Source organism: Melanostigma gelatinosum (assembly GCF_949748355.1).
Source record: "Melanostigma gelatinosum genome assembly, chromosome: 17".
Taxonomy (NCBI): Eukaryota; Metazoa; Chordata; class Actinopteri; order Perciformes; family Zoarcidae; genus Melanostigma; species Melanostigma gelatinosum.
Genome location: NC_136650.1, coordinates 2,553,268 through 2,675,163, shown reverse-complemented (window position 1 = coordinate 2,675,163; position 121,896 = coordinate 2,553,268). Strand labels below are relative to the sequence as shown.

The following is a 121,896-nucleotide window of genomic DNA, read 5'->3' as shown; positions in this document are numbered from 1 at the left end:
ATGTCACTGTGGATACACGAGCCGGGGGCAGTGTAATGTGTGTGCAGAGTGTGCAGAGCTGTAGCCTGCTAACATTCGCAGCTCATATTGGTAGTGTTGGTGAAAAGAGCAGAGCCGGGAAATAATGGGAACCAGAGGTGGAGGTGCAGGCAACACTGGAGCCGCTGTGTAGCGAAACTAAGATGTGCTGTGAATGTGACAACGAAGAAAATACAAGGGTGGCTCCAAGTGTTAGCCAGCTAGCCGGTTAGCGCTGCAGCTTGACATGAGCCGTTTCCATTACACGGTGCAAGTCGAACTAACTCTTTCAGAACGGAATGTCAGAGGTGAGTGACACTTGTTTCATCTGCTGCGTCAACGGCTTCGGTCAGAGTGGCTCATGAATGAAAAAACAACCTTTACTGTTGTTGCTCGGCGTTAGCCAGCTAACTAGCTAACTAACAGCATGTCAGGTTAGCTTGCACTTAAGACACCCTTCGTGCCCCGATGCTGACAAACTACAGCAGACACGACGAGACACCGGCTGAGCCCCTTCTGCACAAACAACCAGTGCTCTGTGTTTGACTAGAGTCTGGTGTCAGCTAGCTTATTGGCTGCAGATAAGAACGAGAAGCGTAACAGCTGGGTTTCATCTCGACACACCGCTGCTGACTGCTCTTTGCAATGTGGACCCTTGCACCAGTTGTTTAGTGTTGGCCATCTAAGAGGCCTCGCTTGCTGGTGCTCATTGCCTTTCCACAGTGAAGTCATGCGAACAGTTAGCCGGATGGTACACTGTCTGGAGCATCAGTCTGTGGCAGGCTCCACTGTGTGATCCTACCAGTCAGTTCCACGTTGTGTGACGGAAGGAGGAGGGGGTTAAAGAAGAACAGAGTTTCAGCTGGTACACTTTGTGAGAAGAGCAACAGTTCCCTCCCTGTTGACAGTCTATAGAGCTGTACTTACTGCAGTAGAAAGGGAGGCATGACAGAGCTGTAGGCTGCTCCGAGTTCAGGTAACGTCTGGTTACTTTTCCACTTTCTAGTGGTTGGTGTGGACTTCACTTCTTGTTTGGCTCCTAATCCCTTTAGACACCTTGTTATGCTGCTTCTCTCCCCTGACTCTTTTCCTTCCCCTCATATTAGTACTTTTCTCAGTGTTGACTTTGTCTGATGTACAGCTTTGTTTTCTGTGTGTTTTAAGGCAAAACAGATAAAGTGTTCATGCTGCTACTTTCTTTGTCAACATGATCACTTGAGTCTGTTGAGTCGATCGACTATTTCATAGCACAGTCGTGAAATATTCTGTCATTAGTAGGGATGCATGTAAGCGATATCTAGCCGATACTGACTCAAACCGCTGGATCGGTGACAAACGGGCTGATTTATTCAGTTCAAGTCTGTTTATTTATTATTCCACTTATTAGACCATTTTGTTGCTGCACTAAAAAGGTTTGCTCTGCAATTGTAATTCCTGTTAATTAAAAAAAACCCATTATGAAGTTGCTGGTGTGCAGGCATTATTTTAATTATAAATAACAACTCAATCAATGTTTCTCTACATATTTATTTGTACCAGGCCTGGTGTTGCCTTACACATAAAAGAATGACCCCAGTGACATCATCACACTGAGGCATACAGCTTAGTAATTTAACTCTGGTGTCGGTATTAAACAAGCCCAGGTATGGGTATCGGGACTGAAAAAGTGGGATCAGTGCATCCCTACTTGTAGTTACACCAAACTAAGACTAATGCTGTCTAATAGAAACGCATTGCAATAGACCTGGGTCTCATGACCGTTCAGTTCTTCTCAAGGTGATGGTAATATGGCGATAAACTGGTCTGGTATGCTAATGGCTTGCAGAGCATTTAAGCACAGCTAAAGATTCTTTACTGATCAAAGTGTTTGTTCCTTGTAGTCAAACATCCAGGTACAAGATTATTGCACGCCTATATTTATCAGCACTAATTGGTTTAGGCATTCTAATGCTGAGGAGCTCCTGTGGAGCAATCGGTCTGCTTCATCACTCACTCCGTGTATAGAAAAACAGTAACCCTTTACTGTCACATACACTTGACACTTGTTGTAGTTGGACTGGAGAGCTCTGTGTTTGTACTGCGGCCTGTTTGTTCATGGGAAGTTGGACTGTGAACTGAAAACCTCATGTATAGTCAGACACCAAATAGAGCGCTAATTTAAAGGTCAGAACAGCTAAATTACAAAACAAGTTTTCTCACTTGCTTCTTGTGTTATCACATTTCCAGGTAGCTTAGATTTTGAGGTATACATTTCTGCCTCTTCGCCTAATTCAATGATTGAGCGTTGAATATCGTGCAGTCCTCGTATCTCTGCAACGACCAGCCTAGTCAGCAAGTACACTAGTCACCATGAGTGTGTGCAGAGGATGCTCACTGGGGGACTTATAATGAAGCCAGAGTTAGTGTAAAGCATAGAATAGAATGTTGGTTGCATAGAAATAGAATAACATAGAACGTACATTCCCATTCAAATCAATGTAGCAGGATGGTCCGAGTGTACCGTTACCATTGCAACCATTGAAGCGGGATCACTTCTGTATAAACTAAACCGACTAGTATGGCAAGTCGCGGAGGTGAGATTTTGCAGCAACGATTAATACGATCAGTGGCGTAGTAACATTAAAACCGTACAGGTAATTAATGGGAGAAACTCATGTCTCCATCCACCATCTCGTCCAAAAGTATCTTACCTCACTCTGGGCGGACTGCAGCTTACATTGGAATACTCTCTTTCAGTCTTGGTACAGGAGCACACCAGAGTTTGTTTCCCACAGCACAAAGTCTGTGTCAGATGTCTGATCAGTCCATAACCCAAAGATAGGCTGTTTAGTGACAGTGGTGTTAAACAGCTGGACAAGGTGCAACCAAAGAATGTTTGGCATATTTGCTTAACAAATTACTTTAACAATTTATCACCCACAAACGTGGTCATTAATCACCCATATGACCCAAAAGTACTAATTGTTTCAGCACTCGATTGACTTATTTAACTTGACCTTTGGTTGACTGGTTATATTTTAGTTTAGATATCTGAGAGTGTTTGTGCCCCAGTGGTCCAAATGCTGTTTGAGTCTACCCTGAAAAGAAGGCTGGCTACTAACCTGTGTAACTACAAACCGGGGCTCTTCAAGGCTTCAGTACAGAAATATAGTTTACTGAGTCTTTTACAACCATGTCTGTAAATACCTTATTTGGTCATGGATTCTGTGTACTGCTTAAGTATTGTTTTTAGATGTTTGTTAACAGCATTTAAAAGCATTTCTTTGTGACTTGAACTACGCTCCTGCCTTGAGTCACCATTTTCATCCTTGTCCTTGGTAGGCAGGAATGAATCACAGTAAGCTCCCATGCTTGCCTTCAGTGGAGAACAGTGAATCATCCTGATCAACAACACAATCTGAACTCTTGTCATTTTCTCAGGGGAAAAAATGTAAATGGTATTCCCTTTTTACAAGAATCCTCGTGATCAGCACCAAGCTCTCTGGGACGTTGGACGTCTTTGTTCACACATTGTTCAGTGAAAGACTGAGCGTCATATGAGATGAGCAGGACATCCTGTTTGCCCTACTGAGCATGTCAGATAAAGTGCCTAGTCAGCATACTGAGCTTCCAAAAATACCACGTGTATCCCTTCTGAAGAGGAATGGAATACTGCTGGGTCTGTCCGTCTGATAAAGTAGATGTGCTCTCAGAAATAGAAACATTCTAACTTGATTCTATTCAAACCTGACAGCACCATAAACAGGAACAGCTGCAATACCCATTTGATCTTAAACATCCACACATTGAAGGGTTTTGTGTATAATGTATGACATTATTGCAACATGCTATTACACTGTCATATGTGAGAGTATTGGTTTAAATGTCCTGGCACTAGTTCAGATATGATGCCTGTGATTAACAAATAGTCAAAGATAGTCTTAGATCAAAAGTTTGACAATCTGATAAAAAAAAAAGTAAACTGACAACACATGCAATGCCAACTTTTGATACAGGACTGTTTTAATAATTGGTGCTATGGACAGCTGAACACGTTTAGGGTTGTATTGTGGTATCTCTGAACCGATCTATTTAGCCTCTGGGGGCTAGGAACAATATCGCTCTACTTTCTGGTCTCTTTTGATTGGTTTGCACATCCTACACAATACATAAGAACGTAATGATACTGTGGGCGCCTTTGCTGACAGTGTGACTGCTTTTATTCACGTGCACAGAATTTTACACAATTGTACAGTGCATGTCTGAAAAGTGCTTTTCTTTTTGCATAACAATCAAATGAGCTGCATTCATTCTGCTGATCATGTGTTCTGCTGTTCTGTTTTCAGGATGATGGCTGAAGGGTAATATCCAAGAAGTCACATTCCCTCAACCCAAAGTGACCCCACTTCCCCCTTTTTTACTTTCATCTGCACTTCTGCAACCTCCCCTTGCCTGACTCTGCGTGTCCTATCTCAGCCCATTTCCCTTTTCCAAAGGGGGTTTTAATGGAATTCATGCATTCCACAGTAGGATCATGTGAATTTCTAATAAATTGGACAATTCTCCTCCTGGCAGCCTTCCGACCAAAAAACAAATCAAACTCTCAAATTTGAAAAAATTACAATGTGATCGTATATGAACTTCTGGCCCATCTGAGATCGCCACCTCAGTCTGTAGGAGTCGACTCTGGTTCCATCACTTGTTCCCTACCTGCAGCCTTTTCCACATCCCCATCCCTTTTTTTGTGTCATTGGGCCATGGTTCGCAAGAAAGGTTCTCTTATCCTATGCGGTGCTTTCCTGTTTGTTGCCTGGAATGCTTTGCTTCTACTTTATCTTTGGGGTCGTCCTCCCATTGGCCGCCTCGGAGAAGGTGTTGGAGCTGAACCAGGAGGAAAGGAAGAGTGGGCCGTGGGAAGAGGGAAAGGAGGCCGGGTCAACCTGGCCGCGGAGGTGATCCGGCTGGCAGAGGAGGTCGAAATTCAGCTAGATACCCAGAAAGAGCTACTGAAGCAGATTGAAAGTCACCGGGCTGTGTGGGCTCGGCAGAAAGACGTTGGGAAAAGAGAAACGGAGGATGCAAAAGAAGTCAAACAACAGGTTGTCCACCAGCCACTAAAGCCTCCACTCCCTCCAAAAGATAGTGTGGATGATAGGGACCAAACTCAAGAAAAAAAGACACAGAAGCCTGTTCCTACAGTAGCTTCAGACTCTAAGTTAGACCAGCATCAGGCCATTGAAATAAAAGAAGACATTGCTGAGAGCAATAAATTGGCGACTTCCGTTGCCAGCCCAGAAGTGGTCATTCCCGTTCTAGTCATTGCTTGTGACAGAGTGACGGTAAAACGGAGCCTCGACAGACTGATACAGTACCGCCCTTCTCCAGCACTATATCCAATCATTGTCAGCCAGGACTGCGGCCATGCCGAGACAGCTCGAGTGATTGGCTCATATGGAGATCAAGTGACTCACATTCGCCAACCGGAGCTGTCGGACATCAGAGTTCGACCAGAGCACAGGAAGTTCCAGGGCTACTACAAAATTGCCCGACATTACCACTGGGCACTCAACCAGGTGTTCAACACGTTCTCCCAGTCTACTGTGGTCATAGTGGAAGATGACCTGGAGGTGAGTGCTCTCAGACCTTACCACACTTCACAGTCGGCGATGTCATTCTTGATAGCTCGATTTAAAAAAAAATATTATTATAATTTTGGTGTAATTTTGCTTTTATTGGATAGTTTGACGGTAAAGACTCACAGGAGAGGTCCGTAGAGCGTGTCCAGTGGGTTTTTGTAGGCATCGGTAAACCATGCCATGCTACGACATGTTGACAGTGGAGTTTCATTGCCAACCATCCTTATGTGTACAACAAAGGAAGGAAGAGAAAGTTTAAACGAAGAGGCAGATGCTAAGAAGCAACAACAAGCACTTAGACGTCTTGGCGCACATCAAAAGACAGACAAAAAAGGTTTGGGCTTGTGAGGGACCAGGGTACGCATAAAGCTGGGAGAGCAGGTAAAGTGGAAAGAATATGGATTTTATTCACCCAAAGTATGTACATAATTAGGATGGGTAACAAAATCAAGCAAAGGTGACAAATCAGAATAACTGTATAAACTTAACATAATTGCACTAAATCTAAGAACTTAGTTTAAACAACATGGTGAGTCCTCTTCTGAACAAGGGACACTAAATTCTCCATCTCCTAACTGCATGATATATCCTATGATGGCCAGTCCATAGTTAATTGCAGGGGTGTGAAGACATTCCTCTGCTGTGGTGCAGATGTAAAGGCTCCTGGCAACACCCCTCGTGCTGTAATCAGAAATGTCTGTATTAATACTACATTGATTTACGAATGTAGTGTTGATGGACATAACTGTCCCACAATGCAATGCGGCAAGAAAAACGGAGAAGCTGCTCGTAGCTAGAAGGAAATAATCATGTGAGCGAGCGAGCGAGCTCTCAGACCTCGACATAATGGACCCCGATCATGAGTCGACTGATCTAAAGGATGAGTCGACTGATCTAAAGGATGAGTCGACTGATCTAAAGGATGAGTCGACTGATCTAAAGGATGAGTCGACTGATCTAAAGGATGAGTCGACTGATCTAAAGGATGAGTCGACTGATCTAAAGGATGAGTCGACTGATCTAAAGCAGAGGTCCCCAACCTTTTTTGCACCACGGACCGGTTTCATGTAAGACAATATTTTCACGGACCGGCCTTCAAGGTGTGGCGGAAAAACACGACGAAATAAAATGATACGATCGGCATGAAAACAAATATAAACTGCATGAATAAATACAACTCACAATAACGCTGAATCAGTGGCAGCCCTGAGCTTGTTTCTCTGCAACGAGACCCATCTGGGGGTAACGGGAGACAATGACACCCGAAGTCTGTTCCTGATGTCCCGTCGACTCCGTGATTTTGTTTTGATTGCCGTCACTGCAGAACATCCCGCTTCACAAAGAGGAAGTGTGAAATGGAAGCAGGGTTTTCAGTGCTTTAGTGGCGATCTCAGGATATTCAGCCTTGATAACACCAGCAGAGTTGTTGTCTCAAACATACTTTTAAGGCCGGCGTCATTTACAATCTCCAGCAGCTGATCTTCCTGTCGCCACATATTCTGCAGAGCGGGCTTGGCGCATCAGAATTACTCCTGATATTTAATTAGACTCTTGATATTGTCTGTTAAATGAAGCTTTCATTTTCATGGAAGTTGTCGGCTCTTCTTTTGTCTCCTTAGTGGCCTTTTCCCTTTGCAAAGAAGCCCTCCAAAAGTTATTTACTCATTTTCGCTAGTTTGCGGGTTTAATTTTTGAGGTAACGTATCACAGAGACAAGCGTTTTGACATGTGTCAGGAGCCACAGGCGGATGAAATTGTGAGAGAATCCGGTCATTTTTCAAAATAAAACTTTCAGACTCTGATAATCAATAAAACGGAAATAATATAATATTTATTCTTTCTGTGCGGCCCGGTACCAAATGATCCACGGCCCGGTACCGGTCCGCGGCCCGGTGGTTGGGGACCACTGATCTAAAGGATGAGTCGACTGATCTAAAGGATGAGTCGACTGATCTAAAGGATGAGTCGACTGAACTAAAGGATGAGTCGACTGATCTAAAGGATGAGTCGACTGAACTAAAGGATGAGTCGACTGATCTAAAGGATGAGTCGACTGATCTAAGGGATGAGTCGACTGATCTAAGGGATGAGTCGACTGATCTAAGGGATGAGTCGACTGATCTAAAGGATGAGTCGACTGATCTAAAGGATGAGTCGACTGATCTAAAGGATGAGTCGACTGATCTAAAGGATGAGTCGACTGAACTAAAGGATGAGTCGACTGATCTAAAGGATGAGTCGACTGATCTAAAGGATGAGTCGACTGATCTAAAGGATGAGTCGACTGATCTAAAGGATGAGTCGACTGATCTAAAGGATGAGTCGACTGAACTAAAGGATGAGTCGACTGATCTAAAGGATGAGTCGACTGATCTAAGGGATGAGTCGACTGATCTAAGGGATGAGTCGACTGATCTAAGGGATGAGTAGAATGTAGCCAAACAAACAAACTCTCCTCGGGTTTATTCGGTGACCTTTAGGTTAGGAACCACAGGAAAATAAAGTAAAGTGGCTCCAACAGTAACATGCTACTTACACAAATGCATATTGATGCATCAGTGTTAACAGTACAATAGTGTTCCCTTTGGAACGCAATATGTGCTCCGTCCTGATAAATACTGTGATGCCGTTTACTTCTCCAAAAGTCATTTCAACAAATCCATCAGTTTAAAAGAACAACTCCAGTTAATGTCATGTTGGGTTAGTTTTTGAAGTTTTGTTCATCATTTCTATCAGTTATAAAAACATTGGACTCAGCAAGTTGACAGCTGGGAACTTGCCGACGTCCCTAAAAGGAAGTAGGAAACACAGCTCCCTCTTTCACCTCACCCTCCTTCTTCAACTCTGACCTACTGTGCTTGCTGTATTTGTGCATGTTGCTGTGTTCCTAGATTTCATTACAATATGATGAATCCTAAAAGAAAAGAGGGCAAAAGCTTTGAAAATCAGACCCAGTCATTCTTTAAAGGCTGTTCTGTGGTAATTACATGTTTTAAATGACAGCAAACCGCCCAAAGTTAGAAGATTGTTTTTGCTGTTGAACTGACCTCTGATCTGTTGGACTGGTTCTCTGAAGCAGAAGCTCACCACTGTGCGTCTGTGTCCCCTCATTTAAGGTGTCCCCGGACTTCTTTGAGTATTTCCGAGCCCTGTACCCGATCTTGCGCGATGACCCCACCCTGTGGTGTGCTTCTGCGTGGAACGATAACGGCAGAGACGCCTTAGTGGATCCATCCAAAGCCGGGCTCCTCTACAGAACAGACTTCTTCCCCGGTCTGGGCTGGATGCTGCTGAAGGAGATGTGGGATGAACTGGAACCCAAATGGCCCTTGGCCTTCTGGGATGACTGGATGCGCCATCCGGAGCAACGCAAAGACCGCTCCTGCATCCGACCCGAAATCTCTCGAACTATCACCTTTGGCCGGAAAGGCGTCAGTTTAGGTCAATTCTTTGACCAGTACCTTCGCTATATTAAGCTCAACACTGAATTTGTGCCTTTTACCAAACAGGATTTGTCTTATTTGCTAAAAGAGAAGTATGATGAAAAGTTTATAAAAGAGATTTACAGCACCCCTCTGGTGAAGATTGAGGACCTGCAACAAGGGGGCAGCTTAAGAGGCCCTGGACCGTACAGGGTGCAGTACACAAGCCGGGACAGTTTTAAAGTCTTTGCTCGAAATCTGGGGGTGATGGACGACTTGAAGTCTGGAGTTCCTCGTACAGGTTACAGGGGCGTAGTGAACTTCCTGTACCGGGGTCGAAGGGTGTTCTTGGCTCCACCAGAGGGCTGGACGCAATATGACGTCAGCTGGAGCTGAGAGAAGGACCAGACTACAATGTGAATGGTGTTGAAGAGGGGAGAGAGCCTTACTCAGAGGAACACCCTCTCAGACCAAAGAATATCGGCAGACACAGTGGTTCATGAAGGAACTAAAGCAGCACCGATGGGCGGGGAGGTCAAGAGTTGACCCGGGCCTGTTTGTTACGTAATACTGATTCAGGATCAGCCGGTTCAATGCCACACATACTTCACAAAGAGTTCAAAGTTTTAGGGCAAGAAAATTCCACCTTAAACACTGCTTCAAAAAAGCTCTTGGCAACGTGCCTTGCTCTCTGGGCCCATTTAGTTTGGTGTGTTTTATCCATGTGAATAACTGGCCAAATGCAGACAGAACATCACATTCAGATGTCTGCAGCAGCTCTCATGGAGTTGGTTAGCAGGAAACATTTAATCTGTTCCAGTGTCCATGATAAAATATTACACCAAGCAGAGGGGTCATCTCTAGAACCGGTTCATCTTTTTACTTTCAGCAAAGTTGATGAAAGCTGATAAAATTGATCCAACTCTTCAGATGATGTTACTGTTCAAGCCTATAAACCAGGGCTCTCAAACTCATTTTGACTCCGGGCCACATCAGCATCATGGTCGCCCACAAAGGGCCGGTTGTAAATGTAACTACTCGTAACATATTGTTAAATAACTCTCTGCATTCACAGTTTAAAGTAGTCTTCAATGTACTCACAATACATTTCCATGTTAAATGTACAGTAAGCAGCCAAAGAGCTGCTTCTAACTGTTTAAGTATCTCATAATTTTGACTTTCTATTTCATAATTTTGACTTTCAATCTCATCTTTTTGACTTTCTATCTCATTTTTTTGACTTTCTATCTCATCTTTTTGACTTTCTATCTCATCTTTTTGACTTTCTATCTCATCTTTTTGACTTTCTATCTCATCTTTTTGTCTTTCTATCTCATAAGTTTGAATTTCTATCTCAGAATTATGACTTTCTATTATAGTTATGACTTTCTATCGAATAACTTCGACTTTCTATCTCATAATTTCGACTATCGGGATATTTTTATTAGGCTAACTTAAAAAATAATGAAAAAAAGGGCCGGGAGTTTGAGACCCCTGCTATAAACTGATCCGAGGCAGAATGAGAAGCTTCTCCAATGTTTTAGAGAGCAAACTAAGGCTGAACAAAGTCATCGTATGAAGTCAGCCTGGTGGTTAACATTAAAGATTAAAGACATTATTTCAACAGGATTTTAACAAATGAGATTTAAATCTTTTTTAAGATTGCAGCAAACGACAGACTGAAAGTAAAACAGCAAAGTTTAGACAAACGTCAGAGAGAAGGAAGTGCAGAAGAAGCAGAGCCATCATCCTCCCAGATTACAGTAGCCCTGATCCAGGACCAACACACTCCTCAGACCAGGAATGGAGTCGTCTGTTGAAGTGGTACAAAGCATGTAGGATTTGTTTCTCACTCTCTGGAGGGACAACGGTAGACAGGAGACATTATAGCGGTCCTACCAGTGCACACGCTTTACGTGGTCTGTGTTGCCTGTACAGGAAGAGAGCGTTGTTCGTCAAAGTAAATCTGTTATCGCTTTCAGAACACTCATCAGCTGACTTAGGATTTTTAACATTCTTTGTTTGACACATTTCATGAGCTGCTCATCAGAATCAGCCTTGTTGACCAAGTGTGTGTGCACACTTGGTTTTAGTTTGCTCTCTGTGAGCTTTAATTTACAGGACGAGGCATCGCTTACAGTCAACCACTACTGTTGTTTTACCATCGAGGACGAGGGGTTTTCGGAAGCTTAGGACATAATGAGAGGAAGTTGTAGTTGCCAGAAAGCAAGAAGACCAAAAACCTGAGAATGTTTTCAGGATGTAGCAGATGTATAGGAGCATGGCAGGATCAACGGTGGAGTCTTTCTTGAATTCTAGGTGCTGATGTTCTTAGATCAGTTCATGGGTGACGGAGCACAACACTAAGTCAAAGCAGAGAGATGGCCTCCACATGCCTCTGACTCAGATGGTGGGACTTCATTGAAACACACAGTCAGACTGCTTTGTTAGAAGCATGTTGAGGCCTTTATGGTGGATCTCCTGCTCAAGCTCGTCTTAGGCCTGTTATTCTTTTTTTTATTTTTTGGTAATGTATTTAATGTTTCTGAGCTTAAACGCCATCAGTGTGATGGTTGAAGAGAATTCCCTTCTGCTTTCAGAGGGTTTGTAGAAGGACATAGTAAATATGAAGGATGAACCTTTAATGGTTAAGCTATTATGAAATCATTTCATTGTCTTGAACTTGAAGTTCTAACAGGTTTGCCAAGCTGCAAATGAGGTCTAAAGTGATGACTGATTGTGAGATGTTACTGGTGATCCCCTGAAGCCCTGATACAGGGCGAGTTGTAATTACGTGACATGCAAACCATGTTTGGTCGTCTTAGGTTTGTTAAAGAACCACTGATTGTTCGACACGTCTGGTTGCTGCAACAAGAAGGCTGTGCAGTGGCTGGGGAGTGATCATCACTGTACTGTAATTAGTTTTTGGAGATTATCCACAGGGTCGAATGATTCTCATGTCTGTATGGTGATGTGTAAAACCACTGCCTGATGTGTTTATAACTTTAATACTATATGAATAAAATCAACGATTTTAATATTTGCCCACATGCTGAAACAGTTACTCTTTGATTGACAGCACTCATTCAGCTGTGTGATCCTCAGTCCTGAACCGAGGCTCCTGCCATTGTGAACAATAATAATATTAATAATAACTTGCAATTTACAGGGAGTTTGGATCACAAGTAAAAATAAAAGTGTAGTCCAAATATGTCTGATGCTGGCTGTGGTCAGAGGTGAGACGGGCCTGAAAGTTCCAACCAGGGAGGACGTGGAACATTCTTCAGCCTGCTGTACAGTCCGCCAACACTTTAACCATTTACCATTTCTACAGCTGTGCCGTCTCTCAAATGACTTCTCCCATGGTTTGGTGTCGTGTTTGTAAAATGAAACTGTTCCAGAAAGCAGCGAGCCGTTCTGTGCAGACTCTCAAAAGTACACGGTATGATGCACTTACAAACTCAATTTTGAATCGATCATTATAGATCAAATCATGATTTTGTTTTCCCCACATTCAAGTCCTGGTTTGAATTTCAAAAAAGAAACTACAGCAGTAGGAGGAACTGCTGTACCAGGCTAGCTCAGAGTACTGCTGCTGGAGTATTAGGCTACGGACCACCAAGGCTCACAGGTCTGCAGTGAAAAGTTAGGTTCTGTAGTTCATGTGAACAGGTTGGAATATTACTTGCTTTTTCCAAAGCTTTAAACTGTGGATCCTTTCTTTTAGCTTTGTTTCAGGATTCCTGATTTCATCCTCCTCCGTCATGGCTAGCTAGCTACATCAATGAAAAATAGCAACCAAAAATGGCCACAAGAATGTATGAGATTGCAGCTGTAGGTTGTTGGACGTGGACGTACAGAAATAACAGCTGTTGCATTTGTCTTGAAAAATGCACGGATCCTAGGAACCCGAACAGTCTCTTCTTTGTCCCGAATACAAACTAGTCTGGAACCCATGGGGTCAGATCAGCCTCGATGTCAAGGAAAGCAGTGAAGAAGGATTCACAAATGTATTTTGTGATTTCCAAACAAAAATAGTTATCATTAAATAAAAGTGTAAATAAAATCCATATATACAAAAATGTGATTCATAAACTGTGCACACAGCTCTTATTTTAAATACATGTTTCATCAAGTAAGTGGATGTTGTTACATTCATAGTCTAACTTTTGAACTTGCATTTACAAACTGCTTATCACGTGTGAACTTCTCTGCATTTTGTTATTTCTTATATACAGTCAATGATCTTTGTCAACAGGGAATTATCTGTCTCCTCCATTTTCAGCCAATCACGTGAGCGCGCCCTCACGAGGTTACACCATGGCTTACACACTGCTCAGGGCTCCACTTCTGACACGTGACATTCAAAGAGCGGGGGTTGGTTCCAGTTCATTCTCTAACCAGACACATTAGAACATTGTTCAATAGATCTAGTTGCTTTGATCACCTCATGATAACAATCATGTTGCACCATCTGCCAGGTGGAATCATTTGAATTCAATAGGTTGAAATTGGTTCTTGTAATATGAACAGCCATAAATGGTGGAAGGAGAATAAATGGAAGAGGACAACCTGTCTTATCTCACGACTACTATCAAATGTAGGAGTCGTACCATGTGCTAACGTAGCTGAGCTGTTTAGACAGCATGGATTCTGAATCAGAGGCGTAGGTGACCTGGAACGTGCCTGTTGGCACTAGAGCACCCAATGACGGCCCAGAATGCGACGGTGAGGAGCTGAAGGACCCGCAATGTGAGACTGCACCAGCCAAACTCACCGCAACATTATCGTTTGGTCTTTTCGCGGGAAACTGCGTGTTATTTGTGGGTAACGACATTTCTACATGAAAGCGGTGAGTAAAGTCATCTACATTCTATAAGTGATGATGTGGCTAAAGTTAATATCACCTTAGCTTTAGCTAAAGGTTGCAGATTTGCTCCAGTTCCTGTCACGTGCTAAAGTCACGCGCTCTCTTCAATGTTGTGCTTTCAATTCTCAACAATGTGAGTATATGCATCATGTAATGTTATTCTGAAGGTAAGCCTTAATGTCTTCAGGACTTTTAAAAAGCGTGACACAACCCGTGAATAGAATCCCTCCACACGCAGTACTGTGAACTCCACATAATATTTAAAACAAAAAGACTCTACTAACTCTAGTCAAGAACTTCATTTATTTAAAAGTTTTAATTGTGGCCAATATTGCAATTGTGTGTCGCGGACTGTTAACTAAAGAACGCTGCTGTTCTTCAGTGATGTCGTGTTTTGCTGGTGACCCCAACTTCTGCTCAGAGTGTGGGAGCGTGCTGCCTCTTCCTGGGATACAGGACATGGTCCTCTGCCCGCGCTGCTCCTTCTGCCTCCCGGTAGCAGGTACCAGCTCTCTGTGTGTTACTGTCCATCTCTACCCCGGAGAGAGCTCTTCAGCACGGGAGCCATGTAGAAGCCTCCACAGTCCACTTGGACAGTCCCACCTACATGCTTGTATGCAGGTGGTTTGGTTTGTCCAGGTGTTAGATTCTGTCCTCCACAGTGGAGATGAATGTTTGGTTTGTGGTGGCCTCAGCTAATGTTTTAAAAGATTGAACAGAAAAGTGCCTTTTAGAAACGATGACACTGTTGCACTAAATAATCCACACACTTCCCTGTGAACAGCTGTGAAAATAAAGAGCCATATTCAAGCTGTTCTCGTGCAGTCTTCCTTGGTGAGGCACAGATTTGCGTTACATGCATGTCTTTGATCACCAGAGTTCTCAGGCCAGGAGATCCGCTCCACTGTCGTATTCAACCCAGAGGAGCAGTCGTCGGTGGCTCTGAAGGACGAGGAGGGCTCTGAACTGAAGGGTGCTGTGGTAAGAACAGGTGCTCACTGCCTGCTGTGTGTGACCATCACTACTGTACTCTGTATTCATGAGGTACCTGCTCCCTATAGATTGACAGGCGCTGCACTCGTTGCAATAAAGAGGGGATGGTTTACCACACCAGGCAGATGAGATCTGCAGATGAAGGACAGACGGTCTTCTTCACCTGTATACACTGCAGGTAATCAATACTGTGGCAGTTAATTTGAACATGTGGTGCTGCTGTGTGATCGTTTGCTGATCATTTTGATTTGGGTGTTACAGGTATCAAGAGAAGGAAGACTCCTGAGAAGAAGCCCAGCGCTCCCTCTCCATGCTTCCACCAGCAGTGGTGTCAGAAGATCGGGTTCTTTCCCAACTCATGGATCCTAACTAACACTGGGTCCTTCACCTTTGGTTTATCTGAAGACGCTGTGCACTTCCTGTTCTTGAGTTATTAGCATTCACACCTTGAATTACGTGTGACAACATAGTCTTAACGCAGGGTCGACATGCTGAGTGGACATGTAGTTGGTGAGAGCTGAGTGACCCAGCAGACCAAGAGGAGCTCAAAGAGAATGTGTAGCATTTGTTCTGGGCACTAGATGGCCTCCCAGTGACATACAGCGCTGTTTTCTGCTAAGCCAGGCCACAGATGCTGAGAGAAGATGTCTGATGTAGAGCATGTCAAATCTAAACCCGTCATCAACTTTTTAAGATCCCTATATTACAATTTCTATGTCATTTTGCCTCTTAAGCTTTCATCCTAATCAGTGTTTCCTGAATAAAGTGTGTGATGGATGAATGACATGATTATTGAGTGAGCTAGTCTTCATAAACTCTGTCTTTAATGTATTGGCTGAAATAAAGTTCCAATGGGCATAAAACACATGAAGCATTAACATTCATTCCACTACTGCGCTCATGAACTACACGGGTGTTTTCACAGTGTGCACCAATTTATACATTTGTTGAGTGCATTAGATTATTGTAATATAATTATTACATTAGTTCAGGTGCTGAGCTATAATTCTGTGACCTCCATAGACTTAATGGATTGTATAATTCATGATATTTCATATATGCCTGAAAGCTCAGAACATTTCCAGTGAGTTAAATGTGGATCTGTTGGATCATGATGGTCCTCTGTAACATGTGAAGAACCCCAAAGATGCTTCTTTTACAGTTAAGACCAGTTCATCTCTGGAGAAGACCAACCCAGTTCAGCTGAGGAGAGCAATGCAGTCAACCGCTGTCTGTTTCTGACAGTTCACAGCTGAAGTTAAGTTCATTTAATGGCCAAATGGCTTAAGTTTTACGATGTCGGTTAGCCAAAAAACAACATTCCTCTGCATTGTCTGGACTGCTAACCCAGAGAACTCTGGGAAAAGGCGTGTACGGGACCAACCCGTTCTCATTAGCAAGGCATCGAGTAACTTGGGTGTGAGAATAAGCTGCAGGAGTTACCTGCCACATGCTTCAGCTGTGTGTGTTAGTGGCAACACTGAGATACAGTAAAGTAGCACAGTCATCAGAGAGGTGCAGTCAGTGACTCAGAACGAGTCCGGTCTTTTACATATGTGCATATGTAACGTACAAATGTTACATGTAACGTATGTTACATGTACATATACAAGTTTCACTGTTTCAAACAACGTGTGTATGGACTTTGTTCCAGGTGTGCTGAATGATGCTGGTGGAAGTTACTACCAAGCCCCCAGGATGTGTCCAAATCATGTAATTACAACTTCCAGGTCCCTCACTCGGTGCCATGGGGCCCAAAACAACTTCCATTGGGAAAGGGACGTTTGTAGATCAGCAAATCATTTCTTTGAGGGAAATCAACTTTCCAGTACGAACACTTGGACAGTCTTTATTTCAATCTTGATGTCCTAAAAGTTGTCAAATTAGATTTTAGCCAAATCCAGAGTTATTTTCCTCGACATAATGGACCTCCGATCATGTGAGCGAGCCGAGACAGATTCAACAACTACAAATCAAACAAACAAGCGTGTTTGTGAAATACATTTCAAGTTGTTATGGTCGTTTTGAATAATATATGGATGAATATATGCATTATGCTTTTAAAACCTACAACAGATTACGAAGACTAGGTTCTCAGATACTGTGAATTGCTTCTGACAACACGACTGAATTCACCAGTATGAACAGTACAACATGATGTTGTAAATGGTATTATTGTAAATCTTCACCACAAAACACTGAGGTAGTTCGTCACCTGTTCTGTGTTGTCCTGTTTGGTTCAGGAGATATGATGCAACATACATCATTTGGTTATGGCGGAAAGTAAAATGGCCGTCACAAAACGTTTTTGTGACGGCTCAATTTCTGAAAATGTTCAGGGCCCCACACTTCACCAGTATACCAAGTCTGATGCTTTGATAATGCTTAACACATCACCTGCACTATAACCCATTGCTACTGGAGCCTCATCAGTTGTAACATGTTGACAACTGATAAGAGTAGGGAAATATGAAATAATGGATGGACCTGGTGGAGAATTAATTTCTTCGGAAAGTGTTTGTATGACTTTGTTTCTGCTACTGAGAAAGCTATTTACAAACTGCCCACTAACAGAATCCAGAGCAAGGTTCTGAAGATTCTATCAGAAACAAACTGCACAAAGTTTGTTCTGATGAGAAAAGTTTTTATTGTTGTAAAGCTCCTTTGTGCTCTTTATGGTGGAACTATCCGTAGGCACAGCAGATCAGTATGAAGTTAGTTCTACGGGTAATTGCAGAGGCATTCAGAAATTGTCCTAATGCTGCATATTGAGTTTGAGGTCAAAGGTCAAATGATGTTGTCCTTGGTGTAAAGAAAGTGCAACTGGTAGATAGATAATAATCTAAACTTTACAATAATATATGACTTCATGATATTCTGTGGAATTAACCCTCTTTTATACTGACTTTACATGTAAAATGGTGAAAGAATATGGAGACATTATAATGATGGAGGGATGCAAAAAGGAGTGATAATACATAGACAGCTACCACTGCTGCTATGCTATCATGCATCTTCAAGACATAGACCTCAAAACAAATCACCAGGAGACATGGTACCTCCACATTGGCACAAAGGACAAATGTTAGGGGTCTGGCTCACATCACAAATTCACATTCAAATTTAGAAGCGTCTTATTATCCTGTGTAGCTGTGTGTGTGTGTGTGTGTGTGTGTGTGTGTGTGTGTGTGTGTACTAAGTTATTTTTAATAGTTTGAGTTCTATGGATATAATATAATGATTGAGTCTGAAATGATGAATGGTCAAACTGAAAGACGTTTTTACTTTTCTTTATTCTGGGTTCATGAATCCTTCATTCTCAGTCCAGCAGGTGGCGGTACTGCGCCCTTTAAGTTGTTCCACCATTAGCATTGAAGATAGCTGAAGAAGAACACGACCAATGAGGACGCTGGTATTATGCCCACGTGACCTGAAAACATGGCCCCACAACGAAAGAGAAGTGCCGTATGACAACGATGCAGTTATTTTGTACTTTAAAATAAATGTGCTGTCAGGAATAATTCGTCGGTATTTTATTTCCGTCTTCACGGTAAATAATGCATTTGAGATACACATGCGTCTAAGCTTATTTCCAGACTTCTGTCCGCTGACACGTTAGTTGTTCGGTTGTGTCTGTTTTGAATGTAACACAACATTTCAGATTAAGCTGTTAACACACTGCCTCACTCATTCTAACAACTAATTCAAGTTACCTATCACATACGTGTGCTGAATTAAAGGGTGGTCCAACCCAGTCATACGTTATTCTATATATATTATTTCATATATTATGTACTTTGAGATATGACCAAAGCCACAATACATTGAACAACGTAATCAGAGGACTGAGTCTGTCTGTTGTCGGTGACTATGCCCTGATGCTGTTCTTCTTTATCTCGGTAGATAATGAAGCTACGTGTCCAGCTGCAGTGTAAGAATCTGCATGAATACCTGAGAGAGCTGAGCCCTGATATTTTGGACCGACTGTACAACCATCCAGCAACATGTCTGGCTGTCTACAGGTATGATGCTCAAGCTGTTTATACAGACATATGGTTCCCAGGACCATTTTATATTGTGTCTGATCTTCTACAGGGAACTCCCCTCTCTGGCCAAGAATTATGTGATGCGTATGCTGTTCCTGGATCAGCCTCTCCCACAAGCAGCTCTGGCATTGTGGGTGAAAGTAGACAGTCAGAAGTAAGTCACTCACCTTGTTGTGTCTTCATTACACCTCTAGCAGCATTGTACGTGTGGAGATTCCGCTCTTTGTAACATTTCCCCCACTGACCTGTTCCTGGGGAGTTTTATTTACGATGACTTGTTTTTAGGGATTAGTGGCGTGCTCGTTCAGGGTTGTAGAGAACCGTCATTGCTCGTTACTCCAGGGAAGTGAAGAAGAGTTGTTTGTAACTTTAGTATATCCAGCAGCAGAAGTGAAGTGCAGTCACTGAGCTGCTGGGACTCAGTCCACAGAGCCCTGAAACCCTGCTGCTGCTGCACTGTTTGCTTGTTTATTTTAAAGAATCTCCATCTAATGAGAAATGGCCTGCTCCTATTTCCACTAACTCATTACGCATATGTCAACATCCTGCAGAAAAACTGAAGAGGAGTTCCAGTTCCAATATATAATGTATATCATAAACATAGAATGGATCGGCCCTTGTCACCAATAGGCTAGCTGATATCTGATATTGGTTTTGACGTTCACGTTAGTTTTCTACAGAGCTCTGTAATGAATGCTGTGTCAGCTGTTGTTTCCAGACAGTCTCCTGCAGGGTTAGGCAGCAGAAGCTGTCATTCACCCAATAATAGGTACCTGAATGAGGGATGAACCGATCCAGCTTCTCCTCTCTCTGAGTGTCCTCAGATACAGAGAACAGATGTGATATCTCTGCCTGCCTCACTGTGGGGGATGATTTTATGTCGGGTCATCTGAAGCCAGGGAGTTCTGTGGGACTGAAAACGGAGTCGGCCTCCTGCTGTGACTGATTGAATGTAAAAACAGAATTTAATAATGACATTGACAAAGATCAGCCGTGTTGTGTGGTTCATTCCAAGTGTTTCCAGTGCTTGGATGCATGGACCTGTCTCACCACAGTGAGAACAGTAACACACAGCGCGTTGACTCTTTATCAGGTATCGGCCGTCACATGAACGATTCACATTGAACACCGTTTCTTTGTGTCTCTCATGGTGCAGGTTTGCTTTAGTGGCCAGTTTCAATCTGATTTAAATCATTTACTATAATCTATAAACGTATTCCAATTTAAAATGAAATAAGTAGAAATTATAATCTCAGTCCATTTACATGCATTTTGTACGTATGATACATTTAATGCATGTTCGTGTTCAAATGACATGTCTCTTTGCCTCTAGTATCCCATTGCTCCTGTAAAGGTATTTAACTCTTTGTGAAAACAAGATCTTCATGGGCTCAATAACTGAAGTGAGAATGACTTTGCCCTAAAAGGTCTTGATCATGAACTGTAGGACCTGTTGTTATGACAACAGCTTGAAATACATTGTAAGACTACTAGAGCATAGACAACGCCATCAACAGTGAGATCAAGACTACAGCATGGGACCTGGAGTCAGTCTTGCAGCAGCATGACTCACTGTTGATGGTACTGTAAACCAATGAAGGATGACTGTCACATAGTGTCAGCAGCGGTGGTGTTCTCATAGGCAGAGACATCGTTCAGGTGAGAGGAGGTGTGCATGAGCTCTTTAATCACATTCAGTGGGAGAGAAGCTGGACGACTCATTTCAGATGACAAGCACTGCACTTCACTGTGACTTTCTCTGTCTTTGGTGTCTCCCTGCAGGGATCATGATGAATGCGTGTCGGTGTTGGCCGGACTCCGCCTATGGCACAGTCAGCAGCTGCAGGGTGGTCTGCAGGGATACATTTTAAATCCAGTGTTCAAAGACAACCTGAGGATAGCTCTGCTGGGCGGGTAGGTCTGCTCCCCGTGATCCCTCCACAGGAATGTTCGCTGTGTCACGCTGTGTCGGTTAAGGTTCACCCATTCCATGTCTGGACAAGGTTAAATGTTGTTACAGTCATAGACAAGGATTCAGAATGTTGATGACATCTCACTCCCACAGTAACGAAACAAGTCTCTAGCTGTTGTTGTTTGCAGTAAAGACTGTCGGCACACAGGGGCAAAGCATGGGCGGATGAGGGCAGCAGTCTGGGTCCTGACCGCCACGCACGGGACATTGAGAGTCTGGACCGCTACGCCATGGAGCGCTGGGAGGTCATCCTGCAGTTCATGGTGGGTTCTCCCTGTGCTGCTGTCAGCCAGGACCTGGCTCAGCTGCTGGTTCAAGCAGGCCTCATGAAAAGGTACACAGCGTACTAATGGAGACCACTGACTGTAAAATGTCCACTCGGTACATGTCTGGCTCACCTCTGTTAGTCTCTGTCTGTGTTTCTTTGAACTTAAATGTTGATGTTAATAACACTGAAGAACTTCATAGTTCTAAAACGCTGACTTGAGAGATAAGAAGACAAAAGCAGCTTCTCATTTCTCCTTCTGATGCAGCTGAAATGAAACCAGCTGATTTCATCAGCTGTAGCTAGCTAGCTAATTAACATTAGTTAGTTGGTGTAAACACTTCTGAATTTGAAACTGCAAAGTGATTTTGAATATGCTTTTGATGACCAACTGGCATGATATCATTTTCAAATGGTGCTGATTCATCACATGAAGATGTCGGCTGAACATTAACAAGCTTTGTTGAATTAACTGCACTTGGCTTACATTCGTAATGACGAACTCCACCCGAAGAGCACACCCTCCATTTATGTAGACTTATGGAAAATCCAAGCAGAAGAATGAAACTGAATAAACTCACTGAACTGTCTGTTGAATAATTGTTGTTAGTGACCCAGAGATGTCTTCCTGTCGTCTGCTCTGTTTGTCAGTGAGGCAGGAGAGGCGCCCTACATCACGTCAGCTGGTTTCCAGTTCCTGCTACTGGACACAACCTCTCAGCTGTGGTACTTCACCCTGCAGTACCTCAAAACTGCTCAGGTATCTGGGGATCATCTGCTTCTTTGACCTGACAAGCTTTAAATACGTTGGACCAGAGCTTATCATCCACTAACCATTAGAGGTGCAATGTGTAAGATCTGGCCAGAATTTAAGTTTAAAACACTCAAAAGTGAGCTCACATTATCAACAGAATGTGAAGCGGTTACATTGTTATATCAAAGATGTCAGGCCTCAGCCCGGCCTGTCTTCTAATACCTCTTTCAGCTCGAGAGGCGTTGCTGAGTCACTGTTGCGTCCCGTGTGTCCTTATGAGAGGCTTGTCAACAGTACATCCATGGTCTGTGTACGATTGGATAAAATACAAAGTGACAGAAACGAGAAAAGCACTCGTCCCCTCGCCTCGTCCTCACAGCCACCAGGAGACTACTTCAGTGGGTCCCCACCTCCGCAGGGTCTGATCCTGGGGGACAAACTTTCTGTTGCTGCCGTTAAACAGGTTGGAGCCAGCGCTCCACCAGCCACTTGCTTTAACCGTCAACTGAGGCTCTGTCCCCTGGAGCTGCTGCCTGCTCCCCTTCTGGCCAAGTAATGAAACAAAAACACAAGTGGTTGTCTTGTCTCTGCCCCCCAGACCCAAACCAAAAAACAAAGTATCAAAGCGCGAGGTTACACGGACCGCACAGCCCGGTTCGTGTTATCAATGCCCTACTAGTGTGTGGAACGAATACAAACTAGAGGACAAGGTGGGCCTCACTAACCACGAAGCATGGATGAAGTCATCTGACTGAGGAATGTTCATACATTTCATACATACATCAGCCGCAGGTGGATTCAGCTCAGTTATTTTTGTTCTGGCCCTTCTGAAGAATCAATCATGTCCCAGTGAAGCAGGAAAGGAAACGAACCTCATACAGAAACAAATAGGAAAAATAAAGGCTTCATGACTGCCCCATCAGTATGTGTGTCTCTGGCAGTGTGGAGGCCTTCATGTTGACATATTTATATTTACACACAAGTTGATCAGTCAACAGTTGATTACATACTTTAATTGTTAAGGGAAATTAAGAAAAAAGATTGCTTGTAGACTCTTACTGCCAAATATCTGCAGAAGTGTTGCGTTTCAATGAATCAGGGCCGTGGTGATGTACATGGAATTTACCATGTGAGCTATACGAGTGGCTTCTAATGTCGGTCAATGTTGTTTGTTAAAGGCTGACATTCATTTGTTCATGCCGGCTTTTATTTCATAACCTGCATTTCTCTGAGAATATCTACTGATATACATTTCATATCTTGTCTCTTGCAGTCCAGAGCGATGGACCTGGTGGAGATCTTGTCTTTCTTGTTCCAGCTCAGTTTCTCTACTCTGGGCAGAGTGAGTGCACAGCAGTGTGTGTGTGTGTGTGTGTGTGTGCTGTAAAGCAACATGACGATGTCAGCGGTCTGAAGAGTCCTGCTTAGGTAGAGATATTTTGTCGTTATTGATCATGTGTTGCCTGTGTGCCTCAGGATTACTCAGTGGAGGGCATGAGCGAGTCATTACTCACCTTCCTGCAGCACCTGCGAGAGTTTGGACTTGTCTTCCAGAGAAAGGTGAAGCACTGAGAAGGAGAGGGAGGAGCCACTAACACACAAACTAGTGTCAGCACCACTCCCTTACCATCTCCTTCACATGATCCTTATGGGGAAGCTGGGTCGCTGCAGCAGTAACAACGATGGGATACACCTGTACTTGCACTGCAACGAGACAATGAATACAAAAGTACACTCAACTGAAATAAACAGGGAGCAAATGGTTTACATGATTATATGTAAGCAACATCTAGCTCTAGAACATGTTCAAAATACAAGCAGCTCACACATCATAGTGGCAGCAGAAATGACTGAGGCAATAGACGCTTTTACAGCTGACATCATCCAGAATATGCTCGTGCACGTTGTCAGAAGTGTGGATTAGCCTCAGACATCCAGACGAGTGAGCAAGCTTTAAACTGTTCCCAGCATCATACATGTCTGCTTGTATGTTCAGTTATCAGAATCATTATTCCAACATCAGACTCGAGTTCTACAGAATTCAGACCGGATCACGACCGTTTCAGAGCAGCAGGTGTTTCAGTCTAACCAGTGACCGTGTTAACGGCTGACTCTTAGCCGAATGCATCAGTGGTTGCTCGTAGTGACTTGCTTAACGGTTGATGAATAATAAACACAGATGATGTAATGTATGTAAACAGCATTCGGCTGAGAGTCACCAGTTAACACGGTCACTGGTTAGACTGAAACACCGGTGGCATCTGTGACTGCAAGCTATTGTACGTGTTGACTACCACTGTCCATTTTAAGACTCAGTAAAGGGACAGCTCTGCGTTTGACGTTCATGAACAGATCACAGAGTGGATCATCTAGTGACTTGTAGCTCGTGATGTCTCTCTGGTAGAACGTTACACCAACGACTCACCAAATACATGTTTATATCTGACATTGGCTAACGTATTCTACCCACTCACGGATAGAACACGGATCTGGAAAGTCCCTCTGTTTAGGTTGCATTCTCCATCTTTGGTGGTTAATGTCCTTCATAGCTGACAAGCTGTTGCACTCCGCTGTACTTCTGTTGCCATTGTTTACAGACTGTAAAAAGGGTTTAGTATCATGTGGAAAAATACCAATTGTGCACATACAGTAATGAAAGTATACACAAGAATAAACTGAAGCCCCCCTAAAATGTTCTTCAGCCCCCCCCCCCCCCCCCCCCCAGATAATTTGGCATTATTGGCTTTAAAAAAATATATATATTTTTTTATTTTGGTGATGTCATTAAATGAAACTATTGTTTCTCACATGGACAAGTTATTCATACTCTAACATGCTACATATGTGTGTGCGTTCTGGTTTGTATGTTTTCTTCCCCTTCAAATTACAATCCAATAGCCTATCATCATACTTAACGATATGAGCCCCGGGCACTAGGACCTTGGGGAGGCTGCTGCGCTGGCTTTCTCACTCTGCCAAGTAACGTCTCTCGTCAACGACAGCCAGGATTATAGACAAGGAGCTTAGCCCAAAGCAAATGATGCACGGAGTGAAATGTAAGTACAGGTAGTTACAGAATGTGGCTATCTGTAGTTGCAAAGTCACACTCTTTCTGATTGAACCGATCTATGAACTGTCTGGCTATCCGCGGTCCCAAACAAACATGCCCCTCCCCTTAGGGCTAAGCCCCCCCCCTTTCGTTGAGTCCTAGAAACGCCCCTGGCAGCGACCATCAAGTGACTGATGAATGGCTGTCATTTTGTAAAATCTACAAGCAGAATTTGCTGAGACAGAAAAGACTCATTTATGAAACTAAATATGAAGTGAGTGAAATTAGTTTAGATATAATGCTTATATTCATGACAAGTATGTATATTTATGATATGTTAATATTCTGTAATTATCTATTATCATCAGAGGAAGTCGAGGCGGTACTACCCAACCAGACTAGCCATCACCCTGGCTGCAGGAGTCACTACCTCCTCCTCCTCCTCCTCCTCCATCTCCATCCCTGGTACTGGAGACGCAGGCTTCATCGTGGTAGAAACCAATTATCGTATCTACGCCTACACAGGTATGTATGAACACTGGACGCCTTCTGTGCTGCATGTGTTGTGGAAGATTTCTATGTTAATCGGGAGAAGAGAGTTTTGTTCACAAATCAATAACAAAGTCTTCAAAAGATTCAAAGTTGTCTTTTTCTCCGTTTATTTGCTTGCAAGGGAAGAGTGCACAACACAACACGTATTCAGCAGCATGTTGTAAAAGCTTCACAATATGTAACACACAGGCTCCTTTATTCATACAGCAACAAGTTAGATCCAAAGTGCAGCTCCACCAAGGCTCGTCTGCTGTATCCAGCTGCCTTTTCACAGCTTCCATACATTCAAGGTAACATGAGGTGTTTTCAACCACCACTTCTGATTACTGCTTAGTCTGCACTTTCTTTACTCCATGTAAGGAACAAGTTGTTCTGCCGCTCTGCAAGTAGTTTTGCTACTTTTTCACTCGCCATTTTACTTAATAGATGACACGTAAGTTTTCGAATTCACATCGAGGACACAAAGTTCAAATACATGTTTTACCATTACACATGCCAACACTAATAAATGAAATAAATACATTTTGCACAAGTCCCTATTCAGATGAGACCAGTTTTGAGAAGACTGGGGGACCAGATAGATTGGATTTTGGCAACACCAGCTGGCTGTGTTTCCAAAAAACTTGATACAAGAGAAGTGTGAACTGCACAACAGTTAAATCATTACAACCAGTGAATAGCACAGACTATCCAGATGTATATTCAACAAGAAGGGAGAGTTCAGCCCTCTTACTGAGAGTGAGGGGTTCAGGTGGATATCAGTGTCATGTCTATGTGTACAGACCTGGAGTCAGGAAATCGTTAGCTTAGCATACTTAGCATAGACTGGATGCAGGGGTATCCTGGCTCAGCCCAGTGTTCATAAAACGTACCAACACATCTAAAGCTTTCCACAGTAATGATTCAATGTTTCTGACTGCATTTGATTTGTCTCTGTGAGTAACACAGAGCAGCGTTTGAAAGGACGAGCTCACAGAAGCTGCACTGACTGGTTGGGGTTTGCGTGTCCCTCCCAGACTCAGAACTTCAGATCGCTCTGGTGGCTCTCTTCAGTGAAATGCTGTATCGCTTCCCCAACGTCGTGGTGGCGCATGTAACAAGGGAGTCAGTGCAACAGGCCATCGCCAACGGCATCACAGCACAACAGGTACTCAACTACTGCACACAATGTACTCCGCAGGTGTGTAGGGGCCAGTAGCATGATACCATCAATCCATTGTAAATACCCTTTATATTTCTACACACAAGTAGGAGGAATATATATGCTGCCATCACCAGAATATTGTCCAGCTGGCCCCCAAATACCTCTTCTCATAACAGTGTATGTGTTGATATTGGGCATGTGGAGCTACTTTAACAACATGTAAACACTATGTAAAGCACACCTGTCACCTTAATGTATGCTTGAAACAGAGAAGCTGATGCTGAAGAACATATTGAGTTACTGAAGTCTGAGTGAATGCTCAAAGAGTATGAATGCATGTAAGAGAGGTGACCAGTAAGAGCTGCTAGCTATGTTCAATTCAAAGAACTGATTGGACCCCATCCATCATTGGCCTGTTTGCACTGTGGATCATCTGCTTTACATGTGATGCCACCAAGCTGTTCTTACACTTCTGCTCAAAGCTACACCTGCACCAGTACTGTGAGATCATTGTCCAGGTAGGATGGGTTCACATTGTGTCAGGTCGGTCCTGTTATTATGCCTCCACTGCAGCTAAGGAACAGTGTGTTCACATACCTGTGCAATGTGTTTCTGAGTGGAGCTGGGCTTCCATCCCATCACCTCCATGGGAAGCATGTTAGGAAGGGCTCTTTTAATGGCCAATGATTACAGCAACACAACCTCTCAAGTCTTACTGGATACATAACCCGAGGCAATGGCCAGAGATGGAAAGAGTTGCACATATAAAAGGACTCCAGAACTCTGTCTTCCTTACTGCTGGTTTATTCTATATTGTCTGCAGATCCTCATCAGGTATACGTTTCAGAATTCCTAATAATAGTGATGGGAATCTAGTAAGTGGGTTATTACACTGCTGTAGACTATTTCCAGTGGATCAGAAGCATATCTCAGATGATAAACGCTTTCTTAGCTATATTTTAAATGTACGCTATTTGCATTGAGCTTTTTTGACAATTTATACAAACGTGTTAAAAATATGTTTTGAAGTGTTGGGACCAGAACAGTATGTGTTTAACAGAAGATGTCTTCATGTCTGTTTGGTATGTTATGGAAATGATTCTTACCCAGCTGTATGTGTAGATCACACTTCCATCCAGCTGATTGAGTCTTTTTTTACCCCACAGATTATCCACTTCCTGAGGACCAGAGCTCACCCTGTCATGCTCAAACAGGTACATCCAACTCCCACTGCATTCTAATGTTTGGCCTTTAGCTGCTCTGCAGTGGCTTCACCTCCATCTCTGTGCTTCAGACTCCAGTGCTGCCTCCAACTATAACCGATCAGATCCAGCTGTGGGAGCTAGAGAGAGATCGACTGCAGTTCACAGAGGGTGAGTTTATTTGTCAAAGTGGGTGCAAGCCTGGGCAACAGATGTTTGACTGGATGACAGGCCTTTATTTCTATAAGTACATTTTGTCTTAGTTTAGTGATATCTCTCTCAGATTTCTGATCTGCTCCTGTTTTCATCTGCACACTTCCTCCATGTTTACCTGTTGAAATGATAAATTCAATATCATGAACATTTCATCAGCACTAATTCTAAGCAGCAACCGTCAGCACAAGGCATGAGGCGAAGCGCCTGCACAGAGCCGCTGCAAACATCTGCATCGATCAAAATGAGAGCGTATCTGTTGTGCGAGACATGCGAGTGAAAACCACATCTGATCCACTGTCAGCCTAGACCGGGCTCAGCCAGTTGAGGGCTGTATTTCATTCAATCAAACTTTACAGCAGCGGGTGTTGCAAACACACCTTTCTACTTACCTTTATCTGAGAACTGGCTTTTATTTGAGAACTTACTGTACTTTCAGTGTCAATAACATTATTTCTTTATATTTCTAAAAAACTATGTCTCATAAACACAGTTTTTTAAATTTAGAATCCGTTAATTGAGTGGAGAAGGGAGTGTGTGTGATTGATTTCTCTGGCGTGGAGGTTGTGACTGACAGTAATAGAGGATGAGTCTATTGTTGTGCTGGCCTTTAACCTCATTCCTCACCTGTCTTCAGGAGTGCTCTATAACCAGTTCCTCTCCCAGGCTGACTTTGAGGTGCTGCGAGACAGAGCTCAGGTGAGATTTTGTTCCACATCTCATCATGACTGAATAATATAAATCTTATTATGAACATTATATGGATTTAATCATCAGTTTAGATGTTTTTTTGTCTCTGTGTGTTCTGCTGTCACTGATCACTGCACTTTTTCACCCTGTTTATGCTTCAATTGCACATTTTATTCATGATTTCTACCGTCAACAACAGTAATTTTACAGTAATGAAATCACACATACACTGTAAAAGTATATTGACATTTTTGTTCCTATGTTTGTATACTTGAGGGGCAATCTTCAAGGAACACTTTGGTTCATTATAATTTGGGTCTTGGGTTTGGTAACTCTGGCCATCGCTTTTATCAGTCATAACTTTGTACTCACCAATAAGTAACTGCACATGATTGAATATGAGGTGCCAGGTTCAGCGGCTCCTGTTAGAGGAGCGTGGTCCCTCTGTCAGTGCTCATACTGTGTGTTTAATCAAGCTGCTGTGCTGCAGGGTCTGGGCTGTCTGGTGTGGCAGGACGTGGCTCACAGGGTGATGGTGGTGTCGCCGCTCGGACACAGCGAGGTCAAGAGGTTCTGGAAACGGCAGAAGTCTAACACGTGACTGTGACATCACACCTGATGACAGTCACTCCCATGATGTCAGGATTGTCTTGCTGCCACATTGGTTCATTGCTGTCAGTGCTATAAGAAAGTGGAGATGATATGATTATTTTTTTTATGTTTCATAAAATGATGACTTTCATGTAATGTGGATTAAGTGGTGATAAGTATAAAATGTACACCTCTGCTCATTCTTCAATAAATGTCAACTTCCTTATGAAGTAGTTATGTAAATTGCAGATGAAATAGTGTCTTTACTGTACGTGACACAATGTCTAAATATGGATGTGGGTTATAATCTGTCCATCCGAGTTAAAGGTACTGTGGTTTGAAATGACTGGTCACAGATGAGGTTGGGGTCGACCCCCATATACCCCCCCATCACACAGAACGGGGGGGGGGGGGGGGGGGGGGCAGTTTTATGACCACACACGTATGTTAGCCAGTTTAAATTTAGTAGTGCGAACCTGGAAGTTAACTATTTATTCTTCAAAGGAAAACGGTTGAGCACAGGCCATACATGAGTCCATTATGGAGAAAACAGGCATGCAGAACATAGACCCCATTTAGACAAGGTCAACCAGATACACCCGTTCCACCAGAGTGCGTTCGGTCACACACAGCTCATTTGTGAATAGTGTGTGTGTGTGTGTGTGTAAGTGTAATTTTACAACAAAGTAGAAATACATACTAATAAGTTGTGTTGGGAATGCTCATAAGCTACTATAATATTACATACACTGTTATCAATCCTAGCAGGAGGTATAAAATACCTCCACAGTACCCTGCGGAGTCTTTGACCACTAGCACTGTGGAACAACGTGGGTCCCCATTTCATTAGTATTGAGCACGTGGACCAGTTCTCATTAACCCGTTGGTACAAACTCAATTCCTTTCCCGGCCTCCTCTCCTGACGTCGAAGTCACGCCCACAAGAGATGCGAGCGGAGGAGGCAAGGAAGAGCTGTGAGGAGAGGAGTCGAGGCAACAAGCATTTAACAAATGAGACATTTATGACACATGGCACAGCTGCATCATTGTTTTGTTATACAGCTGTTGCCTTTAGGTGAACTCACAACATGTTTTCTTATTTTGGTGAAGCAGTGTCTTCCTTCTGGCCCCTCCTCTTTCTGGTCTCTCAGATTAATGTCCTCCTCGTCTGGTCCCTGAGTATTGGTCCTCTGTTGGCAGGTTTGTTGTGGTGCTATATTCGATCCATTCTGTAACAATGGATTTAATGGTGCTCCATCAGATCACACACACTGGTTGCACCAGATCTCATTTCGGGGTTTCATAGCAAAGGGTACGTATTCACATGTGTTGTTGAAAACCCAGTACTGTCATCCAATATCTGACCTAAGTATCTGACCAATATAATTGTGTTTCCTGTTTGTGGTTTTTGTATCCGAGGAGTCCCGTTAACTTCAAACCAGAATAAAAACATCAGCAACCATAAGCATCGTGCTGGAACCCAAACTAAATGGGTTCTGGTTCCTAGGAAGTTGGAGGCCAATGGCTTTCTAGAATCAGAACTTAGTTGAGTCCACAAGGAGCCTCAAATGGACTTCCTGTGGACTTTCAAAGAGACTCCTTAGGGAGCAGACTTCACTCACATCTGGTGTTGCTTTTTAATTTTTGATGTACAGTCTAAGTATTTTGACCGTGACACCATTTTTCTAATTTTGCTTCTTTACACGACTGCAATGGATTTGAAATGAAGCAGTCAATATGTGGTTGAAGTGTACACTCTCAGCCGTGATGTAACAAAACTATCACATTAATGTTTAGGAGCCACAGTCATTTTTACTCAGCCTCCACATTTTTCAGAGGCTCAAAAGTAATCAGACAATCGTCTGAAAAACAATTCGAAACAGGCCAAATACTTATGGCCCTGACTGTGTATGTTTATCATAAGTTTTATATTACATAATAAAGGCCTAATAAATACCATGAACTCCAACACAATGTGTTCATTGAGGGGTTGATGTGAATATAATACTAGCCGTGTTTTACTCTTTATATCAACCATCAAAATGCAGCTCTGACAAAATACTTTGAGATGGTTACAAGGTCCACACCTCGCATTCATAGTTGTATGAGGAGGCAGAGGTCGTAGTCGTGGCTGTACAGTGTGCCCATTAGTGAACGTGTGAATGTCAGGACAGCAGCTGCACATTATGACATCACCAGTAGTTTTTAGCCTATGTGTGAAAGCCTCCAGGTTTTATTAATTATGGATGTTTCTGTGAAGTAGGAGACATGGGTCCAGTTGTTAGACTTATGAAATTAACAAGATTTACATATTTATAGATTCTGGATTTTTCAAATAGGTAGGATTAGTTATGTATTTAATAATTTGCAAGTAGTTTCTTAAACTTTGCATGAAAGACACTAAAGGATAAATAGCATGACTGAGTGAGTCAGGAAGTGACATCACTTGGCAGTTTTATTTCAGTCTTCCTGACCGGTGCTTTATCACTGGATATCTATCTCGCATGTGGAGTTGCTATGCCAACAAAGTCATGCTCTAACCCAGGGGTGCAAACTCATCTTCACTCTGGGCCACATCAGCATCACTGTCGCCCTCAAAGGGCCGGTTGTAACTGTAAGACTGTATAACTAACTTCTCCTAACATATTGTTAAATAACTCTCTGCATTTGATTGTTTATTCAAGTGTAAAAATATTGTACATGCAGTTATAGAAATGAAAAATGATATTTAAAGACATTTCTGTTATTATAACATAAATCATTTTAATTGAGGGTTAAGAAACTCTCATTACTCTATCAAAGATCAAACTATTAAAGAAAATAACAGACAAATATCAAACACAAGTTCTGACATTAACTTTGTTCAAAGCTGTTTGTTCACCTCTCTGCATCACTAATGTTCCTCCCTGTCGTCGTCCTGTGCATGCAGCTACATCCAAGAGCTGCTCACTGAGAGTCAGGTCTGATGAACATGATAGATGATGTATCCGTGTTGTCTGTACTTTCATCAACAGTTCATTAGAAACACAAGTACCTGCTCGTCTCTCAGCTAGCTGTGTTGTTAGATTGCTGCTAGTTCATCAACTCGGTCTGCGATGGTGTTTCTTCACAAACTGACATTTGTAAAAGTCTGTATCTGGTCGGAGCTCTGCTCACATACCTTCAGCATGCACTGGGCTGTAGCTGTGTGAATATATTCTGCTGTGATTGCAGTCTGCCTTTTAATTCTTGGACAGTTTGATGTTTTTCTTGGAGGCTAAATTTAGCTCCGTGTTTGGTGTCAAAATGCCGACGTGAATTGTATCCTTCATCACCGACACGCCTCATAACACAGCAGACAGACCCGTTCTCCTTGAAGCACAAACATGTGTTCACTTTCACATCTTTCATTACATTTTCTTCCCTTTGCATCAATTTTTCTCTTCGTGGACATTTTGGGATTATTTGTGGATCTTTTTCAATCGTTGGAAAACCGCTTTACGGGCTGTTGCCTCTGCTGTCCACCTGTTGTGATCGTTGTAATGTCGGTACACAGACAACATGCTATCTCATAACTTCAACTTTCTATCTCATAATTTCGACCATGGGGATACTTTTATTTTCAAGTCTAACCTTTGATTCTTTTTCCCAAAAAAAAGTAAAAAAAATAGTTTTTGTTTTTGCTGGCAGATTTGCGGGCCACATAAAATGACGTGGCGGGCCGGATTCGGCCCGCGGGCCTCGAGTTTAACACGTGTGCTCTAACCTAACCTCATCATGCATTCCTTCCTTCTGTCTTCAGTTGAGGAAACTGATAGCATGTCAATTTGGCTTGTTTTTCGTACACCTGAGGCTATTCAGTGTATTTTTGAGTTTCGAAGGAGGGTGGGGGTTGTAGATTCCGAATGGCTGCTGTTCTCCGGTCAGTAGTTTGTGTCAAAAGATCTCAAGGATGTCTATTTTCAGGAGCCTATTCCACCATACCACAGGCAGTTCCTGAGGTTTGCCTTTTGAGGACAGGCTTACCAATTAAAAGTGATGCCATTAGGTCTCTCACTGGTCTCACACCTTTTTATATGTTTTATATTTCCAATATTTCCTATCTTACCATACCTGAACGATTTACCTTTTCCCCAACTGTGGAGCAGGCGGTCAGAGAAACTACGCTCTTGGTCATGTGAGCCAGCTGGGCCTTACCCTGAACTACAAAAAGAGGAATAAACCCGGATAGAAGGTAGGTTACCTGAACATGGCACTCTCCTCACAGTCAATGAGAGCCTTCCTTTCCCTGCACCTAAGCAGGCATGGCCACCATGGCGACAAACACTGTTCGAGAGCCCTCAGAAGGCTCACAAATCACAAAATTAGTAAAATAATAAAAACAGAGCAAGAGCAAGGAGGATTATCGCACAGAGCCACTGGTGTCATGCAGTCCACGGACTAAAGCAGCCATGCTACTAGTGGCTAGCATTAGTCCGCCAGTGTTTGTAACGCAGGCTCTGCGACACATTCGAACACTAAGTCTTCATCGTTTTTAGAGTTTCAGCAGTTTTTCAGTGGCCGGGAGGCTAGCGCAGCAAAAACGGCAAAGGACCCACAGGCCGTCGATGGAGCCAGAGACGTCGCGTGAAATCCCGAACGGCTCGGGGTTCCCCAAACCGGCCGCTCCACGGGAGGAGACCCCGGGGGAAGAAGCGAAAGGCGGAGAGTGGAGCACCGTCATGTTGAAGCGGATAGGAGGGGACGAAGAGGAGGCGAAAGCGCCATGCGAGGATGAAGCAGAGAACCCGGGGGAAACCAGAGGGGAAGAGGATGCCGGCAAACACGAGGAAGAGTTGGACCCAAGAATTCAGGTACGATACCAAATGATCATTGTTAGCGACGGAACGTTAGCCAGGCAGAGCAGTGACGGTGTGTGCTTCTTCTTTTACACAAAACGTCCCGTTTTATATGAGTAACGTTACTGATGGCATATTTACTAAGTGAAGCATAAAACATGAACATGTGGCGTTCACGGTGCAGGCTGTCCGCTCCTCTCCGCTCCTCTCACAGACTGGCACCGCTGCATCTCTGGCTACCCCGCACTGAACGCTCAGCCATGCCTTTGTTTCCAGCCCCTCTGTTCGGATTGTGCTTTCATATACATTGTGTTTCCAGGAGGAGCTGGAGCAGCTCAACCAGGCCAGCGACGAGATCAACAAGCTCGAGCTGCAGCTGGATGTGAGCAAGTTGTTTGTGTGCCGACGTTCGTCCTGTAATCACACTCTCAGCGTTCACAGTGTCCATGCAGGCTCGGGCTCACTGGATGTGATTGGTGGTGTGTTTCCTTCAGGATGCCAGGTCCAGCTACAGGAGGATCCTCACTGACTCAGCGAGGACGCTCAATGCTCAGGGCTCCCAGCTCGGTGCATGCATTGAGAAAGCAAGGCCCTACTATGAAGCTCGCAGACTCGCCAAAGAGGTGCGTTTTGTAGCTGCACATTTAGTGTGTGCGCATGGATTAGTAGGAGAGACACACACTCAGTGAACTAGTTCTGCAATGATCCCTTCATGCAGGTTCTGATGGCCGGTGTTAGTTCTAACAGGAGGCTGGAGGCTGTGCTGCTTTTGAATTGTATTATGTTATATTGAGAGGCGTTGGTAACCTTTGGTCCACCTCTCAGTATATTTAGATATAGATATACACCTGTCTGCGTGACCGCTAACCTCGCGATAGACAACTGACACATATTTCAATTGTAACTACACAACAAAGATAGCAACAGATAAATGACCAAAAACAAGACGTCACTTAAAAATAAGACTTAACTGTCTGTCGGTTTTAAGCTAAACTAGACTTAAACTCAGAGAAATCAAATGACTAAAATATGAAACCCTTTATACAATTTCAAAAGAATAAGACTAAGCCTAACTCAAAGTCAGTTGCCAAAATGAACAGTGGTCGTTAGTCAGCACATCATTGTTTTTATTTCATTTAAAAAAGAAAAGACTAGCATCAATAGATCGCCTGCAGTCTGAAGATCCACGTGCACTGAAAAAAAAGAAGTAACATTTACTTGAAAAAAGCTAGGTAACAATTTGCACGCAGAAATTGTGAGTCATTTTTACTCAGATATTCTCAAGTTAAGTTTACTTACTAGTAAGAATTTGTTTTTATCCAAAATATGCAAGTAACTTTTACTTGCAAATTTCTCCCTTAGACATAAAATGTACTTAGCCTGTTAGAGTAATCTTTACTCAGGCTACCTTTGGATCTAATTACAAACCCCAGTAAAAATCAATTAGGTGTTTCATGTATATTTAACCAGCTTTTCTTTACTTTTTCTGTTGAGAAATATTAAGTAATATTTACACAATATATCTTTTATCTACTACTTCTCTACACAACTGTTCAAATATGACTGTTGCATTTTCTAAACTGGGCTACTGTTATTTAATAAAATTGTCTTAACATAAGGCTTCTACAAAACATGAAACATCTTCTTTTAAACTGCAGCAGCTTTACTTGTGAACTGTGAGAGGTCACTGCTGACCGACACACACCAATACCAACATATATAATCTGGCTGGCATTGCCAGACAAAACATTTCTAAATCAGTGCTGCCAATAACAACTTTAAGGACACAAACGCTTAGTCATTTAACAAACACTTTTAATTAGAAACGATGGGTATTGCTTGACAACACTTAGATACACAGATGAAGCCCATGAGCAGAAGCCTTTGCCACACTTTGACAGTCATCAAGAACCTCTTTTCCCTCGATGACGACGAACACATTGTCAGGAGTGAAGCCTTTCTGTGTTGCATTCCCATGGATGACAAGGATCTTCATGACATGTTGAGCATAGTCCTCTTCAATGACATCTTTGAAATTCAAATTTACTAATGTTCATTTTTATGTCTTCGAGTCTGATGCGTTCTCAAAAAAGGACAATAGTGGGGGAATCTAACAAAAATATTGAATGTGTTCAAATGAGTCATTATGTATCTATTCTCAGTGTATATGAGCCCAACATAATTTTGTATAATATTAGTATATGATATCTAAACTTTACCAGGCTGGGTGAATCCAGCATGGGTCTTTGGTTCCTGCAACTCCGCCCTTTGTCCCAAGTATCTCCAGAAAGTTGGTGGTGCAATTGTCGAATTTCGACAAAAAGGTTCGCTCCAGATGAACTGTGGTTATCCTTCTGAACTCCTCATTGATCTGAAAAAAAGACAATAAAAAACAACATGATCAAGATGAGGTAACTTGCTAAAACAATTAATGCAGTAGTCCTGCCAGTATAATGTACTATTGAGCAGCAACACAAACTACGGCCTTCAAAATGAATCAGGGTGTTTTTCTAAGAATTCAAATGTATGTCAAGTTAAACTATAACACTACTAAGTTGATTTTACCTTGCGTCAACTTGCTGATGTCAACTTGCTGATGTCAACTTGCTGATGTCAACGTCGTTTAATATCCTGTGAAATATATAGAGAATTATGTTAAAACATGAACACACAACATTAAATCTGAATTTGACTTAAGTCTTCATATCGATAGCATGTTTTATCCCCACATAAACAAGTCACCATAACGTTAATACTGAGATACACAGCGGGCCTGGTCATGTTGATATGTGACACTAACTCAACACAGTACTGGAACCTTGTTTCATGCCCACAGCCTTCATCATCAAGGACACCACATTGGATAGAGACATAAGAGACAAGTTTAAAACTGATGACAGAAATATTAGTTACTGTAAAAATATGTCAGAATATGATAGTGACAAAATATTGTTACGTTTAGCACACGACCAAAGTGTGCTCGTTACTGCTCAGCTATGACTCCCTGTCTTGTCACATTTCCCTCATTCGACCTCGGCTGCACTTGAGGATGTGAGAGAGAGCGCGCTGTGTGTGTGACTCAGCACAGCACCTGTGTGGCAGAAGTGGGCTTCACTTAACCCAGAGATTCCCAAAGTGGGGTGCGCGAGCTGCCTCTAGGGGGTGCGCGAGAGGAAAAGTGTAATGGCGGTCTGATGGTGTAATAATATTAAATATTTAAAAAAAATGTAATTTTAATTTAAAAACTGTCAGGTGGGACATCTGAAGCTATCAGTCGTAAAAGAGGAGAGGGACAGAGAGAGAGAGAGGAATCGGAGGCGAGGGGAACGGAGAGCTGCGTTGGGGAGAGACCGGGAGAAGAAATCGAGCCAGAGTCAGAGGAAGATGAGACGGAGGAAACCGAAAAGGAGGAAGGGATAGCACAGACAAATCGGGAGCACATCGGCCCATCGCGGAGTCAAGGTGAAAAAAGAGGAAACGAGAGTGAGCATCAGACTGGGAAAAAAAGAGGAAATATGATGAAAAGTATCTGTGTCTGGGCTTCACTTGGATTGGCAACGCAGATTCCCCAAAGCCACAGTGCGTGGTGTGCAGTGAGGTTCTGGCTAACAGTCTGAAGCTCTTATTTACGTCACCACCTGAACACCAAGCAGCCAGTGCAAGTCAAAAGCCCCTTACATTGTTTATATCGAAATTGGAGGAGTTACAAAACAGCCAAAAACAACTGCAGTCTCATTCATGTGTTGGGTCTATAAATGACGCACTACGGGCTTCATATCTGGTTACAGAATAGCGAGAAAGGGGCTACCGCACACAATCACTGAAGACGTGAGCTTGCCAGCTGCCAGAGAGATGGTGGAATGTATGATTGGGGAGAAAGAAGCAAAAAAGTTGGACATGATCCCGGTGTCCAACAACACTGTGTCGCGCTGCATCGATGCTTTGTCCGAAGACATCCTGGCTGCATTAGTCGCTCATTAATTGTAAATTAAATGTGATAATCTGCCTCTGAGCCTGTGCGTGTGTGCTCGCATCCGTATTGCTCTTTAAAAGTGACGCCTTGTGTCACTGAAAGTTATTGAAACTTTGTTGCAGTGTTTCAGGGCGTTTTCACACCTTCAGTTCGTTTGCTTTGTTGCAGTTGCTCCTTTGTTCGGTTTGTGTTCACACTGCAACATTTAACAGCGGACTAAATCTTGTAAACAAATGCACGCGCGAGCAAACTGTTCTCTCATTGGTCCGATTCTTATGCGGCTATGAAGGCTTAAAAGGCTCTGTTGCTTCTTTTTTTAAATTTTATTAAGGGGGGGGGGGTGCGCGAACCCGGTCGGGATGTAAAAGGGGGTGCGTGGCCTAAAAAGTTTGGGAACCGCTGACTTAACCGAAGTAATTCAGCCCCCCTCCCCCCACGTCGACGGAGCGCAGCCGGTCGAGCACCGTGTCCCCAGGCCAACAACTTTTCAAGAGAGAACCCTGTAAAGTCGCGACCAAAAACAGCCACAAAATGTAGCGCAGTGAGCCATGTCTGTAATGCTGGCCCAAGTTAGCTAGCATGATAGCCTAACTAGCTAGCACGCTAAGCTGACCAGTTCGCTACTCTTCAGTATTCACAACTCAAACACCGACTTGACCGAAGGCTCAAGAGCAACGTAGAGCATTCATTAAACATATAACCTACCCCAGTGGCTCCCGTCCATGAAGTTCCTCTCCTCAGGTGAAACTCAGCCGTCCTTCAGGTTCTGCTGTTCCGTCGTCTCATTGAAGAAAGGAGCGCAAAATCTCCTCTGACGTCACCCCGAGTACGTTGCCAGGTTTTACTCGTATTACCCAAGTACATTTTACTTTGTTGTGTCAAGTAGTGCATTCAATACAGTAGTTTAGTAGATATTACTTGGTGTGAATGATTACAATGTACTATTTACAATTTACAATTTACAATGTAAAATGAGGATACATAATTACAAACAAATACCAAGTAACACATTAAGTAAAAGGTGATATTTTAAAGTAAAAGCACTGAAATGATAATTTCTTGTAAAATTTACAAAAATAATCGAGGTAATAATTACAGGGCCAAAAACTCTTTTTTTTCAGTGTGGGAAGCAGCAAGATTATCTTGCTGCTTCCCACGTGGATCTTGTAGACCAGCACCAGACCAGTCACTGTCCAAGGTGCTGATCTGAATGCAGAGCTACAGAAGAATCAGCTGTCATACCACCAGACTACAGAGCAGCTTCTTTTCCCCTCAACTCATCCTCTACTCCACCATTAGTACATGACATGGAACGATTTTGTCATGTCACATTACATATATAGATCCATCTATCCCTCTCTCTCTCTCTCTCTGTTTCCCTGGCACAAAAGGGGAACAAAGACCAGCACAAACTACAAGTTCTACTACAAGTTGAAGGTGATCTATTGGGCCCCATTTCCATATTTTCATTCTTGGACTCCACGAGAGTAGCTTTGCATGATTCATTCTTATTTATCTTAAAGTGGCTCCTCATGCAGACCCTCAGTTCCTCCTCTGTCAGAAACAAGCCCTGGTGGCTCATTGGCCAAAGTTCCAGAAGCCGGGTCAGAGCAGCTCACAGTGATGGTGAGGTCGCCATGGCAGCACCTCAGCACTGATTACATGCCCCTCATACATCGGCACAAGGCAAAGGGAATATTCAGCCACACATGCTGGAGGCCCGATTGCGATCCAGAAAGGAGAGTGAACAGCATGAAGATGACAGCAGGTCTGTGCTTGGTAAGTGTTACGCTCATTACCTGCTTATTGTGTGACATAACGGGGGATTTAGTCTCAATCACAAGCTGTACATGTATTCCTATGTATGCCACTGTTAATAGGTGTGTCGGTGGGTAATGCACAATAATGCTGCCTGAAGTGTAGAAGGTGTGCTCTAGGAAACAACAGAGGTAGCTAGTCAGTAAGATGTTATCTGCTGTCGTCCACCGACTGAATAACGTCTTTCTTCACCGCTGGAGCTGTTTGCTCGGGTACATTACATTCCTACGATGCTCGACGAGCGAGAACATTTTCACATGTGTCATTCATAGTTTGTGACTCTGTCACCGTCTTGTTTTGTGGGACTCACTCTGCCCTCTGCCGTAGTGTCCTGCAGGTGTAGCCAGGAAAATGATTCATATATATATATATATATATATATATATATATATATATATATATATATATATATATATATGTTCACAGCACATCCTCCTTCAGTGGAGCAAACTGTTGGAGAAAGTCAAGAGTTGATTCCTCATGCTTTGACATTTTATTGTGTAGATGTGCATGCATCATTTTTTTCTCAATACACTGAAGGATTTTCCAATTATCAATGTTGGAAACATTATTTTGAATGAATCAATAGATAAATATGTATTTTACAGTGTCACTAATATATATATATACATATATATATATATATATATATATATATATATATATATATATATATATATATATATATATATATATATATATATATATATATATATATATACATATATATGTGTATATATATGTGTATATATATATATACATATATATATATATACATATATATGTGTATATATATATACATATATATATATATATATACATATATATGTGTATATATATATATATACACATATATATATATATATTGTTGAAGCTAGGTGAACTTGTTTTGGTATTTTCTACAACTTGTCTGTAAATGTGCTGCTATTCTGTTATAAAGTGATTACTATATGAAATATGGTATCTGTTTGATTATGAATCATGTTACACAAATAATGATGTCTGTGTTGCTTCCTGAATGAATTTTCCATTTTCTAACGTTGGTTTTATTTTCTCCACATAAGGTTGTAACAAGAATGTTACACGAGTGCCAAACACTCCAATATGCACGACTGACCATCAGACCCTGAACCAACACCGACAATATCCACAGAGCAGCATGTGGCGGTTTGTTCTTCAGTCATTCTGTGTTCCAACATAACATCAAATCATTGACCCATATGTACAAACAGATCATCCCCTATTCCATAACAATACATGACTCAACTTAGAGAAATAAACCAGTAAAGTGTTGTATTTAAAAGAGAAAGTGCACAGTGTATTCATACCAGGGTAGGACATTTACATATTTGTTTGGGGGCAATTTTTGCCCCCACTGCCGCCAGTTTCAAAAAATTGGGGGCATTTTTTGAAACTTGTGAAATAATATTTAACCTTTGTTCAAAATAATAAATATACTTATTTAGGCTTACAATATATGAGCAATTGTCATCAAATGGCAATAAGACGATTAGGCAGTAGTCTACAGATTCAAAGTGTTTTCTTAGATTTTTTTAAACAAAAAACAAACATAAATCAGACAATCATTCAATTTTATTATTATTTATTTGTGGTTATTTATTGTTATTACATTTTTTAAACAACTATTAACAATTTTTAAGTCATCGATGCCTTAATTACATATACATCAGTCATTGTGTGGAATTTTTGAGAAAAACATTTTTATAGCACCTTAAAAATGAAAAAAATGTGCCATTTGAAGGTACAAATTCAGTTCAGAGTTTTTACTGAGTAAAATATCTTAATTGACTGTCAGTCAGTTATTATTCATTTCCAGCAACCCTCATATCAAAGAATAAAGACACTTTTAGGTGTATTTTCCCTTCAACTCACGAGATGCAGGCAGCATGTTTTATACTTAATGTGAATATAATTCATTTAATCTAATTTCCATGATGCAATATTTATACTTTGTTGGTATTCTGAAAACCGGATGTTTCGTCTGAAGAAACCGGATGTTGTCTCACGTTAATCTTTCCGTTAACTTTCAAAGTCCTTCGCTCGCTCCCGATCTGCGCCGTTTGAATGAGTTTACCGTGAATGTCCGCATAGAGGTGCACTAACATGCAAGTGTCTGCTGAGTTGACCGCAGTCTCAGGTCTGATGAAGCGCTCCGTTTTTTTATTTGTTTCGAAAGTTCGGGGGCATTTTTTGCCCCTCTCCTAGTGATATCGGGGGCAAAATGATATTTCTTAGGTAGCATTTTTGCCCTCGTGTATTTCCGACGCTGATTCATACTGATATTGTAGAAGAGATATCTGAGGTAGTATCCTGTTCCCTGGGACTCACAGGACAGAAGTAATTACTTTCTGCATTTACAAATGTTTTTCACTGGATCCAGCAGAATGTATGCAACACAGAAAAGGCAACAGAGCACAAACAGGGATTCTTTTCTGTACTGAAGTCTTCTCTCTCTTTCAGACGTGCAGGTACCTTCTACACCAGGTCTTCAACTGGTCTGGCTGCGGGACCCACCATCACCCCTTAATGACAAGCCGGGACCCAAATTATATATATATATATTTAATTTGGGTATATCTATATTCAAGAAGTCTAGTGGTAGTTGTGGTATTTGTTATAAATACTTGTTGTCACATAGATGTTATGGGAAGCTGTACGTGGGGGGACTTAGGACCCAGGGGAATGGGGGCGAAGCAGGGCAACCTGGGAAGGGGTCTGGACTGTGGGGGTAACGTTAATGTACCGGAGCAGCTTGGAATAAAGAGTTGAGTTAAGAGCAGTCTGTTCTCACGTTTATTTCTAAACACGACAGTAGTAACGTCTCTGTGTAGTCAACTGTCAAATCAAATAAAGAAAGTACATCAATTGTATTTTAACAATTATTTTTCTCATTTTTCAAATTTAACTGGATGATTATAAATAACACATAGAAATACATGAATACATGTTCTTCTCATTTCAAGTAAAATAACGGCTTGATTAAAAAATGAATTACGGAACAAAATTCAATTTAGAAAAATTATTTTCACTGAATTGCCCTGCAGCTTTAAATTCAGTTCATTTAGTGTGAAGTGAAAAAGCCACAATATAATATTTTTATCATCGACTAAAAAGAGAAATTAGTGTTTGAAGAATTCACCTCTATGAGTCTGTCCAGTCAGAGTCTAATGACTCTGGTCTCTCTGGTCATTTCTCTCTTTTGGAAATCATCCTATGATTTGACTTTCACATCCCACAGCTCAACAGTCCTGCTCTGCTGTCTGTATCCTCGTCTCTCCCCGTGTGTCACGGTGTCTGAACATCTCACTGAGTCAGGAAACTTGTCAGAATACTCATATTTGATTGGCTGAGCTGCATCACGTGATGTGATTCACACCGCACCCAAAATTGGGTTGCGGACCCACCAGTTGAGAATCACTGTTCTACACCACAGTGGTAAGTCTGTCACCGTAAAATACACCTCAGGGTCGTCTTCCTGGCGTGTGTTGTTGGTCCGATGCTCCAGGAGTTTGCTCATCCTGCTGGCAACTCCTGGTCTGTGCACTCAGGGCCTCTGGGACGGGGTTGTGTGAGCTCCTCTTTGTACCTGGCAGGATGTGGAAACCAATGTCGAGAAGAGTCATCAGGTCAAAATATGATGTTTACACATGTTTTCCTGTGTTTTAGGACTAATGCTAAAGTTTGAAGGAGGAAGAAGTTTACTGTTTATTACTGATATTATCTGTGATATTCAGCATTTTTGTATATAAATTAGAACAAGTATCAAAATTTGATGTCGTTACAGTCAAATGTTACGGTGGATCTTTTACATTTGTACACTATTAGTTATAATGAAATATTTTCAACTTACTGAATGTTTCCTTTACATTCTACCGTCTTTGACTTTGACCCGGTGGCACCGATGACAAGCTTTAAGAATAACTATAGAAATAGACCATCTTCTCTCCGACGGTCTCTCTACTGATGGAGCTCTGATAGAGGATCAGGATTCATTGAGACTGTTTGATAACCAGTTAAAGGTCCTCACAGTAACTTTAAGCTCACTATTTGAACCGTGTATCCACTATCTCTGCCGGCACCATGATTCATCAGGGGTGATTCATGAGTGGATGAAATAAAGGCTTCAGGCTGCTTGGTGCACAGCTGTATTGCTATGTGCAACTGTTAGCTCCCTAAATAGCTACATTGTTAACGCTTGTTGTCTGCACCAAAACTGTATTCATCTCAGTAATATAATATTACCTGCAATTTTTTGGGCGCACTGTTCCTGGAGCAGATGACCATTTAAAGCAGGGGTCCCAAACTCCCGGCCCGCGGGCCGAATTCGGCCCGCCACGTCATTTTATGTGGCCCGCGAATCCGCCAGCAAAAAAAAAAGTTAAATTATTATTATTTTATTTTTATTTTTATTTTTTTAAGTTAGACTAATAATAATAAAAATATCCCTATTGTCGAAATTATGAGATAGAAAGTCGAAGTTATTCGATACAAAGTCATAACTATGATACAAAGTCATAATTCTGAGATAGAAAGTCAAAATTATGAGATTGACAGTCAAAATTATGAGATACTTAAACACAGTCATAGAAGCAGCTGTTTGGCTGCTTACTGTACATTTAACATGGAAATGTATTGTGAGCACATTGAAGACTACTTTAAACTGTGAATGCAGAGAGTTATCAATATGTTACGAGTAGTTACATTTACAACCGGCCCTTTGCGGGCGACCATGATGCTGATGTGGCCCGGAGTGAAAATGAGTTTGAGAGCCCTGATTTAAAGAAATCAGCAGGAACTGATGTCAGCGTTGTGAGTGTTCACAACGGTCAGAAGCCAGTCTGAAGCCTGATGTTTCTGATCTTTATTTCATCATCTGATAGTTTGGCCACATTTAATATGAACATCTGACATTGTACCGTGAGGTCAAAGTTACGTGAAGTGAAATAAGGAGAAGCATATTAGGTCCCCTTTAAGGGATTCATAGGAGACACATTGCCACCATCCAATGTTGTATGTTCAGTAATGTTGGACACGTGACAAACGTGTGTTCATGATTTGTTTCATTTATTTATTCTGTGGGACAATTCGCATTGATCAACATCACTGTTAATGTGCTGGTGTTCTGTTGGAACCGAACAAAGCAAAGCAGGCTGTCAACAGCTGAGCAGGATAAATAGGTCAGGGGAGTAGGGCAGCATCAAGCAAAGTAGTTAGAAAGCACACAATCGATACAAAACAATGTTATTTTATTTGTACAGCCAAATATCACAAATTTGCCTCCCAGGGCTTTACAATCTTTACAAAATACAACATCCTCTGTCCCAGGACCCTCACATCTGGAAAGGAAAAACTCCCCCAAATAAAACCCCCAAAAACGAACCTCAGGGAGAGCAACAGAGGAGGACCCTATCTCAGGGAGGACAGACCTCAGGGAGAGCAACAGAGGAGGACCCTCTCTCAGGGAGGACAGACCTCAGGGAGAGCAACAGAGGAGGACCCTCTCAGGGAGGACAGACCTCAGGGAGAGCAACAGAGGAGGACCCTCTCAGGGAGGACAGACCTCAGGGAGAGCAACAGAGGAGGACCCTCTCAGGGAGGACAGACCTCAGGGAGAGCAACAGAGGAGGACCCTCTCTCAGGGAGGACAGACGTGTGATCGATGTCGTGTGAACAGAATGAACAACAAAACAGTAAATCCATAGCAAAGAAATGATAAATATAATGAAGTAACATTAGTAGAAGTAGCACTAATAATAGCAGAATAAAAGCAGTAATATTAACAGTCATAGAAATGGAAATGTGACCAATAATAATCATAGTATTAATAGCAGCAGAGAGCGTCAGGCAGAGCCACGGTCCATGGAGAGCTGTGAGAATACACAGTCGTACTGGATAATAGTAATAAGTCGTTTCTTTGATGTCGGTAAACCACAGCTGATACTGAATGATTCGTCTGTAATGGAGAATGATTGATTATGTAAAGCTTTTAACCTTTGAAGGACTGGGGCCTGAGTAGTCAGGATTAATCAACATGCTGAGGACTCATCTGCATCTGTAATTGAACGAAGAGCAGAGGTCTAATCGAAAGCAATAAAGCAAATAATAGATCATCAATCTGAACTGTTTACCACTGTCAGTTATGAAAATGCAAATTATAAAATGAGGAAAAGGTCTTTAGTGTCACATCAATGATGTTCATATGCAGATTTCAATAGCCTTTGCTTTGTTCTTACTTAAATCACTACATGTTTGCCTATCATGTAAAGACTCCATACGATGAAAGGCATGATCACCAACAGTGATGCAGTTATTCTTCTGATATTTCCTGGTGTCCTTCACCAGCCTTCCTGCTGGTCTCTCATGCAGACGTGGATCAGACATTCCCATGTGATCACAGTAACCTTGACTGTCACTATTCCCCCAAACTAACACCGGCCTTCGAGCCGCTGAGCTGCGTGTGGGATGTGTCCTTTAATCAGGACAAAGCCAGTGACGTTGAGCTCTTGAGGGCCTAGAGCACATTTCCATATGATAGATGAGATTCCATAACTTTTGACAGGAGAAATATCACAATCTTTCTCTCACAAATAAAAAAGTTGACTTCATTGGTAATAAAACAATAATAATCTCAATTCACAAATACACTACGGGGTTAATAAAAACAAGCTAATTAAGTCAACTAAACTTAGCTATCGTTGCACTATTGTTTGGTTCATTTAATTTAATATTATTCTATGTTGTTGTATATATTGTGCATTTTTATATTTCATAATTTTTACTCTGTTATTTGTATTGCTTTGCTTTACCTGTACTGAGAAATGCTGCTGTACATGAAGTACCTATCTATCTAATCTTAGCATTGTTATTCAATAGCACAGAACTTATAGCATTGAAACGTTTTACTTTACAAACCACATATATCTATTGATTGATTTTGAATCCCCCTCTCTGAAATGTCCACTATTTGTTTTGTAGGGATTATGAATTCAGAAGCAAACAGCTTTCTTCAAGTCGCCTAAATTCAAATTCTGAATCGAGAGAGAAGTTGAAACCCTCTTTTCTGACCCGCACACAGCTGACCTTTCATGGCCTGAAGTGGGCATGAATGTGGGGTTGTAATAGAATACAGAAGATCCACAAAGCCCACACCTGAGCTTCTCTAATTGAAGCTTTGAGATGCTGCATTGCTTCAGCGCAGAGTGTGACTCAGGGATCGAAGGCTTTTCCATGCCAGTAAATGAACCAGTGTGCTTGTAGTGCTACAAAGGTCATATCCGTACACCAGGCTCAGCTTATGTGGTTTTTCCCCCATGAGATACCGAACGGCATCAGAGAACCCAGTTATCAGCCTTCCACAAATATCTTGAGTTTACAAAATGTAGTTACAAAAATATGAACAAGAGAGGCAGAAAGCAATACCAATCAGTCCCATATGGACTCTTCACTGGGATACATCTCAGAGAGTTTAACCAGAGAAATGCAATCAGTGAAGCGCTTTGAGCTGCGTCAGGACGCGTCCACAGTCATGACAATTATAGTGGTCAATTCAAATTCTATATTTAAAGAAAGAAATTGGTATTTCTCGATACATTTTTTATGAAGTTTGGTTTAGTTGTATTTTGTAACACAATTTAAAGATCAATAATATCACAGTGCAGGATGAGGCAGAAAGCCCACGGGGCTTATTTGAAACCTCCACTTACATAATATTACAATTTCACAATATTACAGAGAACACAAAATGAATACACATAAGATATGTTTAATTTGGTAGCAGCTCTGGGAGGTATCCTTTAAATGAATGCTCCTTTTCATTGTTGCAGTAGATGAAAGTTGATGAAGCTGCTGCCGTCTGCTCCCCAGGCCCAACAGGAGACCCAGAAGGCAGCTCTGAGATATGAGAGGGCCGTGTCCATGCACACTGCTGCCAGAGAGATGGTGTATGTGGCAGAGCAGGGCCTCTTGGCTGACAGGAACACCATGGACCCAACCTGGCAGGAGATGCTGAACCACGCCACCGCTAAGGTACACACCCAGGCTTCTCCTGGTTTTGATGCATTCTATACGGGCAAAAAGGAGGGCAATGTGTGAGACCTTTATCTTCAGGTTTACCTGGAAAGAGGAAAGTGATAATAAATAAAAGACTACAGATTTCTAAACATTTAGCCCAACAACAACATGTCATGTTGTTCACTCAATGTATCTAGACAGGGATGGTATAGCTTTGTATGGCATTGTTTATTTGATATTTGGAACCTTTGAGTCACTAACATCTCCAACAACAGAGGCAGATCCAGTGACCACGGCTCTGCAGAGAGAACTTTAACAGCAGCAGTACAGAGAACAGCATCGATGATGTATTACAGTCGAAAGCTTAATGGGAGCTCGAGTTCACTGAATGCTTATGAACTAATACTTGTTTAACATTGTTACATTATTGAATTGGATATCAAAATCATTTTGTTGTTGTTAAATTTTGGACTTTGTCCAATACCAATCTTTACTGAGCATGAACGCAGCACAATGTAATTGGATGTGATCTCCGTGCGTTAGCTGTCACAGCCAACGTTACGATCTCTCCTCCGCCTGATTCCATGTGTGCTGTTCACATTGTTCATGATCAGTTCAGCGACTACAGTACGTAAACGCTGGTCTCACGATTGCACATTTCTACTGAATATTGTCCGACAACACTTTATTTCACACTGTGTTGGTTAAACTGTGTAATTATTCCGCTCTGGGTATAGAAATAGTGAGATCAGGCTTCACTGAGCTGTTACATCCAGTGTACAAGGTCTGCAAGAAAAACAAAAAGAAACTATCAAAAACCTTCTAGAAAATAATGAATAAAATGAAACTCTCCTTAGTGATGAGGTCACTATAGTCAGATGAATCTAGTGCTAATCTGACATTAATAATGATGTCTCCCTGCATGAATCCAGATTGTTCTTTAATAATCGTGCCGAGCCTTTTTTCAGTCACATTAAAGAAATGTTCAGTCTATATTTCCCTTCTTCAGTCCATTCCTGCCTTGACTTAACGAAGCCGCTCTGGTCTTTGCTCATTGACTTACTGAACCGATTCTTATCAGTGCTGATAATCAAAGTGAATCCTGATCGGACAAACATTCCTTTTCTTTTCTAAAAACATTTTCTTCTGTTTCCTGTTTGATTTTGGAATTTATTTAACAAATTTTATTGTCACTTTCCTAATTTAATATCTAAAAAAATGTCCCAATAGTACCTACATTTATTGATAGAACATGGCTGTGTTCAGTACATTTCTCTGATGAGCAGTGTTGGGCGTAATGCATTTGGCGATCAGACCGTATATCGAAGATTGAAGGATGATCACTCATTGTTTTTTCCGAGTCCAATATCTGGGGGATTTTAACTCATTTACTCTCAGAACGAAGATGTAATTCAAATATCTCTTAAAGCTGCGACCTCCTGTACATTTAGAGATGTTTCTGGCAGAGTGGCATGTTTACATTAGTTTGCAATTCAAGTAATCAGTTATTTAGCTACATTTTCAGATAAGCATTACGTTACAAGAACATCACAGGGAAATCCACATTGATTATTTATTTTAAAAAACAAACTCATTTGGAATTATTTTTTTAACCCTACAATATTGTCTCAATGTCAATATCCAGGTATCTGGTAAAAACAAATATCCTGATTTGAGATATTCTCCATATTACACAGTTCAATGCGATTTGTGCCAGGGGGATCAGCATCTGTCAGCTGCGAAGAACTTAACTTCAAATTTGAAGAAGCACGTTCATCTGCACAGCAGGGTGGTGAGGAGCATCGAGGAGAACGATGGCGGTGCTACAGCTCCGGAACAGCAGCGGCTTTCGGCTGTCACTGCGAGGGAAATACATGGTGGAGGAGATGCCAACAATACCAACTGTAGAGTCTCCATCTTTCATAAGATCATTCATAAAATCCCGATGAAGTGTAACATGGAGGACAGTTCCTGACAGCTAGCTACCTCGTCATATTAAAGAGCTGTAACCGTAGTCAGTACATTCAGGAGGACACATGCCCTCTGGACCAGGGGTTCTTAACCTTTTTGACCTCGGGGCCCAACTTTTCAAGTACAAAGTGTCCCGGGGCCCATTCAAATATTAACACTTAGTTTAACAAATTGATCTCACTCTTGGTTTGACTTGTATTCAATAACTATATTGTTACCTGTACAACTCCACCCCTATTTTGGAGCAAAACCGCCTAAAATGACAAACCCAAATTAAAATGGCTGTAGCTTCTGAACCACTCTGACTATATGCATCAAAAGTGTCAGACAACCTGTAGGTCATACAGAAACAGAGCAGTGGGCCTTTGGAGTCAGTAAAAATTGAAGATTTTTGTCTGCATAAAATAAAAAAGTATCTTTCAGTATAAATAACTGCCGGTGGCTGTATCTGTACAGGTAAAGGACAGTGTAGGGCTGTAACTACACTATCAGTGAACAACTGCCTCACATTTGAAGATTGGACAAAGTATGACCATTCTACAGAGTTTCTTCATGAAGAGATCCAGGCGGAGCTCTAAAAGGACATTTGGAGACCCAAATGGACACATGGTAACCAAATGATATTCTGACACACTAAAGGTGTTTCTCCCTTTATATTTTGATATTATATTATTTCCCTTTTATTTTTAGCCTTTGCAAACTGCAAAAACTATGTATATATGGTCGAAGACATGGTGTGTGAGTAGCGGACTTGCTGTGCTTAATGGCTGCGACCGAGCACACGATCGAGCATGAGAATAGCTCAGTTACGCAAACGTTGGTTGACGGCTTATGGAAGAGGAGGATAAGGTTTGTAGTATAAGTACTAGCGTTTTCTGAAGGCAGTAGCTCCATGGTAACATCCGCTAGCACGTTGTCGGGTCTGTAATGTGTCTTTTTCTGTCGAAATGCTGCAAGATACGACTTGCAGCGGTTATGGCGACTTTGGACAGTGTGTGTGTGGGCTCCTTTTGTGGGGAAACCATAAGAAATGAAAGAAAATCAATGATTTCTTTGCAAAGATGAGGATTTTGGGCATGCTGGGATACCAAACACGGACATGTTTTGTGACGTATTTGCGCAAACAAGCCGTAGGAATGGAAGGGGAGGGGATCGAGGATGCCGGTGTCCTCACGGAGTTGAACAGGCAAAACCCTTGTTAAATAAATGAGATGATACAATGTGATGATCACAAAGACATTTATTATCATGTGTATGTAAACCTGCATACACAACAAGAAGCCCAACAGACTTTCCCACGAGCGTTGGATGTTTCGTCGCTACGTGTCGCTTTATTTTTGAAGACTTCAGTGCTTCGTTTGATAGCATTAGACAAATGCTTCGTTTGATAGCATTAGCCCACATTCCACACACTGCCTCGTTGCCTCCGTTCACAAAGCCGTACTTAAGAAAGTCAGGGTTGTACTTGCACACACATTTAGACTTTGGGGGGGGGGGGGTATGGCACCACTGTCGTCTTCATTTTTTCTTTTTAATAACTTATCCATAACTTTCGCTACAGGCTAGCGGCTAGCTGAGTGTCTTCTTCTGCTTATTGCAGTTTGTTAAACAACTGACTGACGCATTACCGCCACCAGGTGGTGGGAAGCTATATTGTAACTGAGCGTCTCATGGATAACAGTAATATCTCTGGTGTCTTCAATTGATAACCTATGCGGTCCCGCGGCCCTCGCGGCCCACAGGTACAAAACTGAAAGTTTTTTGCGGCCCTCTAGGTGACGCTCGCGGCCCAATCATGGGCCCCATGGTTAAGAATCACTGCTCTGGACGATATAACCAACGTGCAAAGGAAAGGGCGACTGTGGCTCAGTGGTCCATGTCAATGAGTCCTTGGGCAGGACACTTAACCCCAAATTGAGATAATGTGCATATATACTCTGTTTTAACGATTCATTGTTGTTCGGGTTAGAAAGGGTTAGTGTTAAAGAGCTTTGAGTGGTCGGAAGACGAGAAAAGCACTGTACAAGTACAGTCCATTTACCCGTTACTAACAGTGGTAAAGGTGGGGTTCACAGAAGCTCCTGTGTGGTTGTGTGGTTATGCCGTGTTCCTCTCAGTCATTCTTCCTGTACTGGTCAGGTGAACGAGGCGGAAGAGGAGCGCCTCCGCAGTGAGCGGGAGCACCAGCGAGTCACACAGCTCTGCCAGGAGGCCGAGGCTCGAGTCCAGACCCTCCAGAAAGCCCTAAAGAAGGTCATCCTCAAATCCAAGCCGTACTTTGAACTCAAGGCTCAATTCAATCACATTCTGGAGGTTTGTACCAGCAGCAATCCTTTCTTACATCATAGCTAATACACACCATGTGTTCATACTGTACTCCACAAGCTGATGATGTCCTCTGCATGATACTCTACATGATGTAGCAGCTTTTTCGCTGATGTACTTCACCTTCAGTTTCAGCTGCCATGTTAATGCAGAGTCAGCAGAATGTGTTTGTGGTAATGGACGGGATTTACCTTGCATGCAGACATTTGTGGATCTGGGACAGTGCAAACTGCTGATCAAAGAATTCAACTTTCTGTGACTTTCATGGGAATTTTGACAATCTCCCACTTTGTTGAGAGATTTGAACAAATTGAAGGGGTTGAGTGGGAAACAGAGTTGATTTCTGATTTTGTGGATCTTTGAATGTTTCGTGCTACTGTTGATATCTTCAGTTGTAGCTTACAAGCCGCGTAGGCCTGTGATTGATGCAACCTGCTGTCATTAGCAGTTGTTTCCTGACACCAACCTGTCTGATCATGTTTTTAAGTAAAGCTGTAAGCTTGAGACTGCCTCTGTCATATCATAGGATCCTTACTTATATTTGATTTATGGTGTTTGTGGATATGCTAACATGTTCACCATAGCAACTTTATAAAGTGATGCCAATGCTTGTTGCTTGTAACATTGCCCCAAGTGGCCACAGATCAATTCATGCAGCTTTAAAAAAAAAAATCAAAAACTTGAAAAAGGAAGTTTAATGGTGAAGATAGTTGGATGTAAACAATGGGATGTTAAAGCCAGTGACTGACGTCAATGATTTGACTGTACAGTTTTCTGTAAGTCATGTTCCCTTTACTTGATTGGTAAAACCAAAATACAATTAGATACAAATATTAATGACTGTCGAGTGACATGTGTCTATTCACTTTTTTCAGGAACATAAGGCTAGAGTAGTACAGCTGGAGGAGCGGGTGGCGAAGGTAAAGACACGTTACTCTGTGGCCCTGCGGAACCTGGAGCAGATCAGCGAGCAGATCCACGCACAGAGGGGGCGAATAAGGGCCAGCAGGGGGCGTCCTGCAGTCTGCGGGGGGCGGAGCTCCCCTGTAGGTGCTGAGGCTGAAGTCAGAGCCACCGTTGGGATTCGCATCGGGGGTAGCTGTGCGGGAGTCAGCGTAGTAGAGAGCAACTGGGCGGACGGAGAGAAAACCAGGCTGTGGGTGGAGAGGCACAGAGAGAGTGGCTGGGGCCAGAGGGAGCGGCTGGAGGCAGAGCAGGCCGGCTCAGACTGCATGTCAGTCATCAGCCTGCAGACCATCGCCTCTGACCTGCAGAAGTGTGACTCGGTGGAACACCTGGGAGACATGAGCGACGCTGGGAGTGTTCTTGGTGAGGAGTGGGACCGCGGCAGGAAGCCTAACCAGGAGCCAGTCAGCAGGGAGGAAGTGACCAAGGAGCCCCCGCAGGAGAAGGGAGGGGTTACCAAAGAACAGCAGGAGAGCTTCATCAAGCAGCATCACAGAAGTGTTAGTCTATGATAGTCAGGAGCAAGCAGGTGACTGATGAGGAGTGAGGATCATGGTGATGGCTTATGATGAGGGATCAGAGGACATTAGAGGGGAATCAAAAAACACTCTGACAGAGGTAGACGAGCTGGAAGGGACGTGAAATGGAGTTGCTGACACTGATTGACACAGCACCGCCCGGACACTGCAGTTAGCAAGAGCAGGAAGGGTTGGCAGGTACATGGGCCACACTCCTGAGTCTCTACCTGACAGCAATAAGCAGAGTGAGCCGTCCTGCAGAGAGCACTGACCTCCATTCACTCTTCTTCAGGTCTGTTGCTCCACACGCTGAAGCGTGAACCAAATTGCATGAAACCAACAGCAGGGTGAAGAAAAGTCAAAGTTTTGTGTTGACATGGTGTCAACTTGTGTTTGGCTTCAGTGGTGGACAAATGTGCCTCCTGTTCAAAGCGGTGCTCCAGTTTGTTATTCCACTGGTTTTATGGGAACTCTTCCTGGGTTTGGATTCTGAACCGTGTCCTTGTTCAGCGCACTTTCTGCAGGCCTGCATGTCACTGTTCACCTTTGCCTTCTCTTCCAAATAAGTCTGGCTAACGTGAGGGTTTGTTTGCAGCTGTCTGTTCATCTCATGTCTTGTGTTCCCTGATCCAACTACTTTTTAGTGATGATCCCAAATTTCAGCAATCAACTTTGTAAATAATGATGGTCAAAACTAGAAAAATTACATATCGCAGTATAATAATACAATAAAGTAAGACCTGTATAAGCATCGTCTTGATAAACCCTACAAATGGAATAAAAAGGTGCTGGTCTCATCTTCTATCACAAGACATGTATTTTTATTTAAAGATATAATATGCAACACTTTCCTAAAAAACGAATGTATGGAATGATACAAAGATATTCCCTCTCAGTCATCACATGTGACGTGACCGCTGGTGTTTGTATCTGCAGTAACCCTGCCCTCTGCCTGTATTTACTTTAAGCTAAGAACATCTGGTGTTATCCAGCCAATGAGAAGGGTTGGCAGTCCGTTCTCATTCCAGTGCTTTGTCACACCCCTCGGAGTACCGAGGCTCTAGCTATGTGGCACTCTTAAGCGTACAAGTGGTGGAGAAGGTGTTGTTACATCGCTTTGTGTTTTTGTATGCTTCTATGTGTTTCCCCCGTCAGTCTCTGCTGTGTGCTGCTATGTTGGACTCAGTAACCGAGCGGAGACACAGACAGGCCACAGCAGGAGCAAGTGTGCTCTGGGCTGCATTCATTTAAAAGGACGTAACTGCTGTGGAACAATCACAAACTAATGTTTTATTCTTCTCATTCACGGCTTTGTTCTCACTAATGCTGGCCCCACTCTTCATTCACTCTCTAGCTTGCTTAGCCAACACTGCGCGCTTTCTCTCTCTCTCTCTCTCTCTCGCTCTCTCTCTCTCTTACTCTCTCTATCTCTCTCTCATTTATTCTGTCCCCCCTCTCTCTCTCTCTCTCTCTCTTATTCTGTCTCTCTCTCTCTCTTATTCTGTCCCTCTCTCTCTCTCTCTCTCTCTCTCTCTCTCTCTCTCTCTCTCTCTCTCTCTCTCTCTCTCTCTCTCTCTCTCTTATTCTGTCTCTCTCTCTCTCTCTCTCTCTCTCTCTCTTACTCTCTCTCTATCTCTCTCTCTCTCTCTCTCTCTCTCACTCTCTCTCTCTCTCTCGCTATCGCTCTCTCTCTTATTCTGTCCCTCTCTCTCTCTCTCTCTCTCTCTTACTCTCTCTCTCTCTCTCTCTCTCTCTCTCTCTCTCTTATTCTGTCTCTCTCTCTCTTATTCTGTCTCTCTCTCTCTTATTCTGTCTCTCTCTCTCTCGCTCTCTCTCTCTCTCTTTCTCTGTCTGTTATGCCAAGGGAAATAGCCAAATGTTTGATAAGTGAAGTGCCTATGAGTCCTGAAATGGTTTGGTTCGCCAGAAATGATCCCACTAATAATCCTAATAAACTCCAAGAGGTGGATGCCATATATTTACGGATACATTGAAATAGATTATAAAATGATTTGGAGTGACAAATATATTTTTTTAATTGTTGAGGTAGATTCAAGCTGTATGACTTAAAAGGTAATGTTTGACACTAATGAGCAATGCTTTGTTGTAGAGTGTTCATTGTCCTCAGGTTATCCATGTTTATTCAGTGTTTCTACCTGAAGATTGATAACAACATCCTTTCTGAACTTTACCATCATGTCTTTCCCCTTAAAACCACCAGTTGTTATTACATTTCGGTTTGTGTATGGATGAAACATCATGTTGACCTATGTAAGGGACCAGTGTGTAGGATCTGGTGGCATCTTGCAGTGTGGCTGAAGATTACAGCCAACTGAATCCCCCGACGCTCACATCTTATGATATGGTCTAATACTAATTTGATTTAACTTATGCTGTGAAATTTGATTCTAAAATGTGATAAGTGGTAAAACGTCATATTTGTTGTAACCTAACAGAAGGCAAATGGATTATTTTAAAATGTGTGTTTCTCTCATTTGACTTCACACATTTACATCGGCTACTACATGCAGAAGCAAAGCTGAACCAGAATGACTTGAACTGATGATTCAATCAGTATTGTGTCGATACTTTGTTTTGTAAATCTGTGCTGGGATTTCATTTTTGAAAAGTGGGTTTGCCAAACTGCTGCGTGTTTGCACTTGATTACTTCATATTCAGCATATTAATAAAGTCATTCTAACGCCTGGTCTACAACTTTGCAAGAGAAAACAGTATTAACTGTTCAGAATGAATGTACAATGTCAAGAATAACTGATTTATAATACTGCTGCGTGTCAGACATGTACCTTATGTAATGTTATTTCATGGAACTTCATTATTAAATGGTCCATTATATAACTTGCTTTATTGTCAAGTGTTTTGGGATGTATTGAGTTTTTTGTATTGTATGTCAACATTTCTTTCACAAGTGCTCACAAGTTCATTCTTGGCCCCACCTTGAGCCACACAAAAAAAAAAGAATAATGAATATAATAATAATATAATAATGAATTCTACAAATTGTCAATATTTGTGTGTTTGAACAATGGAATGTACCCAGTAATATGTGTAAAATATGATATCTGCGCAAAATATATGCTTTTCCTGCTCGTGCTCTCCGTGCTCCGTGCTCTCCTGAGAACGCGCAGCTAGGGGGGCTAAATCATTTTGGCCCAAAAGAGGCGGGTCTATGAAGCAGTTTAGCCAATTGCTGACTCAAGATATAAATGAGTGACATACAATTTAGCCAATCAGCGCCCTCAAATAGATTCAATGTGGGGCCAAAAAGATTTTGCCCCGCTAGCTGCGCGTTCTCGTCAGGAGAAGTCTCTACAGGCAGGAGCCAGGGTGAGCACGACTCCTCCAAGACCCGTTTGAGAGGAGAACTTTGGCGGAGATTCTGCAGCCAAAGAGCTGATATCAGATCAGCCTGACCTCACAATCAGACAGCAGACTCGCGGGAAAGGGAAGCAGTACATGTGAAGCTTCACTACTAGCTGTACACCAGACAGGTTTGGCTAGCTGGATGACGTCATGCTAATAACTTATTTAGCTTTTTAAAACAACGGGGACAGATCCAGCACAGACAGCTACGGGAGTGAGGGTAGGGGTGGGAATCATCAGAGATCCCGCGATACGATATTATCACGATACTGCGATATTCTGAGTATTGCGATAACATAGGCCTATATTGCGATTTATTACTTTTTTGAACTTTAAATGATGTCCCCAAAGGAAAACTGTGTCAACATGTTTTATCCAATGAGATAAAGTTTTCAGTCTGTTCATCTCACTTCAATCATTTTTATTGCAGCAGAATATGATTGTCAAGCAGACAGACTGACCAACAATGTCATAAATGTTGCATGAACCTGACAAACTGAACTGTTTGTATTACTACATTGTCCAACTTAACTAAATGCAAACGTGTGGACTCAGTATATGAACTATAACTTATATAAGTAGGATATAAGAGTTATATAACTCAGTATAACTTGTGATGCGTGGACGTCAAGGCAGAGAGGCAGTGATGCGCTGCTCTCTCCCCATGAGCTGGCTACTGTTGGCAGATTTAACCCTGTTGTGAGGCCAGATGTCTCTATCTTTGTTTTGACCAACTTCCTACCAATCACGCTGACCCGGGACCTTTGCTGACCTCACCAGAAAACAACTCAGCACCATCTAGTGGACTGAAAAAGTAATTGATTTGATTTTTCAAAAGAAAAAAGATTTATTTTTTATTTTTTATAGTTTATAGAATAAAAGATCGATACTTGGCGTCCGTGTATCGATACAATATCGCCACGCAAAATATCGCGATACTATGCTGTATCGATTTTCCCCCACCCCTAAGTGAGGGATGAGGAGGTAAGGAAACATGAGAACACCAGGACACAAATGAGAACTCTGTCAAGCTACATATTATGCAAAGTGAACATCTTTTCTTCTACATAGTTGTCCTCAGTCTCATCTGCTTAACTTGGTCATGGAGGCATCAACATGTAATAGAGATGGTGAATTAACAGTGAAAACTCATCATAGCTTAATTGTTGGAATGCTGTTAAGCATTCCAACAATTAAGCAACCGTTCAACTATCTAACAGCAACTAACAGCAACCGTTCAACTATCAAAATGTTCAGCTCTTTAATGACATGTGTGCTATATCGTTTCATATTTCTGTTCTTTAAACTTTTTGAATTATTAAGCTTTTTTCAGCCCTTTTCTGACTTTATAATGGGTGTGTATTGGGCATCTTAGAGTGCGTGATGTCACCGCTAGAGTGAAGAGCAGCTTGAGATTCTTGTGAAAAAAACATTTGTATTTTGCCAGTGTCCACAATCTTCACTCTTCATGCATCATTTCTGGATGTAGAAGTAGCTAATATTGTCCTTGTCGTAGACAAATGACTGTGGAATCCCACAGATTTCCACATTTGACACAGAAGCCGTTAATTGAGAGGAAAACCAACTTTCTGCTCCATAGAGACCAATGTTAAATTTTGCTTCAAAAACATCTTCCACAGAACACGGTACCCCATTTCTAGATCGCCAGTTAAGCCACATTTTTTACACTACAGACACAATTTTTACAGGATCTGTTTCTCAAGTCATCCTTCCTCTCATATATTAATATCGGAGCAATAGGAGCTACGGTTATGGGAGTTTCGATGATTTGTTTGAGAGGTGTTTCCCTGTTTGATCTCCATGAAAAGGCTTTCATGTTTCATGTTGATAAACAGACAGACTCACAGACACACGCGCACATACACTCCTCTCCCTCTCTCTCTCTGTGTCTCTCATACAGTCATTCAGGTCTTAGGGATCTTTAGAGGTCTTTCCCCCCTCCTCCACCCCCCTCCACCACACACACACACACACACACACGCCATTTTAAAATAAAAGCCCCACAGAATGAATCCTAACTGAAATGCTTGTGATGAGCCTGTCATTTAATAACCGGTTTGTGTTTATCTAACATTATGATTCTGTCTCCTCTCCCCCTCCCTCCCCCACCCAGCCCCACCCTTTCAAAATAAAAGCCTCATGGATTAACTGTATTTAAACGTTAAGCTCAAAATTTGGCTTTTTTGTTGAAATAATGAATGCTCTTACCAAAGTCCCACCAAAGTTATGGTGGGACGGATTGTGACGCCATTGTGGGGTTATGGATGGATTCCAGTGAGAGTCATTAACCCTTCCAATAAGCCAGTGACTTTGAGACGCAACTGCAAGATTGCTGACGTGTTCCCCTGTGTGGCACTTGAGGACTTTGACACTGACTACTTGTATGAAAAAGACCAAACTGACAACGTGAAATGCAATGTGACTAAGACTGTTGACCAAGCTGACACCGGCAGTGAGAAGAGTCTGACTGTTGACTCAGAGCATTCTACACACAGACCTGGCAGATCTGTGCTCCACGACTTAGGACTGCAGGACATTGACGTTGACTCAAGTGACCTGTCCCCATTCTGGAAGGTGAAGCTGGTTGATCTGTTGGCCAAGTATGAGTCCATCTTTTCCCGCCACAGTTTGGACTGTGGAAAGGCCAAAGACTTTGTCCACCGGATTCGACTGAGCGATAGCAAACCCTTCAGACTGCCTTATCGTCGTCTGTCTCCTTCACACTATGAGAAATTGAAAATGGCTCTGAATGAAATGGAGGAACAAGAGATCATAAGGAAGTCTGCAAGTGAGTACGCGTCAGCACTTGTTCTTGTTTGGAGAAGAACGGAGATCTGCGGCTTTGCACAGACTTTCGCTGGCTGAACGCACGCACTGTGAAGGATGTGCATCTCTTGCCACACCAGGCAGATGCTTTGGCTGCGCTTGGGGGGAACGCTTTCTTCTCAACCATGGACTTGACCTCTGGCTACTACAATGTGGAAGTCCATGAGGAGGATAAGAAGTTCACCACATTCATGTCTCCTTTTGGACTGTACGAGTACAACAGGCTTCCGCAGGGACTATGCAACAGCCCAGCCACATTCATGAGGATGATGATGGCCATCTTCGTTGATCAAAACTTCTTGAGCCTGTTGTGTTACCTTGATGACATCCTTGTCTTTGCTCCCAACGAACAATTAGCTTTGCAGAGGCTGGAAATGGTGTTTGAGAAACTGAAGGCGCACAACCTGAAGCTAGCGCCAAAGAAGTGCCACTTCATGCGACCATCTGTGAAGTTCCTGGGGCATATTGTGAGTAAGGATGGGATCTCCACTGACCCAGAGAAGGTCAAGGCCATCGTGGATCTGAGTGAGAAGGATTTGATGGATGAGAGCACCAACATTCCCCCTCCATCCAAAATAAGATCGTTCCTTGGTATGGTTGGTTTTTACCAAAAGTTCTTCGAAGGATACTCGAGTATCAGCAAGCCTCTCTTTGCCTTGACATCTGGTGTGAAGAAGCCACGATATGCCAAGAGTAAAAAGAAATCACCTGTGGCTAGGAAGCTAGCTTTGGATGACTGGACCCCGAATGCAGTGACGCTTTCAATAAGCTGAAACAGGCTCTGCTGGATAATGCTACCTTGGCTCATCCCGACTTCAGTATGCCTTTCCTGCTGTCTGTTGATGACTCATCCAATGGCCTTGGGGCTGTGTTGTCTCAACTGGCTGAGGGCGATGACGTTGCACGACCAGTGGCATTCGCCAGCAAATCTCTCAACTACACCCAGTCACGCTATCCAGCTCACAGGCTAGAGTTTCTAGCACTCAAATGGGCTGTTTGTGATAAGTTCAGCCACTGGTTGAAAGGTCACACATTCACTGCATGGACTGACAACAACCCACTGACCTACATTCTCACTAAGCCAAAGCTTGATGCCTGCGAGCAGAGATGGGTGGCTAAGCTTGCTCCATATGACTTTCAGATCAAGTACATTCCTGGACCTAAGAATGTGGTCGCTGATGCCCTCAGCTGTGAGCCTTTTGTACAGCCGAGTTTGCTGCATCGCCTGACAAGAGTCCCTTATGGCGCACTACTGGAGGAAGCAAGCGCGTTAAATTGTGACCGGGTGCAGGATACTTTTCGTCAGTCCTGTGACCCTTCAGCCATGTTGCAGATGCATTATCCACCCACTGTGGACTCCAAGGATCCAGAGGGACTATCCCAGGATACCTGCATCTCCCCGCAGGCAGTGTCTGCTGTGCTGGAGCAGTCTTTGGACCAAGAGCGCTTACCACACCAAGCCTTCCTCTTGCCGCAGCTTGTTCAGTCTATTCAACCAGGTGAGCTGTCTGATGTCCGGCCTCTGCCTAGAGATAAGCTGATGGCTATGCAGCGAGCAGACCCCTGTTTGAGTCGAGTGCTTCACTTTGTTGAACGTCAGAGGCGCCCATCGAGACGAGAACGTGCAGGTGAGCCGGTTGAGGCTCTGCGGCTCCTCAGAAATTGGGAAAAACTCACCATGAACACAGGTGTCCTGTATCGTGTTTCCAAAGACGCTGTTGCAAAGTGAAAAACCTACCAGTATGTTGTGCCCACTGTGCTGAAGGAGAAGGTTCTCAAAGGTGTGCATGATGAGGCAGGTCACCAAGGTCAGAGACGAACATTCTATCTGACAAGGCAAAGGTTCTACTGGCAAGGAATGGAGAAAGACGTGGTACAGTATGTGCGATGCTGTCGCCGCTGTGTGTTCAGCAAGTCTCCCGAGCCTGAGGCCAGAGCACCGCTTGAGAGTGTTACAACTTCCAGACCCCTTGAGCTGGTGTGTGTTGACCTTTGGTCAGCTGAGGACTCTTCCAACAAGTCCCTTGATGTGCTTGTGGTTACTGACCATTTCACTAAGCTGGCCCAAGCCTACCTCTGTCCCAATCAGTCAGCTAAGGTTGTCGCTCAACAGCTCTGGAACAACTTCTTCTGTGTGTACGGTTTTCCTGAACGTGTACACTCTGATCAAGGAGCTAACTTTGAGAGCAGTCTGATTGAGGAGATGCTCCTAGTTGCTGGTGTTGAAAAATCTCATACAACACCTTACCACCCCATGGGCAACGGAGCTGTTGAGAGGTTCAATCGCACGCTTGAAAATATGATCAGAGCACTACCACCAAAGGCCAAGCACCGATGGCCCCAGCAGCTGAAATCTCTCACCTTCTCCTACAACTCAACAGTGCATGAGACCACAGGCTTTGCCCCATTCCAACTGATGTTTGGCAGGACCCCTAGGCTGCCTGTTGACTTGATGTTTGACTCTGTCCTTTTGGATGATCAGGTGGTGGATTAAGATGCCTATGTGCAGTGTCTCCAGCGGGATTTAGCAGAGGCTATGAGGGTTGCTCAGTTCTCCACCACAAAGCAGCAGCAGAGGCAGACTGACCTTTACAACAGGAAGCTTAAAGGTGCCCCTGTGGATGTTGGCGACAGAGTCCTGTTAGCTAACAAAGGCGCACGAGGAAGGAGGAAACTAGCTGATCGTTGGGAGAGACACCTCTACACTGTTGTGGCAAAACAAGAGAACACGCATACCTTTTAGGATCAGGAACTGTGCCACAGGCCAGGAGAAAGTGGTCCACAGGAATCTTATCATGCCTGTGAACTTCCTGCCTCTACCGACTGAGTCTGAAGATGATGGTTCTTGTGGCAGTGATCTGGCCACTGGGGCTACGGACGACTCCCTGCAGGGTGATGATGTGGACTCTGTTACACTGCCTTCCTGTGCACCTGAGGACAGGACTGTGTCATGGGTCTCCAGACTTCCAGCCTCCACTGGTGATCAGCTGATTGCTTCCGTGGATGTTCCTGCTGTTGAGAACTTGCAAGAGACTGATGAGAGACCAGGCCAAACTGGTTCTTGTGACCTGCTTGTTGACATAGACTGTCCTGCTGACCTGACTGACTCTCCACCTGTTACTTCTGTGCCTTCGCTTGACATGCAGCCTTCTGACGTCGGTTCTCTTGTCGGATCAGGTGCAGAGTGTACTCGACCTGACACTGCTTGTAGTGAGGAGACACTAGAAGTAAGAACTAGGTGTGGCAGGGCTGTTAGACCTGTTTTGAGGCTTAGTCAGCAAAAGCACCAGAAGGTTCTTGCAGGGTTATAGTGTTTTCTGTTCTGAGGTTTAATGTACTCTGTAGAGATATCATTTTCTACGCCTCTTTTGAACTGTGGGGTTATTTTGTTTTGTTGTATTTGATTTTTTTTTCTTCTGAAGATATTAGAACCTGTGAGACCACTGGTAGTGTGTAACTCTGGATAGGTTGTGATTGTACTGTAATTACTGTGTTTATTATGTGATATCTAGTGACTTTAACATGTAGATCGGCATGTTTTCCTATGAGTGTTGAAAGGACTTGCTACCCTTTCCCATTCTAATTCTTCGGGAATAGTCATTGACTAGACTACTTGGTATCCATATTCTGAACAGTACTGTACATTATTTTTCAAGTTGTTTTTAAATAGTCAATCTTACCTGATATGTTCCTGTTTGGTGGTATTCTCATGTTGAGTTTCTTTTAATTAATTGTATTATTTTTTTTGGTTGGATGAGCAAGTGGAGATCAGTAGGGGGGAATGTAACAGAGTTAATGATTCCACTTGCCATCACTGGCCATTGGTTGCTAGTATTACTATATTATTTAAGTTATTGCTAATCCTTATCATTTTCATATTATATCCTCATTTAAATATCATTTACAACGTATCATTAGTTCCCCATGGAGACAAGTGGGTTGTGTGTAACAGCGCCCTTTGCTGGCTGCTTGCAGACTTTAGTGGTGTGCCCAGCTTTCATGAACTAGTCTGAAGCAAGCTGTTTTCATGGTAGGTTGACCTGTGACAAGCTCCGTTGTGAAACATCTCATTAGATGTCTGATATACATATATATATATAGATATATCTATATCTATATATATATATATATATATATATATATATATATATATATATATATATATATATATAGATATCTATATATATATATATATATATATCTATATATATATATATATATATATATATATATATATATATATATATATATATATATATATAGATATCTATATATATATATATATATATATATATATATATATATATATATATAGATATAGATATCTATATATATATATCTATATATATATATATATATCTATATATATATATATATATATATATATATATATATATATATATATATAGATATATATATATATATAGATATATCTATATATATATATATATATATATATAGATATATATATATATATATCTATATATATATATCTGTAGAAGTCCCTTTTTGTTCGTATAATTTCTAGAGCAAATGGTTTTAACTGATAACTGATTTAGCATTTAGCATTTAGCATGAGTAACATGCTAACAACAGTTAGCTTAAGTATTTGTCCCTTTGATTTAACAGTGTTCCGGAGCTTGTGACCACGACGTCGTCTATGAGAGTCACTGAAGCTGTTCTGTCTTTTACCAGGTATATTGCACTGAAATGTCATTTTATTTACATGTATAACTAGTCTGAAGCAAGCTGTTTTCATGTGTTCCGGAGCTTGTGACCACGACGTTGTCTATGAGAGTCCCACGACGTTGTCTATGAGAGTCACTGAAGCTGTTCTGTCTTTTACCAGGTATATTGCACTGAAATGCCATTTTATTTACATGTAAAACTAGTCTGAAGCAAGCTGTTTTCATGTGTTCCGGAGCTTGTGACCACGACGTTGTCTATGAGAGTCACTGAAGCTGTTCTGTCTTTTACCAGCTATCCATATTCTGTCGTATCAATAAACATCTGGTTGGAGCCATCAAAAGATATCGTGTGGTGAATTAAACACAACGCAACCAAGAGTACGCAACTGCTACACTACAAATATCACTACTGCTACAACTGGTACTTATTCAAATGCTACTAATACGTATACTGCGAATAACACTTCTACTACAACTACAACTTCTACTACTAGTACTACTACAACAAATATCACTACCGCTGGAATTCTTTTAAGCTACAGAAACCGTTCGAATATCAAAATGTTCAGCTCTTTCAGGAGACATGTGATATGACTTCTCATATTTGTAATCTTTAAACTTTTTGAATTATTAAGCTTTTTGCAATTGTTTTTGAATTGGATATCTATTTTCAGCAATGTTTTTGCAATTAACTTCAGTTTTCAGCATTCCAACGCATTTTCAGCAGGAAATGCATTTTCCAGTTACACTTCATGTTTACTTCTCCTGATCTTTACCTTCTACAACAAGGTCCATAGGGGCATCTCAATACATACACATGTTCTATTATATTGTATTATATTCTATAAGTGTTATTTTCTGCTTTTTTTCGTGTTGGAATACATGGTAAATATTTAACTGCAAAGTAGTAATGCGTGTTTGATACTTTAATTTGTTTGCATTAAATCATACTGGGATGTTTGTTGAAATTGATAGGATGGCCCTACCTAGAAAATTTTCCACCAGCCGCCTGTGGTGGTAAGACTGTCTTTACTACCGAAGAGGAGCAGGTGTTTAGTAAGACTGTCATGGAAAAGGCAAGGGAAGGCCGCCACGGCTCTGATAAAAAGAGTCGAGCTGTGCTGAGCGGCACAGGAAAAGTCTTTCAACTCCCACTAGAAAGATAGAGCTGACTGTGACAAATTAGTAAATGCAAAACACACATTGGAAACCATGACTACAGGCTGAATTTCGTAAATAGTGGAAGAACAGGTGAGGGATAAAAATTGCATTTTCACCTTGTGATTTTATAATTGAAATGCAAAATGATATTGAATTACCAATACCAATACTACAGATTATGTGCAAAAGGTTTTGTAAGGTTGTAGGTTTTGTAAGGTTTTGTATTTGGTCAATGTATGACCAAATACCTGGAATACTACTAAGATTTCCTTGAGCCTCAGCTGTACTTTGTTTTTAGTGCTAATATTAGTGTGCTTTAAGACGCACTGTGTTGGTTTTATTTCCATTGGAGTAAACCCCTATGTAGAGTTTTGTTTGTATTATTGATTGTTAATAAATACAAACAATTATAGCAGCACAGCTAGATGCTTGATAATATTAAACTTTTGAAAACCGATATAAATTGTATCGTTGTGTTTTTGTTTTGTCTCATTTATTCAGGTTAAAATGATTTACAGTCTTTTTTTAGAGGAAATGAATGCAGCATCTCAGGCTGCATCTCTCACTGACGTCACGAGAGAGTGAAGGGGTGAGGTGGTGAAAGAGGGAGGGGCTACACCGTGAAACGCCGTTGGTGCGCGTGTCGGAGTACACAGTTCCGTGCTTCTCGAGACATCTCTACAAGCAGCAGTGAGCTGACAGAATTTGATGTGAGCAGCTGTGTGTTGAGCTCCGTTCAACGCTATCTGGACTAATTGTGGACAGACGGCACTTTATTAATCACTGCTGCGGACACAGGCGCTTCACGTTGTGCCCTAGCAGCAGCAGTCGGTTTGAACCTGCTTATACAGCTGCCGTCTCTGTGTGAGTACGACTCTGACACACTGTGATTCATGTGTGACATGTTGAACTTTGATTTCAGAGCTTGAGTTTTCATTGACTGACATGACAGAGGTGTTGTAGCCCCACGAGCTTCAGAAACACAACTGCTCACTGCATTATTATTTCGCAGTTGAGTCAGACAGTTAGTTTGAATATAATATTGCTACACTGTAACTTGCTAATTATCTTCCATCTTTTCATACTTCCATCATGCTCTTGAGCGGATTTTCATTCATGTTCACATCACACATTGGCTAGCAGAGTAGCCCGTGCCTTTGAGCAATTGGTGGTATAGGCATTATTCTGCACTTGCACGTGCGCTTTCATGAACCGCGCACGCGAACTCCGATGCGCTGTCACGCACGCGGGAGTTAATATGTCGGTGCGTGTATGTCATCGTGTGACTTCAAAGCTCCACAGTACAGCAGGTGTTGCTCTCCTCACGGTGATGCAGTGTTCTCCGTCTCTCCAGCCTGGAGGTCTGCAGCTGATGGCTCTGATGCCTGCCAAGGTATCATTTAGTCGGTGTGGCAGAGTACAACCAGTCAGCTACAGTGTGACATCCAGGGAAACCTAGTGATTCACTGTTAGAACTCAAGATCGATGTTTCCTTCAGAAGGCAGTTTACTATTCACTGATTATTTCATGAATCAACAGATATTCCTCTTCTACTGACAGTGTGGTTTACCCATGAATGCTCCCCAGTCTGAACATTATATGTTTCTGGTTATGCTTTGTTGATTGTCAAATTTCTCAGATAGATGATGGTATTCATTCTGTTTATTCAGCATGCCATTTTAGTTAGAAAGGAAACTAACATTTGTTCAAAATAAGATGGATGTTAAGAAAACTTTACTGTCCATTAAATAACATGAAATGGAAATTTGCCCTCTGTATTCTGGCAACATTCGGGACAGTGAAAGGCAGCAAAAAAATGAAATACAGTTTACACAGTGGCAGTGCTCATGGACTTCGGTGGGGGGGTTACCTCATTTGGAACTCGTCTTCGTAGTAATGCCTTATGTTGTGTATCCAGCAGCATTCACTGAATAAAGCGTCATCGTTGAGATGTTTCTCCTGTCATCACTGACTGCCGTTGTTGAATCAGGAAATAAATACTGTAGCCGTCTGTTCTGTTCACCCAGGGCTCTACGATACCTCATATAAATAGAGACCGGACCAAACTGTGTCTAAATTAGTGCTGGGCAAGTTAACGCGTTATCACGTTAACGCATTCATTAATTGACGGCGACAATTATTTTATAGTGCGTTAACGCATTTTTCTTATTTTTTTATATTAAAAGGCCGTTGCTCACTGGCAGCGGTGGAGGGAGGCTTCGGCAGACTAGCGTGTGGGAGAAGTTTAGACAAACAAAATCAAGACAAGCTAACAGATGCTACAGAGAAGTGGAGACAAACTGCAGCCGGTTAGTATTGTGGAAGATTTCAGTCTGAGGAACGTTCTCAAGGTGTGCAGATCGGGAGCAGACGAAGGGCTTTGAAAATTTGTGTAAAGATTAACGTGACACAACATCCAGTTTCTTTGGACGAACATCCGGTTTTCAGAATAGGATGCCAACAAAGTATGAATTATATTCACATTAAGTATCAAACATGCTGCATCTCGTGAGTTAAAGGGAAAATACACCTAAATTGTGCGTAAAGTGTCTTTATTCTTATATTAATGAACAGTAGAGCTGCATTCACATGCTCCGACTGTCATGAAGACAGAAGACAGACATTTTGCTGAAACGTGCTGAAACATTTTATTCATGTTGCACAGCAGTGGAACGTTTCACATGAAGTCAGCACACTGAGCACAGATAATGAAGCGATAGAACTGCTACTGTGTAAAGGGAATACTGCTGTTAAAAAGCACCTTATTTGTTTAAAGTGTTTAAAACCAAATGTTATTGACCTTTTGTCCGTATAGCAGTACTTTTAAAATAAAAGTGCGCAATACACTACTTTTGAATTCATCATTGAACTTTGCCATAACAATGCGATTAATTGCAATAAATCCATGAGATTAATCGCGATTAAAAAATTTGAATCGTTGAACAGCACTAGTATGTGTGTAAACCATATGGTACAAACAATGAATAGACCAGGGGTGTCAAACTCATTTTCACTCTGGGGCCACATCAGCATCACGGTCGCCCTCAAAGGGCCGGTTGTAAATGTAAGACGGTGTAAATGTAACTACTCCTAACATATTTAGTTTAGTTTCCCGGGATATCTGTGACTTCCACAACACGTACTAAGCAGAAATAGAGGTTATTTTTTCCATGGTTAATGGCGGACAGTTGAACGGCTTTCAGGGCGATAAGCCACGCCCCCTCTCCGGCACGTCCAGTGCAAATGAACACAAATAGCCCCCGGCGAGACCGGTGTTGCAAATGGCTCAACTCAACTTTTCTTTTTTATACTCAAACATCTCCGTGACTTATTGAGTGGCGTAATAATCGCGCAACACAACGAATCGATAATGAAATTCGTTGCCGACTCTTTTAATAATAGATTTTATCGACTTATCGAATTATATATGTATATACATATATAAATGTATGTGGATCAGATCCCGCTAGCAACACCTCACATCTCCGAAATCGTCGGAGCAGATTTTTAAATCGGCTGAATCTTGACAAACCGACCACAGATTTGGTGCTTAAACAACTAACTTCTCGCCTCAAAACATCCTCAAATTACTTTCTGTGACTTAACAACAGTAGTATTTCGAAAGTTTCAACTTGCAGTTGTGTGATTTCTCCTCCGCCATTGTTTCCTGTTGCTGGTGCAACATGCATTCTGGGATATTTGGCAAAACGGGCTCTTTAGTAGCTACATTGTTATATATTTCCCACTGAAATGTTGTGGAATAGAAAAGTTGTATTTAAGTACAGTACTTGAGTAAATGTACTTAGTTATGTTCCAGCACTGATTAATACTGTGCTGTACCACAAAAAGATGAATCCAAATCATTGGCTTCCAACATTCTCAGTTGGTCCCACCAGCAGGGGCGGACTGGGGGAAAAAAGTGGCCCGGGAGTTTACTGTCAGACCGGCCCACTCAATGCATCGCACGTATCGATGTCAGTGGCCTACTTGGAAAAATACCCATACACTTAACATTATTTTCGATGATTACAAAGAAATTACATCATATATGTTTTTTTTTATAACATTTGGATCCACCAATTTGCCTGGATGGACACATTGAATAAAATAATACTCCAAGGTAGTAGTTTGCTCGATGAATATGCTGAACTTTGGGCTAGTATCAGATGGTTATACGTATAACTACAGAGCCTTAAGGAATGAATGTCAGCAGAGAAAGACCACACAATAAAGAAACTGGAATCAGAGGGTAGAATTAGTTTGAACTATATTGAAATGAACAGAACATACGATGGGGTGTGAACATCAGTGGTATCAGTAGTGTTGCATGCTGGGTGTGTGTGTGTGTGTGTGTGTAGGGGTGTTGAAGGTGCATAACAAAACAATAAGTTAAGTAACAGAACCTAAACTAACTCTGCCAGCCCAGGTGCATTATAGTCACATAGTAATAAAAAACAATATCAGTATACTCATGTGTTATTATTACCTCACTACACGAGTAGTTTTTGCAGCAGCTCACTCTTTTCTGCAACACCGTCTATGATTTTCTCACTGTCCAGCATCTGCAAAACATCTGTCTGAGTAGCCATCAACATAAAAGCCTCCAGGTGCTGTTGAGAGCTGGTTAACTTCAACATTATTTGACATAAATTATTAGAAATGATAAGATTGCCCTCTTTACAACTACCACCATGGATAGCTTGCTCATCGATTGTAAGCAAGTAACTACGGCTAACATGTTAAATTAGATAATCTCGATGATGCGAACAGCGCCAGCTTGCTTATTTGACCAGATCATAACTGTCTCAATTTTGGACATTTATCATTTATCTAGCTAACGTTAGCTAGGCTAGCTTGTAGCCGAACACTACCTCATCTGTGAAAAGCAAGCTAACATTGGCCAAGTCAATGCCACAACTTACCATCATAACACTGTCACCAGTCGGTGGTTTCCCAAATAAGTCAGAGATTTTTAAATATTTTGATGCACCTTCCTCCAGATATCTCTTCTTTTTCTCCCTGAGCTTTTCAGCTCCACCTTTAAAGGATTTACGTTTTGGTACCGGTGCCATGCTGCTAGCTCGCACTCAAAACGGCTTGTCTCTGAGCGAGTGACGCAAGCTGCAGATACATGAATCCGTGACGGGACGCTACGTCAATAACGGACAACGCATAGTCAAATCAACGTAATTAACACAAGGACAGCCACAAAGTCATAAGAACCAGTCACATATATTCATATGACAACAAAGCACATCAATCCAGCAGACCTGCAGCGGATCCACGCATTCCACCACACAAGAGCACGAGCCATCAAATATCATTCATAAAAACGTTACTGCAGATGTAAAAAAACAAATGCAGTTTGTCACTTACCAAATTCTTTGTTGACAAAGAATTTAATCCCAGTACATCGTTTCAGTTCCAGTAAGAAGTTCTCGATTCATGGACGCCGTGACAGTAAAGCCGCCCCTGTATTTCGCCGGTCTACAGCGGCCATTCGCACCTCCGCCGGCCCCGCCCCGACCGTCGCCCGGCACGAGCGCACGGCGCAGACTGCGGTTATGGAGAAAAGTTTTTAAAAGCACCGTAGTGTCCAGCCGTGCTATGGCGTCCTCAGATCGCGAGGAGTAGTATAATGTCAGTCTATACTGTTGATACAGTTTTCACTGATTATTGACTTTCGGTAGTAGAGTAAATTGAACGTGTTCTGTGAAGCATATAATATAGTCGGGGCCGGCGATGTCAAGAGACCGGCCCAAACCCCGTCGGCCTACCGGGGATTCCCCCGGTATCCCCGATGGCCAGTCCGCCCCTGCCCACCAGTGGACAAGTTAGTCTCATTTACTCATGAAGGTCATATAGAGGCATCGGTATTACATTGAGACTGTTTCACAACCAGTTGAAAGTTCCTCACAGCAACTTTAACTTCATGAAAAATTCTGTAATGTAAGGAAATGGATATCAAAGATATTAGCGCCTCTTTGTTCACAACTAGTATGGAATGATCAATATCCGATTTATCAGAAGGATGGTGTCAAGGGAGTTCTGGACAGGACCCAATAGCAGCCCACGAGGCAGAATTCGAGGACAAGGAAATACTTTATTTAATGATGGGAGAGCATGCAGGATCGACGGGGTGGTTCTCTGTGGACCGATACCGGAAGGCAGGCAGGATTACTGTGTGGATCCCTTGGTCCGACACAGGGCTGCAGGCAGATCGACAGATTGATTCCCGTGGGTCGACACCGGAGGGCAGGCAGATCGACGGTGTGATGTCCCGTGGATTGACACCGGAGGCAGGCAGATTAACAGGTACTCTAGGCAGAAGACAGTACCGGGTTGAAGTGGGTCCGGGAATGACGCCATGTCCTGTGTCGAAGTGTCCCTGAGCAAGACACTGTACCCCTAACTGCTCCCGGGCGCCTGTAATTGGCAGCCCACTGCTCGCTATATATACAGGGATGGGTCAAATGCAGAGAATAATTTCCCCACTGTGGGACTAATAAAGGAATTCTTCGTCTTTGTCTTCATCTTTCATCAGACTCTTAACATGACCAAGTATGTTTTAAAGCAGAGCTTTAAAAGAGCAAGAATTGGAACTAAGTTAGCCTAGCGTAGCATCACTGGACAAATGAGAGCATGTTTATGGAAAAAGAACAATTCATTGCTTCATTAATTCACCTTCTTCATCTTGTTGTAAGCAGTTTATCAGCAGTTGTAACCACTGCAGGTAGATCCAGCTAACAAACCAGTGCTGTGATTAGGCAGGGCTTTTTTTCTCCACTGTCTCAAAACAAAGTGTTCATTAGATGCAACGTCTGTGATAAAACTATACGCTATAATACTTGTGCACTGATTATATGGATCATGACTATGAATATATGTGAATGTAGAAATATCTGATTATAATACAGTCAATTGACAGTGAAACAGTTTGGACAGATGATAAAACATGTGACGTGGTGTGTTTTGGACGTGTGTACTTCCAACAAAGTTCAGGCTCTCGTTTTTGAGATGCCTCCTGGTCCTGTTTCCTCCATCTCATCTGAGTCCTCCAGATAGTCCAGAATGGGAAACAGGTCTGGAAACAGGTACGGTCGTCCAGGGTGTATTGGGTTTTGGTATTGGGTTTTCATACCATACCGGTCTCCCAATGAACGAAGGAGTAATGTTAGCCTGTGGGAACCAGGACACTCGGGTTACTTTACAGTAACCGGTAGTATCGCCACATCAACCCTTTTCCCATCCGTAGCAAATCCACCACTGGCAAAACATTCATACTTTTCCAATTGATCTGCTTTATAATTAGTGGGAGGCTTATTTTGTGATGTGTAAATCATAATTTCTGCACATGCGTTACACACTTGATATTCAGGATATTGATCTCAATAGTCGTGTTTATTTTGAGATCCATACAAGAGTCCACATTGAACTTCACACGTAGGAAGTGCCAATGTTTTTATTTCCACATGTACCTCATAAACATGATTTGGATTCCACATTCGGCTCATTCTGACATCAGCTTGTATACATACAATAATAATAATCCATTGTCCATTCATGATGTTTAATTTGCACCAGATTAGGCCCAACACTTTCTCTGCAGGGGTAGCCAATGTCTGCAATACTTGAACATCCTAAGAGAGGGATATTTCTGTAGGCACACCTAGCATACGTCTTGTGAGCAAAAAAAAAAAAAAATAGCCTGAAAAATCTGCTGACACAGACATTTTTAAGGAGCAATATGGCTTCTAGCAAGTTGGCCACGAGACGGTGGTGAGAAATGGTTTTGCGGGGTGATTTCCAAAAGCTCCTGTGTTTCCACAAGGTGCCAAAGTGGTGCACTCCACCGAAGGCATAGCCGGAGTCTGTGTAGATGTTAACTATTTTGTCGGCAGCAAGCTTACAGGCTTCTGTAAGGGCCACATGATCTGCAGCTTGAGCAGAAAAGAGTGTCATGTGATGAGACTACAGCAAACCCAACCAACCCTTCTCCCGTGTCCGGCGTGCGGGATGCCAAACCGTCCACTCACAGTTGTAAATCAGCATTTGGTGGGCGTGTCTGTGAGGTCAGGTCTCGGTGTGCAGACCTGTTCAGGAGAAACAACAGTTATGTGGCTCTCCATCTGCTGCAGTAGGAAAAAGAGTAGCAGGATTAAAATCTTTGTCATTAAAGGCATCAGTCGAGCGGTCGGTGAAGGTCAGTTTGTCATGCGCATAAAGATCTTTACCATGAACCATGGATAGAGGAAAGCCTCTGTTTCTGAGTGGTTTGGGATCCACTGTCATACTGTGATGTCATTCCTAAAAAGCTCATCATTTGTTTCTCAGTTTATAGTTTAGGCACAGTTTAATTGCCTGTGTTCTCTTGGGAGGGAGGGTTCTGCCCTCTGCTGTGTTCACATGTCCCAGATATGAAACTTTATCGAGAGCAAATTGCAATTTGGACAGTTAGCCTTGTGACCTTTTGCAGCCAAAGTTTGAGGTGCTCGTGGATGCACCGATACATTAACTGCTTGTAAATCTTAGACAATCATCACTCAGGTGATTCCCTCAAGTCTCGAATTTTCTTTACAGGAAAAATTTAGTGCGTGCACCGGTGTATCATCACATTAGATTATTATACCAACCTTCATTAAACACTCAAGAACGGGTGTAATATCATTAATATCTCGATTGAGTAGATATTGCTTCTTGCATGAGTGGAAATCAGATTTTGAAATTGGGGGATCACGATTTTGGGTGAACACTAGCACCCCTCACCTGTCTTACATCACACATTTGGAACCATGGTGTGTGTTTTCTTATCACACATAAGTTAAGTTATTCCTTTAACATTGATGTACCTCTTGTTTTGTATACGTCACCCTTATTACTGTAGAGTTTACCAGGATCCTCTGTTTCTGAAGTCAGTGAGTGTGGGTCTGACTGTGCAGCCAGACAGACATCCTCTCCATTCCTGGGCCTCATGCCAAGGACACGCGTGTAATCTCCCCCTTAAACACTCGTACTGCTTGGGAGACAGAGAAACAGAGACAGCAGCAGTATTTTTTGTCCAACAAATGTTCTTCATACTTCTCCACTTCTCTCCCTTCTCTAAATAATATTTCCTCAAATATTTTATCAAATCAATGTAATCAGCCTGCATGTGACATTCTGAACATTTTTACCTTTAATGGTGTTTGTCTTGTGGTAACTTTCTAAAACCTTAATTTGCGTACATCTGGTATGTATTTGTTTAGTTTGTCATAGTCTATACTACACTAAACAGTCAGAATCTAAAGTTAACTCTCCCTCTGTGTGTTAAGGTTTGTGCGTCGGTGGTTCCCTCTCGGGTCCACTTGACCGTGTCCCTCGGACAGGAACAAAACAAACAAAACAGAGTTCGTCAGTATATTTTCCTTTTTTTTTAATAAATTTTATCTGTTATTTGTCCCTGTTTTTTTTTAAATTTGTGTCTTTCTGACCTTTATTTCTTCATCTCTCTCTTTCTCCTTTTGCTTTAAACAAGTTTTGAGTTAATAACATTTCTGTAGGCTGAAACTGCCTTTTTCAGGGAACCCATTTGATCCATTCTTTCAATTGTTTGGCAGTCTGATTATCTTTGTCCCGCATTTATTTTATTGTTGAAGGTAAGACCTTGGCATCAAGCTGCTCAGGCTCACTTTGACTTTTACCCATTTTATCAAATTTGTTGTTTACAGTATCTTCAAAACACTCGTGTCAAGACTTAGTTCAACTTGAATGGATACACCAAACCTTTAAATACTACACGTTAACCAGGACACGTCTGTCCAACACCCTTACGAAACTTAAGTGCGAGATTACAAGTTTATCACTTCAAAGTGTCTGTTATACCAAAAAATAATTTCACGAGTGGAATTCTTTTTTCCAGTTCCCGGATCAGAGCGGCAATCTGGAACCCCGTCTGAGGACAGCCTCTCACCTTCTGGGAGGAATCAGCTATTATTTGTGCGCTTCTGTCGTCCAACAGAGTTCAGATTACTCGTCTAATCCCCGCATTTTACAAGTTACAATTGTGCTGTTACTTCTGATAATTAGTTGGCTAGCTTTTATTATACTTGAAATAGTATTATATGATACATATTTTAACCATGTCTACGTAGTTCATGACTAAGTGTTTGAACGGCTCTTTTGGGACCGGGATGTGTCCCACTGGTGTTTTGCTTTTCCGCACATTGTTCTGAGCACTGATTTTACATTGGTGACAGTACCCTTGTCTCTTTAACCTTTTCAGTCCTTCCCCCCTCGCACAGTGATTTTCACTGTGCGATTCTGAGATGGTCAGCAATGCACCAAGTGCAACCAACAATCCTTCCTCGACACCTTTCCATCAACACTCTTCCTCTGATTATTTAGGACTATGTATGATCAATGTCTGTATGTATGACAACTCTACTCCTCTCTGTACGGAGTGAGCGAGCCTGTAAGGCCCCAACATCTGGGCGTACAGCCAATCATGCACTAGGGAGGTGGCGCAAGAGTTTATACTGGCTACTAAGTTGAGTTTACGCACACACATCTGGGCGTTCGTCCACCACCAAGTACACAGAGCTAGAACTTTTTATTTTTTCTCTCTTTTTTCTCCTCCTGCAGACAGAATAGGATCTGGACACAATATAGCCTGGATATATGCAGATGGATTGAAACAAACTAGATATATTTTTTGCAAAAGCGTTACCACTGGGCGGCAATTATGTTGTGGCAAAATGACGAGAAGAGACGGCGGACCGGAGTTGCAACCAGCGGGAAGTGTTTTAATAAGATCAAGCCAACATCAACAAGTTCAGTATGTCGAAACGACTCCAATGTACTGCTTTTCACAGATCACTCTTATCGTCAAAATTCACGCCCCTTAAGCTACGTCCCACCAATCAAACCAGTCTGTTGAATCGAAAAACAGAGCACATCTGGACTCCTAATTCTGGCATGTTCTGGTCACTTGCCCTTTTGTCAGAACACAGCTCCATGTACGGAAATGTTTTGGTACACTTGAGAGATTTATTACATTGTGTCTGGCTTCATAATCATTTCCTAAGAACGTTGCTGAGAACCAACATGTGTGTTACATAACACGTTATATTAACTGTTTACTTGTGATATGAGGTTTTACGTCTCAAATGATTCTGGATACTTTGACATAAAGAGGAACACTCGTGTTTACTGCAATCATGGAAATTAAGATTGTAACAACAGTTGGATTCACAAGTTATATGATGATTTTCTTCAACACTAACTGCTGTTTCCCCGTTTAGCTTAGCCTCCCTGAACACACAGCTATTTTTTGTTATTGTTCCAGGTTCAGAGGCCACAGCCCGTTGTCTCCTACGTGAGCTCAGTCCACCGAAAACATTACATTTCCCACAATTTAAGCTTCTGCATTTTCCAAATGCACTAGTATTATTCAAACGTATTGTTCGGTTCGTAAGCCTCGTACCGAACGGTTTAATACGAATACGTGTATTGTTACACCCCTAGAAACAAATAACCGTAGCTGAGTAGGACAGCACAGAAGGCTCAGGTATAGAATGCACGGCCCGCCACTGTTTGAATGAATGATGAAACATTGTTTCTTAGATTTCTGAATCTGTCTTTTGATTCTAATTATTTTACAAGGCAAACATTTTCAGTGGTATTAAATGCTCAGCCGAAGGCTATTTAAGCAGAGCAAGATTTTTGGTCATCATTTACAGTCATAATAATGAAGTGAAAATGCATAGTTCCTTGAAATATATTTCCATCAACAAACAACCCAACAGCTGCATATCACCTCTAAAAACCTAGAACAACCCTGTAATAACCACAGCTTGAGGTTGGAGTATAGCTACTACAGATGTGTGGTAAGTTTAATAAGTGTCAGTGTTTCCAGACACATGCATACACAAGTGCACACAAGCTAAAAATCCTGGGATCCCACTGCTGATGGTAATTGTTACTCTGGTCATTCACACTTGTTACTTTCCTCTCCTTTATTTTGCTTCTCTCCCTTTTCTCTATTGATTCTCTCTCTCCCTCACACTTATCTCACACACACACATACAGTGTCCCCATCTTTTCCCTATTTCGGTCTTCCTCTCTCACTCCTATGTTCTCCCGCCATCTGAAATGGTGTCACTGCTCATCGCAGAGCAGACAAACTAAATTCCATTCATGTTCGATCTATTTTTACTATTCGTAGAGAATCACCTATTTGAGCAGCTTGTGTGGCTGTTAGTCATTTATAATGGAAATGCTTCATTTTTACTGTGAATGGAGCTGCCTGTTCTGTGCTGATCATTTTGGAGAAACCATTTCTAGCGGTGGAACCTTTCTAGTCTAAAGTGAAGGTCTAAGGAGACTGGAGGACTGGGGGGAGAAATTGCATCTTCCAGCAGTGATGAAGAACAAAATAGCACTTTTGTGTAAATACTATAGATTGGTTTCTGTTGAACTCGATGGGACTATATCTGGCATGGCAGATTAGACTAAATCAAACTTTATCTCCGAGCTGTCTCCCTCAGGAGAAAGAGCTGTGTTTTCTCATTGCTCTCTGGCTGTAAGCCTCAGATTCCTGCAGGTATTTCAGGAGATAAACTTTGGCCTTGGCTCTGACCACTGTCCTCCTCTCCTCCTCCATCAGCTTTGGAGTGTAAAGCGCCGGGATCAGTTTTTATCACACCGGTGTTTCTGCTCACAGCAGTGGTCAGCTGTGTTTAGGATTTGCTGCGCTACCACAGGATGCATGGTCACAATGGCTACAGCCCTCCTGGCAGTGGCAATGGTCATTCCTTCTGACTTCTGGTCCCATGGTAGCAGAGGAGTGATGATTTGTTGTAAACTATGTTGGTTAATTTATTGCCTGGCCCTCAAGAATTTCAAAATCCCAGGGTTAAGGGTAAAACAAGATAAAATACCCCCCATTGAACATGATGTCATGCTGAATCAGTGAACTAAAACAAATTAGTGTTTCAGTCTTGTTTTCAGACCAATGCTGATCTGGCCTTACAATTCTAGGTTGGTTATGTCATGCAGAAAATCTGTCAACAGCAATCTGTTATTTAACATGTAGTACATAATGTGCCATAGCTGCATATAATGTGTCATTTCAGCTGGTAAATATTCAGAACCAAATCAAACGTGTGCCTAACACTTCACGAGTGCCTCCATCCAGCTTAGTATGCTGCTGAAGTTGACAGATGGCGGACAGGAGAGGCTGTAAAGTTTAGTGACATAATTATGGAGAAACATTTCTTCATAGCTGTTGTAGCTTAGTAAATAAGTGCCAAGGGCCACAGAACCAGGCTGCCTTCCAATTAGCCCAATGACACCCTTTCTCTTCAGTTAAAATCACATACGTGTGCATAGACGTTTGTCTTTTTGTTTTCCTCACATCTTTCGAGGCTCTCTCATGAAAAACAACAGTTGCAAATGCATTTCTGTGAGCAAGTGTGTTTCTAGTTGTATGTGTCCTCCTCCAAAGAAAGTTAAGAGCATGTTTAGCTCAGATCAGAGAGACCAAGTAAATTGTCCTTCATGTACCGAATGCAGCCAGAGCTGGAGCTCTCCATCAGCTCAAACACATGGTCCTCCTCCTTCCACTCCCAGTAGGCCAGCTCAGCTCCTCCCTCGTGGCTTTCACAAGTTGAAGAGGATTGTGTTTCATTCATTGGGTATGTCACAACACAAGTGCTTCTCAACAGTCAGTAGATTTACACAATAACCCCAGTAAGTTCTCTGTGCATAAAGGGACAGTTCACCCCAAAATCAAACATATTTGGCCTCTTACCTGGAGTGCCATGTCAGGTAAGAAATGGTTCGATCCCCGGCTCCTCTAGTCCATGTCGATGTGTCCTTGGGGAAGACACTTGACCCCAAGTTACTCCTGTAGCTGTGCCTACGGTGTGTGAATGTTAATTAGTTCTGATGGGCAGGTGGCACCTTGCATGGTAGCCCCTGTCATCAGTGTGTGAATGGGTGAATGATGAGATGTATTGTTAAAGCGTTTTGATGACTAGAAAAGCACTATACAAGTGCAGTCCACTTAGCAGTCTAGATGGATTTGGTTTGAGTTGCAGAGTGTTGGAGATATCATAGTGAAGTCTGCCTTCTCTCCAATATATTTGGACGAGATGACACTCAGCTTGTGGCGCTCAAAGATCCCTAAAATTACATTTGAAAAACTCAACAGCAATGTCTCTTTCCAGAAATCATGACTCGATGATAATCCACAGACCTTGTTGTGAGCAGTTTCATGTAGGAATTATGGTTGAAAAAAACAAAAACAGTTCCTACCTGAAACTGCTGTTTCATTGTATTATTTTGGCGTTTTGAGCACCGCAAGCCGAGTGCCATATAGTCCAATTATATTGGAGAAAATGCAGATTTGTCCAACAATCTAGATTGATAAAAAGCAATGTAAAAAAAGTATTTTTAATTTTGGGGTGAACTGTGCCTTTCAAATCTGCATAATTGACAACCATTTTCATTTCATGCAAATGGTGCTGTAATTAGGAAATGTTCTTTTCCCACCTTCCATTTCTGTCAGTCCATTTTAGTACGCTATCAAAATAAGAAATGTAAAAATCGCTGAACAGAGCTAATGCATCACAGTGAAGTCCACAATGGATTTTATAGTTTTAAGTGTATTAAAATGGTTGAGTGACCTGTGAATCCTTCCTGATGGTGCATTCATGTGCTGAAGTGAAGGTCTGACAAAGGAGCTTTGCAATACAGTTGCCTTATAGTATTGTACTCTCAAGTTATAACTGATATTATTAGTTAATATATTGCTAAACAGAAATGTCATTAAAACTAGTTGTCTTCATATGATTCTGCTGACTTCAGAGTGAAACTCAGATGTGCATCATTGGATGAGCCGTGCTAGAAGACCTGTTGACTATTTCAATCAGGAGAGACTTGTTTTATAATTTAACAATGATTTATTATACATGCATCAAATACGAAAAGTGCAAAGTCTTTGGCAATTGGACTCCATCCTGAAGTACTATCACCGAGGGTAGGGATACTGAGGTCCAACAGGCCTAATCCCCCTGGAGTCCAGACACTGGTGGTGGTGGTGAAAGGAGTTGTTGCCATCTGATGATGCATGGCTGTGATGCTGACTGGAGGTGACGTTTTAAAGTTTGACAGCAACGATATGATTGGCTGTACGATTGGTCGGTGTGCAGAATCTGGTTGGTTACTTAAAAGAGCACGCCCCCAATCGGCTGATAGAGTAATTACAAGGAGAGGAGAGACTGAGATTATGATTGAGTGTCTTCCTGACTGAACTTGCACTTGAACTACATTTAGGCAACAAAAAGTAGAAAAGATGTTTCATCGCCATCCTGATCTCTGTGCCCTCTTGCAGGTTCACAGTAAAGTTGACAAAGCTGAAATGTTTTAGCTGAAATTTGTGTCTCCGCCGTGGAATTTAGTACCAGGATAGAAGAAGACAGAAAAATATTTTATGAGCACAGTCATATTCACCATGAGTGATTCATGCACTGAATTTTATAGGTATAACATCTGAACATTTCATTTTTGAACTTTAAACAATTTGACACAGCTATAAACAATATAAACTAAAATATTGAGAGATTATATCATATTCATCAAGAACCAATAAGATGCGTAGAAATGAACAAGACCAGCTTATTAAATCAATAAACACAGTGGATGCTACGTCACCATCCCCTGAACTCTATGAAAGGAAGCTTGACCTTCAAACTCAATACAACTTATCAACTGGAAAGATGGAAAAAAATGCTGTTAAAATCACGTGGATATGTTTATGAGCATGGAGCAAAAGCCGGCTGCCCAACAAATCCCATAAATAAGGAAAGCAAAAGGTGAATTAACTATTAACGCAGGAGAAATGAACGACCTGTATACTTCAGAAATGGCAAACGATAGAACTGACATGGAACATGTTTTTAACAACCTTCGTGCTCCTTCCATAAACATGATACATAAGACAAAGACTGAACTCCCATTACAACATTCTGAAATTATTAAAGCGATAATGGCAATGCAACGTGGTAAGACGGCTACCCAGTTGAATTTTTAAAAACTTTCTCCAAGAAATGATCCCCAATTCTAGTAGATCTGTTTTCAGATTATTTGTCCCGTGGGTCGCTGCCACTGACTGAGGCATCAATTATTCTCCAATTATCCTAAGCCAGGTAAAGATAACACAGAATGTGGCTCGTATCGACCCATCTCCCAAACAGATGTATCCTGGCCAAAGCTCCTGCCCTACGCCCTTCTTTTTCTTTTCTTTTTTTTATACATTTTTTATTGAAAGACAATACATAGACATAACAAAGACATAACAACAAGAGGATGACAAGAACAGTGGGATACAAGCCAGCAAACATCATATAGTGTGTGTGTGTGTGTGTGTGTGTGTGTGTGTGTGTATGCGCGCATGTGTATGTGTGTGGGCGAGTGTGTGTTTGTGGTCCTTGAGCCTTTTGAGATGGGAAAAAATATAATTCAAAAATAATTAAAAAAAAACATAAGTATATGTGCCCTATGCCCTTCAAAACATTATTCACTCTCCTGCACTCTCCTGAATGGTTTAGGGCCAAAATACATCTCTGATCTGCTGCTACCTTATGAACCATCCCGACCCCTCAGGTCGTCTGGGACCGGTCTACTTTCTGTTCCCAGAGTCAGAACTAAACATGGAGAAGCAGCGTTCAGTTTTTCTGCTCCACATATCTGGAACAAAGTCCCAGAAAGCTGCAGGTCTGCTGAGACCCTCAGCTCATTTAAATCAAGATTGAAGACCTTTCTGTTTGCTGCTGCCTTTAATTGAACCACGTTCAATTAATATATTCATCAATTTCCTGCATTTCTGCATTTTACTACTGCATTTTATTTCTTACACTGTTTTTTAATGTTTTAATGAATGTTCTTAATTGTTGGAATGCTGTTAAGCATTCCAACTATTGTTATCCTGTTTCTTTATTCCACTATTTCATCCGTCCCCCGTTTCGTCACAACGCTTCTTCTTCTTCATTTTTTAAGCTACAGAAACCGTTCAACTATCAAAATGTTCAGCTCCTTCAGCTCATGTCTGCTATGACTTTTTCTATTTCTAACCTTTAAACGTTTTGAATTATTAAGCTTTTAGCAACTTTTTTTTGAATGGGATCTCTATGGAGAATATTTACAAATCCTCTTAAACTTCTTCAACTTTCAAATCCTTCAACTTCCTCATAATTTCAGCTACAGACACCATTTCAACTTTCAAATGTTGAGAAAACCCTCAACTATTGCCAACATGATTCAGCTTTTTGATATCTTTTAAACTTTTTGAACTGCAGCAATTAAACTTCTATGATTTTTCAGCCCTTTTCTGACTTTATAATGGGTGTGTATTGCGCAGCTTAGAGTGCGTGATGTCACCGCTAGAGTGAAGAGCAGCTTGAGATTCTTGTGAAAAAAACATTTGAATTTTGCCACTGTGTCCACAATCTTCACTCTTCATGCATAATTTCTGGATGTAGAAGTAGCTAATATTGTCCTTGTTGTAGAAAAATGACTGTGGAATCCCACAGATTTCCACATTTGACACAGAAGCCGTTAATTGAGAGGAAAACCAACTTTCTGCTCCATAGAGACCAATGTTAAATTTTGCTTCAAAAACATCTTCCACAGAACACGGCACCCCATTTCTAGATCGCCAGTTAAGCCACATTTTTTACACTACAGACACAATCTTTACAGAATCTGTTCTTCAACTCATCCTTCCCCTCAATTATTAATATCGGAGCAATAGGAGCTACGGTTATGGGAGTTTTGATGATTTGTTTGAGAGGTGTTTCCCTGTTTTATCTCCATGAAATGGCTTCAGGCACACAGGTGTTTGCGATTGAGCCAATTAGTGATGTTGATAAACACACAGACTCACAGACACACGCGCACATACACTCCTCTCTCTCTCTGTGTCTCTCATACAGTCATTCAGGTCTTAGGGATCTTTAGATGTCTTTCCCCCCTCCTCCACCCCCCCCCCCCACACGCACATGCCATTTTTAAATAAAAGCCCCACAGAATGAATCCTAACTGAAATGCTTGTGATGAGCCTGTCATTTAATAACCGGTTTGTGTTTATCTAACATTGTGATTCTCTCTCCTCTCCCCTTCTCCCCCACACCCCACACCCCATTTCAAAATAAAAGCCCCAGAGAGTGAATTCTAACTGAACTGCTTGTGATGAAGCCTGTCATTTAATAACCTCTGTTTATGTGTCAAACATTATGATTATGTCTCCTCTCCCCCACCCAGTCCCACCCTTTCAAAATAAAAGCCTCATGGATTAACTGTATTTAAACGTTTCGCTCAAAATTAGGCTTAATAATGAATGCTCTTACTAATACTGCGACAACTACTACTACTGCTAATATTTCTAGTATTACCACGACTACTACAACTTTTGCTGTTGCTACTATTACTACTACTGCTACTGCCATTACTGCTACCATAAATATTATTACTACCACTACTGCTATTACTACCACTACCACTACTATTATTACTGATACCACAACTGCTAATACTGCTATTCCGGCTACTACCAGTACTAATAACCAGTACTAATACTACTGCAGCTATTAGTACAACTGCTGATACTACTACTTCTACTACTTCTTCTAATTACAAATACTTCGACGACAACTTCTACTACTACTGCTACTACAAATATCACTACTGCTACAACTAGTACTTATTCAAATGCTACTCATACTTACACTGCGAATAATACTTCTACTACTACTGCAACAAATATCACTACTGCTGGAATTCTTTTAAGCTACAGAAACCGTTCGAATATCAAAATGTTCAGCTCTTTCAGGAGAGGGGTGATATAACTTCATATTTGTAATCGTTCAACTTTTTTGAATTATTCAGCTTTTTGCAAGTTTTTTTTAATTGGATATCTATTTTCAGCAATGTTTTTGAGATTCAGTTCAGCTTTCAGCATTCCAATGCATTTTCAGCAGGAAATGCATTTTCTAGTTGTTTTTAAATCTCCTTTTCTTTTGCCTTATGTTTTGATGCTTTTAATGGTTTTATGTGAAGCACTTTGAATTACCTTGTTGTTGAAATGTGATACACAAATAAACTTGCCTTGCCTTGCATCCGGTGGGTACCAGAAGTGGTTATCACGCTGGACGCAGAGAAAGCTTTTTACAGGGTTGAATGGCAATACTTATTTACATGTTTCGAGAAATTTGATTATGGTCCTAACTTAATTTCATGGATTAAACTCCTATACAATTCACCCAAGGCATCTGTAATTACAAATGGGAGGCAATCACAACCAGTCAGGGTTGTCCAGTCAGCCCAGTTATTTGCTCTGGCCATAGAGCCCTTATCCATCACACTCAAGTCGTTGTTCTTCTCTACTTGAGAAAGTAAAATTACATCTGAAGAGATGGAGAACAATTCACTTATCAATTCACAATTCACTTACAGGAAAAGTGAATTGCATCAAGATGAACATGCTCTCCAAATTCCTTTACCTGTTCAATGCCTTCCACTCTACCTTCCTAAATCTTTCTTTAAATGTACAATCCAATCGTCATCGATGTACATAAACTGTGTATTTGCCAGCTTTGAGGATTCATCACACAAATTGAGCCTTCCTCCGTCCAGCTTATTTCGATATTTACAAATACACTTCCTTAAGTGTCATGACCCTAACTCCCCAAACATCTCTTCAGTGTCAGCCTGAGGTGATATGCTAGAATTCCCGTTTGACTCAAAAAGGCTCATTTCAAGAATACATGACTGTATGGCCTTTCTTAAAAACGTAACCCTGGCAAAGATAAGGGCGGACTGGGAAGGTGAGCTCGGGGGTGACATAGAAGAAGACATTCCCCTTCATATTAGTTTGTTTTCATCCTGTCTGCTTGTTTTATTAACTCTCCTGTCATTTCAGATCCTACCATTCACACCCGATCATCTCTCATTCCCCTCACCTGGTCCTCCTCACCCATCTCACTTGCAGCCCATCCCGTCATTAGCCCTGTTGAGAATAAAACTCATGTTGAGGAGAAAACTCAGGTGAACAGACTTAGGTCGAGGCGTTTAGCTCAATTCAAGCAATAAGGTTTATTTGGAACAGAAGTATTATGTCCAGCAGTTAAACGTGCACGGACCTAGAAAAGTTCACTCTGTAGGAGCGAATAAAAAGCTAAAAGGCGCTTAGACAGAGTGCGCGAGCCGTGAATAGGTTCTTCGGATGGAAGCCTATTGGTTGAATACAAAGTAGGAGGCGGATCTGTTTCTATCTTTCAGACAGCCTGTTGGAGCACTGGGCATCTCCGCCCACACTGGCTCACGTCCGGATCCCGCCTTCTCTGGAACGTCAGTGTGTGTGAAATGTTGATGTAACAGCATATTGTTATGTTCGGCCGACTAGATAAGCTAGGTGCTAGATATGCTAGGGCGCCTCTTTCTATCTCTAAGATGGAGCAGGCAGTTGAAACTAGTTCTCTGTAAGACTATGTGACATTTAACTGGGGCAAAGGCTATCCTTCAGAGTTCTAGTACTTTCCACTTTGTTCAGGCGAGCGCTAGAGTGCCCCGCCTGGAGTTTTTGACCGTCGTGCACTAGAACTCACATATCCGCATATAAGCTGTGTTTAACATTGAATGAATGTATATTTTATTTACAGCCCTCACTATTTAGGTCCCCTGACTTGCACTTGTTCCCTGCCAGATTGTCTTGTGTGTTATTGCCAAGCTCTCCGGCGTACCTTTATATTGTTCATGATCTGCCTGTTCCGACCCTGCCTGCCTGTTTTCGACCTTGGATTTTTACCCCTTATTGGATTTGTTCGCCTGTTTGACTGACCGCCCGGTTTTGACCCTGCCTGAACTCTAGTAAAATAACTGAACTTGTATCTTGTCTCCGAGTTGTGCTTTTGGGTTCTAGTGTCTGTAATCCTTACAAACACTTCCTCTTGTGCAAAACTGCAAAAAAGTTCTGCATCAAGCTCATTTTTCAAAAGCAAGATGAGCTAAAATGTACCCTAATTTAGATAGTTGTAACAGATGTCGTAACACCCCTGCCAACATAACTCCCATGTTGTGGTCATGCTCTGCTGGCATCTTACTGGTCCGTGATCTTTAAAACACTCTTTGAGGCTCTTAATATTGATCTCGAACTCAATGCAGCATCAGCTATATTTGGTGTCACAGATAGACAACACTACAATAAGAAAAATACATAAAAACATCATGGCGTTTGACACTTCTTGCTCGTAGAAGAATACTGTTGCATTGGAAATCAACAAATCCACCTCAGTGGTTTCGTGAGCTGATGCAATTCATACATTTAGAGAAAATAAAATACTCACTTAGGTCAAGGAACACATTCTTCTCCACCTGGGACCCGGTTCTGACATACTTGGCGAAACTCAAAACTATGCCTGATGCGGCTCTTCAGCCCCTCTGTTGCGGCACTTTTAATGCGGCACGAATTATACGTATTAGGCACATATTATTAGGCGCCTTTAACCGGTGCGTCTTATTCAGTCGTTATGGCACTTGTTCGGCAGTGCAGGAAACACACCGACCAATGCATTGCAAATCACATCATGTGATGCAGCTCAGCCAATCAAATATGAGTATTCTGACAAGTTTCCTGACTCGAGCAAGGTTTACACACACCGTGACACACGGGGGAGAGACGAGGAAATAGAAAGAAGAGCAGGAACATTGCGCTAATCAAAGAAGTTATCTCACATGACGTTCTCCAAAAAGAGAAACGTGTTCACAGAGAATAGAATTTATAAGCATGAATGAACAGAATCTTATATGTTAATTATTCCCACAGGCAGTTAAATCCTCTACCCCGTTTTCTCAACTGCTGCAGCAAATTCTCCTCTTCATAAGAGTTTGATGTTGTTATAACAGGTAAAACAGCAATAAAATGTCAAGAATTGTCTTTATTCTTGTTCGATATTTTCATAAATACAACAAACTATAGTTTTTGTGGATATAATATAACTATATAAACCTTTATAAGCTGTGATATCAAATCGTTTTTGCGGCTCCAGGGCAAAATGTCTCTTTGGATAGTAAAGGTTGCCGACCCCTGGTCTAAACCATGAAGCGCACAACAGACATAACTTTTTTTTGGATTCATTTATTAATTTGAATAATTAAGTAATAATTTGGGCACTCTGGTTTCTACTTACTGGCCAATCCTGTTGTCATTTGATTTTTGGGCATATTGTGGTTCTATGATGTGATGGTTGTGTATTTACTTTGTAGAGTGATGCAGGCGTGTCCACATACAGATGTACAGTTTATGTACATGTTGGGAATCTAATGGAGCGTGTTTGGGTTATCAGCATTTAAGAAACTGAATTCTTGACATCAATAGAATTACTAATGTATGTAACAATTATTAATGATTATTAATAACAACGGGGCACCACCCTGCGAACAGGGACCAATAACCAAACGATAAAACTAAGTCTCATAATTAGTGGCCACTCGTAATGTCAATAGTCGGGTGCGACTACACATTCAGTGACAGTGAAGGTTTAAGTTCGAGCACAAGCTACTACATACAGTTTCATTACGCACATATGCACAAGTAATCACAGACGACTGCTCCTTAAAGTATAACAGAGTTTATTAAATCAAAATAGTAAATGATCAAATCAATTAATATTGCAACCAACAAACGTGATCATACAATACCTAAAGTCAAATGAATGAAATGGGTGAGGGTGTATGTGTGTGTGTGTGTGTGTGTGTGTGTGGGTCTATGTGTGTGAAAAGAAAGGGGGGTCTTGAAACTACAGTCAAACTACAAAGATGGCGGCGTCGAGTGACGCAGCCAAAAATAAGGGAGGGGGAGGCTGTGTGTGTAGTCACGTGTGTGAGGGGAGGTGCCTTAAAGAACTACAGCGAAACTACCACCAGATGGCGCAGTCGAGGGACTCTGACAAAATGGCGGTGAGATTGCTGTATATAATCACGTGTGCCGATGCGTCGTGTGAGTTGGGACAATAGGCGGGGGTTCACCCACACTCAGCCGGAGCTCTATGTGGGTGCAAGTTACGGGAAACAAGAGAAATAAAAGGGCAGAGAGAGGAATCAGAGTTTCTGTGTGCGGCGTCGCGTCGTAGTGAGTGTGAGGGTCGCAGATCGTATCTTGCACAAGCTACCGTTGTCGCTTCGCGAACTGACGACACTTGTGCACGATAGTCGCGTTTCCACACTTCACTCACAGAATCGATTCAAGGAAATAGAGCAAGAAACAAAATGAAATCAAATAATCCCCAAATAAAACAGATCTCTATCGCTGCGGTGAGATGAGCGTAGTGCTCTCTTATCACATCTCTCAAGTGATAATACACAACTCTTAATCTACCAGCAGCGACGCGTCTAATGCAGACAGTTACAGCAGTTTAATACACGAGCGGAGCTTCGGGTCCGCGATGGATTACGCAATACCTTGATATCGCGCGACAGTAACTTCTCACAACAAAATACGGGAATAATAACACATAAATGAGTAACCTGAATTAAACGTAGGTTATATTAAGCTAAGCTATGCCCAGATGCAATGAACCTTACTGTGTAGAAGCTCCGGAACAAAGGGAAGAGTGTTCGAGGAAGAATTTGTGCGTTTCCTCGAGAAGAAAAAAAGGAGGCTGCTTGCTGATCAGCGCAGCGTTTGCCAGCGCTGTTTCGGTCCGTTGTGGCGTGGTTCTGGAGCACACGCAGACATGATCTATCCTCTCTGCAGGGAGGATGATTTAACTTCGGCTGAGGCGACGTGTCGGCACGTCCCTCCCGGGAATCATCGGTCAGGGAAAAGGGTTGATGTCTTCCTGCCGGCTTGTGTGCACAAAAGAAAAAGCGGAAAGCGGATCGCGGAAGTGATCCGTTACAGCGGGGAAAGGGCCTTACTCAGAGTGGAGCACTGTCTGTTTCGTCCAGCGAAATGGTTTGTGACCTGTCAGGGTTTGAGGAGGTTTGAAGGCCTGCGGCTTCCTCGTGGCTGTGTCGGCAGCGTGATGCTGGAGGGGAAAGCTGGATCTTCTGTGTGCCTGGACAAGTCCGGCGCGAAGAGACCGATTCTAGCTGTGTTCGTGCTTATAAGCGGGCCTGCGCGCACAGCGGGAGGCCGCTGGTCAGCCAATGAAGCGTCCGCCTCAGCTGTGGCTGAAGGCGGAGGTGTGGTCATCTGGGCAGATGACTGTCTGATCTGAGGTCAGGCTTTTGGTGAATGAGGGAAGCATGTGAGGAGCTCAGCCACCCAGGAGGTGGCGCCAGACCCCAACATACATATCAATATAATGACGTCTGGCATGGCGAAATGAGGTGACCTTTTTACTTATTTTATTTACTTGTGTGTATGGGGTGGGGGGGGGGGGGGGGGGGTGCAGGTTTGTTTGTAAGAAAAAGCTGAAAAACAATGGAAATATTAGTCAAAGTACATGTTTACTGTATTCTGTGTCTGCCAACATTTCCAAATAAAATAAAAGAATGCTCTCTGAATGAAGTGAAGTGAAATAAAATGGCATGTCTAATTATGGCCAGCCTCAACAGCAGCTAATTAAAATGGGAGTGGATCAGAAAAGAGGGAGACATTTAACTTGAATATTTATATGAAGCTGTACTTAAGATGATATTAGGCGCTGCCTCTTATTGTATCAAACTAAAGCTTAGTTCTCTGCAGTTACCATTACTAACTTGCTCTCCTCTTCTTTTATAATGCACCTCCTTCTGCTGCTGCACATTTCCATCAATGACGTGTTATCTAATCTTTTATTCTAATGAAGTGACAGGCCTGTGCTTGGCTGTCACTGGTTTGTCTGGTAACCAGCCGAGCCTGGTGCTTCTATTTCCAAAGTCCTTCAATGGGGCGGATTGCTTTGCAGGAGTGTTTGGAGTGAATTGTAAGATGCTGATGTCTTCGTGTCGTGGGGGGCTCTTCGTAGCACTTTTTCAATGAAAACATGTTTTTCTGCTTATTTTTCTACATTGTTCCAGCTGTGATATAAAGCTACCAGAGATGTTGGACTCAAGTGAATCACAATGAATGAATGAGTCTCTTATTTATCTGTGTATAGGAACAGCGCTGGCTTTGCTGCAACAGTCTGCTCTGGCTCAGGGACGTGTGGAGACCTCAGTGGCTTTAAAGTCTATCGTCCTGCCTCAGGCCAGCAGCCAACAGGGCTCTGGTGACAACACATGATGGTACTCAAGTGATTTCACCTGGGAGAACAAAAAATGGAATATGTGCAAACCAGTGTAGTTATGAAAACATAAAAAAACGTTTATGATGCTTAATAATATAACAGTCACATTCTGTACAACACAGCAGGACTGAAGACATTCAGACAGGTGTTCCATTTCTTCATGAAAATATGTGTGTTCCTTTGAAAGGAATATTACACTAAATGCAGAGGACAGCAGTAAGGGTGTTATTTTCCCCATCAAAGTAGTTCTACTACTAACAGGACTAATCTTTAGTAACTAGTGATTAAACACCGGCGCTTCAGAGGGAATCATTAAAATGCTCATCACATCTTGCCAACCTGTTATCTTGCTAATCAAGGAAGTGAGAAAAAACATGTTGACAACATGTTTGGCTTTTTACAGTTATGCCTTAATATGGTCACTTCATGAATGTACACTTGCTTCTTGGACAGGATACAAGATCAGCTGATCGATATGTATTTCATTGTTTTGGGGTGAAATGATAATATTAATCTGGTTGTTGCATCTGTCTGGTTCACTTATTCAGTACAAGCGTTGACATCTCTTCACAGTTCATCCTTCAAACATAGAGAGCTGCTGGTATATTCTTTCAACCTCCACACACCTTCTGCTATGGTTGTTATCTTTTTTTGAAGATATTGGGGGATGGTATTGCATTTTTTTCCATCAAAGGGAGAGAACAAAGAAAATTTGAATAAGACTCTGGCTGGATTATGTCTCTCTCTCCCCTCTGTCACTGACTGTTCTGACAGAATGTCCTGCATGTTGGCCTACTGCAGGAAGAGGCAGGCGCCGGCAGATCTGATCAGTGTTTTCATGGTGTTTATCAGTAATGATTAATTAGCATCACAATAGGTTTCCATCCCACCGGCTGTTTCCTGTTCTCTCCTCCGGTCCGTGTAAAACAGCATCTATTTCCTCCTGCTCTTTATCTTTATCCTCTCCTTGTCTGGATCCCTCTGTCTCTTTGCATCTCTGATTAGATGGCAGCAGCCTGAGTGCGATATCTCCCACTTTCAGTCATAATTGACTAACCTCCACTAAACCACAACCTGCAGTCCTCGTCTTTTTTTCTGTGCAGTGGTACAAGCACTCGTTTATTTAACATACCGCTCAGTGTTATTACTCTGTCTCCATCATTTCCTATCTCTACTACTCTGTCTCTCAGCCCTCTCCTCTCTCTTTCACTTGTTCTCATTTGCATAACATTGTTGCAGAAGATGTCTTTCATCTTTTCAGTATCAGATTGGAAGGGGGGGAAATTACAATACCTTCCCTGTCGTATTACAAAGTGCTCCATCTTGGAGATCAGCAGATCAGGAGCGCCGGGCCCTTAAACAGCAGTCGGGATTTGGAAACTATTCAAAAGACTGAGAGTGTTGAAAAGTCAACGGTCAAAATGAACAATTTTGTCACATTTATTAGCTGGAATGCAAATGTGTATGAGTGGGAGCATATATTTTGGCCTGTCTTTGGTTCAGAATGCAGTGTCTGGTTGGGTGTGGGTGGACAGTGGGAGCTGAATCTGTGTGAACACATTATCGTCTGGCTAATGTGCGGAGTCTTATTGGATTCACGTTTCCTCTGCGTGGCCTCATGTCTAGTCACGTCCTGGAGGCGCTCCTTGCCTCAGAACTCACACATCGCTGGTGATTTTGGCAGAATGAGAATTGGCGTTTTGGATTTTTCCTCAGAATCCTGAGATGTATCTGGATGGAAGCTGTTTCAACAGGGATCCAGAATAAAGCTGTGTTGATAAGGAGGACGAAGTGTTGCCTAGCTCTGAATATTTAGAGCTGCGGTCCAGAACTCTGCATGCACGGTAGCCCTCCATGTGGCTGCTTATTGAGAGGGGAGTCGACACAGAACTCCTGTCACAGGTCAATTCGTTTTTGTTTGTGATGTCTATGTATTCTAATAGAGGTAATCGTTTTGGGAGAGACGCGTCAATTCTCAACTAAAAGCTGGTCTTCAAAATCACAGCAAAATAAAGGGTTGAATAAAAGCTCACGTTGTGAAGTCAGCCAAATGTACAGCACTACATCCATGTCACCAACATTCTTTGTTACACAAATATTATTGTCATTAACTAAGCTGCTCTCAGTGAAAGCCTTTGAACACCTAATGCAGATGTTTCACATTTAAAACCAGCAACCAGAGAGATCATATTCTTCGAGCCACAGGAAGGTGTTTGTGAAGGAAGTGTTGAGTCGTAATGATTGTACTTTAACACGGATTAAAGAAACTGCAAAGTAAACGGAAACTAGTTCAGTGTCTGTTGAGAACATGTCTGTTGAGACCGGGTTGAATGTCTGGCCTGTGGTGTTGCTGCCTGCATCTTTCTGGAGGACCGTTCATACAAAGAAGTTCTCAGTCTACACCTTGTGTCCTGACATGCCACATCCAACACACAGCTCCCCACCAATGATACACTCTGCTTCACTGTAAGGGACCCAGAGGCTAAAGATGTATTATGAAGTTTAGATATGCTTAAAATATTATATTATGTTACTGTTGTAACTCATAGTTCCCCTAAATACAAAAAGGTCCCAAAGCACTTAATAAATATGTAACTCAGTGGTACACTGTGTACTTCTACTTCAGAGGAAAACATTGTAGTACCACATTTACCTGACAGAGAAATGTTACTGATTACATTGCAGATTAATATTTCACTCACAAAATATAACAATTGAAATGAAGCATTATTATTCATTAAACTATCCAGCATCATAGTAGAATTGAAGCTCCAACTGTCAGTTAGTAAATTGAAGTACCGTACTTCCCGGACTATAGTATAGAGTGCACCGGCATATAGGCCGCACCAGCTGATTTTTAACAGAACAAAGAATTTGTACATAGATAAGCCGCACTGGTATATAAGCCGCAGGTGTCCCTGTTGAACAGCAAGATGCTTTTAACAGTACCGTACAAAAGTTGTCTTCTTCTATGAACATCATAACATGTTGCTAGCTTCTAAGCTAATTTTAACATTACGACCAATGGGGAAATGCTAACCGCGATTAGCATTCGCGAATATATAATATATCTTTGTACATCTTTTCATGCAGACATACTTACATTATAGACTAAGGTCTCTCACGGCTACCAAACGAAAAGCAATGAGGCAATACCGGTAACTGTTGTTGCTCATAGCTCTGAATAGCTGTTGTTGCCAAGCCAGTTAGCCATAAATGCTATTCAGAGCTATGAGCAACGTCGACACGCTGCATGAGAAGATCAGCTTTTTCTCAAGTCTGCCAGTGGATCCTAACAGCGCGGAACAGTGTGACAGAATCCACCATCACCAAGGGCTTCCGAAAGTCTGGGATAGTACTAGATTAAGGGGACAGCGTAATGCGTGTTTTTGTGTGCGTGTTTTTGAGGTTTGCAATATAACTCTGCTGTCTGCATTTGGGTCCTTGAACACACCACATCATGTAAGGTACCTTCATGGCTGAATAACAACGAATGGCTGAGATAAAGCAGACTATCATCATACCAGCCATTGTAAACACAATTATACATGAACTAAGATCATATCTGGAAGATATCTAGAAGATTTGCCACAATTGTGGCCAACAATCAACGAACTATGATCGCTGTATGGCGGTCTCTCCCCGTCTCACCATGGAGCATATGGAGCATTTTTCTCCGTGACAAATGCTTTCAACAACACGCTGAATGCTACACTTTTCAGCGTGTTGTTGAACTATGATCGCTGTATGGTGCTCTCTCCGCCGTCTCACCATGGAGCATATGGAGCATTTTTCTCCGTGACAAATGCTTTCAACAACACGCTGAATGCTACACTTTTCTAAACATTGTCCTAACTGTACTCCCCCACTGGCAGACTTGAGAAAAAGCTGATCTTCTCATGCAGCATGTGTGTCTACATTGCTCATAGCTCTGAATAGCATTTACGGCTAACTGCAGACTGCTACGAGCAACAAGTTATTGCCTCGTTGCTTTTAGATTCTAATGAGAAGACACGCTGCTTCGTTTCACTTCTTCTGTTTGGTAGCCTTGAGAGACCTTAGTCTGTAAGTATGTCTGCATGAAAAGATGTACGAAGATATATTATATTCGCTAATGCTAATCGCGGTTAGCATTTCCCCATTGGCCGTAATGTTAAAATTAGCTTAGAAGCTAGCAAGTCGGACATGTACGGTACCTACAGTTTCATGATGTGGTGTGTTGAAGGACCCAAATGCAGACGCAGGACAGCAGAGTTCTATTACAAACCAAGATGATTTATTTCTCACTCAAAAGCACGAAAAAAAAAAAACCTCTTGGAACATGTTTTGTAGAACTGTAAAAAAAAAGTCAACTAGGAGGCATCTCCACGTGCTCCGCACAGGTCCAAGCCGGGAAGTGGTTTACGGTAATCCCTCTGATCCGAGCCGGAAAGTGGCTGGATAGACACAGGATCGCTATTGATCGCGGTCGCTGTCGCCTTCGTCCTCCTGTGCACTAAAACCATCAAAGTCATCTTCTTCAGTGTCGGAATTGAACAGCCTCAGAATTGCTTCGTTCGTGCTTTCAGTCAATCTTTAGTCAGTGTCACTTTGCTCCCGAGGCAAATCCGTCCTTGCGCTGTCATCATCTCGCAGTAGTCCAGCCTTTCGGAAGCCGTTGGTGATAGTGGATTCTGTCACACTGCTCCACGCTGTTAGGATCCACTGGCAGACTTGAGAGAAAGTTGCTCTTCGCATGCGGCCAGTTTTTGTGAAGGATTTCTCTCCGTCAGTCATCCAAGCCTCCCACTGAACTCGGAGTGCCACCTTAAATGAACGGTTCACACTAATGTCAAGGGGCTGCAAATACTTTGTTGTGCCCCCAGGAATCACAGCTAGAATAGAGTTTGTCGTCTTGATGGCTGCTTTAACAGAATCCGTTATGTGGGCTCTCATGCTGTCCAAAACTAGCAATGCCGTTTTTCTGTGAAAAAATCCCCCTGTTCGCTTCGCGTAGCATTCCGTCAGCCATTCCTTCATTACGATTTCTATCATCCACCCTTTCTTGTTCACTTTCACGGCGATTCCTTTCGGGAATTTTTCTTTCGGCATTGTCATCCGCTTAAAAATCACCATGGGTGGAAGCTTTTGTCCGGATGCTGTGCAGCCCAGAACACACGTGAAATGCGTTCTCTCATGGCCAGTTGTTTTGAGCGTGATGGAAGACTCACCCTTTCTGTTAACAGTCCTAGTGAGAGGGAGGTCAAAGGTACTTCGTCCATATTTATGATGTCGTCTGGTCCAATGGAATTTTCGGTTATATGTCTTTGCGTGTATTCGCTGAAGTTTGTCATTTTTTCCTTGAAGTCGGGAGGGAGTTTCTGACCAGCGGTCGTCCGTGTTCTAATCGACAGGCCCTTTCGTTGCATGAATCTGAAACACCAAGACGGTCCACCTCTGAAATCTCCAATGTTCTTTTCGGTGGCGAGGGCTTTAGCCTTCAGTCGGATTTTCACGGTGGAAACACCTCGACCGTCTGCTCTCTGTGTGTTCACCCAATCCTCAAGAGTGTTTTCAAGATCAGGCCACCTGCTTTTCCTGCCTCTGAAGGCTTTTGTCGTCTTTTTGCAGCAGCTCAGTTCTTCGGCCTGGCGTCTCCAGCGTCTCACCATCGATTCATTGACGCCGAGCGAATGTGCAGAAGCTCTATTTCCTTCTTCGACAGCCAGGCGGATCGCTTTTAACTTAAAAGCAGCATCATACGCATTTATTTGTGTACCGGTTTTCTCCATGGCGAGCGAGGCGAGATGTGTGGAATGAATGAAACTCACAGTGGCTGGACACGCTTTTATCCGTCCGGGGTCAAATCACGAGTATGCATTCATCCGCCGTATGCGATTGGCTCCGCCCAGTGCGAATACAGGTGTGTTATGTATTCATCCGCCATATGCTCCGTGGTGAGACGGCGCCATACAGTGATCATAGTTCGTCGATTGTTGGCCACAATTGTGGCAAATCTTATAGATATCGTCCAGATATGATCTTATTATATGATCACCGGAAATAGTCCAGACATATTAAAATAAAAGTCAGAAAAAAAAGTCTGCGCAACATCATCATACCAGCCATTGTAAACACAATTATACATGAACTAAGATCATACAAAACATTTATTTCTCTCACTCAAAAACACGCACACAAAAAAACTCTTGAACATGTTTTGTAGAACAAGTTTTGTAGAACTGTAAAAAAAATAAAAACTGGAAAAAACGAGTCTGCATTTGGGTCCTTGAACACACCACATCATGAACCGGGGCAAATCCGCCCCTGAGCTTGCGTTGTCGTCCTAATTACGCTGTCCCCTTAATCTCGTACTATCCCAGACTTTCAGAACCCGTTGGTGAAGGTGGATTCTGTCACACTGTTCCGAGCTGTTAGGATCCACTGGCAGACTTGAGAAAAAGCTGATCTTCTCTGCTCATAGCTCTGAATAGCATTTACGGCTAACTGGCTTGCTGCTGTTAGACCGGAACTGGAAGTTGCGGTTGTTGTTGTGGCGGAGAAAAGCTATGGTAAAATCTGTATATAAAGCGCACGGGACTATAAACCGACGCCTCAAAGCGTGGGGTAAAAAGTAGCGGCTTATAGTCCGAAAAGTACGGTACATCGTGCAGATAACGCCTCACTTCCATTCTGCTCTACAAGTAAAGATTTGAATGCAGGTTACATGCATTTACTGTGCGGTATTAATAGTTAATAGTTTTAGAAAAGAAAGAAAAAAATCAGAAAGAAAGGTTTGAGTACTGTTTGAAAGCTGTTATTATGTCACTTTATTAAGTTTTAATACGTTTTCTTGAGAGAAAGCAACTGTTTCCCAATATGTGGCCAATTTATTCAATAAAGGTTCAGAAATTTACTGCGGTTGTGGCTCGGCCATCGCTTTGCATACCTCAGAAGGTTTTAAGAGTCTACTGGTAGGATCATACTTATTAGTTTTTAATTGAATAGGCAGTCGGCACATACTGGTTGAGTATGTAGTATGCACTAGGTCAGGGGTCGGCAACCTTTACTATCCAAAGAGACATTTTGCCCTATTTTCCACCAAATATAATTATTCTGGAGCCGCAAAAGCTATTTGATATCACAGCTTATGAAGTTGTACATGTAGTTAAATTATACATACAAAAACTATAGAATCAGAATCAGCTTTATTGGCCATGTGTGCTTACGCATACATGGAATTTGTCTCCGGTTTCCACTCCGCTCTCAATGTACAAACACAAATTTACAATAAACAAGAAAATATATGTATAAAGAATAAAAAAGGGCAGCAAAAAAAGTAGAACGGATGTAGGTATAGACATTTAGCAATAATATAAGTATAAATATATATCCAGGAGAAAAGTGTGTGAACATCAACCTATAGACAATGGCATGAGTTGTAAGTGGTGGTAATAGTGTAGTATAACCTATTTATTGTTCATGAGAGCGATGGCCAGTGGAAAGAAGCTGTTCCTGTGTCTGGTGGTTTTGGCGTACAGAGCTCTGTAGCGCCCACCAGAGGGGAGGAGGTGGAACTGCTTGTGTCCAGGGTGTGAAGGGTCTGCAGTGATCGTCCCAGCCCGTTTCCTGACTCTGGAGGTGAAACCAGGATGGAGGGCAGGCTAGAACCAATGATCCTCTCTGCAGACCTGACAATCTGTTGTAGTCTGTTTCTGTCCTGTTTGGTGGCCGATCCAAACCACACAGTGATAGAGGAGCAGACAACAGACTGGATGATGGCTGAGTAGAACAGAATGAGCAGCTCCTGAGGCAGGTTGAACTTCCTGAGCTGGCACAGGAAGTACAACCTCTGCTGGGCCTTCTTCCTGATGGTGTCGATGTTGGGGGGCCCACTTCAGGTCCTGGGAGATTGTGGATCCCAGAAACCTGGAGGTCTCCACAGCAGACACAGTGTTGTTGAGTATGCTGTTGGGGGGCTCCTCCTGAAGTCCACTGTCATCTCCACAATCGTGAGCTTGTTCAGCTCCAGGTTGTTCTGACCACACCAGAGGACCAGCCGTTCGACCCATGTTGACTGCATCATCCACCGACCTGTTTGCACGGTAGGCAAACTGCAGGGGATCCAGCAGGGGTCCTGTGATGTTCTTCAGGTGGGTCAACACCAGTCTTTCAAAGGATTTCATGACCACAGACGTCAGGGCGACGGCCTGTAGTCATTTAATCCTGTGATGGAGGATTTCCATCACAGTTAGTTTGTTGTATTTATGAAATTATAGAACAATAATTAAGACAATTCTTGACATTTTATTGCTATTTTACCTGTTGTAACAATATCAAACTCTTATGAAGAAGAGAGTTTGCTGCTGCAGTTGAGAAATCGCTCTTTTTCGCTCATCTCCAGCGTGACACTTTGCAGCATATGCTGTGTGCTTGTTCTGGAAGTGTCTTTCAACATTACATTTTTAGTTGTTTGCAGATTTCTTGCCACATATCAAGCATACAGGTAAGCCAGCATCGTTGGCAGTGAAAGCAAATGAAGACGTCCACGCAGAATTAACCTCTATTTTCCTCCGTGACTTTTCTTTATTTGGATTTATCCATTGATAGTTTACAGAGGGCGGGGTCTGCAGATCATGATTAGCCACCTGCAGGGAAAGGCTGTGTGACGCACATTTTAGTTGACAAATATTTTTTATTTTCAGTGACTCAGTATCACCTCAAACTCCAAGATAAGAGGTGTTCCCTTTTCCACTGGGCAAAAAATAATGTAAAAATAACCGTTATTTATTTCCATGTTATTAGTTGTGAAAGCCTGAGGCCATGTGCACACTACTACGTTTCCATTTGAGAACGCATGTTCTGCTACGTTTACACTGAGCGTCCACACTACGCCGGAGTTTTCGAGCACCGAAAACGGAGGAGTTTGAAAACTCCGGAGTTACCTTTTCATGTGGACGCTCGTAAACGCATACGTTCAGAAACGATGACGTAGACGCCGCGGTCGCTACTTGATTGGTTCTTAGCAGTCATGACGTGTCCTTCTCTGATTGGTCACACCCCTATCACGTGACCCTTACCCGGAAATTCACAAACAATAACAGTCTTGTTTATCGATCGACTACCAGGTTAACTTAACATGGACAACTGATTACAGGCGTTGCTGACCGTGTTGTCTTTACTAGCAGCTGCTGTTCAGTTAAAGTCTGCATTATTACGCAGGAATCAGCTGTTAGTGGAGCGATTAGTGAGCGGCGTGACCAGCGGCGTCATCAGACCTACGGCGCGGACGTCTGAAGTCACGGTTAGCGGCTTTGGGGAGGGTGATGGACACTAAACAGGACTTTCCTTTTCTTATTAATGCTATTTTGTTCTGCACAACTATTGTGAAGTCCACACACACAAACATGTGTGTGGACTTTATATAGTTTTATAAACTTTATATAGTTTTATAAAGGAACAAAGTAGTAATTGCTCTCCAGTAGGACAGATACTTTAGTCACCAGCAGAGCTACGAGTGAGAACAGGCACAACGAAACTGAGGGAACGAGTGAGAGACGTGTGTTGACCACATTTATGGACCATAATCCAGTAAAATATTGTGTAAATGTTAATATTAAAGTAAATTTGATATGAGAGAGAGAGCGATAGAACAAGACCCGCAGCACTGTAACTAAGTCTGACAAATAAAACCTCTAAAACTTTACAGGAAGTGTGTCTTCTCCGGAGCCGCGGGTTGCCGACCCCTGCACTAGGCCTACCTCTGTGATGTCCCCAATTCATCTCGCATTCGGCTGCAGCCTTCATAATATTTTGGTTGTCCAGTTATTGCTGCATGATTAAGGACCTGTCCTGGTTTCTTTTTGTGTTTTGGCACGACTGTATGAAGTGTATTATAAGATGACTTAGAGTGCGTTGCTTGTTTAATGTTACGTCACCACATGTTTTTGAGCATAACTGAAGCTTGTTTGGCGACGGTTGTAGTCACTCAATCACACATTACAGTGGTCGTTGCAGACACACCTTGTGGAGATTTGCCCTCTACTGAGCGCACCGGTCTAGTGAGTGATGTAAATAGGTTTGAAAAAAACGCTCACAATTTGGTAAATTAATGGGGCGGGGTGTGGGGGTGCGTTCACGACAGACAGGGTCATGCGGTATGTGTGCTGTGCTCAGCGGTGACGCGAGGTCGTCCGACGCTGCAGATGGGGAGGGGGAACCAGCAGAGCCTCCCGTGGAGACTCCGCTGGGTCCCGAACTACACTCCATGGAAGATTTTCCACTTGAGCAGTCTCGGGATGATACTCTACGCTCAGCCTTTGACCAGGTGATACGAATTGATGGTCAGTTGGTGCGCCCTGACGCAGCAGTCATACCCGCACTTTTCATTGATTAGGGACAGACTGTATAGAGTGAGTCGTGACACTCAGTCAGGTCAGGAAAATACCCAGTTGTTGGTGCCGAGAAGCCGCCGGGAAATTATTTTCCAGGCGGCTCACTATAACCCGATGGCTGGCCACATGGGATATGAGAAAACACTGGACCGGATAATGGCCCGATTTTATTGGCCAGGCATTCGGGGTGATGTGCGCCGTTGGTGTGCATCCTGCCCAGAGTGTCAGTTGGTAAACCAGCCGGCCATTCCGAGGGCGCCTTTGCGTCCTCTGCCGTTAATGGAGGTCCCATTTGAGCGTATCGCCATGGACCTCATCGGGCCATTTCACCAGAGTGCACGCGGATATCGCTTTGTGTTAGTCCTAGTGGATTACGCAACACGATATCCCGAGGCAGTGCCGTTGCGCAACATTTATGCAAAGAGTGTCGCGCAGGCTCTGTTTCAGGTCATCTCCCGAGTCGGAATCCCGAAAGAGATTCTGACTGACCAGGGCACCTCGTTCATGTCACGCACACTGAGAGAACTTTACGGATTACTGGGCATTAAATCTATTCGGACCAGTGTGTACCACCCACAGACCGACGGTCTGGTGGAGCGTCTGAATAAGACTTTAAAATCCATGATCCGTAAATTTATTCACGACGATGTCCGTAATTGGGATAAATGGCGTGATCCTCTGTTGTTTGCAGTCGAAATCGAGGTCCGTCCAAAATTTCTCCCGAGCACAAATATTCAGCAGTGGTGTGCACAACTTATAAAAAACAACTAAATATTTTTTGGCTGGCTCTGTGCTCAGTGTGAAGCAGCTTTAAGACCCACTTTTATGATTCCCTGGGTTTAAATTGTGTTTAAACTGTTTTTTATACAATTGTTTTTCATTTCCACATCTTTGCACACATACATATGGCTTTATATTGGTATGTGTATATATGTCTGGCTCTGTGAAATACTTTGGTGCAAAGCCTGTTAGCTTTTTAAAGTAATATCTAAATGAAATAAACTTGAAAATTAAATAAAATATTCTAGATATAGCATGCACTTAAACTAAAATATTGTATTGGGTTAGCCTTACTTGTAGGTGTCTAACAATGTTTTAATGTCACCCCCATCGACAGCAGTACATTGCTGCGCTACCATGCTGATATTCCTGTTTACTTCTCCAAAATAGGGGAAAATGTGAAGAGAGGGGTGAACTGTGAACCCTTTTTAGCGGGGTCTTCAACTCCAAACTCCAAAAGAATATTTTGCGCATTTCAAGGGAAGCTGGGGACTGACGAGCGGGCCATGTTAAAAACCTCCATTGTGGAAGAGGTTGATCGGCGAAGGTTGTTGGTGCCTGTTGTGGCAGCAACCTAAGAACCTGTTGGTGGACACCAACGGTGAAGGAGGCCGTCAAGCTTAAGAAGGAGGCTTTTCACAATTAGTTTGGCCCAGGCATCTCAGGAAACAGTAGGCAGAAACAGCAGAGCTGCAGCTGTGGTCACCAAAGCAAAAACCTGGGTGTGAGATGAGTTCAGGGAGACTATGGAGAAGGACTTTTGGTCAGCCTCAAGGAAGTTCTGGCAAACCATGAGCCAACTCAGAAAGGGAAAGCAGGTCTTCGCTCAGGCTGTGTTCAGCAGGGGAGGAAAACTGCAAACCCGGAATGGGAGCATTGTCGAACGGTGGAAAGAGCATTTTGAGGAACTCCAGAACCCAACCAACACGTCCTCCATTGAGGAGACAGAGTTTGAGGATTCGAGGGAAGACTCATCCATACTCCTGGCAGCAAGGCACCAATGGTGGATAAGTTTAGCCCAGAGATGCTGAAATCTCTGGACATTGTTGGGCTGTCTTGGCTGACACTCCTCTTCAGTGTTGCATGGAGGTTGAGTACATCTGTGAAGTGGCGGACTTGGTGTGTGGTTGTTCCCATTTTATAAAGTTAGACCTGAGCGTGCGCTCCAATAATCGGGGTATCACACTGCTCAGCCTCCCCAGGAAGGTTTGTTCTAAGGTGCTGGAAAGAAGACTCAAACCGATTGTCCAACCTCAGATCCATGAGGAGCAATACAGTATCTGGACTGGCTATGGAAAGTTGACCAACTCTTTACACTTGCTGGGCTGTTGGAGGGGTCATGGTAGTTTGCACATCCAGTATACATACCGGGGTTGTTGATAGGAGCCACCTGGTCCTTGTATAACCAAAGTAAGAGTTGTGGCCATAAACAGATTTTCATGGGCAGGATCTGAAGGTGCAGCCGGGTGAGTTTGTGGACCTCAGAATTGCATCTTTGCAGATGATGTGGTTTCCGGCATGCACTGGGACGGTTTGCTGCTGAGGGTGAAGTAGTCTGTATGAGAGACAGTACCTCCAATTCTTTGGCCATGGTTGTCTGCTGGTGGATTGTGCCTTCCAGGTTGGGAGTGAAACATTGCCCCAAGAAGGGCAGTTTAAGTATCTTGGGGTGTTGTTCTCAAGTGAGGGTAAAAAGGAGCGGGAGATGAACAGGCAGTTCAGGGTGTTGTACTTATTCGTGGTGAAGAGGGAGTTGAGCCGGAAGGAAAAGCTCTCCATTTACCAGTCAATCGACATTCCGATCCTCACCTATGCTCATTAGCTGACTGAAAGACTGACAGATGCAGGGCACCTGGTCCTGGAGCTCTGAGGAATAATAGCCCGACTCATTGCTCTTCTGCGCACATGAACTCATCTCTGCCAGTGCTGCCCGTTTACAGATTTGGTCTTTTACTTCCGCCGACCATGCCCCACACTTCATCACGCATGCCTTCTCGTTACATAACTGATGTTACTGACTGTCACACCTCACCATTGGTAGCCATTCTTTGCTTTGTTCTCATAAACACCTTTAAATCCCATCCTACCTTGTGTCCCTCTGCACTTGTCACAGCTTGGGAGCCGGGTTACGACATTACACACGGCAGTCTCCAAACCACAGAATGTGGACACTTTAATCAGCCTTATATGGACAGCCTCTTAAATGTTCCTTCCTCCCCTGCAGTTTAACCCAGTGTGTTTCATATGTCCAGAGATGATTATTCCCAGGAGCAAGGTGAAGCGCCACTAAGCAAAATCTTTTGAGCCAATGCACCCACGCCAAAATAATAGAGGCCCAGATATGAGCTATGAGCCCAACAATCTGAATCCTATCACATGATTTCACATGATAACCATACATCATGTTGCTGCACACAATGCTATGTGTATGACAATACAATGTAATGTCCTCCTTCCATTTACATCGCTTCACCCTGATTGCACTGAACTTTTACCGCTGCATGACTATCCAGTTCCCTTAATGTACTAAGATTAGGTACTTTATCTTTATAAGATGCAAGTACTTAAAAGCTTCTGTTATGCAATTTTTAAACTATAAATGCCTCCCTTACTTTACCTGACATATTCCTTCGACTTCTTCCTTCGACTTCCCACACTCAAAAAAACGATGCTTTCAACTAACTTAATAAAATCATGGAAAGGATTTCCACATGATTAAAATGCTTTCTTTAAGTATAAAACAATTATGTTGATCCAACTTAAAGTACTTGAGTAGGATCAACTTAATTTAATAGGGTTGGTTCAACGCATTTACTTGGGTTGTGTCCAACTCAATTTAATAGGGTTGGTTTGACTTATTCTAGATTAGTCAAGTTGAACCAACCCAAATGAATTAATTTAATCCGGCCCAAGTAAAATAGGTTGGACTAACCCTAATAAATTACGTTGATCTGGCCCAAGTAAATTATATTGGACCAACATAATTGCTTTTTGCTTAAAGAAAGCATTTTAATCATGTGGAAATCCTTTCCATGATTTAATTAAGTTCCTTGAAAGCGTGTTTTTTTTGTGTAGTCTATAGACCCATACAAGCACCTGACAACTCGTAGTTTAATCGTGTTGAAATAATTTCCATGATTTAGCTAAGGTAACTCTAAAAATAACTTTTGAGTGTTAACATTTTTTAAATCTTTACCATGAACCAGAACTGAAACTTATGTTTTAACAAAATATACAGCCTGGAAACATAACAAGACAAATGGGAGATGTTGCAATATAATTGTATTTCTCAAAGTAGGCACTGAATAATGTTTTAACGAGCAGTTGCTCGCAAAGATACATATCAAAATTACAACTTTTCTCAACTTTCTATGACATAGAAATATCAAAATAATAAAGTACACTGCTTCAGTTATTTTTGAAAGTGCCAACATAGTGGATCTTGGTCCAGTTGAAAAATAACAAGCGGTCTAAAAAAAACAGTCTCGACCTGAACTCTAAAGAATTTGTCTTTGTACACACATTCCTCTTAAAAGATTTCAAACATTCCTCTTAAAAGGTTTCAAACATTCCTCTTAAAAGGTTTCAAACATTCCTCTAAAAAGGTTTCAAACATTCCTCTAAAAACATTTGCAATTACGAACTTGCTGTCGTTTAATGTCCTGGTGAACTCACAGGAATACAGAAAATAACACAGAGACACAGAAGTTTCTTATCTGCTTTAGCCATCAGTCGGCAGTCTCAAACTAACGGGAAAGCTTTGTTTTGAGAGCTTGTCCTTTTATGGATAGTTTGTTTCCATCTAGTTCCATCATTATCTTCTGCAGAGCTTCGAAGGTGTACTTGAGCTCTGGAGGGTAGCTCAGGTTGAGAGCATACACAAGCGCAAGCAACATTGACACCGCAAAAGGTACATTTCCCAACTTATCTAGCACTTCCACTCCCTCCAGAATGATTCCAACATCCTCGGGGTCATCACTGGGCTCTGCACCTTCTTTGCGAATGACAAGGATTCCAAAGACTGTCTCTGCCATGGCCGTTTGACTGCTTTCGATATTCTGTGACAAAACAATCAACAGTGTCAATAATTTTTCACATGTGCATTACATCCCATTTTTATTGCACATGTTCATTTTACTGTATAAACAGCTATCAATAACTATTCACATAATTAAAAGACATTATGACTACCTGATATTAAATTGTTTCACTGAGCCATGGTGAGCTACTTCAATGACTAAGCCCTACCAGTGGCTTGTCTGTTACCATGAGATCAGTGGTTGTTATTCTAGCATTACTAAGGTAAAAAAAGTTTCACGTCTTTAAAGCTAATGGCAACCAAGAGGAAACCACATCTATTCAAACTGTGATCATCCCCAAATAAAGATAAAGGTAAATGAACATACCTTGTATTCCATCACCAGCTTCTCTGGATCTTCGTTCAGGTAGACACAAAGACCTTTGAGGACGCATTCTCGTCTGACGTCAACGCTGTCAGTCTAGATATGCAGATAAGAGAAAATATGCAAAATAAAATAACATTAGGAACACCATCTCAACCAACCAGCTTATTAATCACAATGATTAACCATGCAATATCTGTGTGTGCATTAGTATGCGAACCCTTGGGATCCAGTAGCTGCTGGCGCCTATGACTTCAACTACACCTTTCCTAAAGTTTCTTATTAATCTCCCAAGGTTTTTGAATGTTCGCTGCCGATCACAGCCTGGCATCACCACCCTAATTTCAGAAATGCGTATTATTCTGGAACCTCTCAGTTCATTTTCAATTACCAAGGGGCGTTATCAACAGGTACACACAACCAATAAGAGCAACGGGGAAGTAAAAAAATACAAAAGCTCTATGAGTAGAATAGCTTCTCTTTAACTTTTCCATTGTTATCATACCTGGGTTATGGGTACCATGATGGTCTTGATCTTTCTCCCTTGAACTCCACCTTTCTTGGCATACACCTGGATCAGGGTTTCAGAGTGAAGATCCAGCTGGGAGAAGAACTTTGACTGCAGATTGATCGTTGTGAGTCTCTTGAATTCTGCATTCACCTACACAAAAAAAGAAATTAGTTTGGCTATTTTGTTTTCACTGTTGTTAGGTACACATTTGATATTGCAGTTCAATCCGTTCAAGACATGCAAATGCACAATACATGTATTTATCTGTACATGGCTTTCCTGATTAAAAATGCCACTGTTCTGGCCTTCAGAAAATAAGTTTATGAGTTACTTATCTGCCAATATGTCTTTTATACGGCACATTCAGTGCAGTCCATAAGTATTCACAGTAAAAAAGGGGGTGGTCCTTCACTTACCTCACACACATTGAAGAGAGCTGGCCACCTTGTTTTGAAAGCGGCTATCATGGGTGCCTCTTGAACGACTTCTTGCCTTCTGTGTGCAAAGGTCTTCTCCATCATCGTCGCCACCTTGTGTGCATTGTTTGTTTTCTGTACTTCTGAGAGGAGGGCCACTCTCATCTTCTCTAGCGTCTCTGCTGTTTCACCGGATGGATAGGTGGGGCAGTAATTCACTTCTGCTTTTCTTGGCTTCTTCACACCATATGCAGGACTGCATTTGCCATCGGGTTTGTGTGTTAGGGCATTTACTGCAACTTCTGGGCATCCAAGCCGCCTGAGCTTTGTTCGGTAGTTACCAAGTTTATATTTCAAGCTTGTCTTCCATCCGCCAAATCCAGTGACGGAACCTGGTTCTTTCAAACATGGATGTGTTGACACAAGAGCTTCTGCTACATCCTCAAACTCTCTGTCAGAGAGGTACACTTTGTACTGGATGATTTTTTCAGTTAAGCCATCAAGCATACTAGATTTAAGTTTATTATCAGGATTCAACAAAGTTCCAGTTTCTTTAAAAGCAGCGTTGGCCCTGTCCAGCTGTAGCTCAGTATCGTAAGAGAAACGGGGCACATGGAAGACAATGGGCCATCCAGAGGCTCTTGAGGAGGTGGCCTCAGGAGAAGACAATATGTCAGTGTCAAAAGAGCGACCAGATGAAAGGGATGATAATTCATCGAGAGAGGAGGTGGCAGCAGAAGCTGAGTAGGGAGGGCCCGGGAAGCCACCAAGCGCAAATGAATTAAAGATGACCTTAATGGAACTTCTGTCCTGGACATCTGATATTGAGATCAAGTTGCTGAATTCATTCCCAAACTCAGCATCCATGAATTGAAGCCTGAAGTCCCCTTCTACTCCACACTGCCTCTTTATTTGCTGTATGAGTTCACTGACAGACTCTGGAATCCCATCTGGAAGGATCAATCTCTGGGAATTGTTTTCTCCAAGAATGATTCTGAGCTTCACTGGAGAAGCCATTTCACAACAGTCTGTAAATGAGGAAAGACTAAATGTTTTAACAAGGGTAGATCTGAATTTCAACAGAGCAATGAGAGGACAAAATAAACATTCAACATTTAATCTGAAGGTTACCACACCTTATATGTCTATGTGTCTTTTTAATGTCACCATTCTGAAAGGTCCAACAAAGTAGTCTGCCAAAGGGTAGTCATCCGCCAGTTCACAAAGCTCAATCAAAACAGTTTCTCGGGCTGGACAGGCACTCAGCTCAAAGGCTCTGTAGTGTTCCCTGTACCACCCAGCGAACCTTCTCACCATGAAATACACTCTGTCCTGTACAATGAAAATCTGAAGAATCTCTCCAAAGTCAGGCAGTCCACTTGTAGAACCATGAACAACCATCATCCCATTTCTGAATGTTACACCTTTGCTAGACACACACTTAGTAAGGTGAACTTCAACTGTACCAGGGAAGTTATGTTCAATAATCTGAGCTATTTCTTGTTTCAAAACAGCCACAGGAACTGTTGAGACATTGGTGATCTCTAGGGCAGTTTTTTCAAACCTAGCTGATCTCAAGTGATATGAAATCATTAGCTGATGCTTCATAGCCAGGGAGAGGGGCACATTTTTAAAGCAATTAGTGTGTCGCACAACCTGCTTAAAAAAACTGTGCTTAGCCTCAAATCGCATTGTCCAGAGTCCCACAAGAGGACCAAACATCCTGATCAGTTGTGGATAGTGCTCTACAAAATGATGTTTTGGTAGCAGTTGCACATGAGGGAAGACTTCTTGGTACTTTTGTCTGTGCTCGGAAATTTTGCCCTCAAGATAGGCAATGGACTCATCTGTGTGTGTAGGAGCAACCACAAGCTCTACAATGTCTTTTAAATCCAACAGTATTTGCCATGCCATGTCGCCCTCAGGCACCAGATGCCCTATTATGAATGGGAGCAGTCTTAACAGTGCCCAATTTTCATGGGCGTTCCCACCAATTGTTTTTCTTGTAGAAAACGTTTGTGGGATCACATGTGGCCTATTTGTCTTGTCTGCCCACTTATAAGGGAAATGCAGGATAGATTTGTTGAGGGTTTCAAGATTGAAATATTTCTTGGATATCAGCAATGCCGAACAATGTGCAAGCTCTACTGGTACTATGCCCTCAAAAACATCATGCATAATATCTGGAGGATAGCCTGTGTGAAGACTGAAGTGGGCAAGAGTTTCAGAGATAACACAATGTCTTTTCACCCCAAAAGAGCTTGCACCAGTCTCTTGAGCTGATTTCACATGAGAGTCATGGAGTTCTTTTGTCCTGAGACTGAATGCACCAGACTTTACCTCTTTTGTTTGGATGTCTGTTCTTATTCCTGTGCAAAATCGACAGATATACCCACCAGAAAAGCTCTCATTGAAACCAGCTATACCGTGAGCTCCCAGGTTGTCTGCCACAACAACCTGAATTGTGCCTTTAAGACTTCTGCCAAGCAATGGAATGAAAACTCCTTCTTGCTCCAGAGTTTTCATATCGTGAAGAAGAGGATGTAAAACACGGTCATAACCATACTTCTTCACATCATCAGTTTTACACAAGACTGCCAAGTAAATAGAGGATAGTGATGAATGTGAGCCTGGAGACAAATTACTCAAAGTCCAGTAGACTCCACAAAGCTTATGTTTCCTGCGAGAAGTACCCAGAGGATTGCAAACCTCAAAATCATCAATGTATAAACTTAACAAAATTCTCAACTCATCCCCTGACAGAAAACTGTTTTCTTGGAAGTGTGAACCATCCTGAGAAGATTTGTAAGTATGTTGTTTACCAGTCACCCTATTACTCTGCTGTGCTCTGTGGTTTTCAACAACAGTGTCCACAACTTCTCTCCTATCAAAGAGCTGCTGCAAAGACTTTAGTACCGGCACATATTGAAAACTTCTGTTTTCCTTGGCATCAAGTATGTACTCAATGGGTTCTACAACGTTAAAGCTCTCTTTATAATACTTGTTCCGGAGATAAGATGTGCTTAGGGGACCACCCTTCCCTATGGCTTTGAGCACGGGGTTAGATGCACAGAGAGCAGTGGCTACTTCTGTTATCAGAGACTTATCAGTTGTGGAACTATGTTTCTGAAATACACCTTCAATAATGTTAATTGAGAGAGGCAATGTTGCAGAGCTTAACAAGTAGTGCAGTTCCTCTAAGAAGTCATTAATTTTTGTGCCTGGCACATGTGCAAAATGTTCTAACTTGAGCAACGCTGCAGCAAAATTTTGCTCAATCACTTCTGGTAAGTTTGTATTTACACCCACGTCACTACTTGAACATGCACTGTCTGTTTCAACTGCAGGGTTATCTTGAGTATGTTCATCTTCCTCAGGATTATCACAGGATTCTTGTGAAACTTGAGTGGTTGTAACTACACCTGGCTTGAAATCTTTTAACGTATGTGGATTGTGTTTCCTGGTCTTGTGAGAGTGAAATGTTCCATAAACATTAGTTTGAAAACTGCAACCCCCAAACATACAAGTAACAGTTTCGTGACTCTTCAAATGAGTGCAAATGTGTAAAAAATAATCCTTCTCTGTAGGAAGATCAATACAAGTGCACAAATGACAACTGAATGTTGACAATTCTAGCAGCTCCTGGGAGTTTTGTTGAGGATGGACTCTACTTAAATGAATGTGCAAAGCATTCCATGTCTTAAAACTACATGGGCAGTTTATGTGTGGGCATGGATAGCGCTGCCTGTGCCGGTGCTGTAGTCTAATATGTTTTAGTAGCTCATATCTGCTAGATAGAGATACACTACACTCCTTACACCTCCACATCCCCTCAGCCAAACAAAACCAAAACAAATATTAAAACAAGAATGTGATAAGCTGAGACCGACCATGTACTGCCTGCCCCTTGCTTGTAGAAGCTATGTTTTGACCGACCTAACATTCCAACTGACCTAGCAACGGAAAGAGCACGCTTTACTAGCAGCTGGTTGCACTTTTTTTTTTTTAAACACACGGGAACTAGGCAAATCTAATTTAGCTAGACCATCGGACATTGGAATCGCTTGTTCAGTCAGAAACAGTCACCGTTTCATGCACCTTCTGGCAGGTCAGTGAGGTTGACCAGGACACGCTTGCGGTGGGATGGTGCAGTCAGTGAGGTTGACCAGGACACTCTTTGCTGGATAGCAGACACAGGACACTTTTGCAGTCAGAAGTTGCTGTAATAAAGTCAGATAGAACAATCAATTAATATCCATGAAGGTTAAGTTATTAAGTTGTCTTGATGAAAAAGTTAGTTAAGGAAAGTAGCTAACGTTCACTAGCTAAACTAGTGCATTGAAGTGAAAATAAATTACATTTGAAGGCACAAGTTTCAATTCCTTGGGGGTAATATTTAGGGGTGAGACTCTCTAGGCACCTCACAATTCAATTCTGATTCAGAGGGCTACGATGTGATTGTAAAAACGAGTATCGATTCATCTCGAGATTATATATATTTTCTCACTGTGACTTTCTGCTCTTTGTAAAAACACAGCATATTTGTAAAGATTCATCATGTAAAAAACCAGATACATTTACTTCAATTCAATATTATTAACGAATATAAATGTTACCCTCAAGTTAACATCTCTTTCATTGAAAAGAGAACCAATCGGAAAATAAATAAAATCGGGCCTGTAGTAACGTCCTCAGTAAAAACACAGAATTCAACATGTTCTGCATCACAACACGCTGCCCTTATTCACTAATAAATCACATACACTTATCTTCAAACAAATTCCCCTGATATAGACAATGAGCATTCATCTATCGTACAAAAATAACTCTTTCTGGAACATATGGTAAAACAATACTTACAGTGATAAAGTGCACGGTTACGGTGACTCTAGATTATTTGGCAATGGATGTCCACACAGCTTATAACTACTATCGTACCCGCTTTCCTCAGGTAACGCTACTCCATGACTTTAGCTGTGGTTGGTTGTAGAGAGAGAGAGACCGTGTCGCTGTCCGTAAAAACATTGAGATATCTCGGCTCCAAAGTGTGCAACGTAGCGCGAAGGCTCTGATTTGAATCCGGTCAAATTGTATCCATATTCGGCTAATCAAACTCAGCCACCCTCACCCAAACTCTGCTAGTATTTAGCTTAGCTTAGAAAGTAAACAAGACACGCGTGTATTACGTCTGCTGCATTCGGCAGCAGTAAGAAACGGCTAACGTAAGCAGGCTAACACAGGGACATGCGGGAGAAAGTCAAACCCACCCAGACTGCAAGGTCTGCAGCACACAAGTCCACAACATCACCCTGCAGGGCATCACTGGTGTGAACAGTCTAATAAAACCGTGCAAATCTCAGGGAAAGGTTAAGTTTCCCTGAAATTTACGTTAGCAGTAAGCAGGCTAACGTAAGCAGTAAGAAACGGCTAACGTTAGCACGGCTAACACAGGGACAGTGAATCTACACATGCGGGAGAAAGTCAAACACACACTGAGGTCTGCAGCACACAAGTCCACACGCGCTAATTTAACTCTACAGGAAGTATGCCAACGTCATTAACATTTGTTAGCTAGTTGTGAACACCTTATAATATGTCGGTAACACGTTACCTCGTCATTACCTCGTCGTTACCTCGTCAATAGCTTACCGTTCACAATGGCAGGTTATGAGGCAGGTTGCAAAAAAGGAGACAACCTAACGCTAACGCGGCACAGCTAGCCGTGCACATGGGGACTGTTGGCTTTTAAGTTTGGTCGAAAATAACAAATAGCCTCAACAGAACAACTAGCTAGTTAACGTTAGCTAAGAGCTGAAGACATTTATGCACATATTATTTTACATTTAGGCGGATGATGGTGGATTTCTGCTTACCTTTTCCATGTGCAAGCCAACAAGGTGTGTCTTCTTCTCAACAATCTGCTTCTGAAGAAGACTGCCTTCGCCTTGATTTTCGCGGTCATGCCTAGATACTCGATTGTCTCAGTTTATCGCAACATGAATGGATCTAATAAATGTTACGTTTTTGAAGTTCATGCAAATCCTACATGACTGAATCACGTTCACATTGGAAACATGAATGAATGTCGTTCGAAATACATGTTACACTACAGTAAATGTAACAGCCTCCCAATATCCTTTTTTTGAGTGCAACCTCCACAACGCCGAGGAGGGATTGTAGTCATCTGTTACCTCATATTCATAAACTACTTTATCGCCTTAGCCAAGCCCTGTTAGGAAAGAAGTAAAGTATTAAAAAGGTATCAATAAGCAACAAAGGTTAAATATCCTGTACACGATTGGATTTGCCCGCCAAACATTTACTCAAAATGAAAACTATGCTGTTCTGAAGCATCTCAAACGAATTGGCCCATCTCCTATAATCCCCAGACATGTCAATAGTGTTTTATCAGTGCACTATTGGTGACAAGCAATTGAGCATGAGCACAGCCCGCGCCAGATTGAATTCGGAGGTGCATGACAAATCGTGCTCCCTTGCGGGCCTACCGGCATCACGCGCCTTCCGTGATTACTAGCTGCGAGTACCCATCGCGCCAATCACTACGAAGAGGATAACCTAAGTTTAACTGCTGCTTAGTTTTGTTTATTTCCGCTCACAATGTTTCGTAGTCTGGTGAATGCGCTCCACTCCCACTACTGGAACAGGCGCTTCCAAGCTAATACATGAGTGATGCTGCGGAGCGCCAAACGTGTGTCAGCCCCAAGATTTCCTCATTTGTCGGGGAATGATGAGGAGCGGAAACAAAGTCTCCGTTTCAACAGCGAGGAGCCTGAACTGTCCCGTAGAGCTGATTTACCATGGCAGCTGGTGGCGCCGATGTTAACAATATAATAGCAGCTGCATCGTTTACCAGAGATTGAAGACCAGTATCGATGGAGTGGATGGAGCGGATGAAGCTATCCGGTGGAAATGACGGCGTTGTCTGCATTGGAGGCCCGGAGTGCTGGTGGAGAAAGAGTACGGGACGCCGCCTGCGGAGCTCGGATGAGCCCGGCGATGGATCGACTGATCGCGAGTAACTGTTAGACTTCCTAGGATACCACCGCAAACTACTAGCTGAGCCAAGAGGGCTTCTTGCTCGTCTGCGGGGAGCCGCTGCGCCGCGCTGGGCGAGTGCTCCTGCGCCGGCCACCTGGCGGGCTGAATGCCGGCTCCGGTTAAACCTCGATGTTGAGACCCGACTCGTCCTGAAACCATCAAAGTCGGAATCCGCCATTGTCTCAGATACGCACAACTAGTTGTTGTTGTAAGGTAAGGGAAATAGTATCGCTTCGCATCTGCTTAATGCTGAAATGACAGCTGACAGCAGCAGAGAGGAGAACACTTTAAAGTTTGACAGCAACGAGCTGATTGGCTTAAGGAAACTGTGTGCCGAATCTGGTTGGTTGCTTAACCGTGCACGCCCCCAATCAGCTGATAGAGTAATTACAAGGAGAGGAGAGACAGCGATCACAAGCGAATGTCTTCCTGACTGAACTTGCGCATGAGCTACATATAGACAGACAGATGCCTCTCAACTCAAGCCATTCTGGTTTTGTCAAGTTGCTAATCGAACCGTAAACAATGATCGGCTGATCCGCTGGCTACACACGAACTCTGGACTTACTGACTGAGAGGCTGAATCTCCGTCTGATTGCTGATGGGTTCTGAGATTGCTGCAGTGCATAGAAAGGAATGGAGTTTTGATTTTTAGACCTTGTTTTCACTTTAGGTGACAGCGTGACGATCCGCCTGCTGTGACGATGCTGCCTAAATGTAGCAAGACAGATGTCCTCACCAGAAACCAACAGCAATGGTCACCCGGTCAAACATTTATAGCCCTCCTATTCTTGAACACAAAGAATGTACAGGAAGTTAGACAAAAGCTGAAGCCAGTTGTCAAACCAAATTTTACTTACATACTTACAAATTTTACTTACATATGGAAACGTGTATACTACAGGTACATCAACAGCTGTGTTTTAGGGTGGATTCTTCCCTTTAGTTTATTTCATGCTCTTTTCCTGAAACAGATGTGTCTCTCCCTGTCAGCCTCATCTTTTAAATGAGTTCTTCTCTCTGTGTTTTGTTTTTCAGGTAGAGGGATGGCACTGTCCTTTCTTCTCTTCTTCTCTGCCGCGTTGCCCTTACTCAGAGCGTCTGCCTATAATGCATCTGCCGGTAATGACTGTGCTGTCTTACACACTCTTTTCTGTCTCTGACACAACGTATCCAGTTGTCTGTACAAAATGTGGCTGCGACAGTGTGCTGGCCTGATGTTTGTCTTTTGATGTGTGGTGTGCATACATGTTGATATGTGGAGGGTAAAAAAGGTTGGGAACCACTGTTTTGCACTGAATTTTATGAGCTCATATGATTATTTATGCAAAAACTTAAACAGAAAAGTAAACAGCTATTACAGCTGTCAGATAAATGAGATACATTTTGAGTCAAACATACAATATTTACTTTTGAATTAAGTAGAAGTAGAAAGCAACATGCAGCGAAGACCGTTTTGAACGGATACATTAGTTATACATCTCGGGTTCACAGAATTGTGCAGGTAACAGCAAGGAACCACTAAGTAGATTATTCTGGATCGGTGGATTCTGGTGGATGCCTTTGTATGCATTCAGTTCTTCAGTCATGCCTCTGTCCCTTTTCCCTCTGTCATATCAGTCAGTCTCTGAGCATGAAATTGCTGCCACAGCTCGCACTGGACAAGCACCATGTCCACCTCTAACAGCCCAGCTTGGCAGGCCGGCAGGCCCCACATTTACAAACCAACACGCATTGAATCCACTAATGACTATTTGCTGTAAACTGTGAAGTGCTGATTATGTTGCTCTTATTCCTTAGCTCATGCTTTGACACTAATGCTCAGAGGCAGATGTCAGATCTGTGTAGTACAGACATAAACCTGCCTTCAGATTAGTAAACTGTCATTTCCTCTCTTTGCTGAGCGGTGGGGATGGTGGTGCGGGGGTGGATGGGGATGTTTGCTATGGGAGTCACGTCTAGTGGTCTTTCCTGGCCTCTATTGAGAAATGTGGTGACTGTTTAGTAATTAGGGTTTTACACTGTGGGTGAACCTGCGTGGAATGGCAGGCTCCAGATGTATTACCCCCAGGGAAGGCAAGCGATGGAGAGGATAATCAGATAGCACAGAAAATACTGGTGGTTGTGTCAGTGAAACAGAGCTTTGCAGTAAACTGGCAGCAAATAAGGAACGCAGCACACAGAGGAGGCTCCGAAGAGCTGCTTTCTTACCAGCACTGATTGATTTCATGTGCTTTAATGGATTACTGGAGGCCATATTGTGAAGTAAGGCATTGGGTGGTGCCTATCAAGGTCACTTCCCGTCTACATCAAAGTTAGGCTGCCATCTTCATCAAAGAGTCTATTACCATTCTTCGTGTGTCGTCTTGTTTCTGCCACACCAACTTGTTCTTATTGTAAGGCTGGTCAGGTTGAGAATGCTGAGGGGATATGTGGTGTGAGCAGTGTAGGGCTAATCTGTCTGTATCCATTCATTAGATTAGTCACTTTAGACCAGGGGTAGCCAACACAGTGCCCGCGGGCACCCTGTCGCCCGCAAGGCATGTTCGAAAAATAGCACTAGTCACCATGGAGCTCCATCTAAAATTGTAGTTGCTGTTCTTTTTTCATCAAAAACGCTTGCATTAGTGTAGATTTTAAAATGTCAATATTTCTTGTCATAAGAGAGTTGGGTACCCGGAGGCGCACGGCGGACAGCCAGGACGAGGCCGCCGCACCGCACTAGATTTCCAGGTTTCGAATGGCGGGCGCTTCCCGTTGGCGCCAGACGCGAGCGCACCCCGTCGTCTGGTCCGTAAATCCTCGGAACAGGCCGTGGGGCAACAACTCAGGGGTGGCGGGGGTAGAGGCGAGGCAACGCAATCCGACCGAAAAGGCCCAGACTAGAGGTTGCGCCTCGGAGGGTTGGATCCCTGGTCGGATATAGACGAGACTTTTTACTCGTTTCTTCGTGCAGAAAAAGGTTCCGTTGGAAAAGCTGGTGTCGGTGATAACAGACTGGGCTCCCGCGATAACGGAATGCAGGCTTCATTGCGCAATGCAAAGGTGACCCAGACTTCCCAACATGTCAACATCACCACTGCATCATTCACCAGCAGGCGCTGTGTGCAACAGTAACCGGCTTTAATCATGTGATGATACAAACATATCAGAGATGTGATCTGACTTTCAAATGTTGAAACAGATTAACAGAAATAAAAGTTGCATGTTTAAATATGTATGTGTAGCTATACCATCATTGTTGTGGAAATCATTCTTAATAATTATTGTGAGGAATAATTAACTGACATGTGATCAAACAGTCTCTTCACATATATTATTATTAAAAGGTGATCTGTGCAACTTTGTTATTCAGGAGGTTTGTATCAAATAAGTAGCCCTTCGTACTACTCGGCACCCTTGAAGTAGCTCTCCGTTTAAAAGAGGTTGGTGACCCCTGCTGTAGATGATACGATAGTAGTGTGGTGTCTAGCACTGTGCTCACAGCAAGAGGGGCTGGACGACCCTTCTGTGTGGAGTTTGCATGTTCTCCCGTGTCAGCTACGTTTTCTCCTGGTTCTCCAGCTTCCTCCTTTCAAAGAAAAAGTTGCCCGAAGGTGTGAATGGTTGTCTGTCTCTGTTTCTCAGATAGTCTGGCTTCAGCCCCCCAATGACCCTGTACAGGATAAGCGGTTAGCGATATTAGATGGAAGCATAATAATAATAATAATAATAATAATAATAATAATAATGTATGATTATATTTAATAATCCCAGAGAACTGCTCCGGAAAAAAAACACTCAAAATCTTCCAATTAAGGATACCAATAATACAAATTGAGTTAAACATATTAAAACCATTACCCATATTTGCAGCATGCACATTTACATCAGTGCACAGCTAGTCATAGCTATGCACTGTTTAACTAGCTATGACTTAAAATAAAGAGATACGTTATTAGCTTTCTTTTAAATATATTTAGCAACTGGCTTACCTATATCCACACGTTGTGTGTTCTTTGGTGCGTACAGTGATTGACAAAGACTCTATCCCAGATTTTCTTTCAGCAGTTGTTTGGAACCTCAAATAAAGCAGCTTCAGATGATCGCAGTGTTCTTAAAGCCAAATAGTTAACGGGGTTAGCGATATAGGTTGGTCCTAGCCCATTTAGGGCTTTGTATATAAGAAAGAGGACATTCAAATCAATTGTAAATGTTACAGGAAGCCAGTGCAGGGCAGCTAGAACTGGAGTAATGTTTTCCTACCTCTTGGTTTTGGTTTGTATGCGAGTTTTGAATGAGCTGTCATTGGGTTTTTTTCTTTTCGAAAGGCCATTAGAAAGTGCATTAGAGTAATTGAGTTGCCTTGAAATAACGGTATTAATACATTTTTCAACATCTTTTGATTTATAGGTCTAATTTAGCTGTTTCTAAGATTGAAAAATTATGTGTTATGTGTGACTTGTAACCTCAATAATTATCCAGGGAGTTCATTTCCCCATATCATTAAACAGCATTCCTCTTTTTGTTTTAGGGCTGACTAGTAGGATTTACGTTTTGTCCTCATTTTACGTAAAAATAAATATTGCTCATCCATTTATTTATTCCCAAAAGATAGGTAGTAATGGAGTTTATAGCTGGATCATCATTTGGTTCAGTACAGATGTACAATTGCGTGTCATCTGCATGACTATGGAAACATACATTGTGCTTTCTAAACATGCCACCATGTGGCAGCATGTACAGTGAGAATAATAATGGCCCAAAGCAGAGTACATTTGCACTGAAACTGTCTCTACAGGTATCTTACTAATGAATGGAAGGTTAGATATGGGTAGATATAGCTGGTCATCTGGGCTGGGTTTCTTTAGTAAGTGTTTTACATCAGCTATTTTCAAAAGACGGAAAGATGGAGCCCAGCTAGTTGCTCCGCCATCTCAGATTGACATTCTGGACCATAGCATCAGCCAAATGAATAATCTCATTCCGGGTGTTGAAACAGGCTGTGTGATGTTTCTGGCCACTGTGAGGTCTCGCCATGTGTGGCTGGGACTCAAATCCCTCCTGTGGAACGACCGAGATGACCTCTTCGTCACAGATTGGGCTATTGGGTTCAATGTCATCTGTCACTCAGTGCTTTTAAACGTCTGGAGGAGAAGCTGCCTTGCCACCTGCTCACCCTCAAAGGAAAAGTTGAGGAGAAGTGCAACAATGTGACGATGAGAAGGAGAGAACATCGGCGACCTGCCTGTGTACAGTGGTAGGTGATGTGATGCGCCGATGGACGATCGACACCCACAAACTGGTGCTGTATTATGCAGAAATGAGTGAGATGGTGATGCCCCAGCCCCAGCCCTTGACTGTCCCCAGTTCTGGGGGGCTTTGTCTTAGGAGTCGGGTGCAATTGTACGCTGCCTAACCTGGGCCGTTCTCTCCTGGCTTGACTTCTGAGAGGGTCAGGCTTCTGAGAGCCGGGCTGTCTCTACAGGTGGTACAGACCATCCAGGCGGCAAGCAGTGATGTGTGCCTCCTCCCCACAGTGGGGAGTCCCATTGGTGCTCCAGGCTTTGGTGAAGGGTCCCTTTGTGCCTCTGGAACACTCTTCTCCAACAGCTTAGCTGCTTGCACTGACCTCAGCTAAGAGAGCGCATGAATAACCGCCCTGTGGGTGTACCAGTTGGTTGATGCTTCTGATCCGCTGTTTGAAGGATGACCCGCTCTATCACTGAGCCACAGTCTCTTAGAACTGGAAGAACGGGAAGAGACCCTCCAACTAAGGTCAGTGCATATTCTACACGCAGCATCTCTTGGAGATGTCAGTCTCCCTTCAGGGTGTGCTCACTGGAATGCTACAGGACTGGTGAAAAGGGTAGGTGTGTATCGGTCTGTCTTTTTGACTCCTGCAGGGTCACTCATTAGCAGTGAATATCAGAAATCGCAATTAGAAGATGCTACCTTGTGCTTTAGATAATTGTTATAGTAATTGTTCAATATTTTTTACATTTTATGGACCAAGCATTAGGTTGGGGTTGTTTTGTTGACTAAAGCTTGAAGCTGGGGTCAGGTTTAGATATTATTTCATAATATAACTTTGTTAAAACTTTGGCATCTCTTAATGTTTTTTGAACCAAAAATTCCCTTTTGTTGCTGGCAGCAAAGAACAGTGATGGCCAGAAATAGGTGACTCGGATACTGAGATATTGTCAATGTTTAACCCTGTCGTTATTACTAGGTCTAGAATGTATACCATGCTGATGAGCGGCTTCATTTACATTATCTTTTAGTAAAGTAATTGTTATTTTTGAATATTTCCTTCTCTGACTGTGTCACTTGTTGTGTCCATACGTGTCTGATCTGCTTGCAAAGAGTGTAGCCAATGTGCTGCATTTGATTGACATGTAGTGTTAAAGAGCTTTGAGTGGTCGGAAGAAAAGAGAGAAACAAGTACAGTCCATTGACCATTTACCAGATTATAGGTCTATGCACAGATCTGTTCTGGATAATGATAATCATAATGATAATGTCAACTTCATATGGAAAGACGTTCTGAGTCGACAAAAACTGAATCCGTGACAATGATTGTGAGGGTGAGAGTCCCTAAGGCAGGGGTCTCAAACTCCCGGCCTGCGGGCCGAATGCGGCCCGCCACGTCATTTTATGTGGCCCGCGAATCCGCCAGCAAAAAAAAAAAAGTTTAAAAAAAAGAAAAGAATTTGGTTTTTTTTTTAAAGTTAGACTTGCGAATAAAAATTGTCGAAATTATGAAATAGAAAGTCGAAGTTATGAGATAGAAAGTCATAACTATGATAGAAAGTCTTAATTCTGAGATAGAAAGTCGTCATGATGAGATAAACACACAGTCACAGAAGCAGCTCTTTGGCTGGTGACTGTACATTTGACATGGAAATGTATTGAGAGTACATTGAAGACTACTTTAAAACTTTAAACGTGGCTTTAAAAACGCATGAAATACTTCATGTGGGATTGTGCAAACGCACCCTTGAAAGGATTTTAAGCATTGAAGAAAGTTATTGTAATAACTTGTTTGATATTTGTCTTTGCTATTTTCTTTAATAGTTTGATCTTTGATAGAGTAATGTGGGTTTCTTAACCCTAAATTAAAAGGATTTAAGTTATAATAACAGAAATGTGCTTAAATATATTTTTACATTTATATAACTGCATGTACAATATTTTTACACTTGAATAAACAATAATCAAATGCAGAGACAGT

At 42.4% G+C, this 121,896-nt stretch overlaps 4 protein-coding genes across 5 annotated transcripts; all 4 read left to right on the top strand.

Annotated features, from left to right (window-relative positions):
- The first annotated feature begins 232 nt into the window (after positions 1–232).
- Positions 233–12,097, top strand: mgat1b (alpha-1,3-mannosyl-glycoprotein 2-beta-N-acetylglucosaminyltransferase b). The gene is made up of 3 exons (XM_079287978.1): positions 233–326; positions 4,344–5,624; positions 8,750–12,097. Exons 2-3 carry the CDS (start codon positions 4,755–4,757, stop codon positions 9,449–9,451), a joined length of 1,572 nt encoding a protein of 523 aa, XP_079144104.1. The 5' UTR covers positions 233–326; positions 4,344–4,754; the 3' UTR covers positions 9,452–12,097.
- A 1,669-nt stretch (positions 12,098–13,766) lies between these two features.
- On the top strand, positions 13,767–15,770 carry polr1h (RNA polymerase I subunit H). 2 transcript variants are annotated; one of them, XM_079288391.1, is made up of 5 exons: positions 13,767–13,907; positions 14,308–14,427; positions 14,803–14,906; positions 14,987–15,096; positions 15,180–15,770. In XM_079288391.1, the coding sequence occupies exons 2-5, from the start codon at positions 14,310–14,312 to the stop codon at positions 15,202–15,204; spliced, it is 357 nt and encodes a 118-aa protein (XP_079144517.1). In that variant the 5' UTR covers positions 13,767–13,907; positions 14,308–14,309; the 3' UTR covers positions 15,205–15,770. The 2 variants fall into 2 exon arrangements, with proteins under 2 accessions (XP_079144517.1, XP_079144518.1); XM_079288392.1 differs by having other exon boundaries at positions 13,790–14,058.
- A 2,586-nt stretch (positions 15,771–18,356) lies between these two features.
- gtf2h4 (general transcription factor IIH, polypeptide 4) lies at positions 18,357–29,639 on the top strand. Its single transcript, XM_079288502.1, has 14 exons — positions 18,357–18,468; positions 18,822–18,940; positions 19,014–19,118; positions 20,747–20,878; positions 21,085–21,270; positions 21,853–21,961; positions 23,229–23,297; positions 23,432–23,515; positions 25,373–25,529; positions 26,573–26,703; positions 27,867–27,914; positions 27,995–28,073; positions 28,753–28,814; positions 29,296–29,639. The coding sequence occupies exons 2-14, from the start codon at positions 18,825–18,827 to the stop codon at positions 29,404–29,406; spliced, it is 1,389 nt and encodes a 462-aa protein (XP_079144628.1). The 5' UTR covers positions 18,357–18,468; positions 18,822–18,824; the 3' UTR covers positions 29,407–29,639.
- Positions 29,640–33,981: 4,342 nt separating this feature from the next.
- Positions 33,982–53,808, top strand: sh3bp5lb (SH3-binding domain protein 5-like, b; the record flags this gene model as incomplete). Its single annotated transcript, XM_079288148.1, has 6 exons — positions 33,982–34,227; positions 34,532–34,594; positions 34,707–34,835; positions 47,888–48,049; positions 52,145–52,318; positions 53,206–53,808. The coding sequence occupies 6 exons, from the start codon at positions 33,982–33,984 to the stop codon at positions 53,806–53,808; spliced, it is 1,377 nt and encodes a 458-aa protein (XP_079144274.1).
- Between the last annotated feature and the right edge of the window lie 68,088 nt (positions 53,809–121,896).

Excerpts from the sequence above, each read along its gene's own strand:
- mgat1b (XM_079287978.1), top strand. The coding sequence starts at position 4,755 with ATGGTTCGCAAGAAAGGTTCTCTTATCCTATGCGGTGCTTTCCTGTTT. Across the intron at positions 5,625-8,749 it reads TAGTGGAAGATGACCTGGAG|GTGTCCCCGGACTTCTTTGA; the intron begins GTGAGTGCTCTC and ends CCCTCATTTAAG.
- polr1h (XM_079288391.1), top strand. The coding sequence starts at position 14,310 with ATGTCGTGTTTTGCTGGTGACCCCAACTTCTGCTCAGAGTGTGGGAGC. Across the intron at positions 14,907-14,986 it reads CTGAACTGAAGGGTGCTGTG|ATTGACAGGCGCTGCACTCG; the intron begins GTAAGAACAGGT and ends TGCTCCCTATAG. Across the intron at positions 15,097-15,179 it reads TTCACCTGTATACACTGCAG|GTATCAAGAGAAGGAAGACT; the intron begins GTAATCAATACT and ends TGGGTGTTACAG.
- gtf2h4 (XM_079288502.1), top strand. The coding sequence starts at position 18,825 with ATGAAGCTACGTGTCCAGCTGCAGTGTAAGAATCTGCATGAATACCTG. Across the intron at positions 23,298-23,431 it reads GTTTCTCTACTCTGGGCAGA|GATTACTCAGTGGAGGGCAT; the intron begins GTGAGTGCACAG and ends TGTGTGCCTCAG. Across the intron at positions 27,915-27,994 it reads ACCCTGTCATGCTCAAACAG|ACTCCAGTGCTGCCTCCAAC; the intron begins GTACATCCAACT and ends TCTGTGCTTCAG.